The sequence below is a fragment of the Arvicola amphibius genome, chromosome 8 (assembly GCF_903992535.2).
Source record: "Arvicola amphibius chromosome 8, mArvAmp1.2, whole genome shotgun sequence".
In the NCBI taxonomy this organism is placed as follows: Eukaryota; Metazoa; Chordata; class Mammalia; order Rodentia; family Cricetidae; genus Arvicola; species Arvicola amphibius.
Window position 1 is genome coordinate 119772451 of NC_052054.1, and position 144179 is coordinate 119916629.

General features: G+C 42.1%; 2 protein-coding genes and 1 pseudogene across 7 annotated transcripts; 1 reads left to right on the forward strand and 2 right to left on the reverse strand.

Moving 5' to 3' along the window:
- The first annotated feature begins 11278 nt into the window (after window positions 1–11278).
- Window positions 11279–78584, forward strand: Fn1 (fibronectin 1). 6 transcript variants are annotated; one of them, XM_038338534.1, is made up of 45 exons: window positions 11279–11663; window positions 12824–12952; window positions 13796–13933; window positions 15049–15180; window positions 16161–16298; window positions 18942–19097; window positions 21296–21487; window positions 22178–22357; window positions 22959–23135; window positions 24128–24280; window positions 25293–25421; window positions 26533–26676; window positions 31032–31153; window positions 33589–33766; window positions 33961–34137; window positions 34921–35049; window positions 35269–35358; window positions 36053–36247; window positions 37013–37285; window positions 38326–38592; window positions 42124–42218; window positions 43437–43605; window positions 44332–44418; window positions 48010–48201; window positions 50831–51013; window positions 52603–52692; window positions 55477–55746; window positions 56770–56886; window positions 57823–57987; window positions 58633–58788; window positions 59605–59718; window positions 60528–60797; window positions 61973–62160; window positions 63587–63674; window positions 64371–64547; window positions 65338–65427; window positions 65569–65748; window positions 66553–66642; window positions 67237–67703; window positions 68582–68720; window positions 71606–71770; window positions 73701–73826; window positions 74245–74351; window positions 76801–76911; window positions 77819–78584. In XM_038338534.1, the coding sequence occupies exons 1-45, from the start codon at window positions 11513–11515 to the stop codon at window positions 77888–77890; spliced, it is 7158 nt and encodes a 2385-aa protein (XP_038194462.1). In that variant the 5' UTR covers window positions 11279–11512; the 3' UTR covers window positions 77891–78584. The 6 variants fall into 6 exon arrangements, with proteins under 6 accessions (XP_038194462.1, XP_038194463.1, XP_038194464.1 ...); XM_038338535.1 differs by having other exon boundaries at window positions 67312–67703; XM_038338536.1 differs by having other exon boundaries at window positions 67597–67703.
- Window positions 78585–84876: 6292 nt separating this feature from the next.
- On the reverse strand, window positions 84877–108568 carry Atic (5-aminoimidazole-4-carboxamide ribonucleotide formyltransferase/IMP cyclohydrolase). Its single transcript, XM_038340062.1, has 16 exons — window positions 108450–108568; window positions 108106–108232; window positions 105238–105314; window positions 103708–103774; window positions 100575–100663; window positions 100057–100208; window positions 99624–99780; window positions 95838–95963; window positions 94689–94796; window positions 93866–93951; window positions 92708–92797; window positions 90947–91075; window positions 89129–89221; window positions 87037–87219; window positions 86259–86414; window positions 84877–85697 (listed from the first exon to the last, which is right to left on the reverse strand). The coding sequence occupies exons 1-16, from the start codon at window positions 108466–108468 to the stop codon at window positions 85578–85580; spliced, it is 1779 nt and encodes a 592-aa protein (XP_038195990.1). The 5' UTR covers window positions 108469–108568; the 3' UTR covers window positions 84877–85577.
- Window positions 108569–117482: 8914 nt separating this feature from the next.
- LOC121677299 lies at window positions 117483–124667 on the reverse strand (annotated as a pseudogene).
- Window positions 124668–144179: the final 19512 nt, after the last annotated feature.

Consider the following 144179-nt stretch of genomic DNA (forward strand, 5'->3'; position numbering starts at 1 on the left):
GAGACGGCCTCTTCCAAGCACTTCATTGCTTTGTGCAGTGAATAATGATCAGTCACACCAAGCCACCCACAAACTGCTGCTGGGCCCTTCACAGTACCAGGACTATGGACACTCTTCTTTGGATTTACTAGATGTCTCATGATCTTATTCTTTTCTTTGTTTTGTTTTATTTTATTCTGGATTTTCTTTGAAGTTATCAATATTGATCATTGAGCTTTTTCCTCCTTCAGTGGAGTCTTCTGTAACACTATTAATGGAAGCTGGGTATGTCTGTGAATGCCTTTAATCCCAACATTGGGGAGTCAGAGAAGGGTGGGTAACTCTTCTGAGTTCTAAGCTGGTCAGGACTACACAGTGAGTTCCAGACCCGTCATGACTAAATAGTGAGATTCTATATTAAAAACAAAGTATTACAGCCTCCTCCGGGCTCTAAGGCAAGGCTTGACCTCTGAGTCATCTGTGGAAAGACTGATTCCTTCTGTAGAAGTCTGTTTGTACGTCTGGGTCTCACTCCTTGCTCCCTTATTCAATTTCAAATATGTCTTCAGAGTTTGTATTATTGTTTCCTACTTTAAATCTATTTCCCCCTGCCAAATTCCAGACTCTCCCTCAGTCAGACATTCTTCCTTGTTTGTCAAATCTCAGTGTTTGATTTCATCACAGGTACATGAGTAAGTCACCAGGTGCTTTGGATGTGGTTGCTGTGGAGGGTTGTGTAGCAGTCACACTGGGGTCTGGAGTCATGGGCCTCCAGTCAACACCAAGCTGTAGGTTCTGGGCTGTTCACTATCAATTGTGCCGTTTTCATAAGGATAACAGTCCTGTAGGTCAGGGCTCACCTTAATGAACTTGTGACTAACTCGATTACTTCTTTAAAGGCTCTGTCTCCAAGGTCCCAATTAGAGGTAAAGATTCAACAGATGGATCTAAGGGGAGGAAACCCTTTTGATTTGTACCAATGCTCTTAGCAGGTACTCAAAAATATTCAATGGGCAATCTAAATTTACTATTCAGCAGTACATAGCAAAACCTTAGGGGAGCTAAGAAACTCCAATTCTATGTGTGTAAATGAAAAGCCAGAAAAAGAGATGGCTGTGGTACAGAGGTGCCAGCATCAAGACAAAGTTAGCAAATGAAAAGAACTTTCTCAAAAGGAGGACAGCTGCCGAGGGCAACTGAAAGCTTCCTGTAAAATCGTGACTCTGGGACAGAAGTGCTCAGTAACACGGGAACTGCATAAGTCAAATGTGTGCTTCTGTCTCAGACACCAGTCCCAAACTGAATGACCCAGGTCACTGGTCAAAATCTGTTTATCTGCATGTCTCAGAGCCAAAAAATTCCCAAAACATTTTCATCATCTTTACGGTAACTGCTGGATGTCATCCACATCTGCATTTCTGCTGGTGGGAATGAACGGGAGGAGGCATGCTGTTGAATGAAGTTCCCATCCCGGATCTGAAACATGTCACTTCTCACATTCCCCTGATGGGGACAGTTTTTGCTGCACATCTAATGACCCGGGAGACTGTAAATGCAGTCTACTGTGCTTGAGAAGGGAAAGCTCTCTGTAGACATCTGGCAGCCCCTGCCATTCCACCTTAAAATTTTTCAAGGTGAGGAAAAAAGATTTCCTAGTAAGAATGAAGTTAGTGTCCTCTATTGAAGAGATGACAGTACTCCTTGGGAGAAAACCATCAGTGGAAATTTCAAGAGCTACCAAGATAAGGGTCTCTGTAGAGAAGTGTTGAGTTAGGACCACGATGAAGAAAAACACTGGAGTGCCCAGAACCATCAGAAACCGCTTCACATGGAAACTAACTGGCATCACCTTATTTACATACTGATTATATCAAACAATAATAGACCCTATCATTAGCTACCAATTAGCGAATAATCATTCAATTCAACACCTAGTAAAGCTATGGTTAGAGAACTTATTTCCTGCACTGTCTCTTCCCTCATTGGATTTTGATTAAACGTTCTTCCGATTTCAATCTTTGACATTATGCCTCCAGAGAAACAATTTGTTTTCAAGCAGTGGACTGGTAGGAAATGATATAATACTGGAGAAGCAAGGAGGGAATATTAAAATAACAATAAAAGCTTATGTACCAAAAAGCTGCCAAAAGTAAAATGCCTTATCAGACTCAAAATGAAAGAGCCACAATGCAGACTTATAAAGACATGTAATCCATGGGCTGTCAAGATAGGTCAGTGGGTAAACATGTGCCTATAGCTAGACCTGATAGCCTGACTTGGATCCCTGTGCCCCACTTCATAGGAGAGAGGCAACTCGGTGGGCTGTCCTCTGATCGCATAGGTACGCCATGGCATGCATGCACTCCTCCCAGACACATGAATCAACATACAATGAATGCTAAAGTTCCTAAAATAAAAATACATAATATAATTCTAAATTATAACTTAAGTATGGTGCCAGAAATGATAGTATTTTTTTAGTTGTTGATTAGTGTACTTAAGCTGTGGAACACACAGGAGCCCCTCAGTAACTGCTCACATGAAGAGGGAACATATTGCCGTCTGTCCTTAAACATCTGTGATGCTGTGTGACTGAACGCTAAGGAACTGGAGTGTCACACACTGATGGTGACAGGCAGAGCAAGACAACAAAGCAATGTCAATAGCTATTGTCTTAAAATAATAAAAATTCACGTAGCAAATGATTTGAACAATTTCATTACTAGATATTTATCCAAGAAATAAAAATCCATACGTTGAAAGAATAATTCATTCATGCAATAAACAGAGATGAATCTCAAATTAATTACCCTCAGCAAAAGAGCCAGCTACAATGGTTACGGAAAACTCTAGAAAATGCAAACTAACCCTGAGTGGCAAAAAGCTGACTCAGGGGGAATAGGGCAGACAGGAGGGGAAAGTGACTCTAAGGCACAGAGTGCTTTGGTCCACCATCTTATCAGCTGTGGCCCACTTCGTGGTGCACACATGTCAACCCTTACCAGAGTGTAGATGGCAAAAGCAGTGGACATATGAAGGAAATATGTTAGAGAAAGCAACAAACTGTCTTATAATACCCTAATGCTCTAATCATGGTGCCTCTCACTCCTTTTCATCCTCTTAATGGGAGCATCCAGAATCACAATTTGCTGAACTGTCTGAGTAGATTTCTTAAGTGATAACTTTATCTAAGCACTTTTAATGAGGTCAAGCTTAAAGCAAACAAATAAAAACCAATCAAAAAGCACATGCACACGCCCCACCCCCACCCCCTGCAACAAAATCAAGCCAGGCTTGGAGAAAAAACAGTTAAAACAAAGATTTCCCTTCACTGAAGAAAATTATGTTCCCATTTGTGATGTTTTTGGCCTGCTTTAAAAAAAAAAAAAAAGAAAGTTCAGTTGCTTAGGACAAAATCAGAACAGAACGAGTGTGCTACCCAGAATTCCACACTGTACTTACTTTGTATTGCCCCCCTAAACTGAAGTAGATCAATCATTTGGGTCCTCAACACTTGCATCATTCTACTTCAAAGTTTGACTAGAAGAAGAAAACAGGCAGACAGGCTTACTGTGTCAATTGGTGACGTCCCAGGAACCCTGCAGAACATTGTATCAACTGGCAGAAACAGGCCTTCTTTGCAACAGAGGAGAACTTATCAAATATTTTTGAGATGGACTGCAAAGGAATTCCTGCTTACACATAATGAACGAAGACATTGCAATTGCTGTTGAATTCCAACCTAAGCTCCAACTAAGCAGATTTTGATAGATGAGTAAGAGAGTTTAAAAGTCTCCAGAGCACTGTTAGAAGCTTTAAAGTGCTGAAGAAAAGCTGTATTCCTGGACGTCATCTTGTGCTGCAACTATTGCATGACCCAAGTGAAAACATCCTTTACTTTTACGTCCATTGTAACAGGAGCATCGGCCCTTTGTTCGTCCCGGCCACCTGGCTAGCTTAATCCCCGAAATAACCACACAGAAACTGTAATAATTAAATTACTGCTTGGCCCATTATCTCTAGCCTTTTATTGGCTAACTCTCACATCTTGACTTAACCCATTTCTATTAATCTATATATCACCACAAGGTCGTGGCTTACTAGGGAAGATTCAGCATGTCTGATTCTGGCAGCTCCATGGTGGTTCTCTCCTCTGCTTTTTTCCTCCCAGAATTCAGTTCTGTCTACTCCGCCTACCTAAGTTTTGCCTATCAGCTAGTCCAAGGCATTTTCTCTATTCATCCAATGAAAGCAACAAACAGAAGGAAGTCCTACACCAGTCCATGATATCTGTAGATTTAAGGAGCACCTGTTAATTTGTTGTTTTTTTTCTATTTTTGTTTTTATTTTTTGAGACAGGGTTTCTCTGTGTAGCTCTAGCTGTCCTGGAACTCACTCTGTAGAACAGGCTAGCCTCAAACACGGAGACCAGCCTGCCTCTGCCTTCCCAGAGCTGGGATAAAAGTCGAGTGCCACCCTCCCAGTCAGCTGATTCCTCCTTTGCCTGTCTCATCACTAGATTTTACTCCAGGAAAGCTATAGTTTAGAGAGCACAAATCAGCAGACATGAGAGCTACAAGGAAAGCCTATGCCAAGACCCTAACTGCTCAGTTTAGAAAATGATTCATGTGCCCTAAATATATTGTTTCCATGGATGATTAAACCATACAGTACCATCAGATTAGAGATGGTAAGAATTTAGGTTGTGAGTATTTCTTCAGAAAATAGAATTCAGTTGGTTTTCATGAGCGGGCACTTAGGAAAGGGATATTACCAAGGTTGCAGCAATGGATAAATCATCAATGCTTAAGCCTCCAAGAATTAGCATCTAAGAAATTTGGTCACAGCTGGGGCTGGAGAGAGAGTTCCACAGTTAAGAGCACATACTGCTTTTCCAGAGGGTTGAGGTTCAGTTCCCAGTACCCAGGGACCCATGACCAGCCCCTCACAATCACCGGCAACTGCAGCTCAGGGACTTCTTCTGGCCTCCTCTGGCACCAGCACTCCCATGCTCATACCTACCCCACCCTGAAACAATCCGCAAGATTTAACATCTTTTAAAAGCAACACAGAAAAACGTTGTCACACTAGGCCACCATGAGTAGGACAGAGCTCTTAAGAACTGGAGCCTCCTACGAGAACATCCTGGCAGAAATCTAACGCGGATCAGAGTTCCCATCTCTGCTCGTCTTCTCATGTATTATCCCTGACCCACCCTGTCCCTAGAGATACTTTAAAGTTGATTAGAATTCTAATGGGATAAATGAACAACTAAAGCTTGTCCTAGGAAAGCTTATTCCACATCCCCCCATCCCACCTCCCTGCCCTATCTAGATCTCAGAATCAATCTTCATCCTCCTGGCAAAATAGTACCCCTGAAACACAGGTTCTAGGAGAAAGGGACTGCTCTCAGAAGGGCAGTTGGGAGTGAGGTGGGGTGGGGGTAGGGGAGAAGTTTCCTGATTGCCTCCCTCCTGTACCTCTGCCAGCAGACAGCTAGCTGAACCATCCAGAAGGCCAGGCCCTGGGCCCGGCGCAGAGCAAGCAGATCTGGAGGAAGATTAAAAGGTAACACCAGAGAGTTTCCCACATTTCCTGTAACTTATTTGGGGCAAAATGACTTCAGGGAAAGTTATGAACGTCTTGGTTGAGAACACGAATTTTATGTCAGGGACCTTAATTTAAATTCCAGCCCCGTCTCTCTCATCTTTAAACTTTGAGCCTCAGAGAGTAAAATGAGGCTGTTAATATCTATTTCTGGCAGTTGCTTTGAGGACAAAGTTAAAAAACACATGCAAAGTACTGACTACTGCCCCCGGCTGTGGTCTCCGTGTGAAAAGGAAAGTGCTCATCATCTTACGGTTTTTTTTTTTTTTATTCCAATACAGGGTTTCCCTGTGTAACAGTCCTGGCTGTCCTGGAACTCACTCTGTAGACCAGGCTGGCCTTAAACTCATAGAGATCCACCTGCCTCTGGCTTCCAAGGACTGAGACTGCCTGGCCATCACTTAAGATTCTTTTCTTCATTTTACTCCCAGGGCACAATGAAGATAGTGTTGGGCCTATGGAGGCCAACTATAAAACAGGCTGTCCCCATCAAACTGTCAGGCTAGAAGACAGTCCCGAGGAGCTATCTTTCACTTTTGATTCAAATGCTAAAACTAGGACCTAGGGTCATGTGGCTCGGTAGTTCAAAGCCCTGGGTTAAACACTCCCACCACTGCCCTCCCCATCAAAAAGCAGTAGTCAAACTGTTACAGGATTGAATAGCCCTTACACAAGCAGAAGCCAGTAGGACAACAGTGAGTAACTTTACAGGTAAACTCTTCTAGACGACTTGCCTTGCGTTGAAGATGACAGCCTCTCAAATCTTGTAGTAATGAAGGGGACACTCCATTTCTACAAGGCTGGAGACTTAGAAAAGACCATTCCATTCTAGATTTTCTGAGACATAGGTCCTCATTTGTTTTTGTTTTTGTTTTTTTAGACAGAGTTTCTCTGTAGATTTGGAACCTGTCCTGAAATTAGCTCTTGTAGATCAGACTAGCCCCGAACTCACAGAGATCTGCCTGTCTCTGCCTCCCGAGTGCTTGGATTAAAGACATGCGTGCACCACCACCCGGCTAGGTTCTCATCTGTAAGGATGAGAAGATGATGGGATTTTCCCGTAAATGCTTGATGGAGTTGGCATAATAGGTTAGTGTGAGAGTGCTTGCTTAGCATACTCCAGGCTCTGAGTTCCATTCCCAGCTCTGCAAAACAAGACAGTTGTTGATAGGTGAAGGAGAAACCAAGTATGTTGTTTGTTAGCAAATCATCTGGCTTAGATCAGTGTTTAGTAAAATCTACTTACTTAATTTTTTCTAATAAGGTATTGAAATGTTATGATTCTATGCATGGGAGCCATGTCTTTCCTTTATCATATTTAAAACAGTGGTTTTAAATGTCCATTCCATGGTAATAAAACTTTCATAGCTAATAAAAAATATGTTGAATTAACCTAGGCTATGGTTCTGCACAAATTTTGAGAGACGTGTATTTTTGTCTTCATTTTTATAATTCAGTTGGGTATATCCTTAATTACCACTAACTAGACACAAAGGATGAATATCACCACCTCTTTCACAATATACTATTGGTATAAATTTTTACTTAAATTATAATATTTGTGGTTCTTTTTGTGCATCTGATTCTACCTCCCTGGCCAAGTGCATATCAGAAATTTTAAACATGTCACGCAAAAACTTGAAAATAATTTAAACATGAAAAATCTTTCAATTTTTTTTAAATGTCAATCTTCCAGAACTAATTACCAGCATCAAATAAAATTGAACATAAAATCATGTTGCCAACGTAAGATAAAGCCAAACTGGAAAAAGAGTCAACAATTCATACAAATAAAAATTTCCAAGCATGTGCTGCCCGTCTTGGGGACGAGCGACGCCCGGTGCAGTGATCCAGCTGCACAGTAGCTCTCTCGCCGTGGAGGGAGACTCCTTTGCCAGGCCTTTGGGAGTTACATCATTCTAATGAGAAAAGAGTATTCCCGTTAAGGAGCAAAAGGCATAGATTAAGGCTTTTTAAAGTGCTGATTTAAAAAAAAATAACTTTAAATATAAACAAAATGCTTATTAAGTTAAAACCAGCTAGCTTTCATGGCATAATTTAACAGCATTATTAAATATTTTCTCCCTGGTTGCGGGCTGCCTGTCAGGTCTGGACAAACTGCTCAGACACTGTTCACTGAGACTGCCCATGGGGCAGTGTTTGTGCCTCTGCTTCTGCACCTGGGCTTAATGAGCACCATTTGTGCAGACACGGTGTTTTCATACGAAAAATAAGGAAGTATTTAATGCAAAGACAAAAACAAAACAACAAAGCTACACACACACACACACACACACACACACACACACACACCAAAATAAACAAAAAATGACTGGAATTTACCTCCATCCAACCTACCGTAGAAATTCAGGAAATTTATGAATATGCCACAAGATCTGGATACTGAAAATTTCAAGGTCACCAGCCAAAGGCTTCCCCAGGCAGGACTGAGAGATGAACAACAGGATAAAGGGCCAAGAGTTTCAGACACAAACAGCCACTGTCACCCAATTGTATCTTTTGAAGTCCAGAAGTTCTTATCAGGGATCCCTCCCCCAGTAGGCAAGCGTTTGGCGAGTACGGACACTAACTATAAAGTTTATCAGTCTTCAACAAACCCACGTTTTCGCTTGGAAAGTAAAAATTTACCCTCACAACTTATCCTTTCTGTTGTTTTAATTTCGATCCTGAGTGAGTGGCTCCGATAAATTATCTCTGCTTTTCACCTTGCTCCATCTCCAGTTTTCAAGGTGAAAAAAGTCAGCCTGACTCATCTCTGTACCGCACACACATGCTCCTGCCCACTCCTTCCAACAGCAAAACCACATGCCTGTGCTCCCTTCTCCTTGCTAAGTTCTACATTGTCAGAAACCTGGGAAAGTTCTGTCCCCGGGGCAATTCCAGCGGGAAAGAAGCGAGGCACACTCGTCTTTCATGGCTGATTGTGCTCTTGCCCACATCCACAGCATCACAGACACAGGCCACTAGCGCGCCCTAGCAAGGGGCTGACGGGGAAAGAAAGCCACCTCTCTACTGAAGGCCAACTTCCCTCTAGAAAAACTAAGAAATGCTTTGTGGACATTGTTGCAGCCTAGGATCAAGGTTTTGAAATTGGGAAATGCTAAAAGTGCTACACAGAAATAGCCCTAAAGCAAAAAAAAAACAAAAACAAAAACAAAACAAAACAAAACAAAAACAAACAAACAAAAAAAACAAACAAAAAAAAAACCAAAGCTCCCAACTTTACTGAGGTATAATTTATAATTTGCCTAATTTTGAGGAGAGAGATTCCCTAGATGGTTGTGAGCAGCCATGTGGGTGTTGAAAATAGAACCCTGGGAACCTCTGGAAGAGCAGCCATAGCTAGAGCTATCTCTACAGTTCCCCCACTCCAAGTGTAGTCTGTAAGATTTAGTTATCTCTAAGTTGTAGATAATTTTGATTGTGGAAGAATACTGTGGAAAGGCAGGCTTATCTTTACAAAGAAATTAAAAACAAAATTACTAAGAAATTAAAAACAAAACACAACTTTCAAGTAAAAGAGTGAACTTCTAAGAATTCCTATAAAGTTTAGTCAAATATTATTGTGTTTTTGCTTGAAGGCCACTAGAGATATTTCTCTGGAACCAAAATAGAAAACTTTTTTCCTGAAATGTGAAGTGGGTTCCCTGCAAAACTCCCGTAGGTATATTATTCTAAAGTATTTTGAATACAGTAAACACACCAAACTATCATATTTTTTGTGACAAAATACTTTTCTAACCACTTATTTCCTTCCTCCAAAAATCTGCATATTTGCAGAAAACCTTTCCTACAGGTTTGCAAGCGTCCTGATTCCCAGGCATTCTCCCTCCCCCAGGGAACACTTCCCAGAAGCCCACTGTTTACAAGGAGCCCTTTTATAACTGAAAGAGAAAACTGTTTTGTCAAGGGATGATGAGAAATTCCAAAGACACTAACCCAGACGGGATTCTAAATTTGGGGCAATCTATGGCACTCCTTCAACTCCTAGTGTTGGTCAGAAAGATTCTCAAGTTATTTTACACCACTTATAAGAAACTGGTATTCGCTGTGGTTTTTTGTTTTTATTTCTTTACATCAATAAAAATAAATGTTAGTTTTGTGTCTTTAATGTGTTGAGGATTTTATACAGCACACAGTTCAAGTTATCCTCACAGCAGTTACCGAAGGCAGAACTTTTGGCGAAAACAAGAACCTGGTAGAAATAACATATTTTGCTGGTAGCTTTAATATGTTCTCAAAGCAAACGGGACCTCGTGCCTAACCAAAGGAGAAAGTCAAGTTAGGGGTGAGGATCTGCTGCTTTGGAAACTGCGAGCTTCTCGTTTTGAAGCCCTTCAAAAGCTACTGTGCTTGTGTGTATCTGGGGGGATAAAGGGGACCAATATTTAGAGCTGCTGACTGCAGGGGCACGTCTCCGATCCCCTTTCCAACTTTATGAGTGTAGAAAGTCCGGAGGATTGTTAATAGAACTTTATACATTCTTGGAGAAAAAAAAAAAAACTGGCGGCGGAGGAGGGGTGGATATCGGAATTCTTCCATGACTGTGAAGTCTACAAAAAAGAAAATTACCACTCAAAGGCATTCCGGGGAAGGCCGGAGGAAGGCAAAACCTAAAAGACTTTCTGCTCCCCCCACCCCACTTCGGTCCCAACTCTCTTACAGAGGCCACCTAGGTCTCTGCTTTGGTTGCAAATGTCCCAGAGAACATGACATGGACCGGAAGGTTTTTCCCTTCTTAATCAGTCAGTTCAACTGTTTCCTTCTCCAACTGTTCACTTTCCTTCTAAGGGAAACCGGCACTCCATTCCCAGGAGAGGGAAACTGCTTCTGGATTTAGAGAAGAAACTGTTGCTTCAATTTTACCAAGAAACTTGGTCCTGTGAGTTTGCCCGCAATCTGTAGAGCTCTACGGAGAGCCCCCGGGGCTGTAGAAGCTACAGGCAAGGGTCACCTTTGCCACGCTTCACCCTCCCCCAGCCGGTTCCTCCGCAAAACCCCGTAGGTATGGCGTGCAGGAGTGGGGGGTGGGGGAATGTGTGAGCCCAACAGGGTAGAGCAAAGAAAGAGGACCCTAGGCGGCGCACAGGAGGCCCAGCAAAAGCACCCAGAAGGAGCCACCCCGCCCTGGGGCCGCAAAAGTGAAGTCTGGATTCCTACAGCGACAAGGTGGTGGCCACTTTATGACTTTTTCGCTCGCCGCAAAATACACTCCGGTGAACACAGACTTTTCTCAGAGGTGACGCAATGTTCTCAAACACTACCACAGACACTAATTAAAAAAATGTAAAAAGAGGGGGCAAGCCTTGCCACCCCAGGCTTCATACAGTTCCAGCTCCTTTCTCCCTTTCCTCCTAGTCTACCTCACTTTACAGTCGCTTCCCATCCATACCCCCAATCCTCCTCCAAAAAGTTTGACCACCGCAAAGGAAACCAAAAGGGAAAAAAAAGTTCTCTAGCCCCAAACCTGGCGGGAGATCAGCATCTCTTTTGTTCGGGGCGAACCCACCGTCCCTCGTGACGTCACTCAGACTCCGGGCCAATCGGAGCGCGGTCGGCGGCGGCTGCGGCGGCAGGAAGGGTGGGGGGAGTCGGGCCGGTCCCTCCTCCCGAGCCCGCAGGGCCTCGTGGGGGGCGGGAGGGGACTGTCCCATATAAGCCCCGGCTCTTGGGGCTCAGCCGCCCGCACCCGCTGAGTTGCACTAGGGGAGGAGAGGGATCCCCGGGCGTAAGCGGGACCTGCGGCCACAACTTCTGGTCCTCTCCCACCCTCTTTCCATCTTCTGTTTCCCATCTTCTTACAGGCGTCCGCACCTCAGGACTTTGCCCCGCAGGCTGCGAAAGGAACCACACTTCGGGGCCACTTGCATTCTGGGGAGGGCGGCTCTCCTCCCATCCACTCAAGATGCTCAGGGGTCCGGGACCCGGGCGGCTGCTGCTGCTGGCCGTCCTGTTCCTGGGGACAGCAGTGCGCTGCACCGAAGCCGGGAAGAACAGGAGGCAGGCTCAGCAAATCGTGCAGCCTCAGTCCCCGGTGGCTGTCAGTCAAAGCAAGCGTGAGTACCGACAGTCTGGCGGAAACCGGCGGGGCTACAGGGAAGGGTCAGTCCTCAGCGCCCGCTGAAGTTGAAGCTAAAGTTTTGCGCGCGTGCGTGGCTGGGCGAGCGTGTGTGAGTGTGCGCTTTCTTGAGAGAAGCCAGCTGTGGACACAAAAGGCTTAGGTTTGAACTGGCTGGTTGGGGGTGGAGGGCTCTGGAGAAGATCCTGCAGTTGAGGCGTGGACCGTATGGTGCTCCCCCCGCCCTCCCCCTTTCCCCCCGTAGCGCGCTAACCAATTCTACACCTTCAGATTTCCCTTCCAGGAGTCAAAACTTGTGGTGAAAGAGAAAAGCGACACGAATCTATACATTTTACATATGAGATTAGTGTGGTCACCCTGGTCCTTATTTTCTGTATTACTGAATATTTTCCAAATAGGAATGAGGAAAGAATATCCATATCGGTAGTTTCTGATTAGCTTAAAAGAGCTGTCGTCGGCTCAGTGCTGCTTTTGGGGATACCTCGAGATTCTTCACCAAGAGCAAGGACTGGAATTTCTCTTAGAGTTTTTCAGAGGCACACCCTTGCTTTACTTTGGGCTAGAGGAAATTTTGAAAGTTCTCTTTCCTTATTTATTTATTTATTTGAGTTGATCTCACATTGTAGCCTAAGCTAGCCTGTGTAGCCCAGGCTTGTGTCCAATTCTCCTGCCTCAGCTTCCACAGAGCTGGGGGTTCATAGTCAGCAACACACACAACTTAAAGTTTTCTTTCTTGTACTGTTATTATTATTATTTTGCTAAGAGTACTGATGGTTCTCAGATGTTTTAAAAGTAATTTTTATTATTTGCCTATCAGAGCGTTTCCACTCTGCTGATGTATTTCCCCTGGCCAGATGGACATGACATCATTGTATAACTTTCAGCCAAGTTAAAGGATAAGAAAAAAAAAAGCACCTAAATATCCACCTACATAAATAACGCTTAAGTCTTTGGAGAGCTAGCTTCCACATCTGTATTTTAGTGGAATGTTGCTTTTAAGAGACTTTGTGTTCTTTCAGACTCACCCATTCACTTGGGAAAATTCAATAATTTTGTAGGGGAAAAAGAGGAGGGATGAAACTGTTAAAAAAAATAGCTTCATTTTGTTAACCTTTCTCTTCCTTCAATTTTTCACAGCTGGCTGTTTTGACAATGGGAAACACTATCAGATAAACCAGCAGTGGGAACGCACCTACCTGGGCAACGCCTTGGTTTGTACCTGCTATGGAGGAAGCCGGGGCTTTAACTGCGAGAGTAAACCGGAAGGTAAGTGGAAGGCAGTGTGGTCACTGGCAGAAATGATGCTCACTTATTAAAGTTAGCTTTCAATAAAAACACCCCCAACCCCAGAGAATTGCCAGCAATTCCATCTTTGTAAAACCACTGATACTGGCTTTTCACATGCTCGTTCCCCTTACCTTGAAAACAAATGTATTTCAAACTAGTGTCCAAAGCTTTCCTTTTATTCTCCCAAAGAGTTTGATTAGAAAAATGAAAGGCTTTTGCCCTTCTTCCTTCAGAAAGAAAACTTATAAAAGTTTAATTTATTAGAAAGTTATCTCAGATCTTTGGCTCTCAGATTATGGGCCAAAAATTACTCTGAAGCACTTGTGTGTAAAGTGATTTGTTCTCTGCAGTTCAGTGAGAAACCACCACGCCTGAGCCTTTGAAGCCTCTTGATATGTTTCTTGTGAATCACAGCAGTTCCTTCAGAGAAGCTGCTTGGCTCCAGGGGAAACATTTCAGTCAGGCTGACAAAGGCCAGCACCTGCTGAGAGGGAGGCAGCCTTCAAACTCTTTGTCTCCCACGTGGCCATGAATTGATTTCCCCAGTTTGAGGTTGGAATTTGAAATCTGTCCTTTGCAACTCAGGCTGGTCCTAGGGTGTGGCCTCTTCCTGAGAATTCTTTACATTGTAAATAGAGGACAAATTGCCGAGCTTGCCAAGAACTATGGTTTCATTAAAGCATAACTTGACATTTTAAGTCTCCTTTCGGTTGCATGTAGCCATGCTTGTAAATCGGAAGAGGGGTGTCTTCCCTCAGGTGGATGGGAGAGGGTAGAGAGCTTGTGTGTGTGAGGCTCACATGGGCTTCTTCTTCTCCACAGCTGAAGAGACTTGCTTTGACAAGTACACTGGGAACACTTACAAAGTGGGTGACACTTACGAGCGCCCTAAAGATTCCATGATCTGGGACTGTACCTGCATTGGGGCCGGGCGAGGGAGAATCAGCTGTACTATCGCAAGTAAGAAAGGCATTCCGTACCTAACGTGCTGGGGGTACCCGTCAGCGTGTGCTTCTCCTTCCTGTCCCTGTTCTGTTGCTCAGGAGTGAATATTTACTCCCATGACCATATCCATGTGGTTGCCCACCTAGTTCTTGCACCTAAGGTAGAGGAAGGTGGATCTCTCTCCCTCTCCCTCTCTCTCTCTCTCTCTCTCTCTCTCTCTCTCTCTCTCTCTCTCTCCCCCCCCCCCCCCCCCGTGTGTGTGTGTGTGTGTGTGTGTGTGTGTGTGTGTGTATACAGTGGAACCAGGTAGCTCTCTTGGTTCTTTTCACTAATGTATACCCAAAGGACCTTCTTATTTTAAATAACCTTGGATCTTCAAGCCAGATTGATCATCCACAGTGTTGAACCAGTCATGCTTTTATTTTTTCTCCTGAGTCTGGTTCTTTATAATAAATAGGACTTAGGGAGCTGATCTTTCTGTTCTCAAATACAACATAGATGATGAACACCATGTATTTCCAAGGAACTTTGGGTGCTGGGCTTCATGAACTCTGTAGCTAAGGTAATCTTTCCAATATGACTCACAGGGTTGCCAGTACTTTCTATTAATAAGGCAATTTTTTAAAGCTAGCTTTTAAATGTAAGTAAGTCTTTTGTCCAAAAGAACCAATTAGTCCCTTCTGACTACTCCAACATTCCCAACACTTAATGTTAGGGTTTTTCCAAGTTTCTTAGCAAAACCCAAGAGTCAATAGTACACAGTGTTTATAATTCTGCAGACAATTCGGTCAGGGTTTCCACTCATGGGTGTGCATGCTTGCTTTCCAGCGAGTGATATTTACACCCTAGAGTAAAATGCAGTCTGTCCCTGCTCCAGGCAATTGGAATGCTCAGCCCATCATTTATGACCCCCTTGCCATTCAGATTTCCCTGTGACTTCTTCAATAGTTGACCCAATGTGAGCAGCTATGCTGTTAGCTTTTCTCCTGTCTCTGGCAGGAAACTGTTCTCAGGTTTAGGGGTCTCATTTGGGTCCACATAAGTACCTCTTTCAGATGGAACACAAGACCACCCCCTCTGTTGATTCTCTGTATCACTCTCTCCTAACGTTCGCCTTTTATCTGTAACAGATCGCTGCCATGAAGGGGGCCAGTCCTACAAGATTGGTGACAAGTGGAGGAGGCCACACGAGACTGGCGGGTACATGCTGGAGTGTCTGTGCCTGGGCAATGGCAAAGGAGAGTGGACCTGTAAACCTATAGGCAAGTGGCCTGTTGGTGTGGTTGTGGGGGAAAGAGGGGTGCAAAGTCGTCATGTGTGGAACCCAAACTACTGGGCAGGGTATCTGAACAGCAGCGTAATGATTAGTGAAATGTTCAGCGATTCCCAGTCTTAACGAAATCACATCCTGAAGTATAAACCATAGAGAAATCCTGATTTTGTTTCAAAAGCCTGAGATAGTTAAAATATTGAGGAAGAAGTGGTTTTTTGTTTATATGTGATCCTGTCCCCTTGGTGAAGACTTGTTATTTAAGGAGGGAAAGTGACACTTTGGACACACTTCTTGTTGGAATGCAGTGGGCTGAAGCACAGAATGGCATGAGGCTCTGGTCACACCTTGCTGATTTCTTTACAAACAAACCTTTTCTTTCAGTCACTTGTACTCTGTGACTCCAAAAGTTTTTTGTTTCCTAGTTCTCCAAATCATGGTTGTTGTTTTACACATTTGTTTTGTCTTTGGTTTTCATAGAGGCCTAAAATTTAAATCACTTTCTTCCTTAAGTCATTCGCAATTCAGATTGGGATATGGCTTAGGGGCACAGTTTAGTGACACAGTACTTGCTGAAGCAACTGAAAGGTTCAGTCCCCAGTACCACATAAATAAATTAAAGATTAAAAAGGAAATTATCATTTTTGCAAAGAACCATCTCCCAAGGGGTACATATATTGATTCTTTTCATTTGAAATGCTAGTGAAAAGCTTGGGAACCGGCAGAAAGCGCAGTCTGTGTACTCATTAGAAAAGAATTTGCCTGCCAACTGGCCCAGGGCTTTCTTTTGCTTTGGCTACTTGCTATGTGCTTAGCTGCAGGGCGTGCCTTCTTTTCCCTGAATAGAGTGCTACTTAAAAAAAAATGTGGCTGGATTTTTGCTTACCGCTACACTTTAAATTACAGGGAGACACTATAATTTTAAATAGCTTTCTCTCTCTCTCTCTTTCTGTCTTTCAATTTCTTCTACAGCTGAAAAATGTTTTGATGATGCTGCTGGGACTTCCTATGTCGTGGGTGAGACCTGGGAAAAGCCCTACCAAGGCTGGATGATGGTGGACTGCACTTGTCTGGGCGAAGGCAATGGGCGTATCACCTGTTCCTCCAGAAGTAGGTTTTAGCTCTTTTCTGTTGAAAATGCTCTCTGCTGTTGGCTTCTGAATTCCTAGAGTTGTAATGCTACCTCACTTGGAAGAGACCCAACACATCAACACGCTTTGGCAACTTTAAGATGTCCAGAAAAATTTTAAAACCAACACATTCTGCTTCTTCAGAGAACACTAAATAAGTAGAGAAAGAAATTCTCAATTCAATACTATCTTAGGCAGTCAGCTAGTAAAAAGAACTTTACTGTTTATTCAAATACTGAATGGGTCATCTTAGACCTAGAGATTATCACTGAGATATTTTCCTAGTACTAAGGACAATTAAATCCCTAAAGTAGCATGCAAATAAATCCCTTTACATGGGGGAGCTATTGACATGGAAATGAAAGGTTCTAGAAGTTCAGATTTCCTGCTATGTTTGAAGTTTAAATAAGGTTTATTTAGAAAACAAAAATCTTGAGAAAATGAGAAGTATTCAGTATTCTCTTTCTAATAGGAAAGTGAAACCAATTTCTGTGTATTCATTTATTGAGCTAACCAACTGTTTACATTATAACCCATTTTAGCCGGGTGGTGGTGGTGCACGCCTTTAATCCCAGCACTCGGGAGGCAGAGGCAGGCGGATCTCTGTGAGTTCGAGACCAGCCTGGTCTACAAGAGCTAGCTCCAGGACAGGCTCTAAAGCTGCAGAGAAACCCTGTCTCGAAAAAAAAATTATAACCCATCTTTATTCTTGAACTGCAATATGGCTATGAAGGTTCTAGCCTTTTTGTGAATTAGATATTGCTGTAAATGCCGAGTCAGGAAAAAAAATCACCCATTAATAAAGGCAAACACATACACACACAAAGGTCATAGGAAGGCCTTTGCAGGTTGGTGCTTTTGTCGAGACCACAGCTCCCAATGTTGTCAGACCTGAACCTTCTCAGTATCTTTGTTGACACTCCTAATCTTGTGCTTTGTAAGTAACTAGATATATACAAACCTTCCTCATCTCTGAAGGCCAGGCTATTGTCCAATTCCGAATTCCCTCCCTTACCTATAACTATATTTCATTGAACAAACGATTTTTCTTTAAGAAACTTCTTAGCTTGCTATCAGAAGAGTTTTAAGGGTTAGGTAAGAGTTTGCATTGTATTTCTTTCTAAATTTGTTTATTTTGTATGTGGAGTTGGGAGGCACACATGCCCCATTGTGCATGTGGAGGTCAAAGGACAGTTTGGAAGAGTTGATTCTCTCCACACGCAAGGTCCAGTGAGCGAGCTCAGGTTGTCAGGTTTGGTGGCAAGTGCCCTTACTCAATGAGCCCTCTCGGAGGTCCACAGTTACTTGTCTAATTGTCTTAAGCTAAAATCTTGCTACAAAGTTCTGGGAAGACTGAAGATCATCACATTTTTAAATGCTAAAGAGCTAATGAATCCATAAGTTTGGGGGAAATATTTGATCATTTTCCATGATCTATTTTTGTTTAGGGAATTTGACCTTGGGTGGTATTTTTAATTAACTATTTTAAGCTAAATAAATAAAACACATTCAAGATATTTTGATTTGATTTTTACATTCATTTTAAAACCATGCTTCAGCAAATTCCAACGCTGTTGTTAGTTTAAAATTCTACAGATAGAACTTTGAACACAGAAGCAGCAATTAAGACTTCAATACAATCTTCGAAGGGACACTAAGGATGCCTGAGGCCAGCTTTTCTTACAGCAATGAGAAGAGGCAGTATCCAGAGCACATCTTTTAGCCACGGGATAAACGGTCATTTTGGTGGTGGTTTTATTATTGTTATTATTATTGTGAGACAAATTTTTATGAAGCTCTGTCTGGCCTAGAACTTATTATGTTGCTAAGAAAGACCTTGAACTCCTAATCCTCCTGCCTCTACCTGCCAGGTGCTGTGGCTAATGGCAGTAGTCATTTTGTTTGTGACCTGTAAAGCAGGTATTTTAGAGCAAGACAGGAAAAGAATCTTCTAGCTGAAGAAACTGTTGTTCCACAGAAAGTGGAGGAAGGGATGCTTTAATCAAGACATGGCTTCCCTGGGATGGCTGGACAAAGCTTTTTCAGAACTGTCTGCCTCCCTACTGCTTCTGTGGTTGTGAGGAGAGTTGGATGGAGGGCCATATGCAATAGTTACCGGGAGAGAACAGTAGAATGCCAGAGAATGAATTGGGTCCAAGAAGCAATATAAAAAGTCTTCAAAAATTATTATTAATATTATTATTATTATTTTTTTTTTTTTTGGTTTTTCGAGACAGAGTTTCTCTGTGGCTTTGGAGCCTGTCCTGGAACTAGCTCTTGTAGACCAGGCTGGCCTTGAACTCACAGAGATCCGTCTGCCTCTGCCTCCCGAGTGCTGGGATTAAAGGCGTGCGCCACCAGCGCCCGGCCAAAAATTATTTTTTAAATCAGTGAAAGATACCAAAGAAGTTTTTTTTTTTTTTTCAAATTGGAGGGGTGGGACTGTACTATAATTAACAGTATCTGAATTTCCATATCTGTAGCACTAGCACTGGGTAAGGACTTGTCATACCAACTGCCACTTATAAGCATTCAAGCACAATGCTCCTGATTTTGTTTGAATGACTGTTTGCTTGTCAGTGACTACCTGAATTCCTTATTCAATGCTTCTTTTCTGAAACAGACAGGTGTAATGATCAGGACACCCGGACATCCTATAGAATTGGAGACACCTGGAGCAAGAAGGATAACCGAGGAAACCTGCTCCAGTGTGTGTGCACAGGCAATGGCAGAGGGGAATGGAAGTGTGAGCGACACGCTCTTCAGAGCACTTCAGCTGGTGAGGCGCTGGGACCGGGGAATAGCTTGGCGTGCCATTTGAAGATGGTTTATAGGGTTTCAGCTAAAAAGCTGAGATCGTTTACATAATTTTATTTAAAAATAGTCATGCGATATTTTGAACAAAGTTTTGAATGGCATGAAAATAGGTCTTGGATGTTGAGAAATGGATTTAAAACTATAAGTAGTACAGGGGTTTAAAAACATAGTGAGACTCAAGTAATAGCTTCATCAGCACAATTCTTTATGCATAAAAGCAGAGTTCAGCACCCAGAATCAACATACACATCCAGGTGTAGCTGTGTCATCTCTGTACCAAGTGGCTGGTGGCAGGAGGGCGGGGTCACTGGTATGTCAGCATACCCTACTTGGGTGGGGGGGTTCCAAGTTCATGAGAGAGGCTATCCTAGAGAACATGATTGGCTCTGGGCTCGATCCCTGACGTCCACGTGCACATGCTCTCACATACACGTGCATGTATACGTGCACATTTATCCTCACTCAGATGCATGATTAATAGTGAATGAGTGTGTTACATGCACTTAGAATCCTCAGTGCCCTGGGTTCAATTGTCAGCGTGCAAACAAACAATAGTTACTGTATAGAATTTAAAAGAACAACTGAAGAAGTAAAGATATTTGCATCACAGGTGGTTTATAAGAGTCTGAAGAAGGGTTGAGAGTGTTCATGTAGAGTGTTTGTCAACCGTGTATGAAGCCTGGAGAGATGGCTCAGAGGTTAAGTTGCTCTTTTAGAGGTCTTGAGTTCAGTTCCCAGCAACCACATGGTGGCTCATAGCCATTCATAATGAGACCTGATGAAATGAGGGGTGGGGTCGTAACTATGATTCCAGGGGTCAGGAAATGGAGGTAGGAGGATCAGAAGTTCAAGGTCATCCTTGGCTACTTCGTGAGTTTTAGTCAAGCCTGTTCAATAGAACACACACAGTCTCTCTCCCACACACACATCTGAAGAGAGCAGTACAGCCTTTGAAGATTCCCTTCCCACTATTGTGCTTTGCCTTCTCATCTATTTTGTAGCTATGTGATATCCTAGCCTTGTTATTAGCCTCTTAGCAATCAATCTTTTAGCTAATAGTAATTAGATTTTTTCCTTTCAATGAGTTTATCTTGACCTAGTTAATTCATGTGAAAGCAAACAAGGTTATATTTGATGATCTCTACATTATCCAATTATCATCAATAAAATAGCTATTGTGGAAAGAGAAGTTACAAATGTCAGTCTACTGAGCTACGTTAAGAATTAACTGGGAGTTGACTGAGATAAATAATGCATGCTAACTATTCTGATGACATTGCTAATATGATGCTGAGATATTTCATTATTAAAAGGTTCGAGAAACAATGTTAAGCAAAACAACCTATTCTACAAAGGCCTTGGCACTCTTCTGTATGGGGGGCTCTGACACCATTGACATCTTCTGTCTGAGCTGTCTTTGGGCCCTAGTGCTCAGCTGCACTGGGGAGATGCTCAATTCACCCCGCTAGCCATTCATTCTCCTGCCAGCTCTGCTGCTGCTGTGGGCTCTGGCCTTCAGAGCACAGATTTCTAAAAGTTGGAGAGAGCATATTCTGCTGTGTTACTATCCGAGAAAACTTGTGAGGATCCATTGGTTTAGGAAAACACACACTCCCCCTAAGTAATTCTGCTGAGTAACAACATCAGTTAGAGGGCCTAATGGGAAATCTGTGGCTATCCAGGATACCCTCCTGTGAGCGCAGTTTCAGAGAGGCCAGGAAGTCATTGAATTGGCAGCCTCTCTCGGGAAGAGGAAGGCCCCCACACTGCGTGTATGAGAGCTATCTGTGAGGGAGGAAGGAGGAGGCAGGCCATTTTGGGTGAAGGAGAAGGCAGGGCATGGCACTCAGGAATAATGACAGCCAGGCAGGAGGGGAGCTATGGAGGAGTGTGAAGTTCACAGACAAGATGCCTCCTTTGCTTGAGGGTTTGTTGAGGATGACCTGTGCTGTGTGGCAGAACAATGTCTGTCACTTAGATATGTTATTCTGGTGACCCAGGTGAGCTTATCTGGAGGGGTCTTCTGGATCGCTTCTTGGACCGAAAGCAAAAGCTAACGCACAGGATGGGACATTTCATTCAAGTTCCAGGTCAGGCCAAGACTCTGGACTCATTGATTTCTCTCTTCAAGTTTATAATGTTCCATCCCCATGCTCTTAGGATCTGGCTCCCTCACAGATGTCCGCACAGCCATTTACCAGCCTCAGACTCCCCTGCAGCCCGCTCCATACGGCCACTGTGTCACAGACAGCGGTGTGGTCTACTCGGTGGGAATGCAGTGGCTGAAGTCACAGGGAAACAAGCAGATGCTGTGCACTTGCCTGGGCAATGGAGTTAGCTGCCAGGAGACAGGTAGGTGCCATCTCCAGACAGTATCACCAGGGAGCCTACGTTTAGTTTCTGCAGTGTCTTTGTTTGCAAAAAAATGTAAAACAATGAAACCAGAATAGTTTATATTCTTACCCTCCTGTGATAGATTGCAATGGTTGACATTTTCTTCTAGTCTTTTTACATTATGTATTTTCTTCCCGTAATGAGGATCAAGCTGCTTTGTGTTTTCTGTATTTGCCAAAGGGATGCTTATAAGAGCACTGGTTTTGTGAATAGCTAATAATCTGTACTTTGAGTTTTAAATTTGGAATTATAGATGTCTTTCAACAACTCACAGCCTCTCTAGGTTACAAACATGTCTATCTTTAATTTTTTACCCTGGAATAGCCTTGTATACTATTTATTCTAACAGAATATAACCATAAATCTCTCTCCATCATCTTTGGACCATGACTAATAAAGCTTTACAAGTAGAGAAACTGAGTCATGGCACAACAGATGTGGCTCCCAAGGACATTAACAGAGGAACTCTGGCCCATGGCTCTATCCTAAATCATAATACATTTTGATTGCTCATTCACCAGATGACTCTCACTTTGTTCTTTAATGGCACAAGCTTAGCTTCCATTTAAATTTGAAATTTGCCACCAGTGGGGTGCGGTGGGGTTAGGGAGCAACTGTACTGACCGAGAGCCTTGGTTATACTTGTAGCTGTGACCCAGACTTATGGTGGCAATTCAAACGGGGAGCCCTGTGTCCTCCCATTCACCTACAATGGTCGGACCTTCTACTCCTGCACCGCAGAAGGACGGCAGGATGGGCATCTCTGGTGCAGCACAACTTCAAACTATGAGCAAGACCAGAAGTATTCTTTCTGTACTGACCATGCCGGTGAGTGTCCTGGGAGAACCAGAGCAGTGAGGAAAGCCCTCCTGCTTGCCAGAGGCCAATCATTAATTGTGAGATTGCACAAGAAACACCGCTTTGATCTGTTTGGACCCAGACACACAGCTAATTCCACAGCAGAGGCTCTTTTCCATGTCCCTTAGCACCACTGGGGAAATGACACCGAGGGAAAGGGCCCTGTGGTTTGATTACTTTGACACATAGAGATTATGAAGTGATTAAAGACACTCAAGTATTGAAATCAGTGGATGATCCCTCCGAGCTGATGAACACACAGGATAAATGTCAAGGGTGCCTCTGCTTATCTTCTGTTTAGAGCCATATTTTACACAAAGCTATCATTTAATCTTTTTTCCTCCTTGGCTGGGAAAACGAGAGAACATGAGATTTAAATCTATTTTGAAAGTGAAGATGAAAATCCACTAAGAAGCTTAGGACTATATTATCAGATAGCTTTTATTCTGTGATAGGCCCTCTGGGAATTAGCAGCCGGAACCTGGCTCTGTCTAAGCCTTTGGTCGTCTATGCTCGTTGTACACAACAAAGCTCAGCTGTAATCTTCCTGTTTGTGTGTTGTCCTGGGCAGTTTTGGTTCAGACTCGAGGTGGAAATTCCAACGGTGCCTTGTGCCACTTCCCCTTCCTGTACAACAACCGTAACTACACCGACTGTACTTCTGAGGGCAGGAGGGACAACATGAAATGGTGTGGAACAACCCAGAACTATGACGTGGACCAGAAGTTTGGGTTCTGCCCCATGGCTGGTAAGATGAGGCCCTGTGAGTGATGCCTGTGGTCTACTAGCAGCCTGTGGATACTGGTTCCTTCATTTCTCCCTAAGACAATTTGGGGAAGTATGATACACATATATGTATTATATCTTACGTTTGCAATTTGAGAAAACCATCAATAGCACTGGTTATCGATATGCTTTTAAGATCCCATTTAAAAAAAATTGAAAAAAAGAAAAAAAAGAAAGATTCCCATTGACATGACTGAATGTCAAAAACTAGAACACAGTGCCAAGTGCTTTTAAAACTTTATGTCTTCAAATGTAAATTCACAATAAAACTATCTGACTCATTGTCACAGACTAATAGTTATTGACACATAGCCAGTTTGACTGACACCACAGTTATAAAGAACAAAGTGATCAGAAGAAGTCAAATTGTTACCTGACAAATAGAGAACTGTCCCTGGTTTACCTAAATAATGAAGGAGGAACCGGGTATTGGTTATTTTGTTTTTAAGTTTTGGGAGTCCTGTAGAAGACATTTTATTTTCCAGTTGTAGAACCAGGAACTTGAGTGTCATGTGTGGGAAGAGGCAAGGAAAAGACAGTACTTTTCCTTTTTCTCATTTCAGCAAAAGATGGCACTGGGTTTAAGAGGGAAGTCCCTTTTACATGGGATTTTATTTATGCTCAGTATTCCTTTGAGCTAGAGTGAGCTGAAATACGTGAAGTCACCAGGCTGTAGTTAAATCCAGCCTTCTAAATAATGAGAATCAACTGAAAGAATGTAAGAGATTTTCCTAGTCTGATTCTCCAGCTCTCCTGGTGTTTCTCTCCAATCCCCTCTGGACTATTTGTTTCCTGGAGGGTTCAAAACTCCACCTTCATCCAGCGGTGTGCATGCACGTCTTCTTCCCAAACGAGAGGTCTTAGACTCATCAAACAAGACCAGTAACTTCCTATGCCTGCCCATCTCTATCACGTGATCATTTAGCAAGTATTTCTTGATCCTTTTCCAAATAGCCCATGAGGAGATCTGCACAACCAACGAAGGGGTCATGTATCGCATTGGGGATCAGTGGGATAAGCAGCATGATTTGGGCCACATGATGAGGTGCACGTGTGTTGGTAACGGTCGCGGAGAATGGGCCTGCATTCCCTACTCCCAGCTCCGAGGTACGCTGATGTATTGGTGAGCAGGGGTACAGAGGGACTGTGTGAAAATCCTTACCTGCCAAAAGCAGAAAAGGAAGCACCCAGTGCCAGGTTTTTCCTCCACTTACTGTGCTGGAGAGGTTTCTTGTTTCCAGCAGTCCGTTGAGAAAAGCTGACAGAGTTGGGTAGTTCTGGGGCTCTGGAAACAGTCCCAGATGTAAGTACTTAAGTTGAGCCAAAAGGGTGGCTTCCTAAGGAGAGCACCAATATTTGATCCTTTTAGCTCCAGATTATGCCTGTGTTTCTGTCTAGGGCAGATAAGATCTTTTCTTCTTTTTTTCCTTTTTCTTTTTTGTTTTTTTGTTTGTTTGTTTATTGTTTTGTTTTGTTTTTCAAAACAGGGTTCTCTGTGTAGCCCTGGCTGTACTGGAACTCACTCTGTAGACCAGGCTGGCATCAAACTCACAGAGATCTGCCTGCCTCTGCCTCCCAAGTGCTGGGATTAAAGGCTTGTGCCCCTAACCTTTTGGCAGCCTATACGCCAGTCTTATGGAGGCATTGTCTCAATTGAGATTCTCTCATTCCAGATATGTCTAGGTTTGCGCCAAGTTGGCAGAAACCACCCAGCACAATTCCTCTTCATTCCAGAAACCAGACCACATTATAATATATACTATACAAACTTCTCTACTCATCTAATTGTGACAATCAGAATTTAAATAAAATCATCAACTAAACAGGAATGTTAGAGGAACTAGGACATTTATTTGTTGAAACACTAGTTTATTCACAGGAAGCTATAGTTTACCGTTGTTTTTAGTTTAGGACTTTTTTGACAATTATAAGTCTGTTAGACAGAATAAGAGGGAAGTAAGTTATGTTATTAAGCTTTAAAAAAAGCTTGCTCTATTCCAGTAGAAAAGATATTTTAGCAGCAGTTAAATCCAGCAGTAGAACCTAATGCTATGAAAAAGTACAATTTCTTCTATTTCATTAGTTAAAGTTCATCACTATCCAACTGTTCCCTGAGCAGATCAGTGCGTTGTGGATGATATCACCTACAATGTGAACGACACATTCCACAAGCGCCATGAGGAGGGACATATGCTGAACTGTACGTGCTTCGGTCAGGGCCGGGGCAGATGGAAGTGTGATCCCATTGGTAAGTGGCTGCTGTGATTGGAGGGTTTCATCTTGGAGCATGGTTAGGCAGTTGTGGATAAGGACGGCTCTTTGATGTTGCTGCATTGCGTTCACCCCACACCCGACGCGGTGGTCAGCAGAGAGCTTGGCCCAGTGTGTCCTCATCGTGAGCCAGTGTACAATCTGTCCTGCCACTCATCTTTTTGCTGTTGTTGCTCAGTTTAGTGACAAGTGTCCTTTACTTCTGTTGAGTGGATTTAGTTTTTTGGTTCTGAATCATGAAAAGGAACTTTCTTTTACTGACTGTGGAAACATGGGTAAAGGACTAAGCTGGTAAATACCTTCTTTCAAAACACGCTGTCCTTTGGCCCTTTGGCCCACCGTATAATAGATAGAACTGTGTTAACGGCGAAGGTTCAACCTTAAAAATAGCCCTATTCCAAAAATCCAAAGTTTAAGATAATCAATTCAGATGTCAGGCTAAAGGAGGCAGGCTGCTTCCTGAGACAACAAATTGATCCCAGCAGTTTGTTTGGCTTGAGATTGCAAAGCTGAGAGATCCAAAAGACTTGTGTATACACTGCTCATGTTTAAAATTTAGCTCATTAGTGCAGAATGAGCTCCTGAATTTTGAAGGAATATATAAAGCAAAATTATTGCAAAGTTCTTTCTTGCTGTTCAAAGGGCAAGTCAGTTACTTTGATATCTTAACTTTAAAATTTTAATTGATATCTAATTTTTAAAAATTAATATTCAGATTATGAGTATGTACCAAAATTTTAATCTTTACATTTTAAATTTAGCAATGTTTCTCTTTTAGGAAGCTAAATATCTTTCCTTTCCAATATGTACATTTTAGTTTTTATGACTAGTTTCTCTATAAGATAAATTATTTGAACAAAATATTATTTTAGAAATAGGGAAATGACTGCACACGCATGTACTCAAACACTCACATGCACACATATCACACATGCACAGCACCGCACACACCTGTACATGTACAACTATTATTTTAACTATATTTGTAAGGAGAATTGCAAGTTTTAGTTATATTTTAAGAATATACTCTATCACACTACAATGATGTGTTTGGGACTGTTTTCATGTTTTCCTTGCGTATGTTCTAGACCAGTGTCAAGATTCAGAGACCCGGACATTTTACCAGATCGGCGATTCCTGGGAGAAGTTTGTGCATGGTGTCAGATACCAGTGCTACTGCTACGGCCGTGGCATTGGGGAGTGGCATTGCCAACCTCTGCAGACCTACCCAGGTAAGCAGCTCTGAGACTGACTGCAATCATGGTGGGACGCGTCAGTCTTGACTAATATTCAGAAGCCCAAATTGGGGGCCTTTCTCTATCTCATCCTTTTACATGTTACTGTTCAATATGTTTATTTATTTTCCTCTCTTCACCCTTCATTGGCTAAAAAAGCACCAGAGCCTTTGAAAAGGTGCGTGCTAAAGTTTACACTGCAGTTAATTTTATCTCCCCCCCCCCCCACTGTGTGTGTGTGTAAATAGTGACTTGCTCTGGAAGTGGAAAGGATTTTTTTCATTCTGTCCCTCAGAATTCCCATAGACAGAGGGGAGGAAGCACAGGATGAGGTATAAATATGTTCCCTGCCATCTTTAACCCTTCTCTGTGTTACATTTCCTTTGTCTATGAAGTGGAATGTGGAATGTGGAAGAAGAGTTGAGTAACTTGGTCAACTCCACCCACACAGTCCAAATACCCTGAAATATTTATTGCTGTTTTTTTTTTTGTTTTGTTTTCTTCTATGAAGACATTGTGCCTGGCTATAAGGTTTATTAATTTGTGGGAAAACATTTAAAAATCACTGGATAACTGTAATGTTACATTGAATTTATCATATTAGCCATTTCAGCAAAGTCTCTAGATCGCCACTACTGATTTATTTATTTTAATTTCTTATTATCCTCTGAGTATGTGGGGGGAAGGCGGTGTGCTGTGGCACACAGGTGAAGGTCAGAGACAACTTTGGGATGTTCTCTCTTCACCTTTCTTTATACAGATTCTGGGATCAGTCTCAGGTCTTCAGGCTTGTGTACGGCAAGCGCCTTACACTGAGCTGTCTTGCTGGCCCTAATTTTATACATGAAACTTGGCTTGTACTCAGAAACAAGAAGATTTGGGAAAAGATAACAGTCTACATGTAATAGAAGTTACAATAATAAATTAGCTCTGTAAGAGTTAATGCTAAAATGTAAGATTAAATTACCTGCCTGAGAGAGTCGCCATCCCAGAGTAATCTATGGGGGCCAAAGGCCATGTGAGCATGTGATCAGGCTTGACTGCTGGCTCTGACTGGACTGTGACAGGCACACCAGTTAGCTTCGTTCTTTCTTCTCAGCTTTACAGTGGGAGACCAGCTTAATCACCTTTAAAATCCCTTCCTGTCCTTCACATTAACACTCAGTGATCCCGAGCCCACTATACCTCGCATGCATTGCTTTTCTGAGCAGGAAAACTGTCCTCTGCCCAGTCTTTAGACATTGTTCGGGCTAGGGTAGGTGACTGCTTTGAGAGGTGGCCTGTCTCTACACATGTATTTCTTGTTGGTTTAAGAGTCATTAAGCATTAAAATTTAACATTATTTCTCTGTGTTTAGCTTTTTGAGAGTCTCATCTAGCCTACGGTTGCCTCAAACTTATTATGTAGCCAGTAATAATTTTGAACTCCTGATCCTCCTGTCTGCACCTCCTACATGCTGGGATCACATGTGTGTACTACCATACCTGGTCAATTTAATACCCTTTAAGATCTGATTACAAATATGCTATACCTTCAGAAAATAGATGCTCAGGAGACACTCCATTAGAGTTATGTCAGCTGACTTTGCTCCTAGTCTCTTAAAAAGGGCAGCATCAAAAGCCCATTGAACACAAAAGAGATTTCAGGGTGCAGAGTCGAGTGCTCGACCTTAGACACCGTGCAGTGATTATCTCCGTGTGGGCTTCGCTTGGTGCCTCGTGCCTGGCCCAGGAGGCTTCAAGAGTTTAGGAATCATAAAAAGCCCATGGATGGCTGAAAGACGGTGTCTGAGCCTTGCCCTGTTTGTTCTTCCTACTGAGCCAGTAGAGCTGTTCAAACTAACAAAAGATAACGGGAATTTGGTTTGTCAATAAGCAAGTAGGAAAGCACAACTCTCAGCAAATTAAGTAGAGAAAAGTGGTTGGCGTTAAAAGAAAAATTCATGAATGTTTAACTTCTCCAGGGTCACCATTACCAGAAACCACTCACTCTGACCTTATTTTTAACCGATTTGGAAAGTGCCATCCCACAAGTGAAGATGTCACAGTGGGAATTGCTCGTAGATGCCAGGAAGGTCCACTGGAAAAAATTACACCAAATAACCAGTATCAAAAGGATTATAAAAACCTGTCAATCTAAATAATGTAAATGATAGCTAGGCTTTTAACTTTCCCGTCTTTATATTACAGGTGCAGAGTGTAGTGATGAGCTGGAATTTCATTTACCCAAAAAACAACGTGGATAGTTTATATTTTCGTTCTTACATAAAAATGCCCTAAGTCCCCTTCGGTGTTTAAAGCAGTCCCTTAAAAGTGGAGCATGTCATGAGCCTAGAGGGCTGGGGAGCTGGGGAGCTCAATGGTTAAGAGTGCATTCTCCTCATGCAAGTCAGTTTGATTCCTGGTGCTCACGCTGGCTGGCCAATTGCCTGTAACTCCAGTCCGAGGGTATCTCACGTCTCTATCCTCTGCCAGCCCCTGTGTTCACATACATGTACCCTCAACCCACCTAGGCATTTAAAAAAATTAAATTAAAATAAAAAATACTCGGATTTCAGGCCTGTGCTGGAGGTCTAGGAAAGGAAACAGAGCTTTGGTAGTTCTACAACCATCTCTCCACCCCCATCTTCCTCCCATCATCCCGTATATTAGAATATGAGTAGTTAAATGTCATTTGTGTTGTCTTATACTTATCAAGGAGATTTAATCATTACATATTTCCCACTTCAAATTCAGTATTGACACACTAAATAAAATGCACATGAAATGTCTGTCTACCTGAGAGATTGTAGTGGGGTTTCTCTAAAAGATCAGTATATGACAACCTTATTTAGATTAACACAGATCACATAAGGACAAGTGTCTCTTTTTACTGATTTTTATGGAACTCTTTTAAATAGTATTTGAAAGTTTGTTTTTTAGTGTATTTGCAGTCGTGAGGCTCTTCATGCATGGAAGGGCCATGGAAATGGCTTCTGTTAATGAATCACATGATCAACCTGTGCGGTGTGTGAAGCCTATGCCTCTTTAGGATGCAAAGCTGAGAATTTTATATGTGAATTTTGACATTCACCTTGTAGCATTAAGTGAAATTAAGATTCAATGAATATTTGTTAGTTTCCAACAAACTGAATTATTTTCAGTGTGGAAGTGAGCACATTATTCTAAAAGTTTTGGAGGTCATACAAGTGTGTAAGTTACATATCTGTTCCACTAAAGCAAACTTTGTTTTCAAAGAATTTAGAAGCTGAAACCCTAATTAAATTGAAAGTCAATAATTTCTTCCCAAGAGCACTGAGAAAACTGCTAGCGGTGTAGAGCACTACTTTATGAACATGGAAAACTTGGTTCTGTTGCACAGAGCCATCAGGGAGCAATTCTTACCTTGAGTTTTTAGAAGGACTTTGTACAGATGACCTTCGACTGACAAAGACTAAAGAACAGAGAGGTTAAATATCTATTCTGTAAACCTTTTCAACAAAATTTTATTATTATTCTGAGAGGAATCCAGTATATTAAAAAATTGATTCCCTTCTCTTACTTTGCTTTTTATTTTTCAAGCAAAAGAACTAAATCCATCTTAAACTGTGTTAGTAACAGTAATATCAAGATGTAAAAACACTGAAGGTTTAAGTGCGTGGTTCCAATGTCATTTCACTCAGTAACTGCTTTAAAAAAACAAAAAAGCAAAACCAACCAAACAATCAATACTTGATCTATTAACAATTTAACCCATTAGTGATCTTAGAGTAGACGTCTCAAGTGAAACAAGAACTAGATCTCTTCTTCCAAATGCAGAGAAGGCTTAGCCGGATGGGGAAATAAGCCTGGGTCTTTAATGATTACCTTTGCCTGTTTGTCCAGGACTCAACCCCATTTAGAAATGTTTGTTTTCCATCATGTCCTATGGCCTTGGGGATGTTGCTCCGTTCTTAGTAGACTCATCTGCACTGAGAGCCTCCATGATTCAGAATTTTTCTTAAAAGAACCTTAATAAAATTAGCAGATGAGGTCTGCATTCTCAACTGCATTATTTGTGTTATGGAAAATTCACAGCTGCCTCTCGACTCTTACTCTGAAAGCAGAGAAGAAAGCAAGCTGTGAGAAATTGGAGTGGTTTTTGTTTTATTTATTAGAGAAACAAATCTATTGCATTTCTTATGGAAAAGGCAATAATTACCAGGTCAAACCAAACCTGTTTCTAATGCCAAGACATAAAAGGTTTAACTAAACACAATCATTTTTATTATGCCCTTATTTCCTGAGGAGCAAACAGTCTTTTAGGATAGACATCCATGTGTAATAAACTTGAAGAATACACAGGATAAAGAAATCACACATTTTCATTTTCAGGCACAACTGGTCCTGTCCAAGTAATTATCACAGAGACTCCCAGCCAGCCCAACTCCCACCCCATCCAGTGGAATGCACCAGAGCCATCGCACATCACCAAGTACATTCTCAGATGGAGACCTGTGAGTATAGCTCGGGAGCCGTGGACTCCGGGACTCCTGACCTTACCAGGTTGGGATATGGTGCTCTGTGGGTTTGTTTCTGCTTTTGAGTCAACAGATCTGATCCCTTGTCAGATGGTTTTCATATTTTCTTAGTGTCTAGCCAATCTGTGGTCAGTCCAATTGACATGTCGATTTAGGTTTTTTTGTTTATTTGTTTTGATATCTAGAAGAAGTTAGGCCATTGTATGTTAGAAAGGTCTTAGAGGCCATAATGCTTACAGCTCTTCTCATCCAACATGGAGAGACAATTTGAAATTTTGATATCTTTACACTTTGCAACTCCGTTAAAGGTAAAATGGCATTTTCAAATTATTTCGAGTTTGAAAGCCGTTTAAATGAATGTCACCCTTTTGATCAAGTCAACTGTACTTTGGTCTTCTAGAGTTGTTGAGACAGAAGGGAATGAGGGAATGAGAGAACAGGGGCAGAGAACAGATTATAGCTGGCTTCTGAAAGGAAACAAACCCTAGAATTTTCTAGCCACCTAGATTCTGAAACTATACTAAGGTTATTAGTCTATTAAACTTTGATGTCTCTTTTTTCCCTCAGACCTGCTCTCTCCAAAGTTCATGACATAATTTGAAAAACACTATTTTAGAAGGGAGAAAAAAAAAGTACTTTCTAAAATCACATCTGCCCAATTGTAAATAATCCAAGACAATAGAAAGCGTTTGACTTATGACATTAACTCATGCATTTGAATTTAAATGCTTTGGGGGAAAGCCACGCTGTTTAGATCATTCTGTCCTCTTGCACTGTGGTGTTCATCGTCTTGAGGAGTCAGTCTCCAGCTTAACATCTGGCAGCATCAACTGGTGATACTTTCCCCTTTCATTATCTCCCCCATCATCTCTCTCTCTTCATGTTTTCATTTTGTCTCCATTTTTATTTACTTTGAACTTAACTCTGAAGCATTTTGCAAAGCCAGTACTAAAGGGGGGCTTACAGATAGGTATGAAATATATATTGAATAGAGACAACTTCACGTTCGATTAAATTCTTTAGTATTTTTTTGGTTTGGGTTTTGCTGTGTTTTGTTTTGAGGCATGTCTCCTTAGGCCAAGACTAGTTGCATATTCCTTATATTGCTGAAGATCTTGAACTCCCTCTACCTGTTGCCTGCTTGATGGCAGGTGTGGTCCATCTGCCCCTCTTTATATGGTGCTGGAAGTTGAACTAGACCCATGGCCGTGTTAAGCCAGCACTCTATCACCACGGGTCTCTTTAAAATTTTAACAAAGAATTCCTGGTTTTTGTTGTTGTTTTGTTTTTATATAGGCAATCTGAGACTTTACATTCTGATATTTTCTTCTGATGTCTAAGAAACCTTACATTGTATATAAGTTTTGTTTTTTGTTTTTGTTTTTTTGGGTTTTTTTTGCCAATTTTTAAAGTAACATAATGGCTAATTTCAATTTCTTTCAACATATTTAAGCAAACCCTTAAATTTAAAGAGTATTTGGATCACTTTCATTTACCTTCAAAATAGAAACTGGCACTAGAACATTTGAAGTATGTGCAAACTTGATTGGATAACATTTTTTAAAAAAAATCTCCGGGCATTAAACGTGTATTTGATATTTAAACCATTTTAGAATATTTACACTTAAAAGGACTTTTTGTTTGAAGTCTGAGTGTTTCTTTTCCAAACCATCTATTGCAATGAGTTTTGTGGTCCATGACATATTAATGAAGTTGGACAGGATATAAGAATGTAAACCGGAGGGAAAAGATTAAATAAACTGAATTATATTCTTCTGCAGTCTTTCCCAAAGCTGGCTAACCGCTCTCGATAGGTTGTTCATTTCCAAGGATGAGTCACACAACCAGAAAAGTTGAATCTTGTTTGTGATGGCCCCAGGATCTGAGTCAAGCCAATATTATGCTTTCCAGTGTCTCTATAAGGCAAGGAACTTGAACTGTATCCTGCCAAGTTGAAAGATAGAGTGTGTGGCCTTTTTTCACTTCAGAGAGAAATGGGTCTCAGTTTACTGGAAAAGTTGAAAGAGGCTGAATTGAGGATGCTGGTTTTAAATTATTCAATAATTGGCCATAGGGAGGTGTTCAGCACCTCAACTGTGTAACTCTGAAAAACGCTTTAACTATTTCTCCGCCTGTAAAGGGGGAGCAGTGATGTGTTCACTTCTGGCAGAGAGATGAAGAGTGGCTTGAGAAGCAAGCACAACACACTGGGCACATTGTAAATGACTTGGCCTAGTAATTAATTAACATCAACAAACTCGGTAGAGGCCCCTCTGAATCAAGTTTCCCACCATTGTCTTCCAAAATGAATCTGTGAGAATCCTTTGTTCTTCTTTGAAGATTACTGAGCACCAGCCTGGAATGTCTGTCTCCACCAACACTTACGCCATGTGTTCTTTTTAAACTGACAGAAAACCTCTACGGGCCGCTGGAAAGAAGCCACTATTCCAGGCCACCTCAATTCCTACACCATCAAAGGCCTGACCCCGGGTGTGGTATATGAGGGTCAGCTCATCAGCATCCAGCAGTATGGACACCGAGAAGTGACGCGTTTTGACTTCACCACCAGCGCCAGCACACCTGTGACCAGTACGTAGCCAGCATCTTTGGGGCTGTGCCATTCTTGGGGCCGTGCCTGCATGGCTCAGTCATGGGCTCCATGCAGGAGGTTCTCTCTTCAGCTGCTTTCTTTCGTAAACGGCACCTGTATTTTCTTCTCAACATCTTCCGTGCACAGAGAGCATTCTAGATAACCAAACCGGTTTTCATTCCCCTTTCTCTAGGCAACACGGTAACGGGAGAGACTACGCCCTTTTCTCCTGTTGTGGCCACTTCTGAGTCTGTAACTGAAATCACAGCCAGCAGCTTTGTGGTCTCGTGGGTCTCAGCTTCTGACACTGTGTCCGGATTCCGGGTGGAGTATGAGCTGAGCGAGGAGGGCGATGAACCACAGTACCTTGGTGAGTAAGATGTCTGGCAGGCTCAGCGCATGTTAATAGATGCTTGCTTGGGAGAATTTTGGTCCCTGGAACTACTCCACAGTTCAGACTGAAGACATTCCCTTCCTTTAAAGTAAGGAGAGAGGTGGATCCTCTCTGACCAGGCTGGGATTCCTCATTTGTCTGCATAAGGGACCAGAACGAGACATGCAGGTGACAGCGTTATCTTTTAGGCATGCATAGCTACCCTCTTTTATGCTATTTAAAGAGCCTAGTGATTGGGGATTTTTTCAAACGCTACCCTAGTGCCAATGAGATGGCTCAGTGAGGGAAGGCCCTCACTCCCAAGCCTGACAACCTGAGTTCATCCCTGGGTGGAAGGAGAGAAGGAAGTCCCACAAATTGTTTGACTGCTAGTCCTCTGACCTCACCCCCTACATGTATGCTGTGGCATTCAAACCAGAACTTCTCCCTCGAATAAATGCAATAATAAAAAGATTCTGGGCATACTTGTGTGAATGGGACCCAGATCATAAAAATGAATATCTTTCCTCCCCCATCCCATCATCCTTCCACCCATGGCTACTCCCTGATTTCTAACGACAGCTATAGGGAAAAAAATCAGAGGGAGGTTATTAAAAATTATACATCATTAGGGGGAGAAACGGAAAATGAAAGAACATTCTTTAGAAATTTCAGGCTATTCACTAGTATTCCTCCTGGTCTTCCCTACTATGAATATAGAGTTCTTAAAAGCCATAGACGGTTGGCTCCTGGCCACTAACCTCTCCCTTTTTGTTACAGATCTTCCAAGCACAGCCACTTCTGTGAACATCCCTGACCTGCTCCCAGGCAGGAAGTACATAGTCAATGTCTATCAGATATCTGAAGAGGGAGAGCAGAGCTTGATCCTGTCTACATCACAGACGACAGGTGTGTGTGTGTGCATTAAACGATATTCAAAGAATCTTTGGTGTGGGCTATGCTGGGAGATACAATACATATGTGTAATCTCAGGCTTGGGAAGCAGAGGCTGTTCCAGGCTAGTGTACATTGCCAGACACTGAAAACAGTTTTGAAAGGCTTTTATTATTATTATTACTGTAAAGCATGGGCTTGTAGCAACGCTGACAGCCTTTCTTTTTCTGTTAGCACCTGATGCCCCTCCAGACCCTACCGTGGACCAGGTTGATGATACTTCAATTGTTGTTCGCTGGAGCAGACCCCAGGCACCCATCACAGGTCATCTTTGGCTTCTGTGTTTACTTGGATATATAGATGTGGGGGGAGGAAATTCTGACATGATTGGCACCACCTTTAAAACTTCCATTTAAGTGCTTAAAAGTGTGTGTGTGTGTGTGTGTGTGTGTGTGTGTGTGTGTGTGTATGTGTGTGTGCGTGTGTGTATGTGTGTGTGCGTGTATATGTGTGTGTGTATGTATATATACACTTCAAATCTTCCAAGGCTACTTTATTATGAATTGTTTTCCCTCAAATCCATTTATCACCCCCTCAACCCCCAACACCTCCAACCCTGTGGCTCACTGAAGCAGCTTGCAAGGCTTCCAGAGGTAGACTGTCCCTGCAAGCCTGGTATTCAGTGCTGAAGAGGGAGCTGAGTTGCTCCTTAGCTTCATCAGTGAAGGTCTCAAAAGATGCAGACAGTGCCCAGACTCAGTTATTAGCTCCCCGTCCACAGTTCCAGAAAGAGAAATCACTGTACTCTCTTACCTCACTGCTTCATTCATTGATAGAACTCTGTGCTAATCAGGCATCATCATAGGAAATGATAACCCTGAAAGACCCCCAAAAGAATCTTGCTGGTTCTTAACAGTCAAACAAATGCAGAGGGCCATTAGAAAGGAGAGATGTATTATTTGCCTAGCCTCGGCTTCACAAGACTATGTAGCTAGACACTTTTCTCTTAAACCTGCAGGGTACAGAATCGTCTATTCTCCATCAGTTGAAGGCAGTAGCACAGAGCTCAACCTTCCTGAAACGGCCAACTCCGTCACCCTCAGTGACCTGCAGCCCGGTGTGCAGTACAACATCACCATCTATGCAGTGGAGGAGAACCAAGAGAGCACACCTGTGTTCATCCAGCAAGAGACTACTGGCACCCCACGATCTGGTAACTTCAAAACGCCACCTCTCCTGCTGTCTGACCCTGTAGGACTCAACCAGAAAGCAGCTCTAACCTTCTAGAAGAAGAAAAAGCATACATGGATCATATTCATCCACTTAGCTTCCAGGGAGGACCAATGTGCAAGTCACATGACTGGCAGGACCTTGAGAGCAAGCTGTTTCTGTCTCTAGCAGTTTTGACATTCCTATCAACCTTCCTAATGCTGCAACCTAAATTCAATATAGTTCGTTGTGTTGTGGTGACTCCCAACATAAAATTATTTTTATTGCTATTTCATAACTAATTTTGGGTACTGTTATGAATCATAAATATTTGTGTTTTCTGAGTACCACTGACCTAAATGCTGAAATGTCAATACTAGGAAGGAACTTATCAAAGTCAAATATTAGGTTTTCTGGCTAAAAAATGGCAACATCTCATCTTATTTTCCTAAGACACCTAAGAACGGCTTAATCTTTTTTCTTAATTACCATAAAATGAGCCAATTAAACAAATACACCACAGTTTTTCTGTAGGTATCTTAAAGTGAAAGCATTTTTATTTTTGGTATTTATTTCAACTTCTTGCTTTTATGCTATAAACATCTATAGACACTAGATAAAGATTCCAGCATCCGTTAGACTAACCATAAATATCAATGAAAAAAAAGCCTATTTTTAGTATTGGACAAGAATGAATGGATCTAAGAAATGACGTTTAGCAACAACCTGAAGTGGATGTTTTGAATGACACATTTCTCTTGTCTACTAGATAAAGTTCCCCCTCCCAAGGACCTGCAGTTTGTGGAAGTGACAGATGTGAAAGTCACCATCATGTGGACGCCTCCTGATAGTGTGGTGACTGGCTACCGTGTGGATGTCCTCCCTGTCAACCTGCCTGGGGAGCACGGGCAGAGGCTGCCCGTGAGCAGGAACACCTTTGCTGAGATCGTCGGGCTGACCCCCGGGGTCACGTACCAGTTCAACGTCTTTGCTGTGAACCAGGGCAGGGAGAGCAAACCTCTGACTGCACAGCAGACCACCAGTACGTCCCGTTCCCACCAGCCTGCCTGTCTTCTTGTCCTGCCCCCGAGCTCTACACCCCTCAAGTCTACCTGTGATGCTCTACATGCTGCTCACTCTCAGTCTCTTAACGCTTAGCAGTTACCAGGCAGGGGTGTGTGTCTCAGTGGTAGAATGTGTGCCTGGCATGTTCCAGGCCCTGGAATATATCCCTAGCACCACAGTGAGTTAATAAATAAGACATCTAAGCATTTCGTGATGCCAGGCACCAAGTTATCTGTTCATTTCTTCACCAGAAATGTACAAAAGAAAATGTGACTTCTATTGGGAATGGGAAGAAACTTGAAATCCTTTTTAGCCCCATATCTAGGAAGTGACAGAAGTGTCTCTAAACTGCCTTTTGTGTTCCAAAGCTCATGTGACACTCATACTGTCTCTGGAAAGTTCCTAAAGGATGTTTTAACTTCCCATGGGAAACTCAGTTATCATCCTCAAAAAGAAAAGTGATAATCTATGTAATTCCTTCTGGTACTAAAAGTTTCACCTTGAGACTGGGGTCCAGTGGATCTGTTTTAATTGCTGCAATCAGGTCTCTGTGAGAGAGCTTTTATTTCCTCAGAAGAGTCAACACACGCCTTAGCATGTTGCCTGCAGTATGTACCAAGCTTTCCTTGCCCTGAGCCTGTTGACTCACCCCTCCCTTAACCTTTCTGGTCCAAAGCAAATTATGGGGTTTGCAAAGTGTTTGTTTTGCTTAAAAAAAATATACTGTCACTGTAGTGTCACTATACTTTCCAAGGGTGTTGGGTAAATCTTGCTGGGAAAATTAGCCTTTCCAAAGACAACAGACAGTAGAAAAGGTCAATGAATTCTCATAACTGACAGAATTTCGGCAAAATTCTACATCACCCCTACCCAGTCCCCAGGAGCCTCAGTATCCAGGGATGTGGCTCTGACTTTAGTTTCAACCTTGAGGAATGAGAACTTGGAATATTTAATCAAGCATGGTAATTATTGACCTAAACATTTCTTGACACATTTCATCTTGGTTTTGTTTTCCAGAGCTTGATGCTCCCACGAACCTCCAGTTTGTCAACGAAACTGACAGAACGGTTCTGGTGACGTGGACCCCTCCTCGGGCCCGGATAGCAGGGTACCGATTGACAGTGGGCCTGACTCGAGGAGGCCAGCCCAAGCAGTACAATGTGGGGCCTTCAGCCTCCAAGTATCCCCTGAGAAATCTACAGCCTGGGTCTGAGTACACTGTGACCCTCGTGGCTGTGAAAGGGAACCAACAGAGCCCCAAAACCACCGGGGTCTTTACTACCTGTAAGTTGAAACTCAAATGCCTTTCTTTAGTGAAGCTACGCGTTAACTATGTTGACTTTTTCCGTCCTTCCGCTTTTTAAAAGTTAATTTAAAAGTCATATTGCATCATCTATAGCAGGGCCACTGGAAGCGTGCCCTGTGGACTGGCTGCTCTGTGAATGTTTGTGACCAAGCTGCTGTAAGGTACAGAGCTTTGCCAGAAGGGGCATCACAGTGCATGGCCTTTGCTCCGGCTGGTAAATGTTTCAAAGCAAGATTTTCTTGCTAAAGGAATCAGTGTGTGAATTTCCTGTGCTCCTAGGCTAAAGCTGTGAGTCAGGAGGGCTTGGGAGATGGCTCAGTGTATAAAGTACGTGTTGCTTACATGCAAGGGCCTGAGTTCAGTTCCCCAGCACAGACATCAAAGGCCAGGTTCAGTGGTGCATACATGTAATCCTAGCACTGGGAGACAGAAGGCGGCTTACAGCCAGTGTTGTTGCTAGTCAGTAGCTCTCCAAAACTACACAGCGGAGGCCAGGTGTGCTGGTGCACAACTTTCATCCCAGTACTCAGGAGGCAAAGACAGGTGGATCTCAATGAGTTAGAAGCAGCCTGGTGTACATAGCGATTTCCAGGATAGTCAGGAGTACATAGAGAGACTCTGTCTCCAACCTGATTCAGTATCATGCACATTGCCTGCTAATAGATGGCTTCTGGGTATAATAGTAAAATTCGTATTAGCTGCAGATTAACTAACATACTTCATTGCACATAGTGTCCTTTCCCAAAACTTTTGGGTAGATGGATGATTGAAGGATAAATGGCACAAAGGCTCAAACTTAAACAAACCAGTGTAAGGCAGGGGTTACTTGCACAAGTCCATTCGAACTTCCGCTATAATAGCAGCAGGGCCTGTGAGCTTCAGTTTCCGGAGCTTTAGTAAATCCGACCTTTGGAAACAACTTTCCTGAGTTTTATATCTCATGTTACATTCTTAAGAGCAATCGTGAGAACAGCTGGGAGAATAAGCTACTTCTGGGGGGAGTCATTCAGCCTTCTGTGTCGAGGGCATATTTTTATTTCTCAGCAGCTTGATTGGTCCTCACCTAACAATCCCTGCCAGAACCCATAATTCATACTTACAGGAGCATCCTTTGTTTGACATCAGTTTGTGGGTTTGTGGTTCTGGGATCTTCCTGTAATGGTCTGCCTGGGCAAGGGAGTATCGTCTCAGATGGGGCAAAATTTAGCTGCCTAGGTCTAGGAATAGAAAACACCTAGTCCAGGTGAAAGGAATTGACTGTTCTGAATTGATTTTGTTGTTTGCTTTGGTTTGTTTTTGTTTTTAGAGACAGGGTTTCTCTGGTTACCCTGGCTGTTCTGGAACTTACTTCGTAGATCAGGCTGGCCATGAACTCAGAGTTCTGTCTGTCTTTGCTTCCCAAGTGCTGGGGAAGGATAATTCATTTTTATTGTTTCTTGGGGGCAGTTAAAAGTGGCCACCCAGGACTGGCTCAGGTCTTTTCGAAAAGTTGGCAGCAGGCGAGCAATATATGATTTCAGGTCGCCAATCCGAATTACCTCAAGTGCCATCAAGATGGCGTACTTCTGAAGCCCCTGCTACCATAGTGGGTAGTGAGGGCAGTTCAGCCACTACAGCAGTCTCTCCATACATATTTGATTCTTACTTCCACATCGCATTTTAAAATTAAAAATGAGACCACAAATCCAAACTGAGAAGATAAACATGGAAGAATTGTAATATTGGATCTGAATTCTCATGCCATACAAAAAAATAGCAAGCTGAGCAGAGTGAGAGATGACAGCATTTTCACCCTTGTCTTGGGCTGGGGTAGAGTCTGGGTTTGATCTCCAGCACGTACACTGTGTTGGGGTGTACACCTAGATTACAGGGAAGTGGGGGTGGAGTTAGGCTAGCCTGAGCTACGTGAAACTTTGACTAAACAAAGAAGAGAGAGAAAGAAACAAGCAAGAAATTAATCCTCGTTTGTATGACTGGAGGGTAATTAACCATTCATAATTTATGTAAATGCATTGTGTGCAGTTTATTCCAGTACGAAAAGAATTCATCTAGAAAACAGGAGTAAGAGTAAACGGGGCTATCAAAACACTTAGCAAACAACTTTGAATTGAACAACTCAGATATTTTGGTTTCTGAGGCCTTGCCATTCTACATTTATAATCAAACCTGCAAGGTGCTTGGAAACATTTATCTTAATTCTGCGTACATACTTCTCTTTTAAATTTTTATTTTTTACAATAGCCTGGCATTGGTGGTGCATGCCTTTAATCCCAGCACTCAGGGAGGCAGATGCAGGTGGATCTCTGTGAGTTCGAGGTCAGTCTGGTCTACAGAGGGCATTCCAGGACAGCCAGAACTATACAGAGAAACACTTTCTCAAAAACAAAAAATAAAATAAAAAATTGTGTATATGTGTGGGGGAAGGATAGGTATGTGCATGAGGAGTATGGGTGCTCAGATAATCCAGAAGAGGGTGTTGGGTGTCCGACCCATGGCTCGATTTCCAGTTGGCTGTGAGCTACCCATTGTGGGTGCTAGAAACTGAACACAGGTCCTCTGCAAAAGCAGTGTTTATCTTAATGGCTGAATCTTATCTCTAGCCCACATATTTTAAAAAATTATTATATTGATGCACACAGACAGAATATTGTATACCTAATAAATAAATAAATATTTTTTTTAAAGGGCTGGGGAGATGACTCAGAGGTTAAGAGCATTGCTTGCTCTTCCAAAGGTGAGTTCAATTGCCAGCAACCACATGGTGGCTCACAACCATCTGTAATGGGGTCTGGTGCCCTCTTCTGGCCTGCAGACATGCACACAGACAGAATGTTGTATACATAATAAATAAATAAATATATATTTTTTAAAAAATGATGTTAGAATATCAAGCATGCATACTTTTGTTGTTTTAGGTATTAAAAGTCTGTAGTATTATTCTGGATGGTCCACCACATGCTTGAGGGGTGGATCTTTAGAACTTGTAGTGTGTCCTAATAGTGTCAGAGTCTCCAATGGCATCTGAAGGTAATTTCCCACTCGTGTGGAACGACTCAGCGCGAAGCTGCACCTGTGGTTCTCTTTCTTCTTGTTCATGAAGGCAAAGGGAGAAAGCGGGTGGCTGCTAATGCGTGCTGAGCAGGTGTGTGTTTCTAAGGGGTTTTATCTGATTAAAAGCTAAGAGCTCATAAAAGCCATGAAATGAAATGGGACCAACTGTCAGGTAACCTAGCACCTTGTTTTACTCACGTGTGAGTGACAGGTCCCAGCCCAATATCGGGCCTGCAGAATCACCTTCCTGTTGTCACCAGGTCCTGCGTGACTTGGACTTGCACGTTACTGATTCTGAAGCAGTGATACTTAGCATCTCAGCTGATGAAGGATCGCAGGCCACATTCTTTGTCCATTTGCTGGTTAGACCACAGTTCTAGTCAAAATGCTTGGTAATCTGCAGTCCGGGCTGACACCTGTGAGCTAAGGTTTTGAACCTCGTGCTGGTTCCTTTGCAGTGCAACCGTCTCGCTCCATTCCGCCTTACCACACCGAGGTGACGGAGACCACCATCGTGATCACCTGGACCCCCGTTCCCAGGATTGGCTTCAAGGTGAGTCGCAGGTGTATCATGACGGTACAGCCCTGAAGTGCCTTCCCATCTCTGCCTGTGGGAGAGACAGCCACATTCCAGAGACCTGGGCTTTGTTAAGCTCTGTCTATGCTCTTGCTCCAGGGCCTTGTGAGAGCAAGGCCTTGCCACACTGGGGCTTTTTTTTCTGTTTTGCAGAGGAAGAAAGTCATTAGCATGGAGTTATAGTGCTTGTCGTTTTGTATTGTTTCCTGTCCTTTCCCCCAGGAAACTCCATTTTCAAAATAAAAATCTAGGAAAACTTCATTTAATGTGTTGCTCTAAATGGGTGTCAAGAAGCTTACGAAAGTCAATTTGGGGAGACCATTTAAACTCAGAGTCACTTCAAAACCACATTTTTATCCAATCAGTTTCCTCTCAACTTGTTCAAAGCCCTGTGGGTGAATTTCTTAATAGGAGTTAAAATTGAGGTCTTCGTTTTAGGTATCCGGAGTCATGTTCTTTAAAGTCATGATAGCAGGGAAGGGATGAATACGAATGAATGTGTTTTAAAGAATCCCATCCTTTGGCATTCAAAGGAAAAAAAAAAAGAAATGTTTATTATGCCCTGAAATCAAAGCCTGATAGTTTAAAAGGGAGAAAAAAAAGAGATCGAAGTTCCCTTTGTTATTTAGTATGCAAATAGCCGTATTGATGATTGATTGTGCTACTCAAATAGAGTTCTTTTTATGAAGACCGCCAGTGCACCTTTTAAAGTTTCCCTTAATAATGTCATTCAGAGTTTTAGAGCCCACAGAGAATATGAAGAATTTCTCTTGAATTGAATACTGTTTGATAATATTACCTGGGCTTTTGAAGTTAGGAACATACTTCATGGGAACGTGTTTTTCATTTCCCAGTGTCAAAGTGGCTGGTAACAACTGGAAAGTTACCGCGTGTGAGGAACTCTTTAAAGGCAGAGCCCAGGGGATTTCTTCCCTGTGGACTGCTGCTGGTATGTACCAGAAGGTACCTCGTCAAACAGCTGTAATGGCATTTCTATTATAAACAGCCCTAGTGCCAAAGGAAGACCCTCTTCAGTCAATTGCGGAATAACCGCAGTGAGCCCCCGCCGCATTACCCGCTCGCGGCAGAGCCCAGTGTGAACATGTAAAGGAGCTTTCGTTGTGTGAGTGTACCTGCACCCTCTTGGGGTTGGCAACATCGTCCTTCATGCTGGTTTTACTTCCCTCCATCCAGCTGGGTGTGCGACCAAGCCAGGGAGGCGAAGCACCTCGAGAAGTGACTTCAGAAACTGGAAGCATCGTTGTATCTGGCTTGACTCCAGGCGTGGAATACACTTACACCATCCAAGTCCTGAGAGATGGCCAGGAGAGGGACGCACCGATCGTCAACAGAGTGGTGACCCGTAGGAAGAACTTCGCTTTTTCTCTTAACTTTTAAACTGTTTAAAAGGACTGTCAAAGCCAGGTGTGGTAGTGCAGGCCTTTGATTCTAGTGCACAGGAGGTGAGAAAGGAGTTCAAGGCCAGCCCTACCTACACTAAAAGTTGGAGACCAAAGAGCTGGTTGTCATAATACACACCTCGAACACCAGTGATTTAGGAGGCAGAAAGGGGCAAGTATTTGAGAGTTTGAAGCTAGCCTGGTTCATAGTGAGTTCTAGGCCAACCAGGGCTGCACAGTGAGGGCCTGTCTCAAAACAAAGAAAAGATATTCCTCTAATTCTTCTAATACTAGTGTCCAGCTTGCTTATCTGAACAGAGCAAGGGGAAGAGCCCATCCCCTATTTAAATCATCAGAGTCTTTAGAATTTGATGTAACTGGCTCAGCTGGTGTCTTGTAGTCCAAGGCATTGAAGTGTTCCTTCCATGTCAAAAGTCTTCTGAACAGGCAGGATAAAGCAATATCAGTAGTGGTATAATAGCATTAGTGTTAAAATCAGTCTTCTATCAGAGGGTCACTCTAGACTGTGTTTTTATAATATACTTTAGGTATTTTTACTGATTCTAGAGGGAAGGGATAAAAGGGAGGGGAAAAAGGGAGAGAAGGATCGAGAGAGGCAGTAAAGGAAGCATTTCAGAAGTCAAATGTTTTGCGTTTGCTTTAACTGTTAAATGTTCTTCTCTATGTAGCGATGTCTCCACCAACGAACTTGCATCTGGAGGCAAACCCTGACACTGGAGTGCTAACAGTCTCCTGGGAGAGGAGCACCACCCCAGGTGAGTGTCACGTGTGCCTGAGGACACATGTATACAGCTCTCCAAGACAGACTCCATTCAGAGAGAAAGATGAAGCAGCCACACAACTCCATGAGTGCTACAGCAGTGTGGGAGAGTTCATGAAACCCACAGGGTGCTCACGACATGTAAACACGTGCCCATGTTTTCCTAAGTCACAGGAGCGAGAACAGTCAAGTGCTAGGCTGGGGGGGGGGGGGGCAAACGTTTATCCTGCAGAGAATCATGAGGACTGGATGGAACCAGGGTTTTATTCAGTACATTTAAAATGCCCAAACAGGCTGGAGAGACAACTCAGTGGTTGAGAGCATTGGCTGCTCTTCCAGAGGACCCGGGTTCAGTTCCCAGCACCCACATGGCAGCTCACAGCTGTCTGTAACTCCAGTTCCAGGGGATCTGATACACTCACGCAGACATAGATGTAGACAAAACACCAGTGTGCAGCACAAAAAAACAGATAATTTAAAAAAAAAACCCAAGTGGTTAAAATCATAGTATATAATGTCTCTTGTGTGAGTTAGTATAAATACTAAAAAGACTATTCACTGGAGTGAATACCCTTGTTTTCTGGGTGAGGCTGGTTCCAGGATTCCCAGTGATTCTGAAATCTGCAGCTGCTCATCCCATTACACAGAGTGGTGTTGTGCTTGCATAAAACCTACCATTGCTCATGTACTTCGTATCGTCTGTAGACTACTGATAGCCTCACATGATGCCAATGCTATGGAGATAGTTGTCTGACTGGATATGTGATGAATTACACCATAAGATGTAAGAGGCGGGGCTAGAGGGAGAGAAGGCTCAAGTGTGCAAGAGCACTTGCTGTGCAAGTGTGAGGTCATGAGGTCATCCCCATAAAAAGCTGGGCATAGCTGCATGAGCACCTGCAATCCCATTGTTGTGGAGGAGGGCAAGGAGGAGGCAAGAGAATTATTGGAGTTTGCGGACTGCCAGCCTAGCTCCACGTTCAGTGAGAGACTCAAGAGACTAAGGTGGAAAGTGTTAAAAAATGAAACTGAATGCGTTCACACATACTAAAAGGTATTTAGGCTGCTGAGATGGTTTAGTGGGTAGAAGCTCTTGTTGCCAAGTCCAAGTTGATCCCCAAGACTCACATGATAGACGGAAGGAGTTGACTCCTGAAAGCTGCTTTGTGATGTCCACAGGCAGGTCACGGCACATGTGCGCTGATACACATGCACACTAAACAAGTAAATATAATGATTCATGTGCACACAAACACTCTAGATAGATCAGTGTAATTTTGTAAGGGGAAAGGATCGGATAGAGATCCTCAGGGTGAGGGCCTTACTGAGGCTAATCCCTGGGACCCCTGTGGTAGCGTTTGAGAACACCATACACATGCCATGGGGATGTGCAACATGCCAGTGCACATGCACACTCAAAGTACATAATTGTAACAAGAATAAACAGAATTAATAGTAATAAAAAGTATTTATAAAGTCATAACATGTATAAAGTGTAACACTATTCAAGGATCATAATGCATCATAAGAATAATAACTTAGGAGCCAGGCGGTGGTAGCTTATACCTTTAATGTCAGCACTCAGGAGGCAGAGGCAGGCGGATCTCTGAGTTCAAGGCCAGCCTGGTCTAAAAGAGCTAGTTCCAGGACAGCTTTCAAAGCTACAGAGAAACCCTGTCTCAAAAACCCCTTCAAAAAACTAGATATAATTCTATGATTAAATAATGATCATGGGGGAATGGGGGAGACGGTTGCTAAGACAACATGATACTCATTATTGAGAACATCCTAAATTAAAACAAACTAATTGGAGCTATACTTAATTGTACAAATACATTTAGTTTATTATTTATCTATTTTTAATTTTACTAGTATAGGTAGCATTTCCATAAAAGTGAAACTGTCATACAAACACAAAGGCTGAGGCAGGAGGATTAACATGAGTTCAATGCTAACCTAGTATACGTAGTGAGTCTTAATGCTAGACTTGGCCACAGTGTAGGCCCTCTCTCAACAAAAACAGAACAAAATTGTATCTGTATTTGTGTATATATATTATATACATACATGCATACATATGTATTATATACATACATGTATATAAAATGTGAAATACCTTTGTATGATGTATGCAAGTGTGCATGCATTTTCATCCGGGTATGTTCAGGTGGCACTGTGTGTGTACGAAGGTCAGAGGATGACCTTCCGTGTACATGACTGCTTTCCATCTTGTTTGAGATGGGGGGTAGGGGTGCTGATAGTTTCTGGGGATGTGCCTGTGTCCACTTTCCAGCTCTCTATAGCAGCAATGGAATTACAGACACATGCTATGGTGTCTGGCTTTGTGTGGATTCTGGGGATACGAACTCAGGTGCTCATGATTGCATGGCAAACAACCTTACCCTTTGAGCCAAATTTTTGGTCTGTCATTTGTTGAAATCATTTCTTGCACAGTTCTTACCCTTGTTTGGGTTTATGTGTCAAGCTACCTAGAAATGTGTGTCTTTTACAATCACACCAACTAAAACTAGCTTAAAAAGCTCCTTTAAATCTCTCTTTTGGAATAGACTGATTTTCACACAAGTTTCCTTTTCTGTGGCAATGTATCATATAATGTGACAGCTACACTGTTTCCACATACGTTACTGGGGGTTGGAAACAAGCTCCTTGCTTGCTGGCAACTGGATCATGAATCTCTGGTCTCAGTGGCCCGCCCATTCACATGGTCAGTAGCGAAGGAAGTGACCTCAACCTTACTGCTTTCCCATCCCATTGGGCTGCTTAGCACATAGCGCTTTAATGCCTTCCTTTCCTTGTCCTTCCTGAGTCAACGTCATGATGTTTGGTCCCAGCCTGGACCTTCAGAGCTCAGGCCACTGCTAAATTTATTGGTGTCTCCTTCCCTTCAATACTTTCATTGCCCCATTATAATAATTCAAAATCTTAATTCTTCTATATGATTAATATTTCTTCTCAAGGATGAGCATCTATACTTCTGCTTTCATTCCTTCAAGTCTGTAGGTCCAAACCTTTATACTCTTTGCAGAATGTTCTTAGGTAGAAATCGATTTCATAGTAGTCAGAAAATATAGACTATTCCTCGCCTTTCCTCCAGGTCCCCCATTAAAGATAAGTATAACGGAGTGTGGAAGGAGGCTGGAATTTGAAGACAGGAAAGTCTTGGGCTATCACTTCTCTATCTGAGATTGCCTTGTCTTTGTTAAAGATCCCATAGTGTTATTTTGTAATAACACATTTGTACATATGTAGGGGTACTGTCAGATCACCCAGTGGATACAATGTGGAATGATCAAGTTTAGCATTTCCTTCTCAGACAGTCATTTCTATGTGCTGGAGACCCTCAGACTCACCTAGCTATTTTTAAATACATCATAAGTTACTATGAACTAGTCTTCACTTTGCAGAGTTGGTAAACATTAAAACTAATTCCTCCTTCCTGACTGTTGATACAAGTTATTGTCCTGTCTCTTTCTCCCACCTCCATGGGTCCATCACTGGTGTATAATGTAATATACCCTGGGTCATAAATGTATGAAACTTAGAAGTATGGCAACTTCCTCTCCAGATATCACTGGCTACAGAATAACCACAACCCCCACGAACGGGCAGCTGGGAAGCTCTCTGGAAGAAGTGGTTCGCGCCGACCAGAACTCCTGCACTTTTGAAAACCTGAATCCTGGCATGGAGTACAATGTCAGTGTCTACACTGTCAAAGATGACAAGGAAAGTTCCCCTATCTCTGATACCATCATCCCAGGTAACAGAAAAATAAGCTGTTATCCTCAGAGTGGCAGTTTCAGGAGCAATGGGTATTAGCATCTTAATCCCAGATAGCTGAGTGTGTCAGATAAAGTTGGGATCTCATGCCAACCTCCCAGTGTGCTCTCCAAAACCATGAAGCCAATGCAGCTGTTTGGACGAAGGCTTTGCTGTTGCCTCTGCTTCACTATCTGTGCTTCCCTGGGATGCTGTCTGTTGCCATGGGTTTGTAACGAGTGCAGCCACGGCATTAACTCTGTACTGTTTGCTCACGTGAGAAGACTACTAAACAGTGTCGTGTGTCTGTACCCAGTGCCGACAGGCTAAAAGTAATGTGGTAAATGCATTCCACCGGGACATTCATGCCTGATTTTACAATTCATATCGACCTCCAACAGTTATCTAGAAAACAGTTTTCATCTCCATACATGAGCACAGAAGTACACATGGTTGACAGTCCAACTCTTCACCTTGTAGCATCAAATTCTTTTGAAAATTGGAAGTGGGGTGAAAGACAGAAAGGAAGAAGCAAAGGCCACTCCTACGGGGCCTTCTTTCTTCTGAACTGAAAAACACTATCCCAAATGCCTATCTAGGGATAGGTTCATTGATTGCCCCAAGTCTTTGGTAGATTGAATGCACTGGGCAGATTCTGTTCCCCTCTGCAGTATTTGATATGTATTTATGTATACTAATTAAGTTGAATAAATTACAACGTTGGCATTGGCATGGGCTCTGGGTTGGCTGGCCTGGGCTGACCGTGCTTTTAGTTTTACATTCTCAACCTAATGTCACCATGATGGCCACGATGCTGTTGTGAGTATTGAATGTGGAAAACAAATCAATTAACCAGCCATTTTTTTAAAAAAACTTTGTAAGATTTTATTTTCTTACCAAAGGTTTGGGTTCTTTTTCCTCAACATTGCTGGTACCTCTTGCAGATATTTTGTCTAAGTTCAGAGAATGGTTATGACATTGTGAATGTGTTTATGATCTTTTTTTAGAAATTCAGTTAAAATGGTACCATTCAGGGGTATTTTCTAAATGCAAGAGAGTCCCTGAAAGAATCGGTAACCTGCTTTACTCTCCTGGGGAAGACGCTTGGGAAGTCTTTTCAAATAATTTGGGACGCGTTGCATATTACCATCATTGCTTTACCGTTCTGTCAGTTTTACTACTGGTCACCTGATGTACACTGCTTTATTTTTTGCCTCTACTTTCCTTTTGCCTCCTCTTCGCTTTGTAACTCAATAGAGGTGCCCCAGCTCACTGACCTAAGCTTTGTTGATATAACCGATTCAACCATCGGACTGAGGTGGACCCCGCTAAACTCTTCCACCATTATTGGGTACCGCATCACAGTAGTTGCGACAGGAGAAGGTATCCCTATTTTTGAAGATTTTGTGGACTCCTCAGTAGGATACTACACAGTTACAGGGCTGGAACCCGGCATTGACTATGACATCAGCGTTATCACTCTCATTAATGGCGGAGAGAGTGCCCCTACTACACTGACACAGCAAACGGGTGAATCTTGAAATCTTCTATGTTTGAGACATGGATGGTGTTGCATGCTGCTCTGTCACTCTGGTTAAATCTGGATGTTTCCAAGGAGAAGCCAGATTGGCCACAGAGATGAAGATGGGGCACATCCAGAGAGATAAGAAACACAGTAAACTAATCGAATGAGAACAAATATAAGTAGCCTCGTTGATTCTCATTCGAACCACAAAGAGACGAGAAGCTAGAAAAATTTAGAGACAAAGTAGATAAAATTTGCAGACCTTGATCTGTTTGTTTTTAAAGTATGAATACCAAGCTATATGGTGAGCGCCGATTAATACTAAGACACACCTCTGTGTGTCTCCTTTTATTTTTTGATAAGCTCCCACGTTCCTTTGTAGCCATAAAACACCCATCCAGAATGAGGGTGGAACTGAAGGGAGGTTTTAGAGGTAGAAAGACGTAAGCCATAGGGCCTTCTAGATTTTGGTATTATGCAAGGAAAGGAAACTCCTCTTTAACCACAGTCCAGAGACCAGCATACAACATCGCAAAGGTTCTCTGCCCTGCATGGTAAGAAACATGCTGAGAACCCCTGTGCATGAGCCCCTCACTTGTAAGTAGAGTTCACTGAGTGGAATTATGGCGATGCAGTAGTTTGTAGATATCTCACTCTGGGGAGATTGAGGACCCCTTGTCTTTTTTGTCTGTGTGCATGTGTTTCTTTGGAAAGTACTGCTATGTCTCTCTGCTGTGTGGCGACTTAAGCCCCTTCAGCCTGGGTGGGATAGAAATCTTCAATGGTATTAATTTAGTGCACTTAAAAAAAGAAAAGAAAAAGAATAAACCAAAAAAACCTATTTGAAAATAGGTTAAAATTATCAATATTCTTTAAGATGCATTGATGATGATAGAAAGGTTAAAGGGGCCTAACATAATTCTGTACAGCATTTTTTTAACAGTAGTGTATCATGATTTAGATTAGATTAGATTAGACAATTTGCATGATTATGACTGTTTTCTATTGTGCATGAAATACTGTTTTTTACCTTTTCAGATGTTTCTTTCGTTAGCTTTAATTTCAAAATTACATTAACTTAATCTTCCTTCTTATTTGAAATTAGCTGTCCCTCCTCCCACTGATCTGCGATTCACCAATATTGGTCCAGACACTATGCGTGTCACTTGGGCCCCACCTCCATCCATCCAGCTAACCAGCTTCTTGGTGCGTTACTCACCTGTGAAAAATGAGGAGGACGTGGCGGAGGTGTCCGTTCCCTCTTCAAGCAATGTGATGGTTCTAACAAGTAAGCCCTCAAATGTACACATGTGGTAGATACCTACGGAGCAGAACGAATGGGTTCTGGTGCCCGCGGAGGAGCAGCTAAGAGGAGAGCATAGCAGAGCGACACACTAGTCAGGCTTACCGGGCAACTCTGTAAATTGAGAGAGGTGCAATGTTTCCACTGGTGTAGCAAACATTTGATCTCCTTGATCTCCGTAAGTCATCGTGGAAAACACCATCAGTGAAGTCCCAAGGCTTCAAACACAGTCTGCTTCCACATAAGTGCACAAGACTAAGTGAATACCAGATGAATTCTGTAACTAAGAAAAGAATAGGAAAGATGGCATCCGCACATCTATTTTGCTGTCCTTTTTTGTGTGATAGCATCAGCAGGAGGTGCTAGAAACAGTGACTGGCTACTTGGGCAGGGGAGGGAGTTAAATCAAGGTTTTGTGTGGAAAGAGGCAGGAGTTTAGTTCATAAGTCAGAAAACTTCTGTTCGCAGAATTTCCCAGAAGGTTGAGAGCTTAGAAAACAACTGACATTAAATAGGCATTTTTTGTTGTTGTTGATTTTGTTTTTAAATGTGCATTGGTGTTTTGCCATGGGAAGTTTCAGGCGCCCTGAAACTGCAGTTTTAGACACTTCCTCTGGAAGAGTAGTAGTCAGTGCTCTTAACCACTGAGTCATCTCTCTAGCCCCTTAAATAGGCAATTTATAGAAAATGTCACTTCCCAGTTCCTATCCTTTAAGAAGAGATATTTCGTATTAAAGACAGCAAGAGGTTGCAGCATGGGGCTGTGCTCCGAATATACACGTTGTAGTAAGATGTGTAAGGTCCACGTGAGAGGAAAGGAGTTACAGTCAGGTCTGTTCCTCAAATAGTGACCAGAAAACAGCCTGTCTTATTCATCTATGTCTCAGAAAATGAAATGCAAAAAGACAGCCAGGCATGACTGACCTTGCTTTTTCATTGAGGACCAGAACATCCAGACACTTGCTTGACTGTGGCCACGGGGCCATTTCAGTCACTAGGGATCACATCACCCAGGGTACTAGACCCTGAATCACATGTTGGCTCCAGTTCAGCCAAACCCTGTCACCTGTTAACTGTGTATCTTAAGAGTCTCAATGCTACATGACCTTAAAACAACTCTCTCCCTTTTAGAGAAGTCATTATTATCCCAGCTTTAACAGTTTGGAGCAGTATAGTGAGCCCAGCTGCCTAGATGTGTTCATTATCTTGAACACATCAATGACCCCACAAGGACATGTGCCATTTTGTCCAACTGTACATTTAAATATATATTTAATATTTAATATACATCATATAGCATGGAAATTGCAAACAGCCTTATAAAGTGGCTGTGATGGGTCTCTCAAAACTTCTGTCAGTTGCTTGCAAACAGATGGAAGAGGAATCAGTGCGCCATAGCTACACTTGACTGAATCACATTCATACAGGCAGCACTGAGGGCTTTAAAGAGGCACAGGAAAAGGTGACCCTTAACCACAGATATCTCCAGGCATAGATGCTCACTTCACTACAACAGGGAGTGCTGTGCTTTTTCATGCCTTCAAGTTTAAAGCAAGCCTCACTTGCCTCTTTAGATCTCCTGCCTGGGACGGAATACTTAGTCAGTGTCTCCAGCGTCTACGAAAAACATGAGAGCACCCCTCTTCGAGGAAGACAGAAAACAGGTGAGCCGTGCTGGCAGCATGCTTATCAGGTAGCTCTCACCTACCAATTTTAAACAGGAAATAATACGATGAGTCTAAAGACGCGTCTTCACCTTTTATGGTGTTGCACATTACTTAAAATCTTCTTTTTTTGAGTTAGCATAAGGTAATGGGTTTCACTGCATTATTTTCACATGGTGTGTGGGTCTTGCTCTTCCAACCCTCTCCCGGTTCCCATGCTGTTCCTCCTGGTCCCCATCCTCCCTGTAATTCTGTTCAGCCTCTTTCTGCTCTCATGGTACCTTGTCACTTATATTCTATGACCCTTCTCACCCTTTCCTATTAAAGCAGCCTTTTCTCTTCTCACAACTCCCTTTTCTGGTTTCCGGACCTGTGGTCCGAACACCTCTGTGTGTGTGTGTGTGTGTGTGTGTGTGTGTGTGTGTGTGTGTGTGTGTGTGTGGTTGAAAATTAAAATCTATGGATCGACATAACAGAGAAAATATGGTATTTGTCCTTCTAAGACTGGACTGTTTCGCTTAACATAACAATTTCTAGTCCTATCCATTTCCTTGTAAATTTCATTTTTCATTATGAATGAATAATATTCCATTGTGTACATGTACCACATTTTTTCCCTCCGTCTTTCCTTCCTCCCTTCCTTTCCCCCCACCCTCCCTTCCTTCTTTTGTCTTCTTGGTTTTTTCAGACAGGATTTCTCTGAACCCTGGTCTCTCCTAGAGTCAGTCTGGCCTCGAACTTAGACATCCACCTGCCTCTGCCTCCTGGCTGCTGGGATTAAAGATGTGAGTCACCATTCCTTGGCTTTGTACCATATTTTTGTTGTCTGATGAGCAGCTGAGCTGATTCCATTCCCTGGCTCCTGTGAAGGGCAGCAGTGGGCATGGATGTGCAAATACCTCTGTGGTAGGACTCAGAGAGCTTTGGGTATGTGCCTAGCAGTCATAGCTTTCTGAGAAGCTGTCATACTGATTTCTGTAGTGACTGCACCAGTTCACATTCAAATCAACAGTGAAGAAATAATCCCATTTCTTCTCTCCATCCTTATAGCCTTTGTTGCTTGTCTGGTCTTAGCCATTCTGACGGGGATGAGATGGAATGCCAAAGTGATTTTCGGATGCATTTCTCTGATAGTTAAGGATGTTGATTACTCTCTAAGATATTTATTTTGCTAATTTTTTTTAACAGAGATCTTGAAAAATAAGACCTTGTTTATTTTTTCAACAATCAATAATTACTAGTTTAGCAGTTCAATCATTGTGATCCTACTCTTTGCTTCCAAAGGAGTACTGAAGTTGGTTCAGAAACTTTGTCATCTCTCCTTAAAACAAACAACAAAAGCTTTAAAGAATAATATCATATCTCTTCCTCGAGAGCTGGTGGACACAGCTTTCACTAGGTGTCACTGCCCACTGGCTGGCCTGCCACTCATTGTCATCTTTATCTTTTTCCTCCTTTACTAAGTCAATAGGTCAAGTATTCACCTGATATGGAAATTTACAAGGAAGAATTGAATCCAATAAGTAGTAGGTTCTTTCCTAAATAGGAGTTTTTCTTTTAATTTTTCCATTAAGAAATGAAGCCTTTAATCCCAGCACTTGGGAGGCAGGGGCAGGTGGATCTTTGAGTTCAAGGCCAGCCTCTTCTACATAACAAGTTCCAAACAAAGTACAGTTTCATATTACAATTTGCTGCCAAACAGGAGTTAGGATATCACAATTTGGTGTGAGTATATTTTTGATAGAATTGGTGAATTCTATCAAATTAGCTAGCAATCCCAGAGAGCTCAAATTATTCTGGATGAGATGGACACTACATGGTTAATTTTAAAAAAACATCTACTATATTTTTGTGCTACAGCCAGGGTACTTTGCCTAGCGTGCATGAGAACCCGAGTTCAATCCCCAGTACTTCAATGAAAGAGCAGCAAAAATACTAAATCCTCACTTAAAAGGGATATGTGCATTGTAACTTGTCTGCGGTGGCATCTTTAAGGTTTAGAAGGGCTTGTGTTTAGCATCATTGCTACTCTGTTGACCTATCAGTCCCATATACAGCTCAGAGAGCAACTTTGAGAGCCAAATACAAGAATGCTCTCTTCGGAGAGATGCGCTGACACACACATTTGAATACTGGCCTAGTTGGGGTTACTATTGCTGTGATGAGACAGAATATCAAAAGCAGTTTGGGGAGGAAAGAGTCTATTTGGTGTACACTTCCATCACTGAAAGAAGGCAGGAAAGGAACTTAAGCAGTTTTGAAACTTGGAGGCAGGAGCTGATGCAGAGGCCATGGAAGGGTGCTGTGTACTGGCTTTCTCCCTCTGGCTTGCTCAGCCTGCTTTCTCAGAGAACCCAGGACCACCAGCCCAGGGATGGCAACACCCACAACAGGGTGGGCCCTCTGACCCTCCCCTGTCAGTCACTAATAAAGAAAAGCCCTGCAGATTTGCTTACATTCTGATCTTACAGAGGCATTTTCTGAAGTGAGTTTCCTTCCTCTAAGAAGACTTTAGCTTATGTCAAGTCAACATACTGTCAAGCACAATGCCAAGGCCTTGAAAATATCAGTATTAAGTATTATGTAGAAATCTACTATAATTGTGTATATTGTTCAATTACTTTGAAAAAGAAAAAAAGTTGAATGAATATGTGAACAACTGATTGTGGTCAACTTTTGGTATCATATAACAGGGTATATTGCTTTTCCCAGCATCTTCTTTTGTGTCTAAGCTGGTGGTTGTTGTCTTTTGTTCCCCTCCTTGGATGGGAAAAAAAAAAACAGGTCTTGATTCTCCAACTGGTTTTGATACTTCTGATATCACCGCCAACTCGTTCACCGTCCACTGGGTGGCCCCTCGAGCACCTATCACTGGCTACATAATTCGCTATCATGCCGAGCATGCTGCTGGAAGACCCAAGCAAGAGCGAATGCCTCCGTCTCGGAATTCTTTCACCATCACCGACCTCAAACCTGGCACTGAGTATGTTGTCAGCATTATCGCTGTTAATGGCAGAGAGGAGAGCTCCCCGTTGATTGGCCAGCAATCGACAGGTAATTTTGCTTTTTTAATCTGCGAAGAAATTCCTTTGTATGGATTTTTGTATGGTTTTTTGTAGTCTGTAAGTCGGCCTCGACACAGAAAGGGCAGTGACGGGCCAGGCATTGTGATGCATGCTTTTGATCCTAGCACTTGGGAGGCAGAGGCAGGTGATCGCTGAGTTGGAGGTCAACTTGGTCTGTAGAGTAAGTTCTAGACCAGCCAGAGCTATAAAATGAGAGAGACTCCATCTCAATAAAAAAGGGCGGGGGCAGTAACAGAATGTGTGGCAAAAATATCTCCCTCTTAGAATACATTTTAAAAGGTAATTTTTTTAACTCTGAGAAACTTTCAGCTGATTCAGTTATCTATGTTTTTGTGCTTTTGCTGGTCAGGTTTTATGTGTTTTCTGGTTTCATAGCCCAGACTGACCCAGAACTGACTTCCGCAGCCCATAAGTTTTCCTTCCCAAAGTTACTGTAAACCTGGTTTATACTTGGACTTAGTAGTACAGATTTGCAACCCTAGGTACTCAGGAGACGGAGGCAGGAGGATGGACAGGTCAAGGCCATTCTGCACTGCTGTGAGCTCAGTTGGCCTGTGCAATCCAGTGAGACCCTGTCTCAGAACTGACGTAGTGTGTCGGCAGAGGACTTTGTCCGCACGCAGCAAGCCCTAGGGGACTAGATGTCTGTAGTATAGAGAGATTTCAGTGACGCACGGGCGTGCGTGCGTGCGTGTGAGCACCACTTCTAGACAGCATGTAGTTAAGGGTGCATGGGCGAGCACCACTGAAGTTTTTATAACTTCTCTGTGATTTAAATTGTTTTCCAAAGAAAATGTTGAGGGAAAAGAATTCACTATTCTAATCGTCTCCTTAATCTCTTCCCTTGACTTCCTTGTATTTTTTTTAATTCTGCTAATTTAGTATATATATTTTTGTATGAAGGAAATGTAACAATTTTCTATGAAAAGAACAAAGAGTGATTCTGAACTTTGGAAGTCCTGGATGTGAAGTTTTCCTATGTCTTTTCTAGTTTCTGACATCCCGAGGGACCTGGAAGTCATTGCCTCCACCCCGACCAGTCTGCTGATCAGCTGGGAACCGCCTGCCGTCTCCGTGCGCTACTACAGGATCACCTACGGAGAGACAGGTGGGCTCATTTTGTGCCCTTTCACCCTGACGGGATCAGGGTCCGGGTGGGTAACTTGGAAACCTGGCAGTGGGTGTGGGATTAGATGCATGCAAGTCCATTTAGAAAACTGCTTTTTCTTTTTTTTTTTCTGCCCCCAAATACATGGCAACTATGAACAATGGATTGTCAAATGAAATTTAGAAATGGTTTATACCCTACAGCTAGAAGTGGAAAGAACAGCTGAGGGGAAAAAGTTTATGTATTCACAAATATTGTCGTTGGTAAATCTTATATTTTCTTCTCTGTGCTCTCAAAATTTACCAAATATTCTGTTAATGCTTTTGAAAAGAATGCAATTCAGTCAAATTAAGGTAGAGTGAGCCATGTCCTTGCCCCCTTTTCTATGTAAAAGATCAATTAAAAATATAATTACATCATTTCCTCCTTCCGTTTTGTCTCCCAAACCCTCCTATGCCCCTCTCCTACCACTCCCTCTCCGTTTCTGGGCCTCTTTTTCTTATTGTTATACACACACACACACACACACACACACACACACTGCCCATGCAATCCCATAAAAATGTATACATACACCATACCAAGTCTTCATAGTGTTGCTTATATATACATGATTTCAGGACGGACTAATTGCTATTGTACAACTAACTAGGGAGCTCATTCCTGGGAATTTTTTCACTTTTTGCCTGTTAATCTACAACTCAGTGACATTTTAACCCAGGGATGTTAAGATGACGTTAGCTTGAGCATTCTCCTGATTTTTATATATTTATCGGGGCTTGCTATATGCATAAGTACAGCCTGTTCAGGCTGTATAAAACAACACTCCTTGACAGGCAAGTTGCAAGCAGAAGTGATTTACATACTGCTTTGAGTGTGTTGATAATTGGAGTGACTCCTGGCTCCTTAAAGTTTCCACTAATCCCTTTCATACAGGCGGGAATAGCCCTGTCCAGGAGTTTACTGTGCCTGGGAGCAAGTCTACAGCCACCATCAACAACATCAAACCTGGAGCGGATTACACCATCACCCTGTACGCTATCACTGGCCGTGGGGACAGTCCAGCCAGCAGTCGGCCAATTTCCATCAATTATCAAACAGGTACAAACTTCTCATCTGGGGTGACACAGGGTTATTTATGAAGATGGTTGTCACAGTATTCTCCTGAGGTATTTTCTTCACTGTGAAACTGATTTTCATTTAGTTTTGAGTGGTGCTGGGAATCAAACCCAGCTTCTCATATATGTTAAACAAGTGTTCTCACTGAACTACACCTTCAATCCTAATTTACTTTCTTAATACGACAAAAGCCTGTGGCTAACAACACCTACACGTGACAAAATTTTGAGTCAAATGTACAAAGAAGACCCCAAGAGCAGACACTTTTTGTCTTGTGTTTGTAACTGCTGTACCCAATGTGTTTGCCATAGACATAAGACATAAAGAGTATTCATAAATACCTGTAGAAAAATAATTCAGTAAGTGGATTGGGTAGAGGACACAGCCCTGCCTGAGATGTAGTATTTTGTCTGTGGAATGAAACAATCATGTTGAAAGTAGTTGTAATATTCTCTGGATTCGTGCCTTTCCTTCTTCAACCTAACCCTTTATTCTTGTCAAAAGAAATATGTGCAATACATTAATAGAAGCAAAGCTCATGTGCATGCACATCAGCACTAAAGACAAGGGCCTGCTCAGTCCTGCTCCCAAACACTGGGGCCTCACTGGTTTCTTTTTTGCTTACAGAAATTGACAAGCCGTCCCAGATGCAGGTGACCGATGTTCAGGACAACAGCATTAGTGTCAGGTGGCTGCCTTCAAGCTCTCCTGTGACTGGTTACAGAGTGACCACCGCTCCCAAAAATGTCCCAGGACCAACACAGTCTAAAACTGTTGGTCCAGGTAAGAACAACTGGTGTGTCTCATCTAGCGAGATCCACTGAGAAAGAGCGCAGGTTTCATTTTACGTGCCCTCTGTGGAATGTGGTGTGGTGTTCCCATCCATAGACAATATTGCCACCTCACTTCACGGGGCGCGTTTTAGTGCCCATGCATTTCTGGTTTTGTTTTCTGTACAGTTTCGTGTACTAGTGTGAACACTCTTTAAATCTTAGTCACAAGGAAGAGAAGGATGGACTACATTGTAGATCCTTCTAGACATGATGTTTTTCTTATATAAAACGACTCCAAGATTATGATCTCAAGGCGATTTCTTGAGGTCAATTTAATTTCTTTCGTTTTTTTCTTTTTTCTTCAAGAATAGCCTGACTAGTTTGGGGGCATCATGTTAAGTTGTAAAGCTATTTTTGACTATGATTTTACTGCAGTATGCTAAAGCTCTTTTTTTCTTTGAGACAAGATCTCATAAAATCTATACTGGCCTTGAATGCACTATGTAGCCACGGTTGATCCTCAATTTCTGATCCTCTTGTCTACACCGCCTAAGTGCTAGCTAGTACTATAGGCATCCAGTTTACTGTGGTGCTGGGTATCACAGCCTGGGGTTTGATAGCACTCTTGATTAAGTTGTCTCCCTAGCCCCAGTATATTCAACTTTTGTTTCCAGTAAACAGGTTTCCGCAAGAGGAAATAGGCTCTGACTTTCCCAAGAGGAGGAGGTGTTTCACGATTGTTGGGCACATCTGCTTTTCATTACGCTCTCTCGGGAGTGGCTTGGGTGGCTTTATAGACCTGCAATTGCCTCTCCTTCCTTTGCAGATCAAACAGAAATGACTATTGAAGGCTTGCAACCCACAGTGGAATATGTGGTCAGTGTCTATGCTCAGAATCGGAACGGAGAAAGCCAGCCCCTGGTTCAAACTGCAGTAACCAGTACGTAACCAATACTTCATTTCTACTTCCAAAGTCATTTTGTTTTAGGGTGTCTGGATGCCCCCTACATGTCTTTTGCCATTCATTATATACAGGGAAAGGAGGCATGTTGGTTGGTTCATATCTTAAGATGAGCCCTTGGCAAACATTTTTTTTCCTTCTTGCCACTCAGTGAGCTTTCAGGGAAAGCTAGTATAGTGTTGCCGCCCACAGCTTCTGTGCTTTGAATCTCCTTTGCTCAAATAGCCTCAGCAAAGCCTCCTTGGCCTTTAGCGAATCTACGAAATATTTCTCTAGGACCTACTTTTTCTGTGACTGGGTGGTAAAGTTCAAAGTATCCCACGAAGCCGCTATGTTTGGAGGACTGTGGCTGGACCAGCATTTTACTCTAAGTACTTAATAGAGATGGGGGAAAAGAAGAGTTAGACAATGCAGCGGACATTGAAATTCAACTTTACCATTTCCAAGATACAGAAAATCCAGGTCTGAGAGACTAACTTCACGTTGCAAAATCCAATCTTGATGGAATATCTTGAAATTAATGAAAATTTCCTTTGTGGGGACTTTTGTGGGTGTCTACACACCTCACGCACAACTTGTTTTAATAAATAATGTGACACTCAGTATCTAAACCCCCGCAAAGGCTCTTCAGCAAATGTCAAGTATCTTGCTATTTTAATGGTGTGATAATTGGAGTTTAATTCATCCAAGATAATGGTATCTGCAGAACTGCTTTGCACGGTATAAAAGTATGCTTGTTTCGCAACTCGGCTTTTCACATAACCTCTCACCATTAATTTGCCTAACAGACATTGATCGCCCTAAAGGACTGGCATTCACTGATGTGGATGTCGATTCCATCAAAATTGCTTGGGAAAGCCCACAGGGGCAGGTTTCCAGGTACAGGGTGACCTACTCAAGCCCTGAGGATGGAATCCATGAGCTTTCCCCTGCACCTGACGGTGAAGAAGACACTGCAGAGCTACAAGGCCTCAGGCCGGGTTCTGAGTACACAGTCAGTGTGGTTGCCTTGCACGATGATATGGAGAGCCAGCCCCTGATTGGAATCCAGTCCACAGGTATATCGTTAACTGCACCACCTGGGTGCTTACGGGAGCAGCGGCTTTATGCCTTGCTGACATTGCACTTTATTGGGCTATTGATTCCCATGTCAGGGAGAGTAGAAAGATGCCCTCAGATGCTGCAGAAAGGCCCTCTTTACTGAGGAGTGCTAACGCACGATAAACGTTAAGTGACCTTTAGTTAACTAAGTCTAGTAAAAAGACATTTGAAGTAGCTTAGCATATGTATATATACATATATATATATGTATATATGTATTTTTGTATATATATTTGAAGACAATAAAGCAAGACGTTTGAAGATGCTGCTAAACTGTGGATATTTCCTAAGTGATACACCTCTGTAGACCCCCCCCCCCAACTTCACACATGAAGGAAAGAAGTCTAGAATCAAAAAGCTTACTCTGAGAAATGACCCTAAACCGGGCACTTCCTTGCAGCATGATCTAAGAGCGCATGGGCCAGAGAGCTGTGCCTCTGCCTCGTTTGCTTAAAGGATTCTGATCCAAACATTCGGGACAGAGTCATGAGGGCCAGTGCTTCCTCCAATCCTTTGTTCCCTGCGCTTTACTCCTGAAGCAGGGTTGAAATGCTCAATGCGTGTAGAGGTGGCATCCGTGTTCCTGCTCTTTGCTTCTCTTTTCTGCCTGTTGTGAACCAATTTTCTTTAACGCTGCACTGCAGAGAATTCTTCAAATTTAGCAGTGATATTTGCCATGGGGTCCAAATAAAAGAGACAATAAAAACATAATTCCATCTCTTGGATGGAGTACTCTGTGAAATGGTTTACCATACAGAGATAAATTTATATAGAAAAAGGGCCATTGCTCATCTTTTTCATACAAAAGAAAAAATCAATTCTAATGACCAATAAGGCAATTTGATTCTTGGTTTTTAAAGGGGTGGGGAGATAAAGCCTTTTAAAGCCCGAAGTCTATTGGAGGCCTGACATTTACCCCAGTGTTTACAGTGACTCTGAGGATTGCTGGTGTAGAGTGCATGTCCCTCTCCTGCATTCCTTCTTTATTACCTGTGTGTGCTGAACCTCTGCTGGGCCGGGGAGCCCCACAGCACCTACAAGAGCCACCTATTCTCCTTCTTAAAATTCACTTTATTTTCCCTTTTCCCCATTCTCTATAAGATAATCTTTTAATCAATGACCCTCCTGACAGCCATTCCTGCTCCAACCAACCTGAGGTTCACTCAGGTAACACCCATCAGCTTCAGTGCCCAGTGGACAGCACCCAATGTGCACCTCACTGGCTATCGAGTACGGGTGACCCCGAAGGATAAGACGGGACCGATGAAGGAAATCAACCTTTCTCCAGACAGCTCATCTGTGATTGTATCTGGGCTTATGGTAAGAAGTGAGCTTCCATACCTGGAATAAGGAAGTAGGTCATTTCATAGCATTTATCAGGGAGTAGAAGTATAATCTCATATAAATCGAACATTCTTTCCTTATACCACCAATTTTCTTATAAATGTATATGATAGAATTCTCTTATGTTGAACCAAGATTTTCTAGATGTCTGTTGGATTAGAGTGGTATAAATAACATTGGATTTTGTGTAATTCTTTGACAGACAATAAGTATTCTGGGTTTTTTTTTTTAAAGGTTGTATTCTGTAGGGATCTATTTACATATCCACTGGGTGAATTTTTAGCTTTTTTGAGTGTCATTTCCTTGGCAGGAAACATTCTTCAATTAGTACCAAGCTAACTTGACACTACCCTCATTAAAACATTTTAAAATTGGCTGAGTGTGTTAGCACATGCCTCACATCCCAGCAATAAAGAGACAGAGAGGCAGCTGGATCTCTTGAGCTGGAGGCCAGCCTGGTCTACAGAGTGAGTTACAGGACAGACAGAGCTACACAGAGAAATTTTGTCTCAAACAAACAAGCACCATTTCAAACTGTAGACATACAGAAAACTGACTAGGAGCCTAAGGAGTTGATGTACATCTTAACACAAGGTCAGTTCCAGGGGAAGCAGCAGAAGAGTGCTCAGAGACAATAGAAATGTTCTCTTGCCTCTTTGTGATCAGAAAAATAAACAAATACATAAATAAACAATGCATAAAGGTGTGGTCCATATCTGTTAGCAGTGACCCACTTGTCTTCTGATTTACTAGGATTCTAGATGCTCAGTCTTCCCTGGTAGACCAGGCTGACCTTGAATATACAAAGATCCAGTCGCCTTTTGGCAGCCAAGGGCTGGGATTAAAGTAAAAGTGACATCATGTTTCGATATGCCTGACATTTTATTTGGATGCTGTAGATTGGAACTCTGGTTCCCATAAAAGAAAAAGGAAAAAGGGCTAATACTAATTTGTCTTATTACCACTTAAGTATAATTATGTAATTTGTGAATTTCTTGGACTTAACCCTTGAGAATGTTTTAAAATTCATCCAGTTTAAATCTGTTGTCAAGGGGGCTGTAGTGATGGCTCAGTGGTTAAGAGCACTGGCTGCTCTTCCAGAGGTCCTGAGTTCAATTCCCAGCAACCACATGATGGCTCACAACCATCCGTAATGAGATCAGGTGCCCTCTTCTGGCGTGCAGGCATACATGGAGGCAGAATGTTGTATACATAATAAATATATAAATAAATCTTTTTAAAAAATCTGTTGTCAATCACAAGTACAGGTGAAGTTAATCCAAGAATGTGAGATGTGGGTTTGCAGATTGTCTTTTATAACTACTGCGTTTCTCTATGCTTTAATAGAACTCCAGGCTTTATGCAATACTGTTGCAAATACTTCTTATGACCTTATTTCTAGGTGGCCACTAAATATGAAGTTAGTGTCTATGCTCTCAAGGACACACTGACAAGCAGACCTGCTCAGGGAGCCATCACAACTCTAGAGAGTAAGTAACCAGATGTTTTAATATTGACAAACTTAAACTGTAAGTAAAAATTGAGGTGATCTCTTAGACTATGCATTTAACAATAGAATTTGGAAATTAATATAGTATCTGATCTTTTTGATAATCCACTTCACATGTCATCGAGAAAACGGCCTGCTGAAACAGTGGGACTATGGCACTCTTTTGGCTTACGCTCCATCTGTGGTCAGTTGTTTTCACAGAGTTCTGTTTGTGGAGGATGAACTGGCTTCTGCCACAGGAAAGATGGGGCCAAGTTAGGGCCATGGTCTAGTTCTCTGCTTTATCAAAACTTGAGGAGCATTCTTTCAGCAGTCAGTGTAGTCATCTGTGGAATGATGAAGGGAGAAGATGCAAAGCTTTATAGAAATGACAGAATACTGCCAGCCATGCTCATGTTATTACTAATAATTATGTTACGGTTCCTATGACATATTTGTGCATTTCTGGATACTATAGAGTCAGCCCTGGGAACCACTGGTAGTATTGATAAAGTTTTCAGTTTCTTCAAAGGAACGACATGAAAGTGAATATTTTCATATTTCCTAAATACCATTAGCCCTTATTTCCAAATGCCAACGGGGGTACCCACTACATTACTCATCAGTGCATGTATTTGTGTAATGAGGAAGTGTTTTAAAATAGCATGCAGTAACCTCTAGCTGTGCTCCTACACAGATGTCAGTGCTCCAAGAAGGGCCCGTGTGACGGATGCTACAGAAACCACCATCACTATTAGCTGGCGAACAAAGACTGAGACAATCACTGGCTTCCAAGTCGATGCTATCCCAGCCAATGGGCAGCCCCCAGTTCAGAGGACCATCAGCCCAGACATCAGAACCTACACCATCACAGGTCAGTGTGCTCAGTATTCTGACTGTGTGCCCACAGCATAAGCTGGCTTATTAGTTATTCCAAGACCAGTGTTTGATGAGAACACAGTTTGAAATGTGATTACCGTCCTGTGATGTTTTACTTCCTGACTTTTGTTTCACCTGTAAAGTTCATCGAAATTTTTTTTTTCACAAAATACTCATTGTTGTTTAAAGAAAATGCACACACACCCGTATTCACAGGCAAGAGTCTGAGGCAAGAAGATGTGAGTTTGAGACCAGATATAGTGAAGTCCTATTTTTAAAAAGTTAATACAGAAAACCAAAAGATACAAAACAGTAGTGCATGGTTTTTAGCATTAGTATTTTAAAAAGTATAATGAAATTTTTAATTACAATCAGCACTACACGCCTGGCGGTGGTGGTACACTCCTTTAATCCCAGAATTTGGGAGGCAGAGGCAGGCAGATCTCTGTGAATTTTAGGCCAACCTGGTCTACAGAGTGAGTTGCAGGATAGCCAGGGCTACACAGAGAAATCCTGTCTTCGAAAAACTACATATAATAAAGGTTGAAGTATAACCAGAGATTAACATTTGGAGTTCAGTATCAGGAACATTCGTGACTGTCTTTTGAGATAGCTTCTCATTAATAGTTGGTGTCCACACCATGATGTGCCTACCTGTTCCCCTGTGGACCGCTTCTGTAGCCTACAAAAATAGGCTACAGGAGGAGTCAAGAAAATGGCAGGCAAGCATGAGCACTGGCCACGAGAATAAGAACAGATAAAATGTGTGTCTCTTTAAACCCCAGGTTTACAGCCAGGCACTGACTACAAGATCTACCTGTACACTCTGAATGATAATGCCCGGAGCACCCCCGCGACCATCGACGCCTCCACTGGTAACCACAATCACGTAAACCTTAGAGCTAGCTGGGAAGCTGGACTTCCCTCAGGCTTTCCCGCCTCAGCTGGCTGGGGCTGGGTACGAGTGGGAGCAGTTTCAGGGCCATTCATTTTCTAAGATGTCACTTTACTTTCAGCCATCGATGCACCGTCCAACCTGCGCTTCCTGGCTACCACACCCAACTCCTTGCTGGTATCATGGCAGGCGCCCCGTGCCAGGATTACTGGCTACATTATCAAGTATGAGAAGCCTGGATCTCCTCCCAGAGAAGTGGTCCCTCGGCCCCGCCCTGGTGTCACGGAGGCCACCATTACTGGTATGGCTTCCATGCTGCGATTTTTGCCCTTAATCATAGATACCTGACATCCATAATACAACTCCCTGTTGTGTCTTTGATGCTACATCATGAGAATGGGGTGCCTGCCTCTAGAAGGTAGTCTTCTCCTTGGGGGCAGTAGTGTTCTCAAAAGGTGTGAGTGTCTGAGTTTGTAATTTCAGGGCCATTATATGATATAGCTAGATGTATTGTTCTCTGATGTAAATTCATCTATTTCTTCATTATATTTTGCCCCTAAATAAGATAAATCATACCCAGTATCAGCTGGGTGTTGAAGTCCCTGTAGAACACACAAATATCAGGAACCAAAGCTTCTTTGTTGCATTTGTGGAACAGGAAAATAGAATCTGGTATGGGAAGATGACCTGGATTTTTGCACTGTTATTGAAAGCTGCCAGTGATTGGGCCTAAACAGAAGTCTGAAGTCTGATGCTCTCTCCCAAATGTCTAGTCTACTGGTAGCATACAGTGTTGATGGGTTATCTGCTATCAATACTATCTACACTGAAAGAATTCTCTAGGAAGGTTACTGTGAAACTGCCTTTTCAAGTGTCAGGTGTGTTTGGAAGATGGTTAGCTGGCTGGTGGCCTTTTGTGCAGAGTCTCTGAGTACAGAGAGAAGGGAAGCTGATTTTACCTTTGACAGCTGCAGTGACGGCTGGGAGGCCTGCTTACTCCCATTAGCCTCATCCAATGACCTCAGACAGCTGGGCGGCATCCTTGATCCCCCACTAGCCTCTGCCATGTCTGCCAACATCATGAGATAGCTGTGTTCCCCATCAGGTCTGGAGCCAGGAACCGAGTACACCATCTACGTCATTGCCCTGAAGAACAACCAGAAGAGTGACGCTCTGATTGGGAGGAAGAAGACAGGTAAAGACTCATAACCAGTGGTTGGTTTGCAAAGTGAAGCTCTCTACGCTTTGACGTGTTTCTTGTGGATTATTTTCTCCAGCAGTATGACTTTTATATCGTACTTTTTGACAGGAATTACCTAGCATGCTCTAAAGATATTTGATTTATTTATTTCTCTACAACCTAAAGCCTTGCTCATCTTTCAGAAATTCAAATTAGATAGTTTGAATTGGGGCGGGGAAACCTTCTAGTGGTGAGAGCAAAACCTTTCCTATTTGTCTTGATTTATTACTTGATTTCTGAAATTTCAAATCAAATATTTCAGTTGCAAAGGCATAATTGGAGCAGAGGTGGCTTTCTATGGGGCTCAGCGTCTCAAAGCTTTGTCTGTATGAGAAGTTCATGCTAACATTTTTTTTCCTGTCTGAACTATAAAGAAATCTGTGAGGAAAATCCAGATTTCTTCCTAGAAAGTGTTTTGTGATCTGAGAACTGCTGACTGGCTACGAGCCTTGATCGGGTTGACGAACAGTTGTGGCCTGGATTGATGGTGATTGTTGCTTCTTGAGCTTAACGCGCTTTGCTTTTTTGGCTCTAACCTCTCTTGGCTAGATGACCTTCCCCAGCTGGTTACCCTTCCACACCCCAATCTTCATGGACCAGAGATCTTGGATGTTCCCTCCACAGTTCAAAAGACCCCCCTCATCACCAACCCTGGGTATGACACGGAAAATGGTATTCAGCTTCCTGGCACAACCCACCAACAACCCAGTGTTGGCCAACAAATGATCTTTGAGGAACATGGCTTTAGGCGGACCACACCACCTACCGCCGCCACCCCTGTCAGGCATAGGCCAAGACCATACCTGCCGAATGTAGATGAGGAGGTTCAAATCGGTCATGTTCCCAGGGGAGACGTAGACTACCACCTCTACCCTCACGTTCCGGGGCTCAATCCAAATGCCTCTACAGGACAAGAAGCTCTCTCTCAAACAACTATCTCTTGGACGCCATTCCAGGAGAGTTCTGAGTACATCATTTCATGTCATCCTGTTGGCACCGATGAAGAGCCCTTACAGGTACCTAATTTTGTCTCTATTTGTAACTTTGTCACCCAGAAAGGAGTCAACCAGAAGCAACGAAAGCTCTCATGCCAAATGTCCACTCTCTCAGGACTCTTAGGAAGATGTTACAACTCTGGGAGTTGTTTTCTTTTCTCATTGTGGCTCTGGAGTATAAGTCAGAGGGTGTCACTGAGTTTGACTCAGTAGAGAGAATGAAATTGTTTTTATTTTTCTCATACACTGGAGGCTACTTATACGGATAAAAAGATGATTGTAGAAAAGAAGGAAAAATATTCTACTTTTATATGAAATTTGAAATGCTGCCCTCGTCCTTAAAGGGACACATCATCCATGATATATTTAGGAAGATTAGGTGAACCTTTGGGTACCAGCTGTTATGAGAGATTGAGTCTCCAAAACTCTATTCTTTAATTTGTCCCATAGGTGCTAGAATCAATTTATATTGTGTTATTTTTAGAAAGCGGCAGAAGATTGACCGTACTGGAAGGCATTTATTCACTTAGAAATTTAGCCTGGGGATGTGCCACTGTTTTAGGAAAACCTAAGTTCTGGTGTGATGATCCCTTACATGGCATGCACTTATCTCCCCTGGTGTCCATGTTTATGAAGGGGTTTTGCCAGGCGTTCTAGGGAGCCACAGGAGACTGGTAAAGCTGAGGGTTACTGGTAATTGTAAACCACCTAGGTAGAAAAATCTAGCAGAAATGGTGGCTCTTTACACTCATTTGACGTCTCATCTTGACTGGATGGGAATCCTGTATTACTGCCCCCTCTCCCTTTGTTCTTTTTTAAGTGGGGAGGGTTATTAATGGAACAGGGGAGCTCATGCCTGTTTGCCATTGTAATGCTCTCTCCCCACTTTGGATGTACAGTTCCAAGTTCCTGGAACTTCTACTAGTGCAACTCTGACCGGCCTTACCAGAGGGGTCACCTACAACATCATAGTTGAGGCACTGCAAAACCAGAGGAGGCACAAGGTTCGGGAAGAGGTTGTTACTGTGGGCAATGCTGGTAAGTACACTGCTGTCCTGGTCAGGCAAATGCTTCTGCTGGATCCCCTGGAGAAGCCTTTGTCTGTTTTTCCTTCTTACCTTTGAACTTAGGAAAGTGAAGGCTGCAGGGTGGGAGGAGATTTCCCCTTGTGCAATCCTAAGGTGTTCACTAACACATATGTGTGATTGACAGGCTGTCAGTGACAGAATGACAGGCCTGGGAGGATGTTAATATTATTTAGTCCAGTATTCTATTGAGTATCTAGTTGATAGAGGCACTGGTTTCTGGGTACCTTTTACTATTCTCTTTTCCCTTACTGTGGTTCTACTAAATGTTTTCAACCCAAACAGAATACCTATAAATAGTCTTCCTTGGCAACATTAACTGATGACTTAGATTTTGTTCCTAATGTAAAATGTTACCAAACCAACATTGCTCCTTTTTTCCCAAAGAGCTCCCTATTCCAAATTTCAATTTTATACACTTCTTTGTTTTCTTCCTTCTAGACGTACTTATTTTAATTTTATGTGTATGGGTATTTTGCCTGCATGTGTGCCTGTGCGCAACATGCATGCAGCACCCAAGGAGGCCAGAAGAGGGTGCCGGATCCTCTGGAACTGGAGTCACAGACGGTTGTTAGTCACTGTGTGGGTGCTGGAACCTATGCCCAGTTCTCTAGAAAAGCAGCCAGTGCTCTTAACTCCTGACCCATCTCTCCAGACCCTTTATATGTGTTTTAATGCCCTTTAATACATATATAAATTTCATGTTACATACATGCAAGATCTTAATAAAGGTTAAACGGTCATCAAACAAACTTAATAAAGATTAAATGATCACCATGCAACATCTTAATAAAGGTTAAATGATCACCATGAGACATCTTAATAAAGGTTAAATGACCCCCATGCAACATCTTAATAAAGGTTAAATGACCCCCTTGCAACATCTTAATAAAGGTTAAATGACCCCCATGCCATGTCTTAATAAAGGTTAAATGACCCCTTTGCAATTTCTTAATAAAGGTTAAATGACCCCCTTGCAATGTCTTAATAAAGGTTAAATGATTCCCATGCAACACCTTAACAAATGTTAAATGACCTTAATCATGAAAAATCTTAATAAAGATTAAATGACCCTTGAGTCTTCCGTGTGCCCCCTGAAAAGTCTTCGGGAGGTGTGTGATTAGGTTGTCTAAGTCACAGTAGCTGAAGACTGGCCAAGGAACACAAGATGGGGAAAAGGGAAATGGTGAATCCCAAGTCTTCTTACACCGTTGGGAACTTCCCAGCAGTAGGACTATGTAGTACCCGCTGCTGTGTCTCAGTCCTCTTCCTCGGAGAGAAGGTTGCTTCACTCGTAACTTAAGCAGCTACCTGTCTGGCAGTGCAGAAGTTAGTTTGCAGGACATACACACTAGTGAGCGTTTGTCTTCTGTGGTTTCCCTGGTAAAATGCCACAAGAGAGGCATTTTAAAGAACATGGGGGTTCTCATGGTCTCCCACATTGTGTTCTTGAAGGTGGGGTGTATTTCAGACAGAATCATACGATATATCTGTGCTGGACCAAAGCCTGCTCAGGCTTCATAATGCTAGAGCAGAGTTTTATCTCCTGGATATTATAATATCCATTTAAGGGTTTCAGCCCCTTCATTTTCTTCCCAACTCCTTATTCAGTGTTCTCACCTCCAGGTTCTCTTGGTTTTCAAACTTTTATATTTTTTAGTTCTTCCAGGATGATGGCTTTTGAAATATTAGGCATTTCAAATATTGTCTGCATTTATTCTTTTGATTTTAACACAATTAAAAGAAGTATCCACATGAATATCCAAAGTCATAGTAAGTTTATTTAACACTTAAAATGGATACCATGAGGTATGCTGTAGTTATACATCTTATACTCATTGTTTATTTATTCATTAGAAACAGGCTTTGATGTTGTAACTGTATATATGTCCGTGCACAATATGCATGTTTGGTGGCCAGGAAGACAGAAGATGCATCAAGTCTCCTGAGACTGGAGTTAGACAGATTAAGTCACCATGTGGGAACCTAAGCAAGGTCCTCTGGAAGAACAGACAGTGCCCCTGACCCCCAAGCCGCCTCTCCAGCCCCCTACACAGATTATTTTTACTGTTTTGTTTTAAAATAATTTTTAGTTTTTAAAATAAAAGATTCTAAGACAGGACAGCTCTTGGGAGATCACTGAGATTTTTACATACTCCTAAGTTATCTGCATCATGATGATTTCTCTTATTTAGAAAATCTAATTTTACAGTAACCATGAAAATCTAGGTTTTCAAAACTACTTTGAAAAAAAATGCTATAATGTAAGTGAAGATTATATTCTAATCTTACATAGTATAAGCAAAGAATGGTGTCCAACAATAATTGTTCACTACTCTTTAACATTAATTGTTAGTAATTTCCATATATTGATGAGGCATTTCTTAGTTTCATGTAGCTTCTACAAGATCCTAAGGAGGTGGAAGTGTTCATATTACTATCCTTATGTCATGGACGGGGGGAAAGAGAGTCCGAAAAATGTTAATTAGCTCAAAGACATTTGGTCCCTGGAGAAGAAATTTGGTCCCTGGAGAAGAAATTTGGTCCCTGGAGAAGTATCACTGCTCACATTCATAATGAGTTTCAATTGTCTGAAGATCTGTGTCACACTCTGTGAAGTAGATTTCCCAGAAAAGATCTGGGAAGTGAAGGAAGATGGGTTTCTTTTACCCTGCTGTGGTTAAGTGCCCATTGGCTACATGAAAGCATTGCTGATGAGAATATCTGTTATTGTTAGTTAGGTCATGGTGCACAGTCCAACTATTTCTATGTATGGTCTAAAACCATCAATAAGTTGTCTTTTCCCTTTTTTCCTCCCTCTTTCCTCCTTTTCTTCAGTCAATGAAGGCCTGAACCAACCTACGGATGACTCATGCTTTGACCCTTACACAGTTTCCCATTATGCTGTTGGAGAGGAATGGGAGCGGTTGTCTGAATCTGGCTTTAAGCTCACATGCCAGTGCTTGGGCTTTGGCAGTGGTCATTTCAGATGCGATTCATCTAGTGAGTAGCTTGCTTTGTCCGCCGACTTATTCCTCCATCTCTCCCAGTCGCATGCATTTGCACTAGTTGGCCACGGATGCATGTTTGGTAGAGGCAGGCTCTTCCAAACATGTTGCAAACAAAAGTAGACTGTTTGAGTCAAAGTAACATTTTGCATCATTGAAGAATGATGGGAAATTTTGCTTGCTTAATATTATTGCATTTCAAGAGTTGTATGGTAATCCAACTTCATTAAAATGGGTCTGTAGTAGTGATACGCATTTTAAAATGTTTAGTTATGTCTAACTTGATGTTAAAAACTCACCAAGTTCCTTTCAGTCTTTAGTGTTGAGTAAGGACAGAGCAGAACACACTCACAAATACTCTTTCTCAACATAACCAGACATATATGTCTTGTAATGCATACACACATTTCTTTCTCTCTTCCCACCTCACACACAAACACACACACACACACACACACAGAGAGAGAGAGAGAGAGAGAGAGAGAGAGAGAGAGAGAGACAACAGAGAGACATACATCACACAGCCCATATATCCCAAACATTACTAATATATTTAACATTTGAGGGTCAAGTCCAGGACTGGTGAGATAGGTAAAGACCAGCCTGATGACCCAAGTTCCATCTCTGGAACCCACATGGTGCTTCCACAAGCTGTCTTTTGACCTCTATATATGAACTATAGGGCATGTATTTCCATACATACATGTATGTACACATGAAAATAAAGAAAATGTAATAAAACTTTCAAAGTCAATTTTGGCTGGAAAATATTTGACTTTTTAAAGAGGTTCATGGTTATTTCAAATTATTGGTGGAAATGATCCTAAGAATTAACTACTGTGTCTAGAAATTTAGTATTGGAGTGTATAATCACTCATTTATTCTTTGCTTTTGGAGGTATAATTATTATTGGCAGTTTGTGTTTTTTTAATGTGGTAATCAGTACTTGGATAATTATAGAAACCATATTCCATGGAATGACATTTAAGAGATCTCTAAATTCTGTGAAACAATTTCCCTTCACTTTTCATGAACTAGCTAAATCCAGACTGAAAGTGTAAAGCCAAGAATAGTTTTCAGTGTATGTAGACTTTTGCACCTGGATAGAGCACAGTGGGCTGTGCACCGTGCTGGAACCAGGGGGGACAGCACTTGGCATTGACTAGGTGGTTTTGCAGTTCTGAGATGGAACTGTATTGAAGTTCACATACTTTCAATGAGTCGGTACCTGGGTGCAAATTCAAAGGCATACAGTAATTTTACTGGTGAGCCTTGGGCTCGGCATTCTTTGCTGAAATGTTGTTATATTTTTGCTTAAATTAAGGAAAGCCAAATTATGGATAAGGTGGGAGAAACACTGTATTTTGTGAGTGTCTTAAGTGTATCCTGTTTAGTGTAAATCTTAGAGATTAAAAGTGTTTTACATGACACAGCTGTGGTGCCTGGATACGTCTTAGACCCCATCTATTCGTACAAGCCTTATTCATGAAATAACAAAAAAATCGCCATTTTGTTTGTTGTTAACGTTTATTGTCTTCATTTGTAAGAGTCAGGTGGTAGCGGTAGCAGGTAGATACTAGCTGATTTCTCTCTAGTGTTTAATTAAACTATTTTGTATCTACGATCTCTGTGAAAGGCAATTTTTATATTCTCCAATCCCATTTTAGTTTTCCATAATTGTAAGGTTTATAAAGAGTCAAATGAATCACTAATTAGTTCTATGAAATGATTTTGTTGAAATAATAGTGTTGTCTTAACACTGGCTTGGGAAATATTAACTATTAAGTGTTACGATGAAAGGTTCATCATAGGGAATGTGATCTTTGACTTTCTGCTCTATGGATTCATGCCATGTCCTGGTGTTCTGCCTGTCACGTGAGTCAAAACACAAGTAACCCTTTGCCTGTGATGTCCCCACCTTACAGAATGGTGCCATGACAATGGCGTGAACTACAAGATTGGAGAGAAGTGGGATCGCCAGGGCGACAATGGTCAGCGGATGAGCTGCACGTGTCTTGGGAACGGAAAGGGAGAATTCAAGTGTGACCCCCGTACGTCATCGTAATGTTTCTAAACCCTTGTGTCCTCTCACTTGCCTAACTGAGCCAGAAGACTCATGACCAGGGTGGGCTGGAGACGGTGGGTTTGTCCATCTTGTGTTTGGGAAATCAGTAGCATGAACCAAAAGTGAGTCGTGATTGCATTCTATGTCCAAGAACTCAAGTGCCTTCTCGACCTGAGCACTTTGACCAACTTCAGTGAAGTGTTTTAAGAAGACTCAGCTTTTAAAACACGACTTCCATCTTTCCATGGGTCTACTATGCTGAGGCTTTGAAACATCTCTTTATGATCCACCTAAGCCGATGAGATTTGGCCTGTGCTCGTGCAAGTCTGTTGGAGGTGCATCAACTTGAATCTGCATGATTGCTCTTGGTCTTACAACCGTTTCTGATTTGTGCCCATGCGCAGATGAAGCCACGTGTTATGATGACGGGAAGACTTACCATGTCGGAGAACAGTGGCAGAAAGAATATCTCGGAGCTATTTGCTCCTGCACATGTTTCGGGGGCCAGCGGGTAAGACTGGTGGTGTTTAGATAAAGCTCAGAGGGAGCTCCCACATGGATGGCCTGGGCACAGGCATGTCTTGCTTCTTATGAAGAACCCTGAAGATGGGTAGATCCCTCCCCTTTTGTCCCTCTCCTCTAAAGTAGTATCAGCGCCCCCACCCATGACTAAATTCGTCACGCCTCATGCTGCCCTGTTTGTCCTCAGTGGTTGCACTAAGCCTCCAGCTCTGTGCTAATGGACTAGCGTCTCTTGTTCATATTTTTTAATAATACCTTGATCTAAGAAAATGCCACTTTTTTGTGCCTTTGCTCAATCTAAAAATAGATCCCTTATCATATTAATACTGAACTGAGCAATAATGAACAAAGAGGGAGAAAAAAGTGGCTCTGGCTCTTAAGGGTGTGCCTGGAGACGTAAATTAGCATAGCTGCCAAGCCAGCCTAATCACTAATCCTGACTAATACAGCTCTAGATGGGCTGGAGTCAGCAAGAAGGCTTCATAGAAAAGAGAAACATGAGCCACCTGGGGTGTGGGATGCTAATGTTAAATAGGGAGAGAGGAAAGCAAGAGACTGAGCGTGCATAGTCCCTGGCCTAGGAAGGGCTGGTCCTGGTGGGCTCCAGGGAGGAAGTGTCATGTCCCTGTCCCCCCCTCCCCATTCCCCCTGGTATTTTTTTGCTAAGAAATTAGATTTAAGGAGGAAGAGAGCTATGGAGGACTGGGAAGTTCATTACTTAAGCCAGTACCCTCAGCCGTTTCTAATATGTGCCCTTCTATATATCAATTCATAGTCTATCTTTTAACAACTGAAATTCCAAAATGACTTTTAACATAAAAGTAATAGACATTGAGCCAGGCATGATGGCACAGGCATTTAATTCCAGTACTTGGAGGCAGAAATAGGCGGATCTCTGTGAGTTTGAGGCCAGCCTGGTCTACAGAGTAAGTTCTAGGACAGCCAGGGCTACACAGAAAAACACTGTCTTGAACCCCTTTACCCCCCCCCCCAAAAAAAAAGTAAAGGAAAATAGATCTGGCAGCAGGAAGGATCCTGTGTCCCATCAACCTCCTTAGATTCCAGGACAGCCCATGGAATGGACAATCTTGTTCTGTCCGTTGAATTCTCTCTCTCTCTCTCTCTCTCTCTCTCTCTCTCTCTCTCTCTCTCTCTCTCTCTCTCTCCAAACACACTTACTGAAGCAGATCATAAAACTCAGTCGTCATGGTCTGAGTGACTTGGCTGGGAAGCAAATTTTTCTCTCCCTTCATTGCTTCTTTATTCCTTAAGAACCTGAAACCCTCATTTGAATAAGTCCCGTCTCTAAATTTCTGAGTGGCACACAATGGTAGGGACTGTTATGGTTTTAAACCAAAGCATCTTTGTCGATTCTACAAGCAGGTCTTATGGGAAACAGGCTCTTAAGTGGAGAGATATGTTAAAAATATTTAAATGATTGTAGAAGAAAGTGATTGTATTTAATTGTTTATTTATTTTTTGAGGCAGGGTCTCTCTGTTATGTAGCTCTGGCTATCCTGGAATTTATTATGTAGACCAGGCTGACCTCAACTCAGTCTGCCTGCCTCTGCCTCCTGAGCGCTGGGATTAAAGGTGTGCACCACCATTAATTACATCTGGCCTTATTTCCTAATTTTTTTGAATTAAAAATAAAGTCTCACTCGAGATAGGCAAAAGATAGCTACGAAGGGCTCCTCAAGCCATGGAAGACAGAGTCTACACATCTCTTCATGCTTTCCTTAGTATCTTCTTCCCTGCTAATGATGACACCTTCACCCCTCAGCACCAGTTTTCCCTCCTCCCAGCTCAAGAACAATGAGAAAGTGAATCTATTTCCAACAAAACTCAGGAAGACGCAGAGGCCCATTGTGGTATCTTCCCATATCCCATTCCATCTCTGGACAAGGCTGAGGCTGCAATGCCACTGGCTAGGGAGGCTATAGAAGGGACTGGAAAGAGAAAGTGGCCAATTATCCAATTCTTCCCGAGGCCCGCCATGACCTTTCTGGCTCCTTCCAAGCCGTTCCTCTCCTCAGGGTCTGTTTCCTTTGCTGGAAAGCGATGGAGTTTGTCCATATGCTCTCAAATCATAGGAGCCATAGAGGGCTAGGAGATCCTCCACCTAGAACAGCAGAAAGCCAACTGGGTGAGGGGGAGGACCATGGGAGGGAGATGAGTAGAACTTGCATTGGAAAAGAATCGGATATTTCAGAAGAGAGAAAAGCATATGTAGACAGATACATAAGTGTAAGATATGGGTATAAGCCAAGATATATATTACAGGGTTATAAATGAAAGCAGGCAGCATTGGAGCTTCCTGTTTGATTAACTGCTTATGTTACCAGTGCATAAGAGCTGGAATTCTTTAACTCAAGCACTAAATTATGATGCCCTCAGGTTATCACAAACCCCATTTAACTTCATGTCTCTCTTCTTAGGGCTGGCGCTGTGACAACTGCCGCAGACCTGGGGCTGAGCCCGGTCCCGATGGCACCACCGGGCACACCTACAACCAGTATACTCAGAGATATCATCAGAGAACAAACACTGTAAGTGCATGCACACCCCAGTGCCTCCCGAGTGCAGTTAGGTGCACGCACACCCCAGTGCCTCCCCTGAGTGCAGTTAGGTGCACGCACACCCTAGTGCCTCCCCTGAGTGCAGTTAGGTGCACGCATACCTCAGTGCTTCCCCTGAGTGTAGTTAGGTGCACGGTAGCAAGTCTGTGCATGGATGCTTTTATTTTGAGTGAACCAAATGATTTTTATTTGGGAAGAAGTCTTTTGTGGCTGGGGAGATAACTCAGTGCTGAATATGCAAGTTCAATCCCCAGGACTCATGTAAAAAAGCTGGGCTGGGCTGGGCTGTGCCAAGTGCTTGCAATCTCTTGTAATCCCTTCATTGAGGAGGCAGAAATGAGGGGGTCCCTGGGGTCCGCCAGCCTAGCTGATTAGTGGGCTTCCGGTTTATGAAGTCCTGTCTCAAAAATCAAAGGTAGGCACCATCTGCTTGTCACCCAAAGGTTAACTTCTGGCCCCGTGGGGCTGGAGAGATGGCTCAGTGGTTAAGAGCACTGACTGTTCTTTTAGAGTATCCAGGTTCAATTCCCAGCACCCACATGGCAGCTCACAACTGTCTGTAACTCCAGTTCCAGGGGATCTGACACCCTCACACCAATGCACATAAAATTAAATAAATTATTTAAAACCAAAACAACAACAACAACAAAAAGAAACCTTCTGGCCCCTTACATACATACACCCACATGGACACACACATACATGGTCTTATGAAGGACTAACAGAATTCTGTACCCTAGAACAGAGCTATGCCTTGTTGTGTTATTAAATCCCTGATACCTGTGGCTCAGTACATTGTTAGTCTTTTGAAACCAGTCTCCCCTCCACACTTTGGTTTCGCTATTTGCTACAGGTGTTTTCCTTTCTATTTTGACAGAACGTTAATTGCCCGATTGAGTGCTTCATGCCATTAGATGTGCAAGCTGACAGAGACGACTCCAGAGAGTAACACTTTCAACCCAGAAGAACGAGTATCTCTCTGCCGAGGTCAATCCACACCTGAGTGACGTTCGCAGACCCTCCATCTTTGAGTGTTCATTTCTCCCGTAAGCCTTTTGCTCTGGAGTCAAAGTTCTCAGCTTCAGCTCAACTCACAGCTTCTCCAAGCATCATCACCCTGGGGGATGTTTTGAGACTTCTCTCACACATGGTGGCAGTTGGTTACCTTGTTCTGCTTCCGAGTAGTTGGTACCACCCAGTATTGTTTAAGAGAATCAGAGAGCCTTGTGATTTTGTCTGAAATCCATAGGGAGACACAGGTAGACAACCATGATGAAAAATGTCTTGCATGACAGCACCCAAACTCTGGAGTCAGGAAGTGTTCCCCAGATCCTTCTGCTTCTTTCTATAACCGTGGCCTGCAGCACTGTCAGGAGACGTCCTGTGGCCTTGTGTGCAAACACGTCACAGTACGTGCTCCATCCCAACAACTCTGATTGCCTAGAAATATCCTTCTCTTACCTGTTATTTATCAATTTTTCCCAGTATTTTTATACGGAAAAAATTGTATTGAAGACACTTAGTATTGCAGTTGATGAGAGGAATTCAGTATAATTCTGGTTGGTGATTATTTTTATATTGTACATGCCAACGCCTTACTACTGTGGAAAGACAAGTGTTTTAATAAAAAGATTTACATTCCACGCTGTGAAGGTCACTTTCTTTGTTAACAATAGAGGTGTTAAGAGATTGGGGAGAAAAATCGTAATCTTCACGAGTGTCCTTTTCAGTTCAGCAAACATTTGAAAAGCCACCGTGTGCTGGACTAGGAGGACTTCCGTACATAAACCTCTGCTGGCCCTACAGAAGCACAGATTTAATTTCTGTCATTTGTGTCCTTGGCTGCGGTTCTGCCCTAACAGATTTAGGTGGATTCAAATATTTGTTAGCCTTGCTAGCTAGCATGTTAGAAGTATAACTGAAGTAACCTGTTATTCTTTTTAAAAGAATATCAGTGTGTGTGTGTGTGTGTGTGTGTGTGTGTGTGTGTGTGTGTGTACATGATGCACAGGTACCCGTGGAGAGCAGCAGGCCTGAAGGGTGTGTGGGAGGCACCGGGATTTGAACTCGTGACAGAGCTGCACACGCTCTGATCTCTCCAAGCCCTGTAGTTCTTCCTTAACCTTTGCTTCTTGCTATTCAAGTAGATCACTTGCAAGGAAAGCAGGATGGCCGAGCTGTTATAATTATTTGAATGGCACAGTATGGAGATTTTTCTCCTGAGGAAACACTATGCTGTGATCTCAATCTAGCTTGTCTTGATTCAGGTCACCTGCCACTTTGAGCATGAGCTGATGAACTCCCAGCTCAGTTTGCCTGGACTTGGTCTGCAAAAATCATTTACTTTTCAATTTCACCTTGGAAACACAAGATTTAGGGGTTTTTGAATTTGTATATTGGGAATGGGGTGTGTGGGACATGTGGCTCACTGCACTTTCCTAGAATGTGAGAGCGGGGGAGGCCTTAGGTTCACTGCCTAACACCTTACATCCTGCCCGCCCCCAAAAGCTGACATTTGGAATAGGAAATAGTAGCACAGAAAAAAACAGTAAAAGTTCACTATTGTCTTAGTCAGTGTCCTAGTGCTGTGAAGAGACACCATGGCCAACGTACGCTTACAAAGGAACGAGTTTAATTTTCAGGAGGCTGAGTCCATGTTCTTGGCGGGCCATGTGGTGGCAGGCAAACAGGCAGGTCATGCTGGAGAAGTAGCTGGGAGTTCTACATCCTGACCTGCAGGAAGAGAGACACTGGGCCTGTTGTAGGCTTTTGAAACCTCAAAGCTCACCCCCAGGGGCACACCCCTGGCACTTACTGCTTCCCAAACAGTTCACCAACTGGGGACTAAGTATGCAAATACGAGTCTATGAGCAGCATTCTCATGCAAACCACTGCAATTAGTAATTAGCAAAAGGTTCAGAAAATACTTTAAAATACATCATTATTCGGTAAAAAGAGTACCTGGCCAAGAAGCAGTCTGTAAAGGTGTGTTCTTTATTCATTTGCTAGAAGAACGTACTAGGGTCACTTGCGAATTGATACGTAGTCTGCAAAATGCCTTGGCATTTAGTTCTCATTGGAGGAGCTTTCAAGGCTTAATCTTTCAGAGAACCCAGCTCAGATGAGCTTTCCTCACAAACTAGAGACCTAGCCCCTGAGCTTTTTCTGAGATTACTAATTCAGCTTTTCCAATCCAATAGTTAGCAAGCTAGCTGCAGTGTCAAAACAAGAGAGTTGGGGCTGTTGGCTTACGCCTCCATCACATTGTTTAGGAAGCTGAAGCAGGAATATCGTCATGAATTTGGGCTATACGGAAGTTCTCGGCTAAGCCTGGGCTTTGGCAACGAAGATCCTCCTGGGGCGGAGGGAGAGGGGAGAGGAGAGAGGAGAGAGGAGAGAGAGAGAGAGAGAGAGAGAGAGAGAGAGAGAGAGAGAGAGAGAGAGAGAGAGAGAGAGAGAGAGAGAGAGAGAGAGAGAGAGAGAGAGAGAGAGAGAGAGAGATATCACGGGATGCTAAGTGTGATGACATACATTTGTAATCTCAGCATTTAGGAAGTGGGGACAGGAGAATCTTGAGCCCAGCCTGGACTTGGACTACATGGCCAAACTAGGCTACAGGGAAGACTGTCTTAAAAACCAAGCCTGGGGGTGAGCACTTGTCTAGATGTGTGAAGCCCTGTGCTCAGCAATCACTGCGTAAGATATGGTGGTCCATCTTTGCCATCCCTGCACTACAGAGGTGAGGTAGAAGGGTCAGATGTTCAAGGTTTTCATGAACTATACCCAGAATTGGAAGCCACCCAGGTTACAAGAGACCCTGATTTCCTCCACTGCCCCTCAAAAGTCATAGAAAGTACAGAGCAGATACTTCTAAATGGCTGTCTGACGTGGGTGGGTTATAACTTCATTGAAGAGAGAATCAGTCTTCATCTGAAGTTCCCTGAAGAAGGGAGGGAGTCAGCACATTCATAAGCAAAGCGATCAAGGAAGCACTTCAGCTTGATCTTCCTCAAAGGTCTTTAGAGTTAAAAACATAAAGATCAGCAGGGTGTGGAAGCTCAACCTGTAATCCCAGCACTGAGGAGAAGCAGGAAGATTCCCACAGGGGCAAGGCCTGCCTGATCTACATAGCAAGACCATGGCATAAAATGCTACAAAGCAAACGAATTCAGAGAGTAGGTTTTGGCTGATGCTATGCTCCAGACAGCCTAGCAAACCACAAGCCAAAGCAGACAGTCCCTGAAACACGGCTGAACAGAGTCCAGTCAGTTGGACTGATTTAAGTGACTACCCAACCCCTTTGACTACTTTTATGTGGAAAACGTAAAAATCTACACGCTTCATGGTTAAGATTAAAAAAATATCAACAAGGGATTGGAGAGATGGCTCAACTGCTGAGGACCCCAGTCCAGTTCTAGCACCCATATCCAAAGGCCCATCACTGCCCCTGCTAAGGACCCCAGTCCAGTCCTAGCACCCATACTCAGTGGCTTACAGCCCCGTTAACTCCAGCTGCAAGGGATCCAAGGCCTCTGGCCTCCAGAGGTCTCTGCACTCACATGCACAGACTCATGCAGACACACACAAGGGTGATGGGAACTAAACCCTGGTCCTCTGCAAGATCTCTGCTCTTAACCACTGAACCACTTCTCCAGACCCTAAAAATAAATCTAAAACAAAACAAAGCGAAACAAACAAAACAAAAAAACGGGAATAAAAAGCTCAGCAGCTGCTTTCCTATGGTACTCTTATTGACTTTTCTTTTTCTAACTTTTAAAAATAATCTCACCGTGTAGCCCAGCCTGGCCTCAAACTTCCTGTGATCCTCTTTCAGCTTCCCAGGTACTAGGGTGAGCAGCATGGGCCATCAAGTCTTGCAGTTTGCTGGGTAATCAAAGCAACGCCTTGAATTTAGAGCTCAACTTGGAATACATGAAGCAAATGTAAAGGACCTTTTCTGTTTGGGCATATAATGCAAGAAAGGTAAAATTCTTTCCCAGTAAGCACATTTGACAGGAAAGCCACTTAGTTTATCCAAAGACCTTACAGTGTTCACTGACTCACCTTGCTGAATCCCAGTAACTGCCTGATCAAGCCAGATTGGCTAATTTGGTTGGATTTAGGCTTAGGGATAGACAATTCAAGATAATTCCGTTAAAACTAGTTAATATTAGACTTTCGAAAGAAACAGTTTTGAAATTTCACTCTTCCTGGACAAGCTGATTTGTAATTAAATATGTTGTTCTGTATTTATAGTTTTCAGCTCTAATGACCTTGAATGAATCATGCAAATTAGCCTATAATAATGTTGTTATAAGCCTGTAAGGCAGGTGAATGAAAAATGAGGAGGTAGAAATCACAAGTATAGAAAATGGCTTTTCCTATTTAATTATATTTCCATGGAAAACTCTTATTGCATTTTTATTCATATGAAACTCACTAAGGTGATTAAGAAACATCACATCAGCAAGTTTAAGTACTACGATTCCTCCTATTCAGGAAGTTCCCATCACTGCAATAGGAAAAGTGGAAGGCTACAATTTTTGAAGTCTTATTCTCAGGGATGCAATTCAACTATTAAAAAAAATAAAAGCACTGTTGGATCGTTCATGCTTGGGAAGGAAGATCCTAAAATTATCAGAGACTGGCAGCAGAAGCTGCAGGAAGGCAACCTTGCACAGACTCTAGGATGGGGAAGAATCTTGAATGGAGCCCCAGGAGCATTCAGTGGGAAAAGGTGCTGGTTGCCAAGTCTAATGACTTGAGTTCAATCTTTGGGACCCACATGGTGGAGGGCACTGACTCCTGCAGGTGTCCTCTGGCCTCCACACGCAGGCATGTAGTGCACAGAACCTTACCTGGTTCTTACAGCCCCATGGCAATATACAGATTAATAGAAATGGGTTAATTTAAGATGTTAATAGGCCAAACAGTGTTGTAATTAATATAGATTCTGTGATTATTCGGGTCTGGGAAATGAAAGAGCAGTCTCCTACAGGTGGGTTTCTTCCTGTACTCAGTTCCCCAGGCAACAACAGGCCAAGGGTACAATTCTTCCAGTGCTCAGCGGCTCCCCGGGCACCTCTAACTGGTCAGAGGTGGGTTTCTTCCAGTGCTCAGCAGCTCCCCAACTTGAGTACACTCATTAATCTTCCAGGTATTTTATGCTATGGGTCTTCAAAGTCACTGAAGGATTTATGACTATGCTTTTCATTTCAACAGTTTTAGTTTCAATCTATTTCAGGCAGTCTCATCACACATGTATAGTTATGAATTCTCTACTTGCTTTAGGAAAGACATAGTTCATTGTCAAGACTTTCCCACAGCAGTGAGCTTTTTGACCTGGCTACCTCCACCAAGTTACCCCAAGTACAAAAAGGGAAACTAAGTCACAGAATCAAGGAGGCATCAGGGACATGGGCTCGAGAGGAGTTGATGCCTTGGCTTGCTTGGCAGGGTGGTGGGAAGATAAGCAGAAAAGGAACTTGCTGACAAGCCCTAAACTTAAGATATTTTGTGAAGAACTCATCAACAGATGTTGTATGGCAATTTCCATGGGTTTACTCCAAACTCTTGTTCCTGCAGGGAAGACACATCAACTGTCGTGCCTCAAGCTCTGTCTGGTTGTAGTCAGGGCATGCAGGAGCAACACACCAACACATTTTCAAACAGAATTTGAAAACACGCTAGAATAGACTCCAATGTAAGCAGCAATGTTAAACAGGAAACATGTAACTCCTGATGTGAAGGTATCCAGAGAGGGGACAGAGGTATAATGGAGAGGATGGAGGAAGACCACCTGTCAGAATACACACGCTCTTCAAGTCCTGACAGAGCTCAGTTCCCATAATCCCGACGTAAGAAAAAAAAATAATTTAAAATTGAACACAATACTTTCAAGTCAAAGGAGTCTGTGGAATCAACTGTGAAGTTGGGGATTCTCTTTTTAATTTTCTTTGAACAGTGTGACAAGGTCCAGATGGGCATCAATCAAGGGCTGGAATTTGTGGCCTATGGTATTATGGCAGGCAGGTTTTCTATTGGCCAACCATGCTTCTTATATACTGTTAAAACGGTTCTATGAAATATCCTGTTATTAAATACATTAAACTAATCCATTCTCCTAGCACTATTTTTATTTGCATTTCAGATTATGTGAAAGCTGGAATCCCATATCGCCCCCTCCCAGGTGTGTGGGCACAATAGTCTACTCACAAGGGTAGTGGTTAAAATTACATATGTAAGCTTAATGCGGCAGTATAGGGTTAAGCAGACAAATGGTTTCAATTACACTTTAATGTTCACTTTCAGTCAAGCTAAATAACTCGAGGGAGACAGCATGTTTAATAATTTATGAGCCAAAATCTGTACTCAATAATTATTGCTACAAAAAATTTTTAAAAATGCTGTGGCCAACAGTATGTGTCTGTGAGCTGGGAATTAAGAAGCTCCTCTGAGACTGAGACTATAGTTTCATGGTAGAACCCTTGCTTAGCATGAAGGCACTGTTTCTGATCCCTGGTACAGCAACAGATCAACAAAGCTCTTCGGATAGAGACCAGAGCAGAAAGACCCATCTCTAGGGAATCTCATTTGTAAGGCTGGCAGTTAGCATAAACAAGATCCTCGGGGATCCCTGCCCTGTGACTTAGCACAGAAGCCTCAGGAATTTAATAACTTAAGTCTGCTTTGTTTCAATGGGCTATTCCAAGAGCTGGAAGGTCAGTCAGCATACAACTGACTCACAATGATTACTATTTCTAAAAATGTCTGTAATGTAAACAGTGGCACACCCTTTAATCCCAGTGCTGGGAGACAGAGGCAGGCAGATCTCTAATTCTGAGACAAGCCTACTCTAGAGAACAAGTTCCAGGACAGCTAGAGCGACAGGAAAATACCGTCTCAAAAAACAAAAACAAAATAACAACCACCAAAAAAGCTTCTGCATTTTTTATTTAGGAAAGGAGTGGAAAGAAGGCAGGACTGAGGCTCCCTGACTGAAGGTTACAGCTGACCATAGGCATCTTCCAGGAGAACAGTCAAGACCACAGATCCAGTCATGACCTGCTAGGCACAGGGAGGCATTGTCACCTGCCCCCACCCCAAACATGCTCACTGTGAGTAAAAACTCTAAGAACATTGGGTCCATTTGTAGGTAACACAAGTTACTAAATCGCTAATACAGGTTTTAAACAGACCTGGAGAGAAGATCACGGGCGCCGAAATAAGGGCAACACTTCACCTAAGAGCAGTACCAGCATTATCCAGATCCCGCTAAGGATCAGTTCCCAGGCTGTTTGTCAAGGTGGCAAACAGTCAAGCTTCTCAGGGGCATGATGGAGAGCCCTGCAGAGAGCAATCCCCAGCGGGGATGTGTCATCATAAGGCAGCTTGGCTTCTATGACTTATAAAAGCTGAGCTCCAAGGAGGGATGCTTTTAGGTTCTGTACACACAAACCTCTGTATGTGGTGACTTGGGCTAGAAGTCTATACCTTTCAGATAAGACCCAAAGAATCTAAAACCATAGATCCAATTATTAAGATGCAAACGACCCATTGTTTATAAGAGGTACTTTTAAAATCCCACAGACTTATTTACTGCACATAAGCAAACTAGGAAATGACAGAAACTAAGATCAGTGGTGGAAGAGCCGGAGATCCGTGTGAGCCAAGACGATCCCCAGTTCATCGCATGCCTCGATCACAACCTTGTCTGCAGCAGATCCTGATGGCGCAACAATGTAGGCCACACCACTCTGCAGAGGAAAACCCCAAAACCAATGTTGATTTTCAAAACACAATGCCATGCATACCTAGCAAAAAACAAAATTCCTCTCTAAAAAGCATAAGCTAGGGATAGAAGAGATGGTTCAGCAGAGTACTCTTCAAAATAACAATCATCTGTAAAAATAATAATCATCTGTAACTACAGTTCCAAGGCTTCTTCAAGCAGGCACACACACATATATAAAGGCAGGCAAAACAATCACAATTATATATGATAAAATTTGATTATAAATAAAAACAAATATATCCTTTAAAAAAGCATAACTAACAATGACATATTCATACAAAGCATAAGAATTTGGGTTATGCCTATATCATACAGAAAAGTGAAATAATTCCCCATTTATATCAAATCAAGAGCTTTAATATGCAGCTCTAAGTAACTTAAAATATCAGAAGCACAACTTTTTTGTGGTGCTGGGACTAACCCTGGGACCAGGTGCTCTATGCTACACCCCCAGCCTCAAAGGCAGATGCCTGAAATGGCTTCTAAAATTCTGTGTCCCCAACGCACACTGATTCTCACTTACCCTTTTAGCTCGGTCTACATTATCCCTGAAAGGAAAGAAGGCATCGGAGCTGACAGAAACGTCTCTCAGTTTGTCGACCCATTCCTTTTTCTCTGCTTCAGTGAGTAACTCGGGGACTTCCTCGAACAGCGCCTTCCACTTCAGCAGGTCTTCTCCCTAGGGAGCCAGGGAGCAAGGTGAGCTCAGCATTACCATTAGCTGTGGTGGGAAGCACAATGACAGAATCCAATTGGGCATTTTCCTGTGACTGCTCACTAAATGATGACAAACTCAACATGCCTGTAATTCTGGCACTAGGAGCTGAGTTCCAGGTCAGCTTGCACTTCAGAGAAGACCTCATCTCAAACAAACAAAACTAAAAAAGACATAATAAGGAGATTGTGCCTTGAGAACATTCTTGTTGAAAACAGAAAAGGTACCAAGCCACACTAAGTTGCTACTGGCCTCTGTAAGTAAAAGAGAGCCCCTGGTGACCAGCTATCAGGACAATGACAGTTCAAGTCTAATACACAACATGGCCTCTGCTGACACCAGGAGATGGGTGGAGAACAGTCCTCGCAATGGCAATATTATAACCTGCAGGGGAAGCACAGGAGTACAAAACTAATCTAATATTCATAACCCAAGAAGCAGAGGCTTGTGGTTTCAGAAGGGTGCAACAGTACAGGTGACAACGATTTCAGACAATCCAGGATTTCTAGAAAGTCTTTCTGTAGTAATACCGTGAAAGTCTGTGAACGAACCCACACCACCCAGCAGGAACTCAATCAGCCCATACCTCACCAATGGTGTCTGTCACATACTGATCAATGGCATTAGAGATTTCCGCTCTCTTCACCCCGGTTTTAAACTTCATGGAAAGCACTCGTGGATGGTGTCGGAGCCACCACGAATTTGCCTTATCACCTGCAAGGCGTGTGCAGTGTATCCGAGACTGCTGTCCTGCTCCGATGCCGATAACCTAAGAACAGACACTTCCTTTAGTACGCTGGTAGTGAAACGCACACTCTGGACGGCTCTGCTGGCTCCAAGACCCAAGGACCAGTGTACACAGCCAGTCAAGATTTAGTGACTAGAAACAACAATTTTAATAGCTGCGTTCTACAAAAGTCCTGAAAGGCCCTTCTGAATCATATACTAGTATCTCTTTGGCCTAACAACCATCACAACTGTAACCTATGAGCTAAACATGTAAAACCACCAGAGGACACACTGGAGCATGCTGCTGAGGTTGTATTAAAATCAGACTCTTTCAAGTTAATGAAGACACTAGGGTTGCACAGGATCAATGCTGCAACCCATGGCTGGGATATATGGTTAAGAGGTGTTCACTACCAGAGCTAGCTAAATGGCTCAGCAGGCAAAGGCACCTGCCCTGCAAGACTGGCAACCCCAGTGTGAGCCCTGTCACGGAAGTACAGAACTCCTTATGCTGTCCTGAGATCTAACATGTGTCAGGGTATGTTTACAACCTTATATTCTACCCCCCATATCCTCCCTCTCCCCAAACAAAAATTTAAAAATTTATTAATAATGAATGCCCAATACTGATACAATTTAACCTTAACAATGGAGTTTTATGTTCCAATAAACCCACAGCAAGCTGAATATGTCTTAAGAAAATGTACTAAATTAATTTACATAACCAACACCACAGCTTAACACAGTCTATAGTCCTAGAACATGGCCTTTAGTTGAACAAAATCCAATCAAAATCTACTTTAGAACCAAGTAGTACCTGGGAGTGGTGGTACACGCCTTTAATCCTAGCACTTGGGAGGCAGAGGCAGGCCTCTATAAATTCAAGGCCATCCTGGTCCACAGAGTGAGTTACAAGTCCCACATAGTGGGGGCTCTGTCTCAAAAAGCAAAAACAAAATCAAACAAAATAAGCAAGTGGCAAATTGCCTCTTGCAGACCCATACTGTACTGAAAGCATAACAAATCTAAAGCTAAAACGCCCCAGTTTCAGTTACTTTAATTTAGGAGTGATCTGGGAGTGGAGAGATGGCTCAGCGGTCAAGAACACTGACTGCTTTTTCAGAGGACCTGGATTCAATTTCCAGCACCTACATGGCAGCTCACACCTGTCTGTAACTCCAGTTCCAGGGGACCCAATACCCCCTCAAAGACATGCATGCAGGCAAACACAAATGCACATAAAAGTAATTAATTAAAAAAAAAGTTGGGGGTGATCTATCTTGTCTGTAGCAGTGGCCACATAACCACATAATTAAAAAAAGAAAAGTACATTTAAAACCGATAAATTTCACTGTGTTCAAATTATTCTTTAAGAATCCAAGCATGAAGGATGCAGAGGCAAAGGGGAACCCTGAAGTCCAAAGTCTCAACACATGCAGGCTGCCCTTTCAACAAATTCTTAAAACAAAACCCAGGAGGCAGGGGCGTGGTGTGTGGCAGAGCAACTGTGACTCGGGTTTGACTCACAAGGCTACAGAAGACTAAATAAATAAAACATGTCAGAAATCCCTGCAGGCTGCACACACAGCCCAATGACTGGCAGCACAATTCTTTCCTTTCCCGTTCCTTGTCAAATGGAAATACTACCAGCGAGGGGCAGTGGGGATGGGTGTGTGCGTGTGTGGGTGTGTGAAGAAACAAGTTCCACAAATCCAAAATGAGCCAGCTCACTCTAAGCAAAAGTCAGTGTAACCAACTTTAGTACTGGCTCTGGCCTGCTGACTTAGTTCTCGTTAGTTTGAAGTCTACCGCGGTGCTGAGTAAACACTGACAAACCAGGAAGAGGATCTGGCAAGTCTTCTCTTTCAAGCACCTAGTACATGAGACGGATGGGCTTTGGGATACTGTACAACAACAGTGCCCGTGAGGTGGGCTGACAGCGTGGTTACCTGTCCATCCTTGGCATAGCACACGGAGTTGGACTGAGTGTACTTGACAGCAACAGTGGCTACAATGAGGTCTCTGAGGGCAGCCTCCGGCAGCTGAAACAAACAGGATGCTCAAGTCTCACCAGGCTTTTGAAACCTCATTAACTTTAAGCTACGGATACACCAGTGTAACAGACCTGTAGCACAGTCAGGTCCCTGAGACAGCCAGATGAATGAGTCATGCTTTACTAAAGACTGAAACACGCTAGCGCACCTGTGACTGACACAGTGCAGGATCCCATGTGTCACCCTCAAACTAATGGCAACTTTTCAGCAAATAGATGTGAAATATTGCATTTATTTTAAGAAGACTTTTTTTTTAACCAGAATATCTTTAATAACTGAAGATAAAAGACTTAGATTACATTTCATATGTTATGCACTACTGTGATTCACACAGCCAATGTATTCTGGAAAAGTCAAATTATATCATCTTTTTGCTTTGCTGAGAACATTTTAAGAAGCTATTTAAAAATATTCTGCAAACTCTAAGCCAACACTCAGCAGTGAGTCTGTAATAGCCCCAAATGTCACATCCTCTGATACAGATTAGAAAAGAGGACAATGATCCACGTGTGTATGCTAAGTAGATAAAGGGTACGGACTACCCAAAGAGAAAACACATGATGCCTGCAACCCCAGCAAACGGCACCCAGACGCTGATTCAGGAGCATCTGGGCTCCAAGACCTGCTAGACTAGAGTGAGAGAAAGAAGGACGAAGTTATAATGTTTATATAAAACTTAAAAATAACCAAAAAGGTAAGCTTGTCTTCACCCCAATTAGCTTCTTTAAAAGAGGAATAGAACGGAGAGTACAAAAGCGAGCTCACCAACTGCATGTGAACCTACACTTTTTAAACCCCAAAATTCAAAGTTTTAGAAGATTTTTAAAAGAATTAATTATTCCAGGGCATTAATCTATCCTTCATCTTTGTTTGCGCCCACAGAAAGCTAGCCTCTTAGAAGTCACCTTCATACAGCCCTGGCATTCTGAGTTAGATCAAAGGATATGAGAAATGCCGGTGCGGGGATGTGAGGCACCTCAGCCAGCTAAAGCACCATTTTTGTGGAAAAGGATAAGGCTTTTAGTGTGTGCAGCTTCCCCTGCCCAGCAATCAAGGCCAGACCAGTCTCAGACCCTACTTTCCACTCCTGCTACAATGACCTGCTCGTGACAAGAGCAGCGTTTCTGCAGAAGCAGAGAGGTGGCTACAGCAACTGCTGATGGGCAGAGCCACAAAAACACCACACACACGCACCTCTCATCCATTTCCCTAGTTTGTAACTTTAGACAGATTTAACTATGCTCTGTCCCAATTCTGTAAGTTTTGAATACAGAGCACAGTCCTCTCCTATAACATACTGGGATTGAATAAAATGCTCTCCCCAGGTCATCATTATCCCAAAATTAGACCTCTTCTACAGGGTGACAAAAACAGAACAAAAACATTCTTCACATTAAAAACAATTATCAAGCACTGAAAAAGGAAACAACCTAAATACCACTGTGGCACAGACCTACTTGGGTAGTCATGTGGCTTTTCACTGATATACAGAAAAACATCTGTAACCTAATGCATGCAGCGAGGGACGACACAATCCCACTTAGGTATGACTGAAGACACTTATTTCTATGTGTGTACATACCTGACAACTCAAAGATGAGCGAGCTGCGTGCATATTTACCAATTACAAATACGACCCTTAATAAATGATAAGCTTATATATACCAGAGATAGACATGCTATTACATTTCGTTTAGATATTGTAAAACTTACATCTTTATTCTTGGTGACAATATTGCTAAATAATGACTTGTCAATGACACCATTATTTCTCTTTTGGCTTAAACGAAGACCAAAGAGTGTTCGAACTTCATTTTCATCCGGTTTGTAGGACTGGTCCATCTAGGGCACAAATTATAAAAGTTACAAGTACATCCACAGCCTCAAATTTTTCACATAAAAATTTTCATTCTTGCTGGGCATGGTGGTGTATGCCTGTAATCCCAGTAACTGGAAGGATGAGGCAGGAGGACTTCAGGTTAGAGGCCAGCCTGGGTCACAGGAAGTTCCAGGACAGCCTGAGCCACACAGCCAAACCATGTCTCAGAAAACAGGACCAAACACTAACAAAAGAAAGACTTCATTCTTACGACTCCATTTTCTTAACATGAACATGTGTGATGACATCATTTAGCATGGATATAATACAATGGCAAGGCACCAAAGCCGCTGATCACCATGAGAACAGTTACAATAATTACAGGGTACCACTTCTTCAGTTCCTTTCTCACCAGAACAAGCTGAGGCACAAAATTTACATCCTATTTTCCCTTTCTTTCTAGAGCTGTCTTACAGAAATTTAGCTAATATTTGAATTACAAGTTAAAACAGGTTCTGGCCTGGTAGCACATGCTGGTCACCCCAGCTACCTGGGAGGGCTGACTTAGGAGAACTGAAGGCCCAGGCCTGCCTTGGCTACAAAGTGAGTCAGCTCAAGACTAGCCTGGGCAACTCGGCAAGACTTTATCTTGTGATAGGAACTGAAAAAGGCCGGGGAGGTGGCTCAGTGGTAGAGTTTCTAACATGCACAAAGAGCCCCTGCTTAATTTTCAGCACAGCAAAAACAGATGCAAATATAAAATAACACAAAGTGGGAAAAAACAAGAATTCTAGCTTGCATCTGAAAAATACTCCCCCATGAAGAGAATCACTCTGTGAATGTGAGACGCTACTTTCATCTAACTGAGCAGATAGGAACTTTAAAACACCATGCCCAAGACGACACTCAGGCTGCTGTCCACTTTTTTCAGGGACAGCACGACATCTCCAATACACAGTCTGTGTACCAGCTCTATTATATATAGGTATTAGACAACCTACAAGGGTGTGAAGCAGGGTACACAAGTAAGAAGCAAAAAGAAGCCAGGCATGATGGCACACTTCCTTTAATCCCAGCACTTGAGAGGCAGAGGAAGGCTGATCTCCTTAAACTGGAGGTCAGTCTGGTCTACAGAGTGATTTCCAGGACAGTCAGGGCTGTTTACACAGAGAAACCCTGTCTCAACCCCCACCCCTCAATACACACACAAAAAAATGCAAAGAATCTTGGACCCTGCAAACCACCTGTAATTAAAAAGTTACTAAGATTAACAACAAAAGTATCTGGTAGGGTGTGGTGGCAACGCCTTTAATCTTATCTCTGGGAGGCAGAGGCAGGTGTATCTCTGAGTTCTCAGCCAGCTGAAGGATACACAGTGAACCCTGTTTCATAAAGAGTAAGAATAGAGGAGTCTGACGTGCTGCTCTTAGTGTCTAATCCCAGCACTTGGAAAGCTGTGAGCTCGAGGTCATCTTGAGCTCCACAGCACAACCTAAACTCGGGAGGAAAAACGACAAGGGGAGAAAGGATAGAGACAAGGACACCAAAGAGGGATAAGTGGGAAAACTGTCTCTGTAAGAAAGGGATCCACCGTGGAAAGGGCACAAAGTGAAACTGAAGACTAAATTGCCACCGCAATTAGGAACTGCCCTGACCTGAAGAACGCAGTAGTTCCCATTTTTCTTTTTAGAAAGTATTTTCAAGGCTTCCTCTTCATATCCTGGGGCAACAATACCATCTGAAACCTGTAAGTACATTAGATGTAATTTTATTTTTAGAAATCAGAGAACTCTTTAAGATAAAGCAACACTTAGCTTTTCTACATAATATACCAGAGCTATGAAGAGAATTATTCTTCAGGGCTGACTATGTTTTATGTGGTTAATCTTAGTTTTAACTAAGAACAAATGGATGATTCACTTTAATACACGAGCCTCCAGGAAGAAAAGCCCATTCTTATGCTAGTCTCTTCATGAAGGGGGCTTGAGGCCCGCACCAGAGGGATCATGCTCCAGCCTAGCTCAAGAGAGCACAAAACAAGGGGATGAGATCCCAGGTCCGTAATCTTGCAACTAGAGACAGAGATGTCTCAGTGTCGCCATGAACTGTGAGTAGCAAGCCAGCCCAGCATGGCTGGGAAGGTTTAGGGTTAGAAAGAATCCCTAAAGTAGCTAAGCACCGCCATACCACAGTCCCCCCCTCCCACCACCACTGTCTTTGATTTCCTCTTCTGGTTCTGCCTCCCAGCACTAATAGTGGGACGCAAACCTGGTACTAATGATAAGGGTCAGTTCATCAACATGCTCTGCCCTAGTCGTTCAGATCTCAAGGGTCTGTGGCAAGGTCCATTATCTCATTATGCAAGATGGCGCTGCCTTCAGAACACTTAAAGTGTTTGCACTTTAACACTAAAATGCACCCAGCAGCTGGGCGGTAGTAGTGGTCACTTTTAATCCCAACACCCGGGAGGCAGAGGCAGATGGATCTCTGTGAGTTCAAAGCCATCCTGGTCTACAGATTGCAAGATTGTTACACAGAGAAATCCTGTTTTGATCCCGTGGGAAGGGGAATACATACCCAGCAGAGAATTTAAAAGAACTAAACATATAATGAAAACCCCATCAAGATAAACATCTACCTGGAACCTTAAATCTCAAAATTAACAACAAAACGTCAAGGATTTGTGGTCCCCGTATAAACTCAGTATCCTACATGCTAAAGAGCTGGTGCAATCACTGTAGGCTAGTTTCAGTGAAGACTAGGAACAAGTTATTCAGTTACATATGGATCAAAATACTTGAACCTCTACTCACTTCTCTGGAGATAATTTTTGCAGTAGGGACATCACAGACATCAGACAATGCAATAAAATCACCAAATGAAGACATTCTATCAGCTCCTGTAAGTGAAAGTTAAGGGATTTCTTGCATTAAAAAAATCCGTGTGATCAAATCCAGTATTTCCTCTCTGATCCCTTTCAGGTTCATAAACATGTTGGTCTGTGGCATGTGCCTGCCCAACTCTGCTACTTCGATGTGGGCATACTATATAATGTAGAAACAAAAGCTTACCTTATTACCCAGAGTTAATCTATCAGTCAAATAACCAGTGAGAAGGGATACCTTAGTTTTTACCTTCCGAATTAGCAATTGGCTGTAGGTCAGCATTAGCTAGTGAAGCGGGACAGGGCCTCCACCCCCACAGAGCGTGTCCACAGAAGCAGGAGGCCTCAGCACAAGGCACAGTTGCTGCCTTTGGCTGTAACTGATTAACTGCTGCCAGGGTCTTAAAATCCCTCAGGAACTCATATCTGCTGATCACTGTACCTAAGAGTCTGGTATTTCTGAGTATGTAAAAGGCAAGTGAAACCAAAACTTAGCAGTTACAATAAACATACAATTTTTTTCATAATAAAAATGTATTCAAAGACCTAATCAAAAATAAAATGTACCAATCTCATTGTTTCCATTACATTAAAATACTAACATGCACTTTTTAAAATATACTCAGCTTAAGTATTAATTAAAATCAAAGAAAGACAAATCTAAATCCTGTGATACAAGTTATAAGCAATACTATCTTATTCTGTTAAGGATAAAGCATTGCTCTCTCCTCTGACAAAATCTCTCTTCTGACCTCTTGCTCTTGCATATGCAGTGGCCATAGGCGTGAGAGTTGGATAGAGGTCATGGACCATGCAGACTCTTGCTTCATCCTCACTAAGTGGAGTCCCAACAGCAGCGCCTGGCAAAGAAAGAAGATAGAGTCAGCAACAGCAAAGGCACCAGCTAAGCACCCACACCCCACCAAGAAGAAGCAATGATCGAGCACCCCCACCCCACCACGTACACACACAATTTCTTAAAAAGCCATAAAATAATAACCTAAAACTTCGAATTGCTACTTTTCAAATCTGACACCAAAATATTTTTTTCAAGAGTTGGAAGTGTATCTTAGTGGCAAAACATGTACAAGACCAGGGTTTCAATGCCCGGTGCCACAAAATAAAAAAAAGGAAACAAAACAAAATTTAAAAATTGACATTTTTCAAAGACCTAGCCTGTATTTTTCAAACACCTATGGAGTATATTTTCTAGTACTTGTGCCAAAGTAAACAAAAATGACTGAGCGAGGTAATTAAACACCAAGCATACAGTGTAGGGTCAGGGTCAGGGTCAGGGTGACTTTCTCTCTGGCCTCTGAAAGCAGAGCCACGAAGCCTGACCACACTGGCATGTGCATGTGCAGGAAGCTGGACCACTGCATTCCTGATTCTGTGCTGCTTGGTGTCACATACCACTTACTTCTTCCTCGCTCACTTCACTTTAGCACCCAGTAAATATTAGGAACAATTATGTGCTGGACTGCAAACAGACCCTGCGACAACATGGACAACCACATCATAGAATTAAGGACTTGAGGGTAGAAACAAAGGACTATCTCATTCAATAAAAACAGGAACAGTCTCTTTGTTTGCTAAGGTACACTTCCAACACAGAGAGGCACTTAGCTGGTTCTATCACATTATGTCACATTTTTATTTCTAAACTTTCAGAACAACACTGCAAGAGCCAACAGTGCAGTGTCTCTATCTCCTAACAAGGTCATATAATTACATGTGCTTATTTACTATGTTACCAAATTGTGTATAGCTATATTGACACTATTACCTACAGACGTCCCAGATTATATAACTGGCACCAGAACTTACCATAATCTGAAAAACTGGAGAGAAACAACAAAAATGTCCGAGCACTCTAGAGCGTGCTGGGGCAGGGCCCTCACCTGCTGGGCTGACATGCTTGAAAGAAGCCGCAGCCGGGATGCCCACTGCTTCCCTGAGTTCCTTCACCAGCTGCCAGGCATTCAAAGCATCACACAAGTTTATGAATCCAGGGGCTCCGTTGAGGACTACAACAAACATACACACATTAACAAGCAGGTTCGATAGGTCTTATGTATGTACATTCCTTAAAAAAAAAAAAAAAAAAAAAAACCATGCCTAGCCTATACAACTTGAATGTGATTTTAGCCAAAAGGCTGAGAACCGAGAGTCTACAAGGCCCAGATGGAAACAGAAGAAGGTGGATCTCTCTGAGTTCGAGGCCAGCCTAGTCTACATAGTGAGTTCCAGGACAGCCAGGGCTACATAGTTAAGACCCTGTCTCAAGAACCATCCCCATACCTCAAAAAGAAAAAGGAAACAAGAAGCAAATAGATATCTAAAGCATAGCAGTAACCCAATTTCAAAAGGAGCGTAACTACGCTTAGGTCACCTTCAAAGACTTGCACCCCAACCCCGACCCCACCCCTGCAACTGCAGACTAGAAATAAATAGTAATAGAGACTTGGCAACAATGCCAAAACCAGACATTTACTAAATTCATGCGAATAAGAGTATATATTTATGGAAACTACAGTGACGGTATATATCACAAGTCAGAAACCTTTTCAACTAAAACAAACAAAAACCCCAGACCAACAACTATGGTACAAGTTAAAGTGCTCTGGAAGGCAGGAGACCGAAAGAAATAGTGGAGTTTTCATCCTCTAGAGCAATGCGAAAGCCGCGGGCTGGGCAGGGGGTCCTGGCCTTTAATCCCAGCATTCACTAGGCAGAGGTATGTAGATCTCTCCAAGTTCGAAGCCAGCCTAAGATACTGCAACTGCAGCAGTGCAGAATGGTGCAACCCCAGCACTCTCTGGGACCTTGTCTCAAGACAAGTTTCCCCAAACAAAAGAAAACTACACCATGTCCTCATGGAGCTTAGATGATAGGCACAGAAGAAACAAACTCAGTGATAAGAAATAAACTGTAACATGAGACCCCTTATAAGGCGCACAGCAAGCAAAGCAGAAGAGAGACTGTGATCTCAGATCCCATCCCCAGCTCCCACCTTCGTGGATAGCTTAGCGGATACTGGGAGGTCAGTGGGGGAATGCTTGAGTGTAAACACTTCCCAGAACACTAGCTCCCCTTCACTTATATTCTCAGAGGCACTAATAACTGGTTAGACATAACAGAGAGCTACAGAGAAATGTTTCAAGTTGCTTCATCTATTAGGCAGAAGAAACAAACAGGCATCATCTCACTTCCAGCTGGAGGAAAGCAGTCAGTCACACCAACGCCGGCCACTGTACTGCACACCTACAAGAGGAGCACTCAAGAGGAAGGAGAAGTGTCACTAGCTTGAGGACAGCCTGGTGAGTTCCAGGCTAGCCATGAATACATAAGGAGATGTCTCAAAACTAAAGAAAAACAAAGCAAAAGACAAAAATCAAATACACACACAATTCCATCTTTATTCTTTGCTTCAGCTTTGTTCTAGACAAACAGGCATGTACACTGTGATTATATCACTGTCAAATAAAAAGGCAGCATACTTTTTTTTTCTGCCGTAAGTATGTGTTTGGGAGAAATCCTGTGAATGAATCTCTCGCAAGAAGCTGCTGTTTGCATGCCCAGGACCTCCTCCGCCTCAAGTACTAACTATACTTTTACATTCTGGAAGAATGAAGTACCCATGCAAACACATAAGGAACAATAAAGACTCACACAGCACAAATAAAAACCATTTTCACTGTGTAGGTTGGAACATAGAGCTTCTAGGAGTTTAGGTGACACTCCAGCCTTCGAATTTCTATAAAAACATAAAACACAGACTGTAAACGTAATACAGGTTTCTGTCAGGGGGTGTCACCCTAATGGGAGAACCAGTAAAGCTGGGTGAGGTGACAAAGGGAAAGAATCTGCTACTCTGATCTGAGGTGCTGAGATCTGAAAAAAGGCAGCCAGGACTGTAAAGGGCAGATGGGAGGCAGCCCGAGTGCAGGGGCCTGTCACCACCAAGACCCTAGCAGAGGCCACGCTGTGCTAGGAGCAAAGCTAGAGGTAAGGGAGTGGCGGAGTGACACAGGATGCAGACCTCAGTCAGTGGGAATGAAGACTGGAAGGCAGGGCAAGAATTTTACAGAGCAAGGAAGGCCAAGGAAGGGTCGGTCATGTGCACACCATTAAGACTACTCTATTTTACAGAACTGAGGCGCATCAGTAGACAGCATAGTCTGAGAGACTCTGGGTGACTGAGGGACTCAGGTATCATTAGGTACAAGATGGAGCTGTGCAGAGCAGCAACAGAACGCAGAGCTCCCTGGATGGGAGGGGTACGAGGAGAGCTCTCTTCATCTTTCCTTAGGCTGTGACAGAAGAAGCCAACAAGAGGAACTGCTGCTTTTCAACAGGGAAACATGGGCCACAAAGTATGGCTTGCCTTGAGTGTGAATAAGCTGTCTGGAGTGTGTGCTGAAGCCTCCCAACAGTGCGCCTAGAGCTCGCTTCTGCCACTGCCCCACCACCACCCAGGGGAACAGGGCAAACTACCAAAAATCCCTCCATTAATTCTATAAAACTTCATGTAGCAATTTTTCTCTAGGTAAAACTCTCGGTTTTGGACACAGGTCTTTAAAAAAAGGGGGGGGGGGTGAAACAGTCGCTCCTACAGCAAACGTGGATAGTCATAGGAAGTCCCTGAAACTGACCAGATTTACCAGGCACCTATAGAAGCTGCAGGGACTACAGGGAGACTCAGACCAGCTGAGCTGCCTGGAAAGGACGTTCTCCAGCTGTTGAGCTGCCTGCAGACTGTGCAGTGTGCTCCAGGATTCTAGCTACTGTGAGCTGTCACCCATGCCAGGGTGGGCTTTCACTGTCATTTCTGCGGCTATAAATAACCTCTCACCAATATTCTTGCGAGTAATCAGTAGTTGACCAAGCTGGGCTTTGGTGGTACCTGTATATTGGTCTGTTACTGGTTCCCTATCTGGATTGAGTACACATGCTGACATTTCCCCAGGAACAGTGTTACACAACACAAACCCACAGTTCTGATTCTCAGTTCAAGGAATTATCCTTCACTGTCATTTCTTTTTTTTAAATTAAAATTACTGACTATATTGCGTGTGCAAGTGTGTGGGGACGTAGAAGCCTAAGTGTGGTGCTAGAGGACAATTCCAACCCAGGACTACCTGCAGCCACCAGGCTAGTGTAACAAGTGCCTTTGCCCCTGAATGAGCACACTGGCCTCTCAATGCTATTTAAAGTCACACTTCTATTCTGGCCCACTACAGCTGGCCTTTTAAGCCATCAAGGAAATCACTTCTTGTAACATTTGCCAAACAGACAGTGGCTCCTGACCCACTGTAATACACAGGTTTTTCCTTGGTGCTTTCTCCACTGCTTGAACTACCAATTACAGAGGTGCCACAGGATTGCTCTGGTGGGCCCTCTTTTGGGAAATCCCAGAAGTCCCACCTGATCTCAAGTCTTCCAAAACATCAATGTCCCCAAAACTGTATCTCTACTTAGCTTTGTGTTATCAGCCAGGACCTGTTGTTTGCCAGACAGTGCAAGAAGTGCCATTCTGAAACCTCGTGTGCACAGTCCAACTGGAGCCTCGATTTTGGATGGTTATAAAATGAGGTTTTTAGTTTATATTCTGAATGGGAGGAACTTCAGACACAACACGGAGAAAACCAGGTGTCTAGACGCAGCACACACTCCTTATACTTTACCTGTGATGGGAAGCTTGGGTTTCAGTGTATACAGCTGGGCAGGAGTTTGATGGGGGTTCATCCCATACCGCAAGGGCATCTGGGAAATTCCTTTACTGTACTGCTTTCTGAAGTAATCTGAAATTGCTTCATCATATTGTGCAGTATGAGTGAATGCCTATAAAAAGTTGCATTTCGTGAGCTATTAGGAACACTTTCCAAGGACTCTTTTAGATACATAGCCTTACACCCACACCCACAACCCACCCCAAATAAACCTAAATAGTACAGCTAACCTTTCTGCCTTTGAATTTGACAGAGCACTCCTAATTTTTGACCTCTCTGTGTTTAACAAAAGGACCGAAGTCCCAGGCAGAGTGCAGAAAGCTGACATTTAGAACTGCACACGGGTAAGATGGACATCACTCAACAGGATTACAGAAACGCACCCCACCTTCAAGGCCAAGTGGCGCCTGGTCTCCAGGGAGGTGTCCTTACTGTCAGAGCCCTGCATCTCTGCAGCCACTGCCACATAGTCCTCTGGTTCACACACGACTGTCACTCGAGCATGGTTTTTGGCTGCAGCTCTCAGCAGGGTCACTCCGCCTTTGAAGAACAAAATACATTATTTTCTTCAGCATTTGCTTTCAGTTCATGAGCTCTCCAGTCACTGGGCACAAGACCTTAATTTCTGACTTAAAAAATAGGGGAAAATAGCCCATGTGAATAATAATTAGTTTATAGTTTAATATTTTCTAAGCCAGATGGGGTGACACACCATCTGAGAATCTGTGCACTTTGAAGGCTGAGGCAGGAGGATCACAAGTTAAGAGGCCAGCTTGGGCAACACAGCAAATCCCTGTCTCAACATGAAACAAAACCATGAATACTCAATAATGGAAAGAAAAACAAAGTCTCAAAGAGAATTTAACCTCCACCCTCTTCAGTGCTGAAAGGTTTATCTAGACTTACCAATGTCAATCTGCTCAACAGCTGCCTCGACAGTTACATCCGGAGAAGCCACCGTCTTCACGAAGGGGTACAGGTTACAGGCAACGACCCTGACAACCAAGGAGAGCTAGCTGTCACTGGGAAGTTCAAGCTTTGTCACTTACAGCTTGCTAGGAATAAAGCAAGTTACTAAAAACGTGATCAAACCCCATGAAGATCTAAAACATAAACCGTAAGCCTGACATTTTCAGATTCCTTCTTAAAGACTGACTTTATGTTTACAAGGATTTGTTTGCATGCGTTTATGTACTCATCATACATGCAGTGCCCGTGGAGGTCACTGGACATCGGACCCCCAAGAACTAGTCACAAATTGTTGTAGGGACCACGTGGGTACTGGAACCCAAGCTTGGGTCCTCTACAAGAACAGCAAGTGCTCTTAACCACTGAGCCCCTGTCCAGCCCCAACATCTTGAAACCCTTAGAAGTTATATAGAAAAGAGGTCTGGAGGCTCTACACTTGCAGAACATAGAATCAGCACATGCTCTGGACAGGGTTAATGTTGTCCAGACCAGCCTGCAAGCTTGATGCAAATTTCAAAATTTGTTTTTTGGCTGGGAATGATAGTAATTACAACACTCAGAAGATAATAGTTTTAGGTCACCCTGGGTGCATAGTTAAACTCCCACCTCAAAACAAAACATTTTAAGAATCAAAATTCTAAGAGTACAGAAAACCTCACTTTAGACTGTGATGTCTACCTAGGACATTCACATTTACACCATTTCCCCAGCAGACTGTGTACACGATGCAAACACTTCAGCATTCAAAGGGTACATTTTGCTTCAGAGTGGTCCTAGGTGTGGTCTAACATGAAGGTCAAACACACAGTGGTCCACCTCAGGACCGCAGTACAAGCCAAGCTCATGAAGACCAATGGAAGGAGAACTTCCCAGTTCACTGATCAGGACTGTTGGCAGGGCCCATAGGTATGGGTGCATTTGGAACTTACTTCTGTTCCTTCAAGGTGAGTGTCAAGAGTTCTGCTCTCTCAAGGTTATTGTCAACAGGTGTGACTAATATCCAGACCTGGTATTTTAGGTAGATTTAGAAGTAGATCTCTTTCTATCTCAAACAAAAGTCTGTTACAACTAGGTTCCTACTCCAATAGGGAGATAGGGTGTGAGTATTACTTGTCTTGTGGCAACAGAATGTTTAACTAAGAATGTAGCCCATAATCCTTCAACCAGTCTGTTCACTCCTTGTATCATGTGAATGCAGCTTTTTTTTTTTTTTTTTTTTTTTTTAAATCTTACTCCTACCTTTTGGGGTCAAGGCAGAGTTACCTTAGCACCTAAAAATTAATTAGGGGCTGGTAAGATGACTCAGTAAAATAGGTGCTTGCTGCCAAGACTATGACCTGAGTTTGATATCTAGAACCCACATGATAAGAGAGAATCAACTGCTGTGGGCGATCTTCAGAATACTACAAGCCACTACAGCATGTGTGCCTCATAAATAAATGAAGATCTTTAGAAAAATAAATTAATGTAAGGTTAACAGAAGACAAAAGCCACAAGATTACTTCAGGGCACAGAATGTTTAAAAAAATTCAACAACTATCTATAATTTTTTTTAAAAAAAGACATCAATAAATTCAGCATTGTAGAAAGACCTCAACATGATCTATCAGCCTTAATAAACGAGTCCAGGAAGGCCGCAGGTCTTATGATCAATATACAAAACTCAATTGTAATAATACACATTGGCAAACAACAATCAGGACAGGAAATTAAGAAAACAATGCAGTGAAGAGAGCACTAAAGCAAGTCAAAGACTGAAGAATACAATTACAAAAGTGCCAGACTGACATACTGTAAAGTACAAAACAATGTTGAAAGGAACTATAGAAAGGCAATGTTTCTCAAACAGGAAAGAAATCTCATATTTATAAGTTAGACTTTTGCTGTTGAGATGACAATAAGCCCCACATTCATCCACAGAACCGACAGACGTCCCACTGCCTTTCCTACAAGTGTTGCACAGCAACCCTAAACTCAAGGGAGAATGCAAGGGTCCCTTGAATGGCTCAAACAGAGCGGGAGGACCCACAGCTCTCTACTTCAGATTTTACTACAGATCTTCCATAGGAGTGTACACTGGCATAACCACAGACAGAGACCAAGGATGCCTGAACTTCGTAGAGGAAAGAACAGCCTTCAACAAATAATGCTGGGACAAGGGACAGTCCCAAATGCATCAAATTAGATCTCTGCTCACACCTCTCCATATATAAAAATTAACTCAATCAACAGGGCTGGGTGTAAAATGGCACACCTCTGTAATCCCAGCATTAGGTAGGTTAAGTTAGGAGAGGCTAGTCTCAATCACAGCTGAGATTCTGTCTAAATACAAACAAGCAAAACCTAGAATCAGACTCAACCACAAAATCAGAAGCAAAAAAAAAAAAAAAAAACCAAAAAACCCTCATCACCATAATGAAGTGTCTTAGGTATGACAGCAAAGGCACAAGGTCTAAAAGAAAGAAACTGGACATCAATAAAGCAATCAAAACTGTGATGGTCGAATGAGAGACATCACTGAGCAAGAAACAACCCACAGAACTGAAGAACCATGAGAACATGAGAAATAAGCAACCAAGTGAGACTGAACACCACTAAGGGCAGGGGGTGTTGGTGGGAGGTACAGATGTAGGGCGGGAGACAAGAGCGTTCTAACAATGAATATGGTGATGGTCTCACCACTTCTTTTGAATATACTTAAGACCATCGGATTGCTTAATCGGCTGAACTGTATAACACACAAACCAAACCTCAATAAAGCAACCGTGGATGTTTAAATCTTAACTTTTGAAAGGCAAAGATTGTGGGGCTAAGGTCTAATTCAGTGGTAGGATGTTTGCTTCAAATGCACAATAACAACAAACATAGGTTGTTTCAACTTAAATTATACAGTTTGGAAACATTAATTTAGTAAAATTAAAATGCTCATACATATGCAGACAATGCACAAAGTGTTTATACTGTGAGCACAGGAGAAGACCACTCACACAGTGAGGATAGGAGACATCAGGTTTAGCACTACTTATCTGAGTTCTTTAGCTCACTCAAAATTCAGCTTCAAACTTTTTACCTTATAAGGTTGAAATCAAGTCTGGCCATGTCAGCAGTATCTTCTGGAATATTCCGTGCCAAGATTCCTAATGTAATAAAGTGGAAGCACAGAGTAAAGTCAGAAACTCAGGTAGTTTACACTGTGTAGTCCCACCAGCCACAAGGTAAACCCTCTAGTATTCTTATTTTTTCTGAGACAGGGTCTCACTTGGTAGACCAGGCTGACCTCAAACTCAGAGATCCACTTACTTACCTCTGCCTCCCAAGCACTAGGATGAAAGGTGTGCACCCTACACCAAAGACAGGGCCTCACTTTATTGCCCAGGCTAGTCTTATACTCCTTGGATCAAATGACCCTCCCATCAGCCTTCTACTTATTACAGGCCTGTGCAAGTGTACCAACCACTTAATATTCTTAAAGAACATTACACATGGTAAAGAGTTTTGAAAGAAAATAGTAAGATACTTATCAAAAGACACCAGTCCAGTAGTCCAGGCCTGTAGTTCTAAGCAACCAGGTAAAGGCAGGAGGATAGTAGGTTTGATAGCAAGCCAGGGCTACACAGCAAGACCAAAGCAAACAACAACAGAACACCTGTTTTCTCAATACTTAAATCTCACCTGGTCTAGTGGCCCAAACCTGTGATCCCAGCACTGCGCCAAGAGCTCCAGACTAGCACAGCCTAGAGTGGAGTCTAGATTAGACTTGCCTCACAGTGATTGTCTCAAAAAACAAAAGAAACCTAATGCGTTTTCTTATGCAAAACAAACACAATTCCAAAGCCCAAGAAACTGTAAAAGAATTTTTACATAACCTCTGCCAGTCTTTCAAATCTACATTTCATAAGTAACAGCTCATAACTTGACTGGTAATCCTTAGCTTTTCAGCCCTTTTCCTGTTTCAGGTGTATTTATATGCACGATTGTTTGGCCTGTAGTATATGAATGCACACCACTCATGCTCCATACTCAAGGAGGTCAAAAGAAAGGAGTGGATTCTCTGAAACATTGGGGTTTTGAGCTGTCATGTAGGTGCCAGAAACTGAACCTGGGTCCTCTGCAAGAGCAGTCAGTGCTCAACTGCTAAGGCTGAGCCACACCTCCAGCACTAGCTCTGACCATTCTTCACAAGTTTTACCACAGCCTGCAAAGCAGAAATAGACTTCTTGCTGCTATTACTGTCTAGAGGGTTTTCTGTGCCAGACAAATGAACAAAGGTCGCATTCTTTTGAGAGCTAGTTACAGTCTAACAGTATATTCTAAGTCTGAACTAGTGCAGAGGTGTACAGTCAGACTGTGACACAGAAACACTGCCGTCCAGATTAGCTAAACTATTATTAGGTCAAGATCAACAGCAAGAGAGGAAAACAGTATGAACTTGTCCTGGAGTGAGGCCAGTTGCATTCACAAGGGATTCTTGAGCTATGGAATAAGAAGGCAAAGGTGACAGAACACACAACAAGAGAAGTACACTTATGACTTACTGCTTACACTCTTTGAAGCTACTAATTAAAATAGCTGTTATAAGGTGAAGGCGTCAATCACTTACCAGCATGGACAGCAGGATGCAAGGTTTTCACACGCCCCCCTAACATTTCAGGAAAACCTGTTAGCTCTGACACATCTCTGCAAACAGAGTAATGAAGTTACTAAATCATCATTTCCACTACTCCCCCACCAAGTCTACTACTAGACTCAGTCCGAAATCTCTCGCCCCAGTTCAACTTAAACAATGTATCAAACCTTTAATTTTTTTCACTATGCTAGATTTCAAAAATCTAATTTATTTTACAAAAAATGTTTTGTTTTCTGTATGTTATAGAGAATCAATTAGGTATTAAAGCACTGGCTTCACAATTTCCAGAGATATAAGTCAGTATCTTTAATCAAGAAATAAATTCAACTGAGAATCATTTATAGAGAATTTAGCAACAACAACAACATTAAAAACATCTTTGGACTTGAGGTATCGCTCAGTGTAGAAAGTCTGCCTCGAGTGCACAAAACCTGTATATACAAACAAAACCACACAGAAACCAAAAAGGAGAAAAACTAATTTAAATTGACAAGAGCAGGGACTATTGCTCCTGTAGCATTTGTCTTAGCTATGTGGGGCTCTGGGTTCAATTCTCAGTACTATGCACAGGGGGTGCGGAACTTAGTGGCTAATGGGGTGGAAGGTCTTCTCTGGGCATGGTCACAGCCCTGAAATCCCAGCACTCAGGAGCCTAAGGTCACAGGATCTGGACTTCTAGGCCAGTTGGGGCCACACTGTGAGCCAGTCTAAACTGGTTTCTGGTTCATCAAGAGACTTATCTCAAAAAATAAAAAAAAGGACAAGTACCTGCCTAGAACATCTATGAGTTCAATTCCCAGGCTCCGCGTGGTGGAGGCTTTAAGGTGTCCGCTCCCTGCCTGCCTGTGTCAACACTAAAATTATTTTATTTTCATTTTTTCGAGACAGGGTTTCTCTATAGCTTTGAAGCCTGTCCTGGAACTTGCTCTGCCTTGAACTCACAGAGATCCACCTGTCTCTGCCTCCCCAGGGCTGGGATTAAAAGTGTGCCCACCACCGCCTAGCTGCAATAAAACTTATTTTAAAATCTGGAGTCTAAATGTGGAGCCTGTAATCTGCTCACTGTTGTACCTCACTAATGACAATCCCATCTCTTTGCTGCACAGGCAGTCAACTTCCCAGGAGAAAATTTTGACCTCTTAGATAAAATGACCTTGGACAAGTTACTTCTTTGTACCTGTTTCAAATATGCACTCATCCAATAGGACAACCAAGAAAAGATAGGAGAACAATTGCATGAAGTAATAATGGAACTTGTCCACACTCCACTCAGAGAACTTGACTGAGCCAGGCTCTAAATAAACCATCTGGGCCACACACACTCGCTCTTTGTAGGAAACACAATTATGTTCTCAATTTTTAAAACACACGCACAATCCAGCACTCACTAAGGAGGCTGAAGCAGAAGGATTACAAGTTCAAGACCAGCCTTGGCAACTCATAGACACCCTGGTTGTAAATTTAAAGTTTCTAAAGTAAGATGGGCAGTGGTGGCGCATGCCTTTAATCCCAGCAGAGTCAAAGGCCAGGCTGGCCTATAGAGCAAGTTCCAAGACAGGCTCCCCCGAAAAAAAAAAAAAAAAAAAAAAAAAACCACAAACAAAAAGTGAGCTAGGGATATGGCTCAGTAGCTGACAGGGCAAGACACTGAGGTCAATCCTCAATACCACCAAAAGAATAAGACAAGGGGCTGGAAAGATGGCTCAGTGGTTAAGAGCACTCACTGGCTGTTCTTCCAGGGGTCCTGAGTTCAATTCCCAGCAACCACATGGTAGCTCATAACCATCCATGAGACCTGGAGCCCTCTTCGGCCCTGCAGGTAAACATGCAGACAGAGCACTGTATACATAATAAATAAATAAATCTTAAAAAAAAAAAAGAAGAATCAAAAAGCTATGGCACACTGGGGGTAGGGCTTGGGCAGTGGCATGGAAACAGGAGTGACACATGAGGTCACTCCTTATACTTCAAAATTCTGATTCATCTGAATGCAACAGCAACAACGGTGGACATCAACTTGGCCCAAAGGACTCAACTGCACCTCGCAAGAACTTTATTGTCTGCTGTCCCTGGTGCTCTTGACTCTCATGAGAATCTCAAGAGACAAGATGCCAAAAGATTCTGAGGAAAACATGTATTTAATAAGCAAAAGCATTCTTGCAGTCTGAAGCAGTCAGATCTACAGGGGTTATGCATTGCTCACAGAGAAACATGTGAAGAGGTGGATAATAGATCCCTACAGAATTATCAATAGGCTGAGAATTGTTATGGCAACAGAGAGATCTTTTATTTTCTGTCGAAATTTATCCCAGTGGTTTATCTTTCCTCTGAACTTCCTATCCTGAGACTTTTTTTCCTTTTCTATCTTCCAGCCTTTCGGGATCATCTCCGGACACCTCTTGTCAATCAATCCCTTCCCACTTACCAGTCAGGTGATAAGGAGCTTGTGAGTGAGCCAATGACTTGTACTTTGAAGATGCTAAGGGAAGAGGCAGCTGTACCTCTTAACGAAGTTAAAGCCAGGCCTTGGAAACTGAGAATTTGTGTTTGTTCTGCATAACAAATGGTCCAGCTAACTTAATTTGCTTGCCAACAGTGGCTGAGTGTTAGGGTTCTAAAACCATCAAATATCTCTAGTTCTAACCCAACTTCTACCCCTTACTGTTCGTTAGGATGTTACCTGGAGGTTCCTCTTCCACAGAGTAAGTAAGGTTGAGCCGGCCTCACAACGTTATTGGGAATAAAAGGTTATTTTTCTCAGTGTCTGATTGCATCTCTTCCGAGTTAACATGATCACGTTTTTCTCCCTGGACTTACCTTTAACACTACGTACTGCCTTACCTGACTGCCAGGCCAGCATCCCTGAGCGCTTTTGCCGTGCCTCCGGAAGCGACTAGACTCAAACCAAGAGATGCGAGGTTTCGGGCAAATTCCACTAGGCCAGTTTTGTCAGACACACTGAACAGAGCTGAAACAGAAGGCATTTCTCATTAATCGCGGGCTTTTGCACGGCGTTCTCCCGGGTCTGAGAAGGGGACCTGCGACTGCAGGCCCAGGCCCAGCACCGCGACACAGTAGGCAGGCCCGGCCCCGGGGCTTCCCCGGCTCGGCCAGCGGCGTGCTGCTCAGGCGGGTGGCCGGGCCTGGGGCAGGCGGGACCCGGCCATGCTCCGCGAGGGCCTCACCGAGCTGGCCTGGAGCCATGGCTGCTGCACTGGGTCGCGGAGTTAAGAAGACGGAAAGGCCACGTGCGTAGGCAAGCAGGCCGGACCCCGCGGGTTCGGGAAGCGATGGGCGGGGCGGGATGACCCCCACGTGACCCGAGGCCCCGCCCCCTCCCAGCCCAGGGCGGGAGGTGCCGCTGGGCGGGGCTGCAGCTGATTCCGAGCCGGGAATTTGCCGCCCCGGGCTTCCGGGCTCAGCACCCAGTTGTGGGCGTGCACGCCCGGCGTTCGCGGGTTTTCAGGGTGCAGCCAGCATCCGGAGAGGCGGGGAGGCCGAGGACTAAGCACTGATTCGGAGAAACTAGCCAGAGAAATAAGCAGTCCTCGGTCGGGGGCGAAATCAGAAAGAATTTGTGCAATCTTCTACCATGCTTCCCCGCCCCCGTTTTTGTTTTTGTTTTTTTGTTGTTGTTGTTTTTGTTTGTTTGTTTTTTTATAAGTCTGGGAAACAAGCCTGAGACCTACAGATGAGGTTACTGACTCCACAGGCCAGTTGAGAGCCCAAAAGAGGTGAAATTGACCATCACTTGCGGTTTTCTTACCATATTATAAAGCGGCCTGGAATTTATATCAAGATCACCATCTTGTAACTCTGTAAAATGATCATTTCCTTCAAGCCCAGGTGAGAAGAGTGATAATAATTAAAGGCTGCAACAAGACTTCATTTATAGAAACCAGGAACAGCAAAGTTGAACATATAAACTCTTTTGAATAGAAGTGACACCTTTGACACAAAATAAACACATCTTCTATGTAGACAGCCCTATTTTAACGTTGTTTTAATATTTTTAATTATAATGTTTTTATTTTTAATCTTCTTTAATACAATTCCACAAAAGAACCTACAATTCTATAAAAAGAACCCAAAATGCTACAATTCTATTAAAAGCCTAGCTTTTTATTTCCAGTCTAGGCTGCCCATCTGTACAAGGTCCATTTTCCTATTACCAGGATACTATTTATTTCTGCTTCTCGTCTTTCCCTCTCTAATAGTCCGATCCCTTTTGACTTCCTAAAATATCTGTTGAGCAGAATCAAGTGTTTCATTTTCCTGACCTCTGAACACCTCTCACATTCTAAGGAAGATACATTAGGATCACCAGGTGTCTTCAAAATGTGTTTACAACCTTAAATGTACAGAGCTGAGGCTCATGGTCAGTGGTACAGAAACCGCCCTGGCCAATTACATTAGATTTCTATAGGAACTAGAAATCAAAGAAAGCAGTAAACAATAAAAGGAGATAAACAAAGCTTAGAAATTAGACATTTTTCACATTGTAAATCAATAGGTATTTGAGGCAGTAAAAAGAGACTGGACTATTAGAGAGGGAAAGATGAGAAGCAGAAATAAATAGTATCCCGGTAATAGGAAAATGGACTTTGCACAGATAGGGAGCCTAGACTGGAAATAAAAAGCTAGGCTTTTAATAGAATTGTAGCATTTCAGGTTCGTATAGAGTTGTAGGTTTTTTTGTTGAATTGTATTAAAGAATATTAAAAATAATTGTATTAGGGGCTGGAGACATGGCTCAGTGGTTAAGAGCATTGCCTGCTCTTTCAAAGGTCCTGAGTTCAATTCCCGACAACCACATGGTGGCTCACAACCATCTGTAAATGAGGTCTGCTGCCCTCTTTTGGCCTGCAGACATACACACAGACAGAATATTAAATGCATAATAAATAAATATTTAAAAAAATAATTGTATTATATGTATACATACATATATAGAGAGAGATAATGACCTGATCATCTGCCCAGGAACTTAAGATGGGAAGAAATCACATACCTTGGAGCAGTGAAAATAAGAAATCAAGGTATTAAATTTAATTGCCTCAGGCCCCTGGTAACAGAGTAAGACACATTCCTTTAATTTAAAGCCACTTGCGATGATTAATTATGATTATCCATTCTCTCATAGTTTACAGACTTGATAGTTGTTTCCTATGTTCATAGTAGTAAGGAAAAAGTGAGTTTTGGTTTATTTCATCGCCCTGGACAAAGTCCCTTCTTTCAGGGGTCTTCCTTGCCTGCTCTGTAATACTGAATGAACAAATTGTGAAGTGACTGGCAAATATATTAGCATACAAGTATACTCCCTCCATTTGTCCTCTTGATGTAGTCGACCACTTGGATATGTTTCTAAGCTCTGGTTATGTCCTTAGATGCTCACGTGAAAGCAAGCCAGCATCTCAGAAGTGAGAGATCCGTCATCCACCAGGAGCTAATCAGTCACTAAGTAGTGCTGCTATTCCAAACTGACTGACAATAAAAGTAGGTAAATTCTATAATGATCACATTTTCATATCTTTTTATCTCATACCCCACCCAAAGGAAGCTTGAGGACCCCAAAGTCACATTAACACATCTGAAAAGTCTCCTATATATGTTTTTCCAGTCTTGAATATACTACAGTTTTGTTTTGCTTTGTGTTGTTTGTTCCTTGTAGCAATTTACTATTTCACATAAGTCTGTCCCATTCCCAAATCTAGGCTTCTCTGCTGGCACTAAGGACCAATGAAGTTGATTCATGTTGGGCTTACTCCAGCTAAGGGTTTGTGTACTCCAATGGGAACAGCTGTCATAAAAAACAGTTCTCTGGATGTTGTGTGGCATTTTGATTGCATTCTGACAATAAAGTTTGCTTTGAATCAGTGGGCAGAGTTAGCTACTAGCGGACCAAAATTAATCATAGAGGTTTTGGGTGCTTAGAGAAGATCTCAGTTGTTTTGAGATGGAGGAATGACATAGAGAGGAGGTCACTAGTCGCTTCTCCAGAACTTCTCTGATAATTCAGGTTCTTACCCTGATATCTGACTCCTGGGTTTTTATTGATATAGAATAATTAGATAAACACATTACCTGGAGGTTAAATTATTGGGCTAATATACTAAGTATTTTTCCACAAAATCATTTTTGGTAGAGAAAGTTAGTTGAGAAGGCTAATCTACTAATGCATATAAAAATGCAAACATTTTCCTTGTGGTATGGAAACTGTTTGGAAACAGAAAGTTGGCAATAATATGAAATTGAGTTAGACCAAGAAAGCTGTTTGGAAGGTTCTAGAACTAGCCCACTGCAAACCAGAAGAAACTGTATCCTCATTAAAGATCCTGCAACCATCACAATTATGGAGAGATAGAATGTTACATTTCTAAAGTTATCTTATAACTTTAGAATAAATAAATAATTTATTTATTATTTATAAAATAAGGAGGGCATTTCTTTGAATCTTTGAATCTGACCTAACTTTCTTGTTACCTCTTGTCTTGGAATATCACTTTAATGACCTCTAGCCATGGAGGAGTTCTGCTTATTGGCTTGCTCAGCCTGTTTTCTTATAGAACTCAGGACCACCAGCCCAGGGGTGGACCCATCCACAATCGCTTGGGCCCTGCCCTTTCAACTACTAATTTAGAAAATGCTCTACCAGCTGCCCCACAGCAAGTTATGGGGGCATTTTCTCAGTTGAGGTCCCCTCCTCTCAGATGACTACACTTTGTATCAAGTTGATATAAATCTAGACAGCACAAAGGATATTGAAATTATGAATGCAGATTAGCACTGGAAGAGAGAGGCTAAAGGTAAACAAATTTGAAAGGTTAATGACATTGAAGGCCTAGAAGTTGATAAGCCTAGAAGATAAGAATGCTTTGTTAGTTTAGCAAATAGGCTGAGCAAGAGGACAGTCCAAAAGTGGAAAAGGGGTTCAAACAAGTGTTTAATGTTCTAGGAGTACATGTGGATGTAACCATTAGAATTCAAACCATAGCTTCTTGTTGATATTAAAACAAGTACTTCTCTTATAAATGTTTATTGAGGATATTGTACACTTATTTGTGGATGCATATCTGCATTTATACAACATGTTAGGCTTAATTGTAATCCCAGCACTTGGAAAGAGAGAAGGAAAAAGATTGTGAAGTCTGAGGCCAGCATGAGTAACATAGTGAGACCTCTAAAATAAATGAATAGCAAAAACAAGCACCAAGAAAACCAAACAAACAAAAGTAATCTTTTTTTGGAGAGTTGCTTATGATTTGCATGAGAAATGCCACCCATAGTCTGTGGTATTTGGGTGCTTGGTCTTTAGTTGGTGGCACTGTTTGGGGAGGCTTGGGAGGTATGGCCTTGTTGGAGTAAGTAAGTCACTGGGGGCGGGCTTTGGGAGTAAAGAACCAGCACCATTTCAACTTCACTTTCTCTATTTTGTGGTTGCAGTTCAAGATGTGAGCTCTTAGCTTCCTGTTCCTGTAACTGTGGGCACTTATCCCTCTGGAACACTGACCCCAAATAAACTCTTTCCTTTCTAAGTTGCCTTGGTTGTTGTTTTATCACAGCAGCAGAAAGCTAACTAATACCAGGATCTACTCTGTGGCAGTGGCGAAAGGCAATGGTTAAGGGGGAAGTTCCTGCTCTCAAAAGAGTTGTTAGTCATGCTCTACAATAATGACCTACCTGCAAAATATTCTGGTGCAATAGTGGCACAGAAGTTGTGGGAGTAACCAACCACTATTTGACTGGAATTAAGGACCACTCTATGCAAGGCATGCCTGAAAATTCCTGGGTGGTCACAAACATGAGATTAGATAAGACATAGACCTAGAAGAAAATCAAATGCTGTTCTGCTAAATGGATGTAGCAATAAAATGCCTCCAAACAACATTCTGCCAAACACATATCTTGTTCAGTCATCTTCAGAGAAGCTTGCTCCTGCAGTAGATGGGAACAGATACAGAGACCCACAACTAGACAACTGTAGAGAGCAAGAGACCTTGGAACATTCAGTTCTAGGTGAGATATCTCCATCAAATCTTGCCCTCAGGGCTCAGGGAACTTAGAAAGAAGAGAAGGGAGAAAGAGTGTAAGAGCCAGTAGGATTAGAAGACACCAAAGAAATGAGACCTTTTAGACATAACAGGACTGAAGCATGCTTTAATTGGGCCTGTCACAGGTTTACAGTAGAGGGGGCTCAGCACTAGCCCCCATCCTTAACCCAGAATCCATATCCAACTGATAACTGCTCACAAAGGAAGAGCTAGTTTTCTCCAATGGAGTCTTACTGGGTATACAAGCCACACTTAAAAGAGGCCCCATGCGGAGTAGTAGAAGGCCAACATAAAATGGATTCAGTGATACTTTTGGAGGGTTTTTTTTTTTTGGTGCCAAAGTGCTTTGTCTGTTTTTCTTGTCTTGTTTTTAACCTTACAGATCTTTTGCTTATATATTATGGTTTCTGATTTTGTTTTTAAGGGTTTCCTGAGTATGTGTCTCCTTGCCTGTCTGTTTTCGAGAGAGAGAGAGAGAGAGAGAGAGAGAGAGAGAGAAAGGTTTGGATTTGGGTAGGTGGGAAAGTCTGAAGGAATTGGGGGAGGGCAAACTAATCAGAATATATTGGATGAAAAGAATCTTGAATTTAAAAAAAAACTGGCAGCCTCAGAGAAGAAAAAGTTAATAAACAAAAGAAATTAATAAAGCTTACAAGGTGTTAGATGAAGATACATTACCAGTATCCCAGACAACAGTGGGCCAGAAGAGAGCCTCCACAGTTTACAGGCCTGCTTCACCATGCTCAGGCCAGAGAGCTGCAAGTTTTTTCTTTTTAATTCTCTGATGTATTATATCCGCAGGACAGTTTCCCCTCCCTCCTCTCCTCTAAGTCTGCCCTCATTCCCACGTCTACTCCGCCTTTGTTTCCCTTCAGAAAAGGGCAGGCAGGACCTGCAATTTTAAGCAGGCTTATCAGAGAAAAAATTTTAAAGATCACAGTTGAGTAAAGAGCTGAATACTGAATAAGGGATAGCAGGTTACAGGAAACTTGAGGGAGAATGTTCCAGGCTGAGGGGAAACAGCAAAAGCAAAGACCCTGCTTAGGGAGTGCGCTGGTGGTGTTTGGGAACAACAGGAAGGACAGAATAGTTGCAACACAGAGAACAAAAGGAAGAAGCAGAGGGACAAGTGGATTAAGAAGACACCAAGGACCCTTATAAGGAATTGGGCTTTTATTCTACATGAGAAGGAAACTTTGGAAAACTTTGGGCAGAAGTGGCATTTAATCTGTTCTGGATTATTCTAGTTGTGGAGAGCGAAGATGCAAGAAGTAGGTGGATCCCAGAGGAGACTTTCAGCGTGCGCCAGGCGTGGCTCAGAGCTTCAGCAGCGCGTGGACTACTGAGGAGGCTATGCATGTGTACTCTGGGCACAGGCAGGGACCCTTCACAACTCACGTGGACTCCCTCCTCCCCGTTTCCCCTCTTTTCACATTCTGGTGCTTCCGGTCATGACAGCAGGTGAGAAAAGAGAAACAAGGCAAGTCTAGGTCCAGTTAACTCCACAGCATAGTTCTGGGCAAAATGTTTCTCAAATAGTCAACATGTCTACATGCGGAGCCTGTAGAAGGATCTGCCCCTAGGTCAAGGTAACAAAGGGGATAGAAGCACTGTGAGCAAAGAGATGCCAAACCTTCTCTTCTTGATCCAGTCACCCACTGGACATCTGCAAGTCCAGCTGAAGAGTCAGCATTTCCATCAAAAGTGCTCTTTATGCCCCTAAAAAGTAATTGGACAGCTGTTGTCATAACCTACATGACAGAGGTGTTATCTATGGCAAAGCCAGTGGGAAACTAATACTGTATCACCCCAGCTGTGAAACTTTCAGATTTAGGTATTTTAAGTCACTTGAAAGCTAGTGAAGTTAGCTGCAACGTTTAGACTTTTCCCCCCTCAGTAACACACAGGGAGAGAGATGTATTATAAAGTGATTAGCAACACGTGTGAAAAACATGAGGAAAATGGTGGGGATAGAGAAAGGGAAACGTGTCCCTCCCCCTAAGCCTGGTCTACACATATCTTCATCTGAGAGTAAAATATTCCTGAACAGTTAACAGCATTTGGTCCAAATAAATAATGTTCCTTTTATATAGACATATTTAAACAAGAATGTTAAAATAGCAACGAACCATGCTCAAGGCATACATGACTGATGTTCAAATATCTTCCTTCTTTCTCAGATGTCTTCTGGGACTCAAGCAAGACTATGAACTCCATTTATAATAAAAACATGTTTTAATTGTCTTGTGCAATATTTGTGACCTGGGATTTTATCTGATCAGCTGTAATTCTGTCCAATGTTCCCAAGGAACCACATTTAAGTTCCTTAGCAACCATTTGAAATGAAACTGTAAGAGTTACCAAAATGATATCTATAGTTGTTACAGAGATACTCAAGAGCTTGTCTCTTGGGAAGCCTACACTGGTGCTTGAATGTCTACTAGCCTTCCTTAGCCATTTCTGTTTCTATAAACCCCAGGCTTAAATTTTCTTCAGACTTCCACTGAATAACTCCAGTTCCGGGCTGGATGGCTCAGAAATAAGAGCACTTGCTGCTCTTCTAGAAGACCTGAGTTCCCAGTAATTACATCGGGTGGTTTACAACTCTAGCTTCAGTTCCAGGGGATCCAATATCCTGTGTGCACATACACAAATATACATATGTATTGGTCAGAACTAGAGAGATAGAACTAATAGAATTATAGATAATGTATAATACATACATATATATAATATAAATGTATATATCCATATATCATGCTTAATTTCCAAATTTATTAGAGAGGCTTAGAGGCCATGGTCCAGATAGTCCAAAAATGGTTGTCTACCAATGGAACGGCCAAGAATCCAGTAGCTGATCGATCCTCGAGGCTGTATATATTAGCTGCTCTTCAGTATATGCCAGAATCTTGAAGAAGTATGATCTAACGCCAGTGAAGAATGGTCTTACCAGCAATGGTGAGAACAAGCAGCCACAGAGCAACAGCTTTCTTCTCCCATGTTCTTTATGTAGGCTGCCAGCAGACGGTGAGGCCCGCATCAAAGGTGCCTCTCCAAATTAAAAGTGGATCTTCTCACACAAAATGATTTCATTTAGAGAAAACTCCCTCACAGGTGTGCCCAGCAGCTTGGGTTTTAGATAATCCCAGATGGTTTCAGTTTGACAATCAAGAATAGCCATCACAATTTCCTACTTTGTCAGCTTGACACACAATCAATGTATACCATGCTTAACTTCCAAATGGAAACAATTACCAAAGCCAGACATGGTGCCACTTGCCTTTAATACCAGCACCCTGGAGGCAGAGGCAGGTGGATCTCTGTGAGTTCTTGTCTACCAAGAATGGGCCAGGACAGCCATAGATATTACATTGATAAGCCACGCCTCAAAAACAAACAAGCAAACTAAATCAATAACCAGGTCAAAATTATGCCTAACATGATATAACTACCCCATGTATATTTACAAACACATTATATATTTAGAATAGGTGGCAATGTCCCTTGAGGGGCATTCTTTTGGTATTTCAAAACTTAAATATGACAGCCACTGATATTCTCTTAATTAATATTATATTACATAATAAACATGTTTAGGAAAGAAAACACAAATATCTGTTCAAACATATTTCTAACAAAATGGAAATGCTCATGTCCAGTATAATGCTCATGTCCAGTATAATCCTCATTTCTGCATCTGGTCACGTGGCCTTTGCTGGTGTTTATAAACACCTTCCTCTACCACCCGTTCTACATTTCCTCCATCTTCAGCAAGCACCTCACCATGTCTTGCTTCCTTTCCTGGAGGAGTGACACATATCTTCATTCTTGAAGGGTCTGTGCCCTTGGTCATCCTGCCTGTGTTAGGTTGTTGTCATTTCCCATTGGCTTTAATCACAGGACTTGGTAGCACCAAGAGATGCTCTGAAGGATCTCCTGCACTCCAGACACAATCTTTCTTCATCATGGAGAAGCAATCCAGTTTCCTCTTGGTAATGTGGATCAATCAAAGACACTGCTGTTTCTTTCTTAGTCTGTTGGCTTAAGGGCATCAGAAGCCCAAAGTAACAAGGGGAAGTCTGAACTTCCAGCTCAATGGAGTATTTGTTGTGTCTTCTGGCAGGAGCACTCTCCAGCATGGAACTGAAACTTCTAGGCCAGCAGAACTTAAGGGCATGGAATCAGGAAGCAAATTTTTCCTAGTGGGTCACTTGGGGTCTTAGTGAATGGGACCATCCCATTTTCTACCCCCTTGAGTCCTAGATCTGACTGTGGGAGAAACTGTACCATATATTGGATTCAAAGCACATAGCACCTTCTGGGGACTCCTATCCCAGCTCTCCAAGCTGCTGCCACCCAATTGACAGTGTCATGGTTTCTTCCAAAGGACACTCTTTCTTTCTATCAGGCCAGATGCTTCATGGTGGTAGGGAGCATGGTAAGACCAGCGGATTCCATGTTCACAGGCCCACTAAGGCCCACTATCACTTCTCTAGCTGTGAATTGAGGTCCTAGATCACTAGCAATGCTGTGTGAAATATCATGATGGTGGATAAGGAATTCTGTAAGTTCATGGATGGTGGTTTTGGCAGAAGCCAAAATTATGTGCAGGAAAGTCAAATCCATACCTGAATAAGCATCAACTCCAGTAAGGAGAATGTGCTGTCTTTTCCACTGAGGAAGTAGTATAATGTCAATCTGCCACCAGGTCACTGGTTGGTCACCTTGGGGATTGATGTCATATCTAGGGCTCAGTGTTGGTCTCTGCTGTTGGCAGATATGGCACTCAGCAGAAGCTGTAGCCACATCAGCCTTGGTGAGTGGAAGTCTATGTTGTTAAGCCTGTGCATAAGCCCCCTCTTTGCCACATGGCCACTATGTTCCTAGGGCAATGACAGGAAGAGGAAAGAGGCTGACTGTCCACAGATCCAGTCATCCTATATTCTTGATTACTGAATGCTTCCCTAGCTGAAGTCAGGGTTTGATGAGCATTTAAATGGGATAGAAGTATTTTCACATTTTTCACCCATTTCGAGAGATCAATCCATGTACTTCTGTCCCAGATGTCTTTCTCACCGATTTTCCAATCGTGCTCTTTCCACGTACCTGACCATCCAGCCAATCATTGAATAATTGCACCTGTCACCATTTTCCCTTCCAAACAAAATGTACGGCTATGGTTACTGCCCAAAGTTCTGCTTACTGTGACAATTTCCCTTCGCTGGTGTCTTTCAGGGTTGTCATAGAAAGGGCTGTAATGCTCCAGCTGTCCTCTTCTGGGTGACACCTGTACAGCACACAGAGAGCCATCAGTAAACCAGGTGCTGGTCTTCTCTTCCTCAGTCAACGGATCATAGTGTGCACCACATGAGGCTACCGGTGCATATTTGGCAGCAAACAGTGTTAACAAGAGTAGAAACCATAGACATTTGGACAGGTACTTCTCTTTCTTCCTTCTCCCCCTTCTCTTCTTTTTTGGTTTTCCAAAACAGGGTTTCTCTGTGTAGTCCTGGCTATCCATGGAACTCACTCTGTGGACCAGGCTGGATTCAAATCCGAGAGATCTTCCTATCTCTGTGCCAAAGTGCTGCAATTAAAGCTATGTGCCACCATGCCTGGTACTGGGGTGACTTCTTTATATAACTGACTTGTGCCTTCAGAACCTGCTTAGACTTGATTATGTTCTGTTTCCACTAAGCCAAATAACAGGACAAAAGTTGTCTCTCAAAGGTGTTGCGGAGACTCTACATTCGTTTCCCAGCTTCCAAGACCCGAATAATAATGCAGAAACTATATTAATTACAACAGTGTTTGGTCAATAGCTTACATATATTTCTATCTAACTCTTACATCTTAAATTAACCTATTTCTATTAATATGTGTATTGCCACTAGGTTTTTGCTTACTGGTGATGGCATGTTACTCCTTTGGCAGTTACATGGCATCTCTTTGACTCTGCCTACTTTCTCTCTATATCTCTGTTCAGATTTCCTACCTGGCTTTACTCTACTAAGCCATTGGCTGAAACAGCTTCTTTAATAACCAATGGTAATAATATATATATTATATATGATATATATATATTATATATTATATATATAATATATATATATATATATCATACAGGGGGGAATCCGACATCATCTCTTCTTTTCTTTCTAAATAAAAAGAAAGGTTTTAACTTTGACATAGTAAAATTACATATACAAAACAGGTATCAAGCAAGAATTATAGTTACAATATTTATATCTACTTTATCTTTTATCATAACTAAAGAAAATTATAACTATCTAGTCTTCAACTCTTCAAGGACCACAGAAGGATATAATATTACCTAAGGAAACAGGAAGTGCATTGTAAGCAGCTTCCAAAGTTCTAGAAATGACAGAGACATCTTGCTGCCTAGACAGTCATCCAAACTTCTTCTGTAAGTTACAGCATCCATCTGCAGCCTACAGGCCCATAGTATCAGACAGACTTTTCAGCGAAGCAGGAAACTTGAAGATCTGTCCTGCATTGTACTGTCAAAGTTCATCAGCTGTCTTTTTCTGTGTCCTGCAGAATGTCTGGCAGTTTCTTCTGTGAATCAGGAACCCTGAAGGACTCTCTCACCATTAGGTAAGTCCAGCAGTCATTTTTCTGTTGGTTCTGCATGTCCATTTCATACAGCATACCATCAAGCAGTCTAGGCAAGAGCAGTTTCTTGCTCAAATGGCTAACAAACTCCATAAGGAGTCTCTCCGATGCCCATCATCCTCTTGAAGTAAATGGTGCTGCCAGAAGCAGACATGTCTCACTACTGAGATAAGCCTCAGTTCTTAAAACCTTTTAAATGCCATATTCTGTAGGTCTTTGGAGTGCTGAAGATTGTTTATATGACGGAAATATATATCTGTACATCTAGAAAACCAAACTAACATGACTACAAGTTTGACTATTATGACTATTGATCTGTAATTTTTAATTATACATCACATTTTTAAATGAGCTAAACAAATACAATACTTTAATCAAGAGCAGAAATATACATATAAAAATTGACCTTAAATTTATATCAATAAGCCAAGATCCATACCAATGCAAAGTATTCATCTCTATAATATATCCCCCTTTAAATGTAAACAAGCATTTATAAACAATCATTTAGGGAATTTATATGTTGTTCTCTAGATACTTCCTGCTGATCAAGGGTACTGTTAATTAGGTCTTTCATGGGTTATCTCATGTGGTAGGTCCATCTCAGCCAGCAGACCTTAAGCTGTCATGGATGTTGGAGCATCTTGGTCATTGCTTCAGGGAGTCTTGTTTGGTCAAACCATATTAGCTGATGAGGAATTAACAGCTTTCTATCCTCTGTGGAAACAAAAGAAGAACCTCTTTTTCAAAGCAACATCTCTTTAGACCTAAATTTTAAAGTCAAGATACCTTTAAAACATATACATTGGTTTAGCTTAGCAGCCTGTACAATTACATGTCTCTCTGTACTTAGCTCATTCACAGTTAAAATATTCAAAGAAAACAAATAGTATACATAATCTAGACTATTTTTCACTTTTATGTGGCTTATTTTTCTTCACTCCTTTAATTTATGGCTATCTGTACTCTGTCTCTTTAAATACTCTTTTTCTAATTGTTTTAAAACTATTTATTTCTTTTTATAACTGTCTATACTCTTTTCTTTCTCTCTCTCGAGGCTATGTACTTTTTTTAAAGACACTGTGACCCATTCAGAGTTTTGTTTTTCCATCTGAATCTGTCTTTATTTTGTATCTGTAATCATTTTCTGAACAGGAGCACCTTTTCTTAAAATGCTAAGTGAGCAAGGGTAGGACTAAAGCTGCTTTACCTTTTGACTCTGTCTAGTCCAACATGGTGGAGATTTGTTAACCGACAGCTCTAGTAAACATGCTCTCCATCCCAGCTCCAGTGACGCAGTGAATCCATTTCACCATCAATCAACCTGTAGCACTCTGCTCACAAATCCCATTCAAATGCTCTGTAGCCAGACCTCCCCAAATAGCCAGAGCCTTTTGTGCCAGCATAAACCAGGAAGCCCTCCCCTAAAGAAGCTATGCAGCCTTTTTTGCCAATACTGATTCAGGAAGACCTCTCTTAAAGGACCCACAGTGCCCTGTTCACCGCCTTAAAAAAAAACAAAAAACAAAACCATGGCTACCAAGAAGCTATGCTAAACTTTTGTGTCTAGAATTCCTTCTCAAGCTTTCTCAGGTTTTATGTGGATGTAGTTGCCTCATGTTGGCATACCATTTTGTAGGCAGAGACTGCTCGTTCATTTCCCGGCTGCCCAGACCCAAGAAATAACATAGAAATTATATTAATTACAACACTATTTGGCCAATACTTTAAGCATATTTCTAGCTAACTCTTACATCTTAAATTAACCCACTTCTATTAATCTGTGTACTGCCACAAGGCTGCAGTTTACTGGTGCTGGCATGTAATTCCTTTGGCAGCTACATGGTATCTCTTTGACTCTGTCTACTTTCCCTCTATATTTCTGTTCAGATTTCTCTCCTGGCTCTGCTAAGCCATTGGTTGAAACAACTTCTTTAGTAACCAATGGTAATAAAGCATATTCATAGCATACAGAGAGGAATTCCGTATCATAAAGGGATAATCATTGTCTGCAGATGATGTAGAGCCTTGCTCTGAAATCCCAAAGGCCCATTCTGTGATTCACATATGGTCACCTGCCAAAGGCTCCAAGTAGCATCCCTGTAACTGAGACCTTGTCGTAGTCACTGTTCTATCGCTGTGGAGAGAGACTGTGACCAAGGCAACTCTTACATAACTGGGGGCTGTCTTATAGTTTCAGAAGTTTAGTCCATTATCATCATGGCAGGAAGTGTGATAGCAGGCATGGAAGGCATGGCAGGCATGATGCTGGAAAGGAAGTTAAGAGATCTTCAGGCAGAGAGACATGAGGGGGAGACTGGGCCTAACATGGGCTTTGAAACCTCAGACCCCACTCCTAATGAAACAGTTCCTCCAACAAGGCCACACCTACTCCAACATGCCACACCTCCTAATTCTCTCTAAAGTTCCATTCCCTGGTGACTAAGCGTTCAAATATATGAGCCTATGGCGCCATTCTTACTGAAAACACCATATATCCCAAGTAATATTGAGTCTGCTGGATCATATTGTCCATGTGGCAGAGCAGCCTGGACCTCTTTAAAGCCTTCTCCTTTTCCAGGCTCCACTCAAAGCAAACAGCTTTCATAGTCACTTGGTATATGGGCTGGAGTGACACACCTGAGTGAGGAATGTGCTGTCTCCAGATCCAAATAGGCCAACAAAATGTTGTTACTTCTTACTTGGTGGTGGGAGGGGCCAGGTGCAATAACTTATCCTTCACCTTAGAAGAAATATTTCTGCATGTTCCACACCATTGGACTCCCTAAGAATTTCTCTGAGGTAGAAGGCCCTTGAATTGTGGTTGGATTTATTTCCTATCCTCTGATCCATGTGTTACCAACAAGTCCAAACTGGTTGCTACCTCCTGCTTACTTGATTCAATCAGCATAGTGTCATAAATATAGTGATATTTGTGGAAGGGAAATATGATCAAGATCCTTATGACAGGGCAGAAGAGTTAATATATCCTTGAGGTAAACTGTAAAGGTATACTGCTGGACTTGCCAACTGAAAGCAAATTGTCTCTGGTGGTCCTTATGGACTGGGACTTAGAAAAAGGGCACTTGATAGATCAATAACTGCATACTATATACCGGAAGATGTGTTAATTGGCTTAAGTAAGGACACCACATTTGTTACAGCAGTTGCAATTGGAGTTACTATCTGATTGAGTTTTCAATAGCCAATTATCATCCTCCATGAAACGCCTGTCTTCTGCACTGGCCAGAATGGAGAGTTAAAGGGAAATGTGGTGGAACCACCACCCTTGCATCTTTCAAGTTCTTGATGGTGGCACTAATCTCTACAGCTCCTCCGGGGATGCCATACTGTTTTTGAGTTACTGTTTTCCCTGGCAGAGATAACTCTAAAGACTTCTCTTTGGCCTTTCCAATCATAATAGTCCTTAATCTATAGATCATGGAGCCAATGTGAGAATTCTGCCTACTTCTAAGTATATCTATCCCAACTATGCATTCTAGGACAGAGAAAATAACCACAGGATAAGTTTGGAGACCCACTGGACCTACTATAAGTTGAACTTCTGATAAAATTCCATTTGGCACCTGAACTCTATAAGCCACCACTTTAACTTTAACACTGTTCCTTGTGTTCTACCCAAATCAGTGTCAACTCAGAAAAAGGCTCCAATAGACCCCAGAAAATCCAATTGTTTTCTTTCCCCCAGTGTTATACCAAGAAACCCCTGTAAAAGGTCATAGGTCTGTCTGGTGAAGGACTGCAGAAAGGCTAACAGTAAAACTCTTGGGTATTTTGTTAAGGTCCTTTCTCAGGAGAACTTGGTTGTCCCTTCATTTAAGGGGTTCTGGGTCTGCACACTAGCTCAAGTCTGGAAAATGGTTCATGGGCTGAGAGTTCCCTTTGCTATGATCTATCCAATGGAGCCCTTCTTTCATTTGCTTGAGGATTTTTTTGCTTATACATATTTAACAAAAATACAGTAGACTTCTTTTTTATTGTTCTTTGTTTGTTTTTCGAGACAGGATTTCTCTGTAGCTTTGGAGCCTATTCTGGAACTCGCTCTGGCCTCGAACTCACAGAGAGCCATCTGCCTCTGCCTCCTGAGTGCTAGGATGAAAGGCATGCACCACCACCACCTGGCTATAGTAGGTTTCTTATCTGTTTCATGCCTGCCTGGAAACACCATAATGGATTGGTCAGTACTGATGATCTATATGTATCATAACACAATTAAAAATAAATTTTACTGGGCAGTGGTGGCACATGCCTTTAGTTCCTGCACTTGGGAGGCAGAGGCAGGTGGATCTCTGTGAGTTCAAGGCCAGCATGGTCTAAAGAGTGAGCTCTAGGACAGTCAGAGCTGTTATACCAAGAAACCCTGCCTCTAAAAACAAAAACAAAACCAAACAAATAAAATCTCTGAAAAATTTTTAAAAATGCCAATTCTACTGCATAGCAGCTCACCCTGAAATTCTTTTCTCTAGTGACATCACAAATCGTGGTTTCCTCTGAACAGAAGTCCCTGGAAAGAAGTCATCAGGATACCACAGGTGACACCTACAGCTGTGACTCTGGCCTATGTCCCATGGCTGCTAAAATCATTACTCTGCTCTGACAGACTGTGTAACATCTGACTTGATTCTGGGTGCTTGCTGAGGCATTCACAGGCTGAGGCTGTTCCTCAATAGTGTGTCCAGAGTAGGGAACCTTCATGATGGGAACGCATTTTGAAGCGGTATCTTTCAAAACTATGAGACACAAATTTAAAAACAAACAAATAAATAGAGACTGAGGTATAACTTATGGGTAGTGCACCTGCATAGCAAGTCTGAGAGCCTATGTTTAATCTCCAACATCGCAACACCTCAACAATAAAAAAATTGTTAGAGCAAGAAGTGTGAGGAAGTAATTGAAGAAGAGAAGTCAATGTGTGTCAAGGCCCAAAAGACTAGAACTAAGATCAATAGGAGAAACCTTGTATGTCTTTAAAGAGTGAGAGAAGCCACTCAGCTAGCATATTGAAATGATTCTATTCAGATAGGCCACTGTAGGTTTTAGTCACAATACTAAGAACATGATAAACCACTGGAATTTTAGTTTAGGGATTGACTCACTGGATTTGTTCTAGAGAATAAAAAGAAGAAAAAACAACAAACAACCACCAAACCTTCTGTCTTTGGAAGGCAGCAGAGAGGAATATAGAAGATAGAAGATGGTGAGAGAAACAGATGCTAGCAGAGATTAAAATGGGGGTAAAAAACAGTGTGAGGGGACAGGTAAATATTGAAAAGGTAGACCCGACATCATCAATGAGTGGCAGGGTGTGATGAGCACAGGACCATGGCTTGAGAGCCCCAATTCTCTCCTTCAAGGAGGTTCCTCTCTCCTGACTGGGAAACATCATGGAGGGGCAGATGATGGAGGGAGATGAAGACTTCTCTTTGGGACTCATTGTATCAGAGGTCTTTGTGAAACTTGTTAGTGGACATACTCAGAAAAGCTGTCCTAGATCTGGGCTTGGGTTCTCACACCTACAATCCTAGTACTTGGGATACCTAAGCCAACCTAAATAGGCTACAGAATAATTCTTGGTTTCAAAAAGCGTCAATAAATCTTATTGGAGTTGTAAATTTGGCCCCTCAACACATCAGTGACAGTAGAATCTCCCAGGTTACAACAATCAAGCAAGAGGAGCTGCAGGGTGAGAAAAAGGCTTAAGACAAAGTTCAAGAAGAAAGTAGCTGGATATTGTGAAAGCCAATGACAGGGCATTGAAAATACAGTCAACCATTTTTAACATTTTAAATATTTATTTATTTATTTATTATGTATACAATATTCTGTTTCTGTATATGCCTGCAGGCCAGAAGAGGGCACCAGACCTCATTACAGATGGTTGTGAGCCACCATGTGGTTGCTGGGAATTGAACTCAGGACCTTTGGAAGAGCAGGCAATGCTCTTAACCTCTGAGCCATCTCTCCAGCCCCATTTTTAACATTTTGAGAAGGTCATTTGAAAACCTAAGAGTGGCTTGGAATGAGCAATGTCATCAGAATCACTGGTGACACTGGCTAAGACGTTTTGGTAGAGTGGTGTCAGCAGAAGCCAGTCTAGAGGAAGAGTGCCAGACAGTATTCAAGTCCACTTGAAGTTGATAACCGTGAATTTGTAGACCATGGAGATGTGTAATTTAACTCTAGTCGCTCAACAGTCCTTGCACAGGCACACACAAAACAGGCAGATGGCTCCATTCATCTGTGACTGGGATTCTGCCAGGAAGCTGTAGGGAACAAAAAGGAGTCAAGGGATTTTGGCAAGCATGATGGGCTTGATGGGCCATGGAAGCTAAGCAGAATAAGGAAAAGGCAAGAGGGAGGATGTCAATCAACTGGGAGGACGAGGACAGCTGTGAGCTGTAGGAGAGTGGTTGCACAGAGTAGGGTTTTAGGGCAGGGCAGAGCAATTTGGCATGTTGATATTGGGAGTACCGCCTTCGGAAGTTGAGGAAAGGGAGTAGAGACTTCGTGTGCCCAGGACTCTGTTAGTGCTTGCTTCTTGGGCTTTGCTAATAGAATGGATTTCTACTTTCCAAAAGTCCATACTGAACAACAATTATATAGTTCAAATGGAACTTGTGTTGGTGGTAATTTTGTAAACAATACAACACAGCGTGAACTGTCAGTTCTAGTAACACGTAAATGAGGAGTTTCTCAAAAGTAGTTGCCAGAGTTTCTGTCTGGGTGCTGGTATTATGTTTAAGATTTTAAGGTATCCCTTTCATTTTGGTTGTCACGTTGGTTCCTTTAGGTATTTAAAGAGTTTCAAACAAAAACAAATTCTCTCCAGTTCACCACATTTACCATGCTTCTTGTATCTGAGATGTCAGCTCTTGAGCCCTGCTCCTTTGGAGAATGGGCATTACTGGGAAAGATTGTTTTTTATGTCTTTTGGTTGTGTTTCTAATTTGAACTTCATTTTTAACCATCCACCATTTATCACAAAAGTTCTCAGCTGGGATGGGGAATCGGCATTTTCTTTGCCATCCTCTCTACTCTACTGGTCTCAGTCATGTAGTGCCTGGATTTCTAGTATTTTCTAATGTCTCCTCTTGGCCAGTCACAGTCAGCTGCTGCAGCTTAGCTTATCCAGTGTGTCAGCCATCTGTCCTGATGGAGTTAGAGACCACTGCCCAGCTCCAGCGTCTGTCATAGCCCACAGTGATCTGAGCAGCACCATCACCATTTGTACCTGGAATTCCTTGTTCAGAACTCAGAATCTTGCTTCCTATGTTTCACCGAGATACCATAATGAATCAGCCCCAAGATAGACCATGTAGTTCTCATGTTGTTTTTCAATGTAGAGGCTGCTAGACTGTAACTCTTGAGATGAAGGGAGTCTCTCTGAAACAAACCAAACCCAGCCAATCAACCAACCATCCATCCAAACAACTAACCTACCAACCAACCAACAAACCAATCAAACAATCATTACCGGGCCTTTACAAATACTAACAAGATAGGGATGGAGTAATGGGATGTTTTGCAGCTACAAGTGGCAAGGCTGCATTAGAGTGAAATAGGACTGCCAATCAGAATGCCAAGGGCGTTTCTATACTTCTTTGTAGTGTGAAGCGGCGGGGCTGTGTCCCGCCACCCGGCCGCCGGCTAGCTTTATATCCGAAATAATTACACGGAAACTGTATTTTTTTAAAACACTGTCTGGCCCATAGTTTTAGCCTCTTATTGGTTAACTCTCATATCTTTCTTTAACCCATATTTAGTAATCTGGGTAGCACCACGAGGTGTGGCTTACCAGGAGAGATCTTAACCTGCGTCCATCTCGGAGAGGAGCAGCATGGAGACTCACTATGGAGACTGTCTGAAGCGTCTCCCCAACTCTACTTCCTTGTTTCCACAATTTTGTTTTGTTTACTCCACCTACCTAATTTTTTGTCTCTTAAAGGGCCAAGGCAGTTTTTTATTAATAATAAAAGTAACACATATACACTCCTCCATCACTTCTTTTGGGAAAGGACAGCACAACATGTTTACATTGACCTTACACTGGCTATAAATATAGGGTTGAGCTAATTCAAAGTGAGGAAGACTTAATTTATTTCATACAACTTTATTCAAGAAAATGATGCACTGCTATTGAGCAATGTAGATATGCTTGCCACAAATGTATAGTTATAGCAATGTTCATGCATAATTACAAATACAAGACTGACAGTAACATAGCACTTACGATCTGCCACACAATGCTTTCTACACTTTACTCACTTAATTGACACATTTTCTTAGAATTCATAAAAGTCAGATATTCAATATATAACACAGTTTCAAAAACTTGAAACCAACCTTTTAAGTATTTGAAGAGGAAAGTTCGGTTTGTGAGGTTAAACTAAAATCTTCAATCTAATATCTAACAAAATTACACATGAAATCAATAGCAAACTGGGCATTAGTGGTGCATGTCTTTAATCTCAGTACTTGGAAGACAGAGGCAGGTGGATCTCTGTGAGTTTGAGGTCAGCCTGATGTACAGAGCAAGTACCAGGGTGACAGGCTCTAAACCTACAGAGAAACCCTGTCTCAAAAAAACCAAAAAAAAGGAAAAAAAGAAAAAAAAAGAAAAGAAAATTAGTAGCAAAAGAAAAATATTCCAGATCACTTGAAACAATACGAGTATAATAAAATACTTGGATGTTTCTCTTGGATCAGAAACCATATCAACCTTCAATTTAAAAAGAAGCCTCAGTTGTCATCTCTCATACCTCCTTTCTCCCCACAGAGTCTACTTCAAAAATAAGATTAAATATCAGACCCAGGCTAGGCAATTTCTTCCCCCGTGAACATCTAAAATAACTTACACAAGAGAAAGTCTATTTTGGATCCCATTTTTGGGGTTTTAGTTCGCAGTCATCGAGCCCCACTGCGTCTCGGCATGTGGAAATAGAGCATCATGGTGGAGGGTGGGCTGAACAGAGACGCTCACCTCGTGGTAGTCAGGAAAGAGAGGAGAGGGAGGTGGGGGGGGAGGACTAGTGGAGAAAGGAAGGAAGGGAAGGGAGATAAGTCAGCTAGACCATTTAGCTATGAACTGGCCAAGGATTGATCCAGTTATGAAGTTAGTGCCTTCAAGATTCAGTTACCTTTCAATATTCATACCAGCTGGAGACATGGGAACTCTTTGGAGGAGGAGGTCACTTCAAATTTAAAATGTAATGAGACCCAAGAGGTCATACACTGCATATAGTTATTGTTGAACTGTAAGTGGAGACTGCACCCGTTTCTATTAATCTATGTTAACCTATTTCTATTAACCTATTTCTATTATTTTATATAATAGAAATCTATGCATTGCCACAACTTCGATAATAATAATAATAAAATAGAAATGCGTTAATTAAAGATGCAAGAGCTAGCTAAAATTATACCTGAGTCATTGGCCGAACAGTGTTGTAAATAATACAGTTTCTGTATGATTATTTGGGTCTGAGCAGTTGGGAAAAGACACTGTCTACATTGACTTTAAATTTGTATCCATAAGCCAAAATCTATACCAATATAAATTATTCATTTCTATATCATATCCCTCTTACTTTTTTTTAAAGAAATTAATGATCATTAATCATTTATAGCCAACCCTTTTAAAGTGAAAATAAGCATTTATAAACAATCATTTTTGGAATTTGGGCATTGTTTTCTCCAAACTACTTTCTGATCTTTGTTAGGTGAATTATTTTTAGGGTTCATGGAGACCTTTCAGGAGGTCTTATTTCATCAAACCACATTAGCCTGAAGGAATCCACAGGTTTCCATCCTCTTTGGAAACAAAAACAGAATCTCTTTTTCAAAGTTACATATCCTTAAGACTCAAATTTTGAAGTCAAGAAACCTTTAAAATATATTTTGGTTTAGCATAGCAGTCTTTACAACCAAATGTCTCTCTGTAGTCAAAAAAATTCAAAGAAAACACACTAACATATGGTATCCAGATTCTTGGTGTATTTTCCATCATTACTAGGCTTTTTTCTTTTTCTTTTACTCTATTACTTTTTAATATTTGTTTTATTATCTTTACTTCTTTAATCTATGACTGTCTGTACTCCTTATTCTCTTAAGCCTATATATATATATATATATATATATATATATATATATATATATATATATATATATATATATATATATATAGTTGCTTGTTACTTTAGGGCCCTAGTAACATATTATTCATATCTGTGCTAAACAAACACAAAGAGAAAACAAAGGAAATTATTTTAATTTAATGTTTTATATATATAAAACATTCTGAGACCCATTTAGAGGTTTCTTTTTGGTCGGAATCTGTCTTTATTGTTTATCTGTAATCCTTTTTCTGACCAGGAACATTTCTTTTTCTTCTTTAAATTCTGAGTGGGCATGCCTAGGACTAAAGCTGCAGTTTTGCCTGTTGGCCCTACATGGTATCTGCCTGACTATGCCTTCTTTTTCCCTGTATTCTGTTTAGCTTTCCTGCCTAGCTATGTTTTGCCCCACCATAGGCCAAAAAAGCTTCTTTATTAACCAATGGTAATAAAACATATTCACAGCATATAGAGGGGTATCTCACATCATTGAACCTGGATGCCAAAAAAGATTCCTCTACCTCCCAAGTACTGAAAGAGCTGGCATGAGCTACCACATACATCTGGAATGCTAAATTTTCAGCCAGCATGTAAGAATGCATCTTGCTGTCATAGTGTACAATACCAGAATTCAGAAGACTGAGAAAGGAAGATCATGAGTTCAAGGATGGCCTCAACTACACAGTGAGAGTCTTTAAATTAAAATAATTTCCTTTATTTTCTCTTTGTGTTTGTTTAGCACAGATATTAATAGTATGTTACTAGGGCCCTAAAGTAACAAGCAACTAGCAATTAGCATGTTTCCCCACTTAGGGAAAAAAACTTCTATAGAAACCCAGGAAGAGCTATGTTTAAATTATTTGAATAATATTTTTATTATTGCTTTTTTTGGTTTTTTGAGACAGGGTTTTTCTGTAGCTTTGGAGTCTGTCCTGGAACTCACTCTGTAGACTAGGCTGGCCTCAAACTCACAGAGATCAACCTGTCTCTGAGGGTGCTGGGATTAAAGGCACATGCCACCACCACCCAGCTTATTCTTGCTTTTTAAAGAACTGTAAAAGTTAGGAAAGGGACAGAGGTCCTACAGTCGACAGAAGGTAGGTATGAGTTGGCAAATGCCTTTGACAGATTCATTTGTGGGCTAGTTCTGACTCACCAAATTTCATGCTTGCAAAGTTATGAAAGGGAAGACAGTGGAGACAGATGAAAGATGGGCTCCCGGGCCTTTGGGCCTTTCTCTAGGATTCAGAGATGAAGTTTAAGAAGGTCCAGTCATGCACAGATTATTCTCTGTGCATTCTTTATGGAATGAGCTCATGAAGTTGTTATACACAAAACCTTAAGTATCTTTTCAAAGGCTAGAAAAAGACTCATTTGTAAGAGGTGTGATCTCAGAAGGCACTGCCACTAGGGTGCAGCAAAGGTTGCTTCTTGGGGCATGGTCAGAGAGGATTTCACAGTCTCTCTCTCATCACCACCCCAGGAGGGGCATTCTTCTCCTAGCCTGCTGCTCAGATGCAGAGATAGAGCCCTGAAGACGCTCCAGGTAACAGCTCTGGGAGGTAGGGCTGACACTGACCTTCCTGGTGCTAACGTTTGTGCTTGGATAATTAGGAACAAAAAGCTAATGGTGATGAGACACCAGCTCGGAGCTTTCAGCTATGAAGAAATACCTTCTGACATCTTAATTTTTTTTTCTTTTTTTTTGGTTTATTTTTTTATATTTAAAAATTTCCATCTCCTCCCCTTCTCTTCCCTCTCCCTCCCCTCCCCTCCAGCCATACCCCCCTCCCTCCCACTCCAGGCCAAGGAGCCATTGGGGTTCCCTACTCTATGTTAAGACCAAGGTCCTCCCAACTCCCCCCAGGTCCAGGAAGGTGATCGACCAAGCTGAGAAGGCTCCCACAGAGCCCGTCCATGCAGAAGAATCATAGCTCAGTGCCATTGTCCTTGGCTTCTCAGTCAGCCTCCACCGTCGGCCACATTCAGAGAGTCCGGTTTGGTCTCATGTTCCATCAGTCCCATTCCAACTACTCTTGGGAATCTACCCAAGAGATGCCCAATCATACTACAAAAGCATTTGCTCAACTATGTTCATAGCAGCATTATTTGTAATAGCCAGATCCTGGAAACAACCTACATGCCCTTCAGTGGAAGAATGGATGAAGAAACTGTGGAATATATACATGTTAGAGTACTACTCAGTGGTAAAAAACAATGACATCTTGAATTTTGCATGCAAATGGATGGAAATAGAAAGCACTATTCTGAGTGAGGTAACCCAGACCCAAAAAGATGAACATGGGATGTACTCACTCATAATCGGTTTCTAGCCATAATTAAAGGACTGGCATCTTAAATTTTAGTATACAACATCGATTTTTTTTTTTTAAAAAAAATAGCTGGTTTTTGTTTGTTTGTTTGTTTTTTCTTTGATTGGTTGGGTTTTTTTTTGAGACGGGTTTCTCTGTAGCTTTGGAGCCTGTCTTAGGACTCGCTCTGTAGACCATGCTGGTTTTGAATTTACAGAGATCTGTCTGCCTCTGCCTCCTGAGAGCTGGGATTAAAGGTATGTGCCACCATCAGCAAAATGTTTTTTAGTTGTTGTTAATTTTTTTGTAATTTTGAAAAATGATTAAAAAAACAAGAATTTTAAGTTGCATCTAACTTTAGAAAATTAAAGTGCCAAAATGTGTTTTGAAAATTTAATAAAATAATGTATATTAATAATTCAAATAGCCATGGTGTGTATGTATGTGTGTGTGTGTGTGCATGTATGTGTGTACATGCTCAGACATGCACAATCTTATAGAGAAGGTAGTACAGTGAAGGGGAGTCTACATGATTTGCCTTTGACCTTGTGACTTCCTAATTATTTCCCTTCTTTGCCCATATTGAAATGTACTCGGCTGAGCAGTGGCACACACCTTTAATCCAGCACTAGGGAGGCAGAGGCAGGCAGATCTCTGAGTTCAAAGCCAGCCTGGTGTACAAGAGCTAGTTCCAGGACAGGCTCCAAAGCTACAAGAGAAACCTTGTCTCAAAAAAACCTAAATAAATAAATAAATAAATAAATAAATAAAATGTATGTACTCATAGAGCAGTTCCTTAAGGCCAGTCAATACACAGTTGAAATTTCAGAGTAAAGTTTGCAATATGGTTCCAATATATCATCAAAGCTAAAGGAACACCCACGAGTTTCTTCTCTTTTTCAAAAGTGTTAAAGAGTATTCTTTTCTTCTAAAAGGAGGGCCATGTTCCATTTCAGATCAAATAATAGTGGTAATTGGTAAGAAGTGGCCTTTGCATCTTCTCTCAATCATTGTGGGTGGATGCTCCGCTCTTGCAACAATTAACCCTTTCTTGATTTGTGTATGTTTCTAGCTGCCAGTGATGACCAGATAGCTCTCAGCAAGGAGGAGTGTGATGGCCTTGACCAGCATTTCTGAAGGACTGAGAAATGATGGTCTGATATTAAAGTGAAGGAACTGGATTAGATCTAAAAGGTCTATTCATTCAACAAACATTTATAGGACCTCTATTAAGTATCTTACATTAAATTGCTTCTGAAAATATTAAGATAAGAGAATGGAGCTCAGGCAAAAACCAAGCAAAGCAAAATAAGAAAACCTTTCCCAAAAATATCTGCTAAGACGTAGTCAACATTATAAAAATGGATGTCAGTTGCTTGTCCAAAAGCTTTGTTTTCTGGCTTCCTTACATAAAGATACCTGGTGAGACAATCTTTCTAATGAATGCTCCTCCCGTGCCGATTCACTCGATACGTATAAAACTATTGTTCAGAAAGTCACGGAAATCAGTAAAACTGGGCTTGTGGGGGGGGAGGGGTCAAAAGCCCCAAATAGTTCTAAGTGGCTGTCACTGTGTACCTAGCTTTGTGTGGTTCTGTTTCACATTGTGACAAAACTGGTCGATAGAACTGGTAATGTCCTGCAGACATGGTGAGGTGGCTTCCATCTTGGGCTCTCACTTACTTTCCCTCTCTGCTGAGTCAGAAGCTCAGGAAGTGCCAGATACCACTGTGTGAACAGACCTTCAGGAGGCCCAAGTGGCAAAGAACTGGTTTCCAGCCAACAGCCATGACAACAAGCTCATTCTTTTTTTTTAAACATTTTTTTTTACTATTATGTATACAGTGTTCTTTCTGCACTCTGAAAGAGGGCATCAGATCACATTATAGATGGTTGTGGGCCACCATGTGGTTGCTTGGAATTGAACTTAGGATTCTGGAAGAGCAACCAGCGTTCTCAACCTCTGAGCCATCTTTCCAGTTCAGCAGGTTCATTCTTATCCATCTTTAGATGAGGGCATCATAGACTTTTTCCATCTGTGATCTTTGCCTGAAAAATTCTTATGTAACCTTGGGTATATAGGCATAGAAAATAGCTGAACATAACAAATTATTTACTAATAATGATCCAAACAATTATTTGGTGTATGAATAATTTGTTAAAGGTACAAGAAAATTTACTAGTTAGAAGAATGAACCTGTTTGTTTTTGCATAAAAAATTAAATCTAGACTGAATATTTGATACTGCAGAATATGCAAAAAATAAGGCAAAATAAGAAAATCCTTTCCAAAAATATTTATAAAACAAAGACAGTCCAATATTATACAAAATGGATGTAGAACATCTTCAATGTCTTTCAGAGATGGTCAATAGTGAGATTTTATAGTTGCCATTGCTGAGGATTTCATTTCGTATAAAAACATAGCACAAAATATCAAAAGTATATTTTAGGATATTTGAGAAATCATCAGGAAATTTGGCTCTAATTTCCAATTAAAATTAATTTAACAAAATTTTAAGAAAAATTCAAGTCAGTGACTCAAATAGCATTCTTTTTTTAAGAATTTATTTATTATGTGTCCAGTATTCTGTCTGCATGTATGTCTGCAGGCCAGAAGAGGGCACCAGACCTCATTACAGATGGTTGTGAGCCACCATGTGGTTGCTGGGAATTGAACTCAGGACCTTTGGAAGAGCAGGCAGTGCTCTTAACCACTGAGCCATCTCTCCAGCCCCTCAAATAGTATTCTAAGGCAACACAATCCAAAGACAGACTAATTTGATTCTCACATGGTGAGGAACGACAGTAGGAAACTATTATAAGTCTTTGTTTCCTATGACTAAACCACTGTTTCTACAATAGTAGAGAACTGTATGTGTGCAGTAAGAGGGCTGCAACTCATACCATTCAATACAAAGCCCATGTGCCCAGGTAGCGTCCACTAGCATTGCACAGTGTGACTATATACACAGGGCAAGGTGCATATGCTGTCTATTCAGAACTGAGGCTGGAGTGAAGTTGTATAACATGACCCAAGAAAGCAATGAGAAGCACCTCACATTCATTACACACTGGGTCGTGAACTAGTTTTTGACGTCGCATGCCCAGAAAACTTTAACTATTGCCAAAGTTTTCACGTCCCTCTACAGTAGGTTATACAACCCATCCTGGGATGGAAGCCACAGTCTGATATGCTGTCTTTTAAGTGACCACAGCCTCTGGGGACAGTTCTCACTACAACCTCAGGAGATGCCTTGAACCAGGTTCATAGTTTAAGCTTCTCATGGAATTGGGACTCCTAAAAATGGAGGCAATAAACATTTGCTGGTTTCAGCTTCTAAATCTGGAAGTTCCTTGTCACACAGCTAATACAGGTTTGCAATGATGTTAGACTGGAAACATAGAAGTTGCAAGGTCTGCAGGCATTCTTGCAATCATGCATGGTTTATTTACAAATGTGTGCTGGTCTTGTCTAACCAGTTTTGTTTAATTCACAAGGGATGTTGTGCATAAATCTAACTTGGTAGTGGGGCAAGGGAAGCTGCCCCTTATTTTGTATTTTTAACTACTGGCTTGTTTTCCACTTTCTCTAATCCTAAAAATTTTCCTATTATTTAAATAATATTGATGAACTTAATCCTAACTAGGAGCATAATATTCTAACTTTACTTAATTGCATAAGTGAGGGCTTTACAGCAATGAACTATGCAGTTAATAACCTAGTAAAAGAATAACATTTTAAGAATACCTCACTATTTATCTTAACCCTTTTATGTGTGTGTAATTTTGTCTGAGTAATTTATGGATAAGCATAAGAAGCATTATTTATACATCAAATTACTATGTTTTCTTTTCAATACTGATAAAAACAATGGTACCCATGACAGCCAATGACTTTGTTTTAAAAAAAATAAAACAGGATCTCTCTATGTAGCCCGAGCCACCATCCTTCTGCCCTGTTCTCTGAGTGCTGGAATGCCTCCATGCCCAGCTAAGTGATATTTGTGATTGGATATAGAAGTCTAGCTTTGTGTATCTTTCTAAAAGGATTTGCAAGGAGTCATTTGGGCCCTCAGCACTGTTTATGGAGAGAGAGAGACTATTTAATGGTGCCAGTCTTGAGAAACAAAGAAACGTGTAGAAACCTGTAGAGACAGCTGTCACAAAGTCAAGAGGACGGCTGAACATGGGATCTAAAATTTAATACTGAGCTTTGCAGAGTGCTCACATAGTTTGTGTGTGTGTGTGTGTGTGTGTTTGTGTAGTGTTTGTGTAGTGTGTGTGTGAGAGAGAGAGGGAGAGGGAGAGAGAGAGAGAGAGAGAGAGAGAGAGAATTTGGCAGACAACTATCACTCCCCATCTTGTTATTTCCAACCCTCAAAAAATGTTTCTCAAAGTTCACCTACACTCTCAGGGAAAATGCCTTGAAGTTCCCCTTATCTTCTTCCTCTCAATTTGCCAGGAGGTGGTGGCTCATGCCTTTAATCCCAGCACTCAGGAGGCAGAGGCAGGTGAATCTCTGTGTGTTCGAGGCCAGCCTGGTCTACACGGGCTAGTTCCAGGACAGGCTCCAAAGCTACAGAGAAACCCTGTCTTGAAAAACTAAAACCAAACCAAAACAAAAAAACCCTTACTATTTCATGCTTAATATGTCAACAAATCCTGTCAATAAAAAGAAAAATAATAAATAAAAAGTAAAAATAAAAATAAAAATTAAATTTGCAGAGAATCCAATTTCTTTGTGTTACCCCCATCTATGCATGAATCCTTGTTCCTTCTCTTGGACTGTTTATTCCTAGTCCACTGGACTCTATTTCTCTTCTTGCATCCTGCAGTCTACAGAGGAGCCAGGACGTGAACCTTTAAAAGTGGAACTGCACAGAACACACCTCTACTCTGACTTCCAACTGGAACCGAAGGGTAGCCACTACTTTTTAACAATGGAGTCATCTCTCCAGCCCAGTGTTCCTATCTCTAATGGACACTTAAGCACACTGTGGGGTGGAGTGTACAGTGTATGACGACCAGGTCAGGGCAATGAGCACATCTATCACTGTGGACACTGATTATTTTTTTTGCATGGGGAAAATTCACTGTCCTTTCAAAGAGCTATCTTGAACTACTCAGCTTACGGCCAACCACAGTTATTCTGCTGCACTAGAACTACACCCCTTACTGCTGCTCTTACTCAACTACACCTCTGCTGGACTAGAGTTTCTATGCTGGCTTAGAATCCAGCCATCTAAATAAAGAGTGATATTTGAGACGCACAGTCGGGCTGCTGAATTCTAGTGGTAGGGGCGGGGAGACAGACTAGTTCTCAGGTGATGTTCTTCTATACACAAACTATCTTCAAGTCATCTTTCACTCTTTCAGCTTGAGATTATCAGCAAGCGACCTGGCAATAGCCTTTGATCTGTGGATTCAACTATAGCTCTCACAATCATGATAGATTTTAAGAAGCAAAAAGATTGGAATCAAGCTCAGACATGAACTTAAATGGGAAAATCATGCTGGTGAGACCCAAGACAGTACCCGTTTCTACATGCCACCCTTCCTGTGGAAGCTCTTGCTTTCCAATCCTGGGTCAGTCGATGGGTAGTTCCCAGGGGCCAACAGGCAACACCTACCAAAGCTGTTCCTGCTGAGTGGCCCTGCATTTGTCTTTTCTGTCAGGGTTTAGGCTTCCTGGATCTGACTGAACAAAGGGATTAGAAAGTATGTATTTGAAATGGCTACATGGGCAGTGTGCTGTATGGGTCTGTTGTAGCATTGTTTAGCCTTATGGAGGGAGTGTCATGACAGGAGCCCCATTCTGTGGAAGCCAGGGAAACCTGCACTTGGGGAGACTCCACTGCATCATAACCTCACTGAACTTCCAAAGAGCAAGCTCAGCTCTCCCAGGGAGTTGTTGACCGTAATCACTCTGGGAGTGGGAAGTAGAAAATTTAACAAATTATTTTAAAAGTTCAGAATGTCTATTGTTTTTCTAAAGAAAATTACTGAACTTAGATCACAGAAAGAATTTTTTGAGGATAATAAACTGTGAAAATATGTAACAAGTATGATCTCAGAAGTAAAATTGCTGGAGCAATACCAAAGGAAGAAATAAAGAAAGGGAATAACAGCATTTGGGTTGTTTACCAGACAGAAGTGATTGGTACATAGAAGTGACTGAAAAAACTGCCTGAAATATAGGCAGCCTTTCTTGTCTCCGTGTGTATGAAGTGTCTAAACTACTATCTCCAGATGGGGCTGTGGCTCAGTGACAGAGGGCTTACCTGGCAGGCATGAAGCCCCGGGTTCAATCCCTAGTGCTGCCCAAACCAAATCCAATCAAACCACCACAGAAGCACCAATACCACCAACACAACAAAATTCCCACACCTCACTGAGAACAGAGAGAGTGATGTTACAAGTAACATTTCAAAAAGCCAAGTAAATGTTAGAAACCGTATTGCTTTATGAACAGAGGTCTGTTGGATGTAGTTTGGGAAATTAAGAAACGAATGTGATTGATAGAGGGAAAATGTGCATTCAAGAAAGGATTTTGCTCTCACTTCTCTGTCATAAAGATACAAAGGAAGACAAGATTTGATCTTTAGGGAGAGGAGGGGAGGGAAAGATCCTAAAATCTACAGAAAAGGAATGAGGGCTTCCTTCAACGGTTTTAGCATCCTTCAGAACTGTTTTGATGGGTGACCCTGTAATACTGATAAGTATTGTGCCAAAGATGTGTCAGGTTCAGATGAGGCTCCAATTCAGAATAACTGATGCATAGAGAAAAACATTTTGTTTTTGTGCAAGAGAAGCTATCTTCTAATAGTTCGGTGGATAGGCCATTAAAACTAAAGCTTTCAATGATGTGTCATGATGAACATTTTTAATCTTTCATTGGTTTAAAAATACAAAAGAGAATTCATTGTCAATAGTTAGTGTTAGGTTTGACATGTTCCTGTAGGCCTTGTCTTATATGGAAGCTAACAACCCCATGGACTTTGGGGCGTGCAATGGAGGTCATTCAAGGTTATTTGAGGAAATGGAGCTGACTGGCTTGTGTTGCTTTGTCTAGATTCCCATTAGTTTCTTGCAACTGATGACACAGCATGAATCTGCAAGCCTAGACCTACCCATTGGAAGTCAGAGGCAAGGCCTTGGCATCTCACAGACTGAATTAATTGATTGCCACAATGATTTATATAGCTACTATTTGTGACATACCCAAAGAAAAAACATTACAGTATATTTCTGGCAAATATAAATTTGGTTTATCTGATATTTTTTAAAAAAATCAAGAAAAACAAAAGGGTGTATCATACACAGTTAGTTTCTGAAAGGAAAGGTTTGCAACCACCACGCCTTTAAAAATAAACACACAGTTCTCATGTACCGTCTTTGTTAGGGTTTCTGTTGCTGTGATGAAACACCATGAGCAAGAGCAAGATGGAGAGGAAAGGGTTTTTTGTCTTATACTTCCATATTGCTGTTCTGCACCAAAGGAAGTCATGACAGAAACTCAACCAGGGCAGGAACCTGAAGGCAGGAGCTGATGCAGAGGCCATGGAGGAGTGCTGCTTACTGGCTTGCTTCACATGGCCTGCTCAGCCTGCTTTCTTATGGAATCGAGGACCAGCAGCCCAGGGATGGCACCACCCACAATGGGCTGGGCCCTCTTCCATTGATCACTATTTAAAAAATGCCTTATAGCCCAGTCTTACAGAGGCATTTTCTCAATTGAGGCTCCCTCCTCTCAGATGATTCTAGCTTGTGCTAAGTTGACATAAAACTAGCCAGTACATGTACTTACTGAAAATTATTACTATCATCTGCATATTTGGACATGATGAGATAAATTTATGACATTTATTTGCTGCAGTCTCATTTTAAACTATGATGTTCATTTTGCTTTCCCTCCAAACTTTAAATACAATACCTGAGATGTATTTTTCTCCTTTTTTTTTGTTCTTTTATATTTTAGTCAAACAGACACAAACTTGCAAGTGTTATGTCTTTTGATATGATTGTCTAAAAGTTATTGCAGCAGAAACAAGTGCATTATTTCAAGATCTATCTATCTATCTATCTAAATATATACATGTATATATAGAACACGAGTCAGGTTTTTATTTAATCAGAAGGTTAGCAGAGCCAATGTAAATGGGAATATCATACTGACATATATGGTAAGTAAAACAATAAATAAAACCTGAAATTAGATTGCTAAATCATATGCAAATCTGGCGAGTGCCTCTACGTGTCAATAGACCTGGACTTGCAGAGCTAGCTCCTCTTCCTGTCAGAGATGGTTTGTAGTCCCAGTCTTTACAATTCAAATAGCTAACTTCACAGGCCCTGACAGTCACCGGTGCATAAGTTCTACTAGAGAGGGGCACGAAGTAGACTTGCTTACATGATATTAACAAATAACAGGATTGGAGCCAAGGAGACAGCTTCCTCAGTCAGGTGCTATGAATATCTGGATCCCATTCCATGAAAGGTGTGTGTGCTGGTGTGAACCTGTGTACTAGCTCTGGTGGGGATGACACAGGTTGGATAGCCCAGTATAGATGGAACTGTGAGCTCCAGAGTCAATGAGACACCTGGCCTCAAAATTTAAGGAGAGCGATAGAGCAAGATATCCTGATCTACACACAGACACACACAGACACAGACAGACAGACAGACACACACACACAACACACAAATCATATTTGTGCCTCTTCTCCATTTCCTCGATTTTCTTTATGAGGATTATAAAATTTGAGCATTTAATAAATAAAAAATAAAAATAGAAAGTAAGGTTTGTTTTGACAAGCTTTTGTAAATGTTCATGTGCCTTCACAGTCTTTTTTTTTGTGTGTATAATGTGTGTGTGTGTGTGTGTGTGTGTGTGTACTTGAATGCACCACTTATGATTGGGTTCTGATTATGTTTCTCTTTGCTATTCCACTGCTTAATTCTATCCTTTAGACATGCTCACTGTGTAAATGTATTTGATTCACCTATAATTTTGGAAGTGAATAGAATTACTATGTAAAGGAAATGTTGACAAATGTGCAGCCTGTGACATTATTCCCATGACCCCTAAGAAAATGCCCCAAAGAAGGCCCCTTGTGAGGGTCCCCTTGTGGACACAGCTCAGCTTCCTCTCTGATCTCCTTCCCTCCCACACCTCTCAGCATTGCTCCCAGCCACACCTACCCTGGTAGCTAACTTCTGTGGAAACTATGTTCCTCATCATAGGGGATACAAGGTCATTTTCTATTGTTCTATCTCTAGACCCAATAATCCCTACCATGACATTTCTGAAACTCTGAGTTTTGCATTCTTGTTTGTTCATTCTGGGGTGCATCAACCTGACACCATGTGTTAAACACTAAACTCATAAAACAAACTTCTTCACAATTCTATTTCTCAACCCTAATCCATTAATAAAGCAACCCCCCCAAAACAATAAATCTCCAGCATTCAAAGGCTATATGTTTTCCAAAGGGTGGAGGAAGATAAACTTTTACCTAAATATAAAATATTTTCTGGGTTTCTGCACTTGTGTATGTAGCATATTTATTACCTGGCCTGCAATTGTTTCCCTTCTTTTATTCTTCTAAATTACACCTCTCTCAAATACTCTTGAGTTATCTGCCCCTTTTCAAACCGCTGTGATGTTGAAGGAAGAGAGTAAACTTTGAAGCAATCACACTTCTGAGAGCAAATGGGAAGGATTCTGAGAGCACTATTTCATGTGCTTTATGCAGAAGGAAAAGTCGTAGGAAGGATTTGCTTTCTTTATTCTCAAGTGTCAGCTCTTTTTCTCCCAGAAATCATGGAGGGAGTTCTTCTAGTTAAACATATTATGTTTGGTGAGGATTTGGCAAGACAATGGTGGAGAATTGTGAGGTGAATTGCAGACACGACAAAGATGTACTGGGATTTTAATTCCCAGTATTATGGATATGACTTTATAAGGACATACAGAGTAAATGTAATTAATTTTTGATGAAGTCATACTGAATTAGGAAGGGCTCTATTTCAACATGAGTGGTGTCTTTATATAGGAAGAGGGGAAGAAACTCAAGCACACTCACAATTGCAAGAATGTATATACAGGTGTGGGTGCAAAGGTATGTGTAACACACAGGTGGCCATGCGAACATGGAGGCAGAGAATGGAGGACTACCTGAGACTATAAGTGTAGGAGAGACAAGGAAGGATTGATCCTCCCTCAGATTCCTAGGAGGAAGCACACCTCTGCCATCAACTAGATTTTAGGCTTCCAGCCTCCAGCACTGTGAAGAAATAAAAGTCTGTTGTTTCAAGCCACCCAGCTGGTGATATATTGTTACAACATCTCCACTGTCCTCTTAGACACCAGTAATGACATCTATCACATGACATTGTTGTGTCATTGGATTGACTGACTTGTGCATTCCACTAGAATATACGTTCTAGAGCACAGATGCCTGGATGTAAAATCTAGATCAAAGTTCAAGGCATGTGACCCAGGGCACGTCGTCTGACTACCACCCAATACGTCTACAATTTTCTCAAATCATTACAGTAGCCTTAAAAGCTAGATATTAACATTTCCATTAATGCTGGAGCCTGGGGAGACAGAGAAGTTCATCATTGTCTACAGCAGTACAGTTAGACTTAAGAATATGTTTAACATTTTGTTTCAAAATAGGCTCAACTTTATAGAATAATGACAAGAATACCTGGGGATGTAGCTCAGTGGTAGAGCACATGTCTAGTATGGACAACGCCCTGGGTTAAATCACCAGGACTTAAAAAAAAAGAACAAAAAGAAGGTCAGAGTGAGTTCTCATATCTCTTACCCAACTTCTCCAATTTTTACTTTTTGTTTTCAGAACTGTATTTTTAATCATCGACTTTATTTCAGTATATTGTATATATTTTCACTCTATAAAATTTTGTTTTATACAGATTATACATTCATGTCCATATATATATATAGTCTACATATATTGTATATTGTATTTAAATACACCATATTTTGTACATTAGATTTTCTGCTACTTCAAGAGACTATGACCATGGAATTGAGGGAATTTAAGGTATATAGGATTATGTTTCAGTTGAAGTGTTCTAGTTACTGAGGTACAATCCTAGTTCCATTGTATTTTTAGTAAGGATTTTATGTGAGACTAAAACACACACACACACACACACACACACACCAAGAGAAAGAGAGAGAGAGAGAGAGAGAGAGAGAGAGAGAGAGAGAGAGAGAGAGAGAGAGAGAGAGAGAGAGAGAGAGAGAGAGAGAGAGGTGCTCATAAGATAAGCACACTGCCTAAGGCACCTTCCTAAGCAACAAATGATCCAGGAAATAGGTTATTATCAGTGACTGTGAGCTCCCCACCCTTTGCTCCATCCCACTCATTTCCTCCTCCTCAGAGGTAATTATTACCCTGACTTATATCACCCTAAATTGCTTTTGCCTGCTTTTGAAGTTTGTAGAAATGGAGCTATATAGTATGTACTCTTGTATTTGAAATAAAGCCTGGCTTCTTTTACTCAGCATTATGTATGTGAGGTCCATTATGGTTGGGTACATCTGTAATTTATTTTTTGTTATTGTTGTATGATGTTTGTGTGTGTGTGTGTGTGTGTGTGTGGTGTTGTAGGTGTGCATGGCACATGTGCACTTCTGTGTGCAGATGTGCATGTGCTAACGGGCCAGGGGAGGATGCTGTCTATCCTGCCCTAGCACTCTCTAAGCAGAGTCTCTCCTTGAAGTTGGAGCTGATGCTTCTCTGC

What these genes read in the sequence shown, in the direction of transcription:
- Fn1 (XM_038338534.1), top strand. Translation starts at nt 11,513, where the DNA reads ATGCTCAGGGGTCCGGGACCCGGGCGGCTGCTGCTGCTGGCCGTCCTG. An exon ending in TCTTCAGAGCACTTCAGCTG is followed by an intron (nt 19,098 to 21,295) that starts GTGAGGCGCTGG and finishes CCATGCTCTTAG; the next exon opens with GATCTGGCTCCCTCACAGAT. An exon ending in GATTGGCCAGCAATCGACAG is followed by an intron (nt 55,747 to 56,769) that starts GTAATTTTGCTT and finishes TGTCTTTTCTAG; the next exon opens with TTTCTGACATCCCGAGGGAC.
- Atic (XM_038340062.1), bottom strand. An exon ending in GATGCTGGCCTGGCAGTCAG is followed by an intron (nt 105,315 to 108,105) that starts GTAAGGCAGTAC and finishes CTCTGTTTGCAG; the next exon opens with AGATGTGTCAGAGCTAACAG. An exon ending in TGACAGACACCATTGGTGAG is followed by an intron (nt 86,415 to 87,036) that starts GTATGGGCTGAT and finishes CTGGCTCCCTAG; the next exon opens with GGAGAAGACCTGCTGAAGTG.